At 41.5% G+C, this 144,179-nt stretch overlaps 4 protein-coding genes across 5 annotated transcripts; 2 read left to right on the top strand and 2 right to left on the bottom strand.

Annotated features, from left to right (window-relative positions):
* Positions 1–41,037: 41,037 nt before the first annotated feature.
* LOC134619372 (peptidase inhibitor 16-like) lies at positions 41,038–64,130 on the bottom strand. The gene is made up of 6 exons (XM_063465182.1): positions 63,659–64,130; positions 48,982–49,132; positions 47,246–47,313; positions 46,802–46,911; positions 44,734–44,825; positions 41,038–44,308 (listed from the first exon to the last, which is right to left on the bottom strand). The coding sequence occupies exons 1-6, from the start codon at positions 63,947–63,949 to the stop codon at positions 43,797–43,799; spliced, it is 1,224 nt and encodes a 407-aa protein (XP_063321252.1). The 5' UTR covers positions 63,950–64,130; the 3' UTR covers positions 41,038–43,796.
* A 14,787-nt stretch (positions 64,131–78,917) lies between these two features.
* edem2 (ER degradation enhancer, mannosidase alpha-like 2) lies at positions 78,918–88,627 on the bottom strand. 2 transcript variants are annotated; one of them, XR_010091970.1, is made up of 12 exons: positions 88,395–88,627; positions 87,060–87,170; positions 84,693–84,732; positions 84,475–84,580; positions 84,201–84,326; positions 83,894–84,105; positions 83,392–83,533; positions 83,000–83,124; positions 82,776–82,920; positions 82,131–82,252; positions 81,361–82,024; positions 78,918–81,265 (listed from the first exon to the last, which is right to left on the bottom strand). XR_010091970.1 is itself a non-coding variant. In XM_063465192.1 (11 exons), the coding sequence occupies exons 1-11, from the start codon at positions 88,484–88,486 to the stop codon at positions 81,560–81,562; spliced, it is 1,686 nt and encodes a 561-aa protein (XP_063321262.1). In that variant the 5' UTR covers positions 88,487–88,627; the 3' UTR covers positions 81,286–81,559. The 2 variants fall into 2 exon arrangements, 1 of the variants encoding a protein (XP_063321262.1); XM_063465192.1 differs by lacking the exon at positions 78,918–81,265 and having other exon boundaries at positions 81,286–82,024.
* Positions 88,628–90,118: 1,491 nt separating this feature from the next.
* On the top strand, positions 90,119–93,424 carry LOC134618313 (macrophage mannose receptor 1-like). The gene is made up of 6 exons (XM_063463670.1): positions 90,119–90,155; positions 90,348–90,538; positions 90,943–91,162; positions 91,344–91,685; positions 91,930–92,024; positions 93,302–93,424. The coding sequence occupies exons 1-6, from the start codon at positions 90,119–90,121 to the stop codon at positions 93,422–93,424; spliced, it is 1,008 nt and encodes a 335-aa protein (XP_063319740.1).
* An 8,242-nt stretch (positions 93,425–101,666) lies between these two features.
* Positions 101,667–116,589, top strand: LOC134618312 (macrophage mannose receptor 1-like). The gene is made up of 7 exons (XM_063463669.1): positions 101,667–101,850; positions 102,120–102,339; positions 102,453–102,791; positions 104,256–104,356; positions 105,168–105,294; positions 111,676–111,866; positions 116,470–116,589. Exons 1-7 carry the CDS (start codon positions 101,782–101,784, stop codon positions 116,587–116,589), a joined length of 1,167 nt encoding a protein of 388 aa, XP_063319739.1. The 5' UTR covers positions 101,667–101,781.
* The last annotated feature ends 27,590 nt before the right edge of the window (positions 116,590–144,179 follow it).

The following is a 144,179-nucleotide window of genomic DNA, read 5'->3' as shown; positions in this document are numbered from 1 at the left end:
GATAGGTGGACATTTATCTGCAAAATAATGAATTTTATTTTTGAGACAATTTTTCAATAATACATTTTTATGTGTACTGAGGTGTTTTCATGGTGTTTTATTGCTTTTTTACCTAAAGGAATGATCTGAGAAGTTCTTCCATTACTTGTCATTTTCAGGTAATAGAAAATATATTTTTTTGTAATATAGCAGATTTTTATTTAACTATAGTAGTAATAATATTTCTCAATTCTTAAGCCAGGAAGGAGTGCAGAAAAGTGACGACATCCATGCATACTATGCCACTGATGCATCCAAATACATTAACTCCCACCTGTGGCTTACATATATTTAATTTAAAAACAGGATAAAAGTGTACTCACATTTTTGTATTGTGCGTAGTTCATTTTACTTGAGTCTGCCATGTTGTTCAACATACTCACATCCTCCATGCTTTCTATGGTGGCCAGGTCTGTGTATTTCTCTCTGCAGTAGCTCAGAGCATCAGTCCAGCTCTTCCAGTCATAAACAAAATGGTACTGACGTTTAACATATGAGGAGACTGAACACAGCCCTGCAGAAATGCAATATTATTATGTTATATGTAAATATTGATTACATTTGGACTTAAAAATAATTATATAGCTTATCTGTGTGGTTTCAGTGGAATTGTAGTGGTATTAGCTGTGTATTTAATTAGAGCTGTAAAACCACCAATATTAATGTCATAAACATAACATGACTTCCTAATGATGACCATCCTTCTGTTTTCGGATCAGTTAATATAACAGTAACACAAGGTAACACAGTGCTGCCTGATACTGTGTTTAAACTGAATATGAAAATGAAATGAAAAATAAAAACACATTAAGATACTTGCCTGCTGCAGCTATGATGAACAGAAAAACCTTTTCCATCCTTGTCTCTTCCTTGTTTCTTGTCTCTGACTGTAGACATGCAAGTCTTGATATTTCTTGGTAAGTTATAGATTCAAATCTTTCATCTTCATGCAAAGTAAGATGAAAATATCTTAGCTTTAAGGATCACTACAGTTCATCATCTACCTCCACCTAGTCTCATCTCTACCCTCATCTTCTGTCACACCAACCCTCTGCATGTCCACGTTCGCTGCATTCATGAATCTTCTCTGAGGTCTTCCTCTTTTCTTCCTGCCTGGCATTTCCCTAAAAACAAAAATATGTTCTTTTTTTTCAGTTGAATAACCTGTAAGGTGTACCTGCCACTCTCCAGCTCTCCTCCCCAGACCCCACCCCAGGTATTTGCCTTTAGAAAGTTTTAATATGTAAATAAGAAGGTGCAGGCACCAGTGCTTCCCATCAGTGGTTAGCATTAGCATCTTCACACACTATTTGTGTGTGTGGATGTTTTCCTGTCAGGTGTGTTAACATGTGATTTCAGATTGTCCTTCTGAAATGAGATGAATAACATTCAATGTTAGGATGTATTTATGGGTAAATGCATACATGCTGCACCGATACAGTGTCTGTATCCTTCAGTTCTATCTGGTGTTGCTCTGTCTTTGTTTTGTTTTTTTGCAAGTTTAGGACTTTATGTGGTCCTGTTTTGATTGTCTGTTGTATGTCAGATGTAGCACCGTGGTCTTGGACCTACATTGTTTCGTTTGACTTTGTACTGTCCCACTGCCCATGGTTGGAATGACCATGAAGCCACTTGACTTGATAATTGTACATTTTATGAGTGTATGGGCTTCGCTCATTTTTGATCATAGTGAATAAAACAATAAATCCATTTTGTAAATTTTATTCATTCTAAGCTTTAGAAAACTTATGACTATTACTGGCTAACAACTTGCGAATGACAGTATGTTAGCCAATGAGCATGCACTTTTACAGTCAGACCACCCCTCCCCCCTCTACTAAGCAAAGTTTAATGCTTCTAACTCTACAGAAGCCCAAAATCCAAAAGATCTCCAGATGTCTTGGACTTTACCAAACTCTAAGTCAGGAAGTCCAAACATCTGGAAACACAGGAAAAACACAGATATGGTGACAACACAACAAGGGCAAGGGGACGATGACATAAGGGAAGTAAAATTAAACACAAAGCACCAGAGACAAGATTACCAAAATAAAATAGGAAGCTGAGCCAGATGAAGACTTGAAAATAAAATAAATGGAACATTAGGGACGATAGATTAAACTGAAACACACAAACCAGAAAACCTAATCCAAGGATACAAAACCCAAAACACTGGGCAAAGACTGAGGACCAGAGGACACATATTGGCCTTTAGTCTTTGTTCCTCCTGCTGAGTGATTCTCGAGATTTCCCTGAGTATAAAATACGGTGAGAATGTGTTTCTGACAGAAGTTTGTACGTGACAACCGAGGAACATACTGGTTAGCCAGCTGCACCTGTAGACTGTATGTGTGCATAACACACAGAAGGTACTAAGTTATTACTAGTAGCACCAGAATATGGTAGAAATTCACCCCATGTACAGTTATTAGGAACAAAAAATTATCCTTAGAGGCTAAAATAGTTTTTTCCATGTGCCAGGATGTAAGCAGTTTTATTCTTTTGTTGTTTTTTTCTGCTGTAAAGTTACGTGTTTTTATCATGTAAGCCTTCAGAGGAGTGACTCATTTTTCAAGTCATTGTCAAGCAGCCGTTAGCAAAACTACTCTGAACTTCTGGCCACATAACCTGACGGGACCTTGCAGAAACAAAGTCTGGAGGGAACAAGAGAACTGAATTACAGATGTGCTCGGGAGCATCGAGATTAAAAATACAACAAGGAAAGAGTGAAGGAACAGAGAAAAGGAGAACAAGAAGGTGGCTGGATAATAGAGGAAAGAAAAACAAAAGATTACACGGAGTGAAAGAGAAAGCGACAGAGGGCAGCCAGAGGCCACGTCACACTGGATTGTCTCTAGCTTCAGTGAAGATCTTTCCTTCTCTCCTGTTCTCTAACTTTTCCCCCTGCTTTTACTTTTATAGCTCCCTCTGTGTGTCTCCCTCCATCCTTTTATACTGACTGCATGTCATTCTCTTTAATGCAAACTCACTCCTCCTGCCTGCGGGAAGGTTGTTGGTGTGGTCACTGGAGGCCTGTACAGTACAGTGCAGTGGATCACTGTGTCCACTGCAGCGGCAGCGTCATTGTTTGGCTGGAGGACCCAAGCTGGGTCACTACAGCGACATAAAGTGACTTATTTTACTTCAACCTGAAAGACATTTAGCATTCTGTTTATGTAAAACTGGACTGTTCTCCAAGTGTGTAAAATCAGAGCGAGATGCTCTGTAGTCAGTTCATTGTTGAGCCTTATAACTAACCAGGCCTTCATTTACAAAATCAGTATTATGAAGCTTATGTGTAAGTTCAATAAGGAAGATCTTGCGGTCGCAAATTTTGAAGCCATCCTGATAACCTTCTCCCACCAACGATGTGGAGATCCAACTTTTTTAGATCCAATTAAAATCGAGACACTCAAAAAGATGCTCTGGAAAAGAGTAGAATCCTTGGAACAGAGTTTAATACACTGAATCATATGAACAGCAGGAAAAATACATACAGACATTTAGCAAGAGAATTACAAAGCAGAAAGCAAGCAAAGCACAGACAGCAGAGCAACACAGAGCCGGACAGAGAGAAACAGCAGAGGGGAAAAAGTGCTGGGGTGTCCTCTGGTCCCCTAATATATACGGACCAGTATCCCCGCCCCCTGCTGCTGGGTAACTTTCCCACCCGTCCTCCAGCCAGACACAGCTGACATGATGGTTGAGTCTCATCACCATTAAGCTCCCGTGTTTCACAGTGACGATGCTGAATGTGGGAGACAGAAGTACTTTTGGTCAAACACAGAACAGGGAAAGCTTCAAAATTCATGCGATGGCCATTTTTGTCTCCTCTGTAATTTTTTTCAGTCTCCCTCTTCAGTGTCCAGTGCTGTGGACAGGCCTCGGGGGTCCATGGCCACCCAAAAAAAAGTCACAGTGTCGCCTCAGCTGAAACCTACTAATACACATAAGGTTAAACTAATTCAAACAGCCTGGTACAAAAAACGGAAACGCTAATATTCATTGCATTGCAAGTTCAGCTCACAGCAGTTTATTGTTTCTGCAGCAATCGTGGTGACCGGCACGATGAGGAGGACGCTCAGCTGATGGTCGATGCAGGTCAGACTTTGGGAAGTACCCGATGTCGCTTTCAAACTAAAGAACAGGCATTTGTCGGTTTGTGCAGCTAGTTTCAAAACACAAATGTCCTCAAAAATTTCTAAATAAATATAAATGTGTTACTGATGTTCTGCACTCACAGTCAGCTGTTCTAGTGCGTCACTGATCGACTTCTGCCTCTGCTGCTTGCGTCTGCTGTCTCAGACATATTTGCACTCTTTCATAATTGTGACTACATCACTCCGAGTCTCCTGTATTTGTATGGTTGTAATAGTGTAATCACTCCAGACCTTTTCCATCTGTCATGTTTCGTTGTAGCCACTTAGAGTGTTTTTGCACTGATATTTGAGTTCTTTTTAAAATCATTTTGCATCTATATGCAGTTATTTTCTTTGCAGCTATATGGGTATGAGCCTCGTTTTATTTTGCTGTAGTACTGTACTGTAGTACAGTGTAACACATCTGGTAGTGCCATCATTCTCTGGCTGTCAGTCTGTGTCACTCCTGTACTGCATATTTATATTATTTGTATAGTTTTTTATAATGTGCTAAGTACATGTGCACTTTTACGGAGCTGGTTTTAATCTTGTTACACTGTGTATACTGACTATAAATTCATTTCAGTTTTTCTTTTCCTTCTTGTTGCAGTTGTTTTGTGTCTGAAGTTTTCTTGAGAAACTTTTTCATTTGATTTACTTCAGTCACATCCCCTACAGCCCTCTGTGGGTAGTAGACCTGTTCAATAGTTCACACAGGCTGTCATTAGAGTGCCTGTAACATCTCCTCCTATGGCAGAATCAGAAAGCCGGGAAAAAGATATTCTCTTTTCCAAACACAAAGGCACAGAGTAGAAAGCAGCACAGAGGGAAACAAAGAAAGAGTCTGATAGAGGGAGGGGCAAAAGAGCGATATACACAACAGAAATACAATCAGACAAGTTTATTTTAATAGAAGAACAGAAATGCTGTTTAGCTGCAGGGAAGAGCTGGAGCACACACACATGAAGAGTGACTCTGTGTGCAGCTTTGCAGAGCACCAGAACCAGAAATAGGCTGAGAGCACTACGAGCATTTAGCGATGAATATTTCAACCACTCTCTCACTTTGAAAGTCTGTTCTCTCATAACCACCACTCCACCTTCTGTCCCTGCTTCCACTTCTTTAAACTTTTAATCCGCAATCTTTAAGTTCACATCTTTGTTACTTTCTCCACAGGCCTGCCCACCACACCACACCCACTCAAACCCATGTCCATTACTGCTCTCCTTCTGGTCCTGTCTTTGGAAACACATTCATGACAATGCAGCAGATGTGGGAGCAATAATCAAATATATGATGGATTCACATGCATTCATAAAGAAAACTTTACCTGGTGATGTGATTGCTTCTTGAAAGTCCTATTCTGACTGCATGCGCATGTAAGATTTATAAACTGTGGAAAAATCTTATTGGCTTTGTGTTGAGGAAACCAGGGCGATGCTAACATTCGCCCTGGCGTGGATGAACTGGCGTGGATCAAACATACATACACACATTTCTCATGCCAGTGTCACTTAAAAAATACACATCAGCCTGGCACGTACAGGTTGAAAGTTTCAAGACTCCCTAAATCACATTTTCCTCGATTTGAGCCTCAGTGATGCAGGTCAGAAAAGTACAACAGTATCAACTTTCATTTTTGTATTGTTTGGGTCACTGAAAATTACATTTAGAATATTGTTGCTGTTATCAAAACTGGTCACTACCCTTACACATAAACGTTTATATACTGAACAGTATGTAAAGGTTGTTATATACAGTGGTCCCTCGTTTATCGCGGGAGTTACGTTCTAAAAATAACCTGCGATGGGTGAAATCACCAGCTTTATTTTTTACAGTTATTATAGATGTTTTAACCGCGTTATAGTGGTTCACCTTTCGCTGTACTGAAAACGATGTTGCACTTTTTACCCTTCACAGTTGAAAAAGACTAGAAATAAATGTTTTTCTTCTTTTGCATTTTATCAATAAATGTAGTGAAAAGTCAGTGAGCACCTGTGAAACCTCATGCTGCATTAACTTAAATTACATTTGAACAAACACATCAATTAAAGTCCTAAACTAAAGCACTGATGTGGATGAGCACAGATCAGGAGGGGTAACGACAGCCTGTCGTACTCTTACCACAGAGATTGTTTTCACATCTGGAGGTTTTCGGGGCATCTGGAGCACCAATCGCCTTCAACATACGGCCGCACTCCTTCATAGTTCCCTCTGAACACACATACACAAAATATCACACAAATCCAAATCCCAAATCAGATGAACAGAATCAACTTTGGGGGATTTCCTGAATGATTGAATAAACTGTGTTTAGTTTTAGTCTTAGTGTCATTTTCCAACAGAACTAACACGAAGCACCATTGATGTATAAGTGTATTATACTGTATTGTCTACATTATTGTAAGATAACTTTTTTTTAATAGAAGCCACATTTAATGACATGTCTCCTGCCTTCAGTCGAACATAAAGTGTAATTATTAGTACTGTCCACAAGAGGGAGCACTTGTTGTAGTATTGTGCAGCAGTAACACTGGATGGAGTCGTGGTACTGACGCTGGGTAGTAGTTACAGACGAGGAAGGAGACTCTATCCCAATCCAGTCCCTCCATAGTGTCACAGAGATGGAAGGCACAGCCCACTCTGTGTGTGTCTGCCCACACCATCTGTAACACACACACACAGTTTAAACTGAGTGGATCCGCCACATTCTACACAAGGTTTTGGACAATGTCCTCTGCAGTGGATTTTAAATAAAATATCTCAGGATGTGATTGAAGTGCAGACTCTCAGCTTTAATTCGAGGGGTTTAACAAAAGTATTGAACTGTTTAGGAACTACAGTCATTTTAGTCATATTCCCATTACTTAGAAGTAACTGGACAGTTGATTGATAATTAAAGTCATTCTCAGTTTGGATATGCATTTCTGCAGATAAATGATGTTAAGATGATTCCAAGTGTTGAACACCTTTTTTGGTACCACTGGAACAGCTCAAACTTAAAAAAAATGCTGGTCTGCTTAGCAGAAAACAAAGCAGCCAACTTATGAAACTCAAAAACTACAACAGGAGCTTCTACAACAGCCCGCACACATAATTCCTGTATCAGAATCCTGAAAGAGATTCTGATGGACCAGAGCACATCCTTCATGTCAGCCATTTTTGAATTGCTGGGTATGAAGTCTATTTGGATTAAAGTGTATCACACACAGACTGATGGTCTGGTGGAGCATCTGAATAAGGCTTTCATTGATTAATGATGATGAACATGATTGGAACCAATGAATAGATCCTGTTTTTTTCACTGCGTTTTTTAAATTTCCTGTTTGGCAGGAAGCCACATGGGGTTCTGGACCTACAAATATAAAACTGGGAGTGCAAAGCTCCAATAAAAACGAAATTCAGCACGTAATGGACCTGACAGCAAAACGTTACGCTTTGGGTCAGCACCACGCACCCTAAGGGTGCCTTAGGGTGCGTGGTGCTGACCCCCCAGTACTGTACATCAGCCAGTACATCAGAGGATGAGCCACGCTACAGCACTGTAGAGAAGTGCTTAGCTAACAAGTGGGCGGCCAACACCCTGTATTATTTCCTCCTGGGATCCCCATTCACCCGCTTTTTGGAACATTCACCCCTGCAGCGGCTCCACCACATGACAAATGTCAACAAATATCCACACCGTGACCACCTGTCGGTATCTGGCTTGACAGTAGTAAAGTTAGTGGGAGTAAAGTTAGGCCAGACTGCTCACTGCCCTAATTTGGGTTTTGGGGTTATGTGGTGCAGGGTGCACTCCACTATAAATGACACTTTACACGATCATCTTGTAAATCTTCGTTTTCACTCTATCACAAATCACCTCTGACATTTGTCTCCACCCACACCACCCTGCATGAACTTCTTCACCTCTCTTGTACATTGTTCACTGCTTTAAATGGTTGAACCCACAAATTTAAACTCATCTACTCGTCTCCATCAACACTCAAAGCAAACACAACTTGTTCTTGGCACGAAGCCTTTGTTAAACTATATTCACTGTCGTGTCACATTAGCTTTTCCAAACAGGCAAACCTGATTGTTACGTGTTTTGGAAAGATGTGGACAGATCACTCAGAAGTATTTTCCTCGACTTTCAATAGTTTTTACAAAATCCACGAAAGTGTTAATCCCACTGATAAAGTAAATCCAAAACAAAAAGGGCTTCACAACAAGATGACAGACTTTTGTTTTATTTTTATCTCAATATTGTTTTAGTTTACACGGAGGGCCGTGGAAGCTTTGCAGTTCACATGTTTTTTGACAATAAAGCTGACTTTGAATACAGTCACAATACAGACTAACCAAACAGCAGGAAGTAAAACTAACATGAAAAAAAATCAACTTTCAATTTTAAACAGGAAATAAACCAGAGAAGTAACACAGACTGAATACTAACACTTAGGTTACGTCTACAACAGGGGTGGGCAACTCCAGGCCCCGAGGGTCGGTGTCCTGCAGGTTTTAGATCTCACCCTGGGTCAACACACCTGAATCATATGATTAGTTCGTTACCAGGCCTCTGGAGAACTTCAAGACATGTTGAGGAGCTAATTTATCCATTTAAATCAGCTGTGTTGGTTCAAGGACACATCTAAAACCTGCAGGGACACCAGCCCTCGAGGCCTGGAGTTGCCCACTCCTGGTCTACACTAATCTGGATACATTTGAAAATGGCGTTTTCGTCTGAAAACGCTCAGCGTCCACTCTATTGTTTTCAATCATTTCTGAACAGTTGTTCATCCACACTGAAAACGCTACGTTCCTGTACTGCGCATGCATGAAACGTAAGACGATTCGACCTGCGTCATTTCAGTCCGACGTTTATTTTGCCGCGACTGATAATGAGCTGGAGTTATTGCTGTGAGTAACACAAAAGTACAAAGTTGCGTCATCGTTTTCGAAAGCCTCCGTTTTCGCTGTTCACACTGTGACGCAAAAACGCCATTTTCAAATTCATCCACTTTGGAGAGCGTTTTCAAAAAGCTCAGTTTTCCTAGACCAAAAACGCCGTCTCAGTGTGGACGGAAGGCCAAAACGGAGAGAAAAAGATGCGTTTTCAAAAGAAAACTAATTAGCGTGGACGCGGCCTCGATAAGATGCCTGACTAGAGAACACCGAAATGCTGAGATATTTACACAGACACGAGAGGAACCGTCACAGATACACGAAAGAAACTAAGAACTCCTACTTACAGACATAAACCAGAACACAGGAACTTAAACTCATCAATAACCATAACATGAAAACAAAAGTCTCAGTGAGGTCCTAATAAACACAGTTTACCACTGTTAACTTTACTACTACAATCTACCAGAATAAAGATATCAAAAGATGAATCCAGAGATACACAAACAAATCAAACTCCTAAATGCAGAATAACAGTAAAACAAGAACACCAACACGTTTATTACTATAATGTGCTCTATAAACAAAACAAACACCCACACCAAACCATACATGAGCCCTGATCAACATTTAAAACTCTTTTTTACAGGTTGTGTTCTTCTTGGTTTGCTTTTCATCCCTGAGGAAGACCTCCCCGTCTGACTGCTTCCTCCAGCTCAGTTTGATGTCTCCTTTTACACCATTATTCTTCAGCTTCTGTTTGAACTGAAACACACAAAAAGTGCTTTTCTGAATATCATTTAGACAAAACTCTTCACTAAAAGCTCGTTACTCACACTACTCTGCTTTGGAAGGATGCAGGATCACACACTGATTTAACTGTACATAGTGCCAGTGTTTGTGGACAGCTTATACATTTCTTGATTGGTAAATAAAGGCAGGCAGTATTCAGAAGACTACAGTTTGAGGGAATAGAGGTAATGAATTATTCAGTCAGGCGATGTCTGTTCCCTTATTATTCCATAACAAATTAAACAGATAAAACAGTCTCAAAGTACTCATTCATTACTTTGAGTAAGAGTACTCAAAGTAATGAATGTAAAAAGTAACTCTTTGAATAACATCTCTACCAGCTATTTTTGCGCAAACTAACTGAACCTTGTGCTCTATTAGTGTATTACTGTAATAATATTGTTTGCAGGTTTCTAGACCTGATTTAACCAGATGTCAGCAGATGTTTTATGTTGCCCTGGCTGATTTCCATCCTCGACACTGACAGTATAGTGTTTTTGCTGTCTTTATACGAGACAGCTACTGTGCACCACTCACACACAGTTCTTTATTTTAAATCCATCACAGTTCAGAAAACTAACCTGTTTGTCCTGCACTAACCTGCAGAGGATTTTCATGCAGCCTTTAAATAAGTTACATGTAAGCTTTAAATGAGCAGTCGTTCCCTTTAAAGCTAAGCTCTCTTTTCCTCTCCCTTCCTGTCTTTCTTATCTTTCTCCATCTCTGAGTGAAGTTAGCTCTTTCTTTTCTCTCCCTGTGACATACAGCAGCTGGACCTTTAGTTAGCAACGCACTCTGAGACAAACAGCACACTAACAGTTTGTGTGTTTGCTGAGCTGATAGAAACAAATTACCCGACGCTTGCTCCCTTTATTCTTGCTACTCTTTTGTAGGGCAAGCTAGAAGCACCACAACCGAAACTTATGGACATCTGTTCTGGTGTGGTGTGAAAAAAATAAATCACTAGCAACATCCGCTGGTGATTAATGAACAGAGAGGATTGCCTTTCATGTGTTACTGTTCAAACTCAAATCAGTTTGATGTGTGAAGGCTCACAGCGGCGTAACAAAAAAGTCTCCTCAAATACATTTGTCTTTATTGAACAAACTGCTAGTCAGTGTTTATTCACACCTCCCCCCAAAAACTCTCAGTATCAGGTGAAGATAAAACTGAGAGGCAGACAGCAGTAAAGAGGTGAGTGGGGCCAAAAAATGAGGCAGCTTCAAACTAATTACTTGTGAATGCATCCTGCCACTGTAGAGAGCTCAGGCATTTTCATTGGAGAGCCAGAACTAGTTTTACCCCTGCACTGAGATCATGACTGTCTATAATGGGTTTTTAAAAAGGTTGTATAATTACCTGTTCCAGCATGGCTTCCATCACTGCAGGTTCATTCAGATCCTGATTGTTGTTTTTCTCCATTCTCAGTCTCACCACTTGCTTGTAAGCAGGATCTTTGTAAATAATGAACAAATGTACGGGTTTAATTATAAAGGTAAATAAGTAACATTGCAAGTGCTCAATACAGTAGTGCTTTGTTGTTGCTGCCCTGACTGTTCACAGGGTAAATAAAAGGTATTTGTTATTTCAGAAATGAAGCAACATCAGTTTGACAACACTGTACTAAAGCTCTTGTGTTTTTACTTTCTTATATTAAGCTAAGCTAACTGTATTGACCTTTGTCATAAAAACATACGTTGTCTGTAATGTTAAACAGCAGCCTGCAGTGCAGTCTGTGAGGATCAGAGATGATGGGAGCAGCCTTGTCTCTATTTGAAAAAATTGCAGCCAAATTCAAAAACTAAAAGCTACATGAATCAGAACTTACCACTGTAGCAAGCAAATGCTGTCATCCGATCACAGTTCCAGTCCTCCCATCGTCCAGTAGATCCAAAGTCTGCTGCCACACAAGTTTCATTTTTGACATTATTATTGGGTTCATTTGTATTCCAGTATCTAAACGAGGAGTTACTTCCATCCGTCCACTTCCAGGAGTCTCTGAAAAGGCCGATCCAGACCTTTTGTCCTGCAGGTACCAACTCCTTTGCCTTCTGGTTCTCTGACATGTTTCTCACACTTGCCAGGTCTGTATAATTAGCTCTGCAGGAGCGCTGGGCGTCCGTCCATGTCATGGAATTGTTGATGAAGACAAATGTCACATTCAGTCCTGGAAAATAACCAAAGTGAAGGGAGAACAAGACATATTTAAATGTAAAATACAAAGACATTGAAAAGACTTGTAGAACTTAAACAATTTTGTTTTAGGGTTCTGCATGTATTAACATCCTCACCTCTGATGTCAGAGCAGAGTGCTTTAAATGTATTGTCACAGTTTTCATCAGTCCATGATCCATTCCAGCTTAACCCAGTGCATTGTTCTTTGCTCATCCAATTGTCTGGTTGTCCAGGCTCCCAATTTCTGAAAGCCACACTGTTTTTGTATAAATCTGTGTTTGACATCGACCACCTCCAGCTGTTCACATCATCGTATAGTCCAATCCAAGCTCGCTGCAAGGAACAATTGAACTGTGTTGTGACATAAACTAGTGATCTAAATTGTTTCATAAAAAAACCTTGAAACTAAAATGGTATTTTTATACTTTCGAGTCATATATTTTGATTTCAGTGTAAACTGGGTGATTATCAGGTCATCGGGTGCAATGCTATTTCTTTGGATCTTGGTCAAAAAGCATTTGATGATGGTGATGATGAAGCCTTTATTTGTCACTTGCAGTTGCCTGCAGCGAAACCATACATATATTAAACAAACATCACATTGGGGAGACGGTCAGAATAGGTAGCATAAAGAAAAACAATTAAATGTACAACACAATAGGGGAGGGGAGGAAAAAGAAGAGAACTCTACTCAGACTGAGCTCCTGATAGGGAATCACTATGAGAACAGAAAACAAAAACTCAGCACACAAGCACAAGAATCTTCACACCGTAACACCATGAAAACACGTGACAAGCAACAGGGTTGGGTGAGTAGGGTTAAAGCAGGGGCGATTCTAGGATCAGAGCTTTGGGGGTGCTGAGCACCCAGAGAGCTGCCCAGCCAGGCAAGATAAACTTTACTCGTCACGATGAGACTTCTTCCCCGTCTCAGTCAGTCCCTGCATCCTTAAATGTCTCCAGTTGTCCCGAGTTCCCTCTGACTGTCTCCTTAGTGCATTTAAACTCCTGTTCCTCCCTGTCCTCGTCGTCTGTTGTCTTCATCTCCATTATCAGTCATCATAATTTTACCATCTCTGTGCAAGTCTGCAAATTTCTTTATTAAATCATAAGATTCTTAAATTCATCAAGTCTCTCTGTGCCTGGGTCCTCGTCACAAAACATGACATCACCGTTTTGTACATTTTAACACAATTTAATCCCCACATTTGTGAAAGAAAAGCAAAACACTTTTTTGAAAAGTCTGTAACAAAACCATCAAATCTGATAAAGGTTATTTAAATGATGCTCATAGTGAGTAAGAAGTAAACTGAGTGCATGTTTTGGACAGAGATTCACTTTTAATGTGTATGTATAATACAGATACATAAAAAACACTCCCAAAACAGAATAAATTATTACAAAATATTAATAAAAAACTATACAAATGGAGGCAACTTTGCCTGTGGTAGAATGTATACAATGTGTGAAAAAATCTTTACTGCAGATACTAATTTAACTAATTTAATAAAACTAATTTTGTGTTGTAAGATTTATGAGTTTCATGCTTTCATAGTGGTACTTGGGAGAGCTTGACATTTTTATCAGGTGGTACACACTGTAAAAGGTTTGAGAAACACTGATAAGTGTATTTGTGATTAAGATTAAGGAACTGACCTTCCAGCCCATTGTTCCTTCAGTGGGCTGGTTTCAGTCATTATGCAAATGTACTGTTTATAAGATTGGGGAAACCTGCAGTCAGCTGAGACTGAAGAAGTCACTTGGATGAGTGACAAAACGTTTCTCCCACAAAACGCCACGTCCAGATGAACAGAATCAACTTTTGGAGAAGTGTATGTGTGCTTTTGGAAAACATTTAAAGCTGCAGTACAGAATCTTTGAAACAAGCTAACTTAAAACATTTTTAGAATATAAACAGAGCATCTGCTTCTCTTTACGGCTCCTCACTCCACCAGGGCACCGTTTGGCACTTTCTGATAGTGTGCAAATGTGATCTACGTACTGCGGCAGTCATACAGACAACTGGACGGTCCAAAAGTTGGCCTACCTATTACTGGCTGAGGTTTTAGTAGAGTTGTGGCTGAACCACATAAAAATATACTATTAATTTTAATCTCCCCAATCAATGATAATGTTATGTTGGAATGTTGTTAAAGAGGGTCAAAAATGTTTGTTTTGCAGATTCTGTATAGCAGCTTTTATATAGGGAGAGCACAACTTCCAGACTGTATGAGTAAAATCAGGTTTTTTCTCTTTGTCAGTTTAATAGTTTCTGTTTTGCCTGTCACTGTTCCTTGTCTGTTTTCTTACCTGGTTCTTCCTGACCTTGTACTTTCTCCTCACATTCCCCTCTTTCCTCTCTCCCTCTTTGGACTGACAATCATACACAAATAGATTGTATTCAATTAGATGAAAAATTACATTAATATGAAAAAAAATACTATTAAGATCACTAATGAAAAGTCCTCTCTCAGTGTACTTTCAACCAAAAGGCAAATAACCAAACCACATGTACATCTAATAAAGGATATAAATATTGAAACACTGATCCAACATTATCCTTTATTGATGGATCATTTGATTTTACACTTTTACCTGAATGTGGCTCCTTTTTTTGAAAAAACTTTCTTATATCCCTTATGAACCTGGCTGTCTCTCTGTCCACACACACACACAACAGGAGTTATAAGGTTAGTGGGCATTCAGTCAGTTAGTTAGTTAGTATCCATTTCAAACAGGACAGTGGTAACAACGGCAGGCTACGGACAATTTTAAGTTTTAGATTTTAAATAGGCTGTATACATTTCAATGGGAGCAACAGGACGGTCAGATGTCACTGAATTTACTACAGAGTAGGACGGATTGTAGGGTAGCAAACATCATTGGAAAACATATTTTCAACACTGCAGGTTACCTGGGTGTAAGGCTTTTCAGCTAAAAAGAAACATGACTCCTATCTAACTACATAAAGAGTAACTGAAGGTTAAATGCTGCTAATATGTCCTGTTTTAATCCAGGCACTCCACCTCCGCTCCGCTGGTCTCAGCTACCATCGCTCTGGCAGCAACGACCCTAGAGCCAGAGTGGGGGCGAGCTGGAACAAACCATTTTGGGAGGGGGGGGTATCTATACTTTTGTTGTTAAAATGTTCCGTCTCAACCAAGTACTGAATGCTTTTTATATTTTTAGTAGTGTGTCACACAAACAGCAAATATTGTCAAAAAAAAGTAAGAAATCTTTGGGGGTGCTTTGATTCATTTGCCCCTGGGCTAATCCTTTTGATTAGAGAGTCCCGAACATGATAGTCTGAACTAACTTTGAATAACTGAACGAACAATTGATGAACACAGTAGATTATTGAGGAGTAGCAGAGAGAGGCGTTTTGTTTTCTATCCTTTACAGGAGAAGGTTCCAGAACCACAGTGAAACCACGGAGGAGTTGGCGAGAATCCAGGGAGCACCAGATCAGCGGAACCACAAGAAAGGGGCACCCAGAAGAAGCACAGAGAATCGCACAGTTCCAGAAAATCTGTTGTTTAGGAGATTAAAAGAACCGGAGTAAATCTTTGAAGAGGAAACAGGTTAACTTTATAGAGGCTGTTTCCAAAGAGTGACAAAAGTAATGTAGGATCTTTTACTAGAAAAAGCTAATTATATCTGTTCTTAGTTAACAGTAGTTATTGAGGGAGCCAGTTGGTTAGGTTAACTAATAGAATTAGTTAAAAAGGGGAAACTGTTAAGAAATAAATAAATATATATTCTTAATGCTTATTTGCTGATTAGATTGTTTTATGAGAGGCCCAGACTTGAGTGTAAAATAGGTCGCAGGCTGACCGGAAACTGCATGTTTTGCAGAGAATATGAGGAGCAGACAGAGAGTGAAACTAAGTTCAGACGAAGGGTGACAGGTTGCCCTGGCAAAAGACCTCAGAAAGGGGAAGTTATTGCAAGCTGCACAGGAAGTAAGACACAAATTAAAGAGGAACTTGTACCATGTAAGGAGTTGTTTGTATTGAAACTGTGTGACGTGTGAAGTACCAAAATAACACCATATGAGACACATGTTGAGCTTTTAATGTTAGAGATTCTGCAACTGGCTTTGGGCTGTGCAGGGCTCTCTCTTCCGGAAGATAATTAAATAAAGAATTATAAATGTTTTGACCACTCTGAGTCGGGTTTTCTCTGTTCTATTATGGGGATCAAAGAACCGGGTTTAATAAGAACCAGAGAAAAAGTGTACTTACATTATTGTATTTGCCGTAGTTCATTTTACTTAAGTCTGCCATGCTCTGCAGGATTGTTACATCCTCCATGTTTTCTATGGTGGCCAGGTCTGTGTATTTCTCTCTGCAGTAACTCAGAGCATCAGTCCAGTTCTTCCAGTCATAAACAAAATGGTACTGACGTTTAACATATGAGGAGACTGAACACAGCCCTGCAGATATAGATGTGAATATGGATATTACATTTATGCTTAAAACAAAAAAGTAAAAAATCCATCTTAACTTTGTCATTATATTTTAGTGTAATAATATCTACTTTTATGTGCAGTAAAATAACTTCTAATTTCAGTTCAGTTCATTTTTATTTCAAACATTTCAAACATGTGCCTTCACAATCATTACAAAATATCATTTCATTATTTGTTTGAAAAGGAGTAGGCCGAAGTATTTACTTATTTGTCCCTACCCCCTCATGAATATATAATGATTTAATAATTTAGTGCAAACTATGATTCTGTTTTCAGCACAGCAATGAAAGAGAGAAGTATTGTACAGCTAATATAATAGTTCCTAAAGGTTTCACAGTGCTGATGTTGCATTAAAGAAAAGTGGAAATGATAAAAACACATTAAAATACTCGCCTGATGCAGCTACGATAAACAGAAAAACCTTTTCCATCCTTGTCTGCTCCGTGTTTCTTGTCTGACTGAACATGCAACTGATCTTTCAGCTTGTGTCATGCAAAGTGATTATAGGGAAAATATTTGCATTGAAGGCAAGTTTGTTTTATGTTTACTGCCTCCATCTTTGTTTAATGAGGTTCTACTGAAGCCCGTGTTAGGTGGAGAGTGAGGCTTTTGTGAGTCTTGCTTGTTCACAGGTGAAATGACGTCACAGGTGTACCTAATACACACTGCATGTCTGTGTTTAAGTCAATCACCTCAAAACAAACTGAAGCAATCTGATAAAAAACAAAATGTGACTTTTATAGTAACTATAAGCACGTTCTAATTTTAGCTTCAGATGAACAGAAAAAAGGTTTTTAGATTTTAAAAGTAAAGTAAGACGTAAAAAATATGTTTGACATGTGGCAGCAAGTAGTACATTTCTTCTTTTTCTTTGAGATGTTCCCTTTAGGGGTTACTGTAACATAAGAGTGTTTATTATTCCCAGAGCTGGTAAGTTGACATGGTGGATCATTTGCCTCCACCCTGTCTCTACCTCCTCTTCTGTCACATCAACCCTTTGCATGTCCTGTTTTCCTGCATCTATAAATATTTTTCTTCTGTTCCTCTTTTCTGACCGGTTTATGTAGAAGAAGCTGTAATATGTAAATAAAAAAAGGTGCGTCACTACTGCTGCTAATATATTATTAGCTGATTTTCACACTGTCCCTGTGTGTATGCACATGTGTTGTGAGCCTTCGTGTTCAGTTTTGCCATCGTGTGTAACTTTGTAATTTCAGATTATCCTGTTGAATTGAGATGAGATTATTGGCTGTGAAAATTGTGTACATCACTGTTCTTTGTATGCTACTGATGAGTGGTCATTCCTGTATATCCATAAACTTTCCCATTGGTTGGTTTTTATCTCTGCTTTGGCTGGTTTATCTTAGGGTGACCGACCGTCCTCTTTTCCCCGGACATGCCCACTTTTCACATTCTGTCCGGGGCGTCCGGGGGGATTTTCGAGATTGATGAAAATGCCTGGGTTTTCCTACAGAGGACCCATATGTGTAAAGTAAGAAAAGTAAAATTTTATTTATATAGCACCTTTCAAGATAAAATCACAAAGTGCTTCACAAGGCCGAGCCAGGGGGTGGAGGCAGCAGTCTGCAGACGCTAGACTGGCCTGAACCGGTCGTGCAGGATGCAGGACCACAAGTGATTGGCCGCTCAAGGTCAGCCCGGGAACCGCGAGGCAGACCGCCAGGTACGCAGCACACCGAGCTGCCAAGCAGCATCCCGCTGGATGCATAGGCCTACAACATGCGGGCAATGCCAGACAGAGAGTTGGCGCTACAGGCTGGAAAACTCTCACTCTCCACAGCGAGGTCCGACTGGCGTGTACGCTGGCGAAGCGGGCAACACGCCAGGGGAACACAGCCAGCAACCACAGGTGAAGTTTGGGATATGACCCATCCATCCCCAAAGCCGAAGCCACCCCGAGCTGTTCACAGACAGGGAGGGGGGGGCTGGCAGCCTAGCCTGCGTAAGTGGAGGGCTGAGCAAGGCGATGACTCGAAGGTCCACCCCCCAGCACCGTCACCACGTGCTTGTCTGTAGACAGAGGAGCCTCAAGAGTGAACTCGCAATGAGACACTCAAGGTCAGACACATAGTCCCAGCTACTGCACAGCAAAAATGCCAGTGTTGATTTTTCAGTGTTTGTAGAATTCAACAGAGTTCCGAGTTAGTTCAACACTTAATCGAGTTTAAATAACACATCGGGAGTTGATTCCTGAAAAGTGTTGGTGTGGATTTTAGTCGTTACTGCATTTTAACACTGTGGGTGTTAAATTAGACCACACCTTCATTTCCTGTGGAGCTTCGCATTTCAGAATCTTCGGTCGCCATTTTTTCTCGCTGCTGCGGTACGTTTTATTCGGTCAAATATTAAGTTTTAGATTGATGTTAGAACAAGTAACATGATAACTAGTAAAAAAAATATTATTTATATCAAAATACATCATCTTTAAGTGTCATATTTGAATTTTAACTGTTTTTTGTTTAGCTGGGCTACTGCTAGCTAGAACTCTCTCTTACTTTCCTAATATTCATTTAGCATAATCTGGCTATTGGCAGACTGTAATGAATATTACTTAATATATGTCACAGTTTTTATTAAATGCCTTTTATTTATTTTCGAATTAAACTGCCAAAGCCCTAGGGTCAGTGGTCTCAAACCCTCAACGTTCTCCCCTCGTAGGGAGAACGTTGAGGGTTTGAGCGCGAGAGAGGGAGAAAGTAGGAGCTGTTACCGAGGAGAAATGGAAGAAGAAAGCATGTAAATATAATAATAACCACTGCCGCCAAACAACCCGACGTATTAGCCAGAGGTCTCTTTACCACGGTTCAGAGCCGCGGACCTGGCCGAGGTAACAAGAGAGTACAAACATGTGGAGGGATTGGCTTTGTTAGTTCAGTGAGAGTCAAAAACTAATGTGTACACTTATTTCTGCATTTTTATTTTGTTAAATATGAACAAAATTACAGCAGAAGTGCTGCAAAGTGTCTGACCAGAAAGAGAGGACCATTGTGTTCATTTGGTAGTTCAATTAAAGGCATCGGTTAGTTAAGAGTGAGAGGGGGAAAAATGCGTTCATATTTGAAGTTTTGTCTTGTTATACAATATTTGAAATTTAAAAACAAACAAACCAAACGCTACATTGTCAGGAATATTTGTGGGTGTTTTCTTTGTGGTTTCTGTTTTTTTTTTTTTTTTACTACTTGAACACTGAAGTGGCCCTCCAATGAGATGACAGCTCATTTAAGTTTGAGACCCTGCCTTAGGTGAACTAGGATGCTTAAGTGTAGCCTGAGAGTATTTTTACACTATAATGGCCCCTACATCTTGTAAATTATGGGAATTTCACTATAGTGCGCATTTCTGTAGCCAGTAGGGTATTTTTCTTTTTTTTAGATTAAATTTTTTTCATGGTAAATTAAGCATTTTCTAGTCTAAAAATGAATAACAGGGTTATATTAGGGTTTGTTAGAGAGTGGGGAGGGTTTGTTAGAGAGTGGGGAGGGTTTTTATGGCTTAAAATATATAAAAAAATAGAAATATGGTTTCTACTGACCGCTGCGATAATTGAGAGAATACTGTATTGCAGTCATGTTACACAGCTTGTACTACTTAAAGATGGACCAAGGATGTTTTTTCTTAACAAAATGAATTTTAGCTCAGTCTAAAGGGACTAGACATGCTAGATATTTTGCAAATAAATGGTGTTATATGCTTGACCTTATTCTACTCTTGGAAGGTGGTGATATGCTGGTTCCTAAGAAGAGATGAAGAAATCAAAGTCAGCTTTTCAAGACAGCCCCAAGACTCCTCGCAACTTGTGTTCAAATGTGAGGCTGTTGTCAGGTGATGAATGCAAGGAAGAGGCACTCAACTGACATGAAACATGTCAAAGACAACATGAAGGTGACATTTCAACATAGGCAAAAAGTGGTTCAAGAACCTGCCACAGCTTCTACTGTCCTGGACCTTTTCCCAAGATTTCTGGATACACCTGGCTTGGTAAGGCATAAAATGATTTAGTGACAGGTTTGTGGTTCCTTTGTTTGTTTTCTTGTTAATGTGTTGTTTCTGTTGTTACACTTTGTGTTTAAGATTGACCAAGACTTCACAATGCTGTTTGTTGGGGAGGAAGTGTCTGCTAAGTTCCTTGCAAAGTGGCCAACCAAGCCAAGGATCATCAAAGATTGCAAAAATCTGTCTCAGAGTACAAAATTGGATGAGCTGCTCATTTCTGCACAGCGTTACTCTGACGAGGGTGGTAAGTGTAAGTTGGAAATGGTAGATTTTGCATGCCTTTACAGCATTTGCTTAATCCCCACAACACAATATATCAGTGGACCATACCGGTAAACCTTTACTACAAATTGGAATACAGCTGTCCATTTTCTAAATCACATTGGGTTTCTGTTCATTTCTGTATGGTATGAAAACAAGCTTACAAACATGTTAAACCTGAAATGACATTTAATGTAGTTTGAACACAAAAAAAGTTATGTAATCTTACTTATGTACTTCACGTGGTGAAGTACATAAGTTTTAAGTCTCTAGAAATGAATTTTTATACCAAGGCACTGGAAAACTGCCTTATTTGAAAAATTATCGGGTGTCTAAAATGTCATCATGGTATTACATAACGTGGAAAAAATGACTGCTGTGGTCCTTTAAATGACAGTAATTGTGATGATCTTAATTCCTATTCTGTAGTTTGGGACTGCGAGGCGGCTGCCAGCTTTTGCTGCTTCACTTGTTACCTCCAACATCTAAGGGAGGGAAGTCTTCAAAGATTAGCACATCAGATGCTGCTCACCACCTAATGAAATTCATCAAGGTATGATTTTTAGAATTGTATATTTCTCTTTTGATGAGAACAGATGCAAGTTATCAAGGGCTGATATTTTAAGATGGCAAGGTGATCCAACGTGCAGCAGATGTATCTATCCCAGAAAGGCTTGGTGTTGCAGGACTGACATGTCATTGTTTCTATTAAAACTAAATGTACACATTGAAACAAAAATAATTGTGCGCGCAGAGTGAAACATTTTAATATTGTCATAATTTCAGGCAGCTATGCCTCAACATCAGATTACCAATTTTGTTTAATGTGAATCACTTGGTTTCTTTCTCTCCCTCAGGTGGGAGGTAGCACGGAGGCTTTTCTTAAGGCTGGCCCCACTCAGCCATTCGTCCTGTGTGTTGGAGAAAGAAAGAACATCATCCAGAGTTTCTACATTGTCCTAGATCAAAAGGTCATTCCCTGTGTGACACAGATGGGAGTTGCAGGTTTTGACAAAGCAAAACTTTTCAAGGCACATTTTGTATTTGCCGTGTCCTTTGACAAGGCATTGGACAACTTCTACACATTCATCCAGACCACCATGTATGGCATTGATGTTGGCAGCGTGAAGGAGAGTCCTCGGGTCAGGGAAACAAGAGGAAGTCTTCATTGTACAGTTTAAAGATATCCACTATTCAGCACTTTGACTGGAAATGTTCATCTGTTACATTTGCAAGATACACCACACAAGTTGCTCAGTGTTATTTAGACATTTGAAGTTCCAGCATGGTTTGTACCCAGGAAGGTTTTTACGTTTGACCTGTGGAGAGCCTGGATGTTCATTTATCTTTCGCACGTACTCTGGTTACAAGCGGCACTTACTCCGAGCACATGGAGACTGTCTTCACTCTGAGGTCATCAATAATTTTGAGCCTGTACCTAACGATGGAACCTCTGTTTCACAGCCTGTAAATGTGGCTCATCCCATGACAATTACTACACAGGTTCCAGTTGGGAAAAAAGGCAAATACTGAACATGTGCAGCTCTGTTATTGCTCAAGTACAATCGTCGGGAGTTCCTGAAAGTACTGTGCAGTGTTTAGTTGGTTCATTGGAGGAACTGGTTAATGACATTCATGCACATGCAAAACAATCTGTTGTTGACTGTTTGTCAACTGATACATCAAGAGAAACCTTAGAAAAAGTTGAGGATTGCTTTGATCAGCTTGAAAATCCATTTTCATGTCTTAACACAGAATCTAAAAGGGTAAGACATTTTGAGCAAAAATGGAAAATAGTTGAACCCATAGAGCATGTTCTTGGTGTACGTTTTGATGTACGCAAAGATAGAACAACAAGGACATACAGGCAAGTTCCTGTCAATGATAAATTCATGTACGTTCCTATCATGGGATCCCTTTCATCTATGTTTCGAAACAGTGAACTTTGTAGTAGTTTCCAAAAAACAAAACCAAACATGGAGGGATTTTACAGAGATTTAAATGACGGCTCCTACTTCAAAAAACACAGTTTATTCTCACAACAAGAACATGCTCTCCAGATCCAGCTCTACTATGACGATTTTGAAACTGCTAATCCTTTAGGCTCAAAAAAGGGAGTGCACAAACTTGGTTGTATTTATTTTGTTTTGAGAAATTTGCCACCAAAGTTAAATTCTGTATTGATGAACATTCATCTTGTAGCCCTTTTTCATTCAGAAGACTTAAAAAAATATGGGTTTGATCCTATCCTAAAGCCACTTGTTGATGATCTAAAGATTTTAGAGACTGAAGGAATGCAAGTGCCCTTTTCAGCCACACCTGTGAGAGGTTCACTTTTTCAGATTACAGGTGACAACTTGGCTTTACATAGCATTTTTGGTTTTGTTGAATCATTTAGTGCAAACTATTGTTGTAGATTTTGTTTAACTGATAAGACAGAGTTGCAGTCAGTTTTTAGTGAAGATCATGTAGGCTTAACACTGCGTTCCAAAGAACTTCATTACAAACACTGTGATGCCATCCAACAAAATCCTGCTTTGGCCTCAACATTTGGTGTAAAAAGAAATTGTCTACTCAACTCACTTCGGCTGTTCCATATTTCAGACAACTATGCTGTAGACATTATGCATGATCTACTAGAGGGAGTGGTGCAGTATGAGTTAAAGCTTGTGTTTCAGTACTTGATTAAGACCTCTTTGATATCCTTGAATTCATTGTCACAGAGAATTATAAGCTTTAACTACGGATATGCACAGAGAAGGAACAGGCCAGGTGGGCTAAAACTGGATGACAACAGCAAAGATCTTGGGCTTAATGCTGTGCAGTCATGGTGTCTTTTGCGGAATAGCCCATTGATTTTTGGAGATATCGTTTGCAGAAATGATGGCCATTGGAACTTGCTACTTTTGTTAGTTCAAATTGTGAACATTGTTTTTTCACCCATTATAACTCACGGCATGACTTGCTATTTGAAACATCTGATTGCCGATCATCACAAGGCTTTCAAATCTCTCTTTCCAGAACGGAATTTGATTCCAAAGCACCACCTAATGATCCATTACCCACGCTGCATTAGAAAAATTGGGCCACTCATACATATGTGGTGCATGAGATTTGAAGCAAAGCACAAGTTCTTCAAAAGATCTGTAAAGAACTTTAAAAATATCACAAAAACACTAGTAAAAAAACATCAGAATCAATTAGCCTTTCATTTTGAAAATTTTTATTTTAAAAGATTACAGTTTGGCTCCATTAATGAAGTCTTGGCCAGCAGTTTAAAAGGCAGTGAAGCACTGAATAAAGTGTTTGACGTTTCTTCTAGTGTTTCTACAACTTCCTGGGTCAAAAGCTATGGTACAGAATATCAAGTTGGGATGTATGTTTGTTCTGGTGTTGAAAATGAGATGCCTTTGTTCAGTAAGATTGTCAATATAATTGTTAGAGATTGCAATGGTTATCTTTTAACTTGTAAGGTCTCAACAGTATATTTCAATGATCACTTAAATGCATTTGTTATTGAGGATGGATTAGATGTCTTTGCACTGATCTCTGTAGATGATCTGGTGTACTACAGACCTTATGATAGGCAATTTTCAAATGGCACTGATGACAAAATTTACATTGTCCCATACTGTAATTTTGTATAACTTGTTTACTTGTGGTGTATCAGAATACAAAGTATTTTGGAACGTTAATGTCTTGTATTTCTTTGTAATGGGTAGATGTTAGGGGTTAATTGTAGCAGTAGAGATATCAGAGATTAATGGGAGTTTATTGTAATCTGGTGGTATTAATGATTTGACTGACACTAGTGTTAGTGTTAGAAAATTAACACTATTCAGTGTTGAATTTTTAAACACCAGGGCTAGTGTAAAGTACTACCAACACTATTCAGTGTTAATTTTTTAACACTTAACACCAGTGTAGAATATTTTTTACACTGGTCAGTGTTACTCAGTGTTAAACTTTAACTCTGTGCAGTGTTAAAATAACACTAGCTCATTGTTAAAAATATAACACTTTGAAAAGTGTTAATTTAACACTCAAAAGAGTGGACACATATAGACACTTTTCTAGTGTTAAATTTAACACTCACAGTGTCAATTTGACACTGGCGATTTTGCTGTGTGGGCGTCTCTGTGCTGGCCGTGTAAGTCCATGACACACAGGCAAAGCACCAACAGGGAGGCAGGCTGGGGGACACTCACTCGCTTGCTGAGGCATCAGACACAGCGAGGACCGACCGGCGGGCAAGCCGGCAAATGCGGCAACACGCCAGGAGAACACAGCCTGCAGTCGCAGCAGCCTATATGCCAGACAGAGACTGGCCAAGGAGGCTGGAGAACACACATTCGCTGGCTGACGTATCAGACACAGCGAGACCCGACTGGCGTGTAAGCCGGCGAATGCAGGCAACGTGCCAGGAGAACACAGCAAGCAGCTGTAGTGCAGTCGCTGGAGAGGAGCTCCAAGCCAGGGACGCGACCCGCAGGTCGCCCCAGGGCCAAGCAGCACAACAGACTCGCTGGCTGGCTTATCAGACACAGCGAGGCCCAGCTAACATGTAACGGGCGAACCGCCTGCAGGGAGCCTGGCACTGCGGGCTGGAGAACACTCACTTGCTGGCTGAGCATCAGACACAGCGAGGTCCAGCTGGCGCGTAAACCGGCGAAGCACGGGCAATACGCCAGGGGAACACAGCCTGCAGCTGCAGCAGCAGCAGTAGCAGTAGCTGCAGCAGCAGCGGCGGCGGCTTAGCTGCGATCAGAGCTGAGAAGCCGCCCCAATTGAGGAACGACAAGAGCCCTGCTGGCCGCATGAACCGCGCACTGCGGGCAACACGCCAGACAGGACAGGCTACACTAGGCTGGAGAATGCCACTCGCCGCAGCGAGGCGCGACTAGGGTGTAAGTCGGCGAACGCGGGCAAAACGCCAGGGCAACACAGCCTACCAAGCCACTCAAACACAGCAGCTGGCTATCGCTGTGACAGAAGCCCGCGATATGCGGATGACGTCCCAGAAGGGAAGGCGGAGCCGCCAGCTGGAGAAGTCATGTCACAACAGATCCCTGCCTGGCACTAGGAGTGACACAGAGCCAGGGAGAGAGAGCCTGTCGCAGCAGCTTGGCCACCCAGTGGATGGCCGAGGTAGGACGAGTCCCAGGGCCTGTCCCAGGAGTAGAGCAGCTGACCTGCACCATCCATGACAGGGGAGGTGCTGGTGGCTTAGGCCACTGAGGGCCCAAGTAGGAGCAACCCAAGGTTCATCACTAGGGCATAGCAACCACTCTGCGGTGTCTATAGACAGGGGGCCAGCAGAGGGGGCCTGATGAGAAACTAATGGAGAGACGGGAGGTGTCAGCTCACTGAGCGGGCACCTGCTGGCCATGTGACCCGCGATACAGGGGCAGAGAGCCAGCGCAGTGTGCTGGAGAACAACCACTAGCCGACTGACGTATCAGACACAGCAAGGTCCGACTGGCGTGCGAGTCGGCGAACCGCAGGCTATATGCCAGAGGAACACAGCCTGCAGCAGCAGTACAGCTGCAAAGGCGCAGGGCCAAGGCAGGGATGCAATCTGTTAGGTCCATCCAACCACGGAGCCGCCCAGCCGTCCGCAGATGGGGGAGGGGGGCTGGCAGCCCAGCCCGCTGAAGGCCAAGTGGGGACTTAACCCGAAGGTCTGCCTCAGGGCTAAGCGGTCGCTAGCGCTGTCCACAGACAGGGGAGCAGCAGGAGTGAACTTCGAAATGAGACACTCGTGCACAGCACTGCAGGCTGGAGAACACTCACTCGCCGGCTGAAGAATCAGACACAGTGAGGCCCGGCTGGCGTGTAAACCGGCGATGCGCGGGCAATACGCCAGGGGAACACAGCCAGGGGCCGCAGCAGCTGATATGCCAGAGAGAACCCAGCTAAAAAAGGCTGAAGAACGTACACTCGCCACAGCGAGGCCCAACTGGCGCTTAAGCAGGTGAATGCGGGTAACACGCCAAGGGGAGACAGCCCGGAGCTGCAGTGCAGCCAGGGACGTGACACGCCGGGAGTGGTAGCTCACTGAGCGGGCCCCTCTGGCCACGGGGACCCGCAGCATGAGCCAGCACCGCAGGCCGGAGAACTGTCAACCGCAAGCCGAGCCGTCAGACACAGCGAGGTCCGACTGGCATATGAAGCCGGCGAAGCGCGGGCAACAGGCCAGGGGAACACAGCCTGCACCAGTGCTGGCCACTAGGCCCAACTCAAAGGATGTCGGGAGGGAGGAGGGCGGCTGGAGGACAGCTGAGCCTAGGCACAGAGTCCTCCCCGCCTCAACTGAACACGTCTGTCTCCGCACGCCCGCATAGGCCCCTCAGCTTCTTCATAGCGAGGTGGCCACAGGGCAGACAGGCAGTTCCATCAGGCAACCCTGGTCGGCTGACCGGAGCCAAGCATCATAAGCATCAACCTCCTGACAATCAAACCTCCACCAGCCCAGGACTCAAGAAAGCGGGCCCACAGGAGGGAACGCTGTGGGAGGGGCCCAGAATCAGGCGACCCAGACATGGGTTCACCCGTCCGGGCCCCACTCCAGTGGAAGCCGGAGGGGACGGAAGCTTCTTCAACATCCACCTCATGATAACCAACCCCACCAGCCCGGGCCTCACAGAGGCGGGGCCATGGGAGGGAATGATGTGGAAGAGCCCCAGAAACAGGGAAGCCAGACATGGGTACACCCGTCCGGACCCTACTCCAGTGGAAGCCGGAGGGGACGGAAGCTTCTTCAACATCCACCTCATGATAACCAACCTCCACCGGCCCAGGCCTCGCAGAGGCGGGGCCATGGGAGGGAACGCTGCAGCCACCATCCTCACATAGCCTGAGAGGCACAGGATTGGGGCAGACCCCCCGTGACCAGCCCGCCTGCAGCTCCATAGAGGGAGCGACAAAACGGCCACCAGCAGAGCATAAGTAACCCTCACACCCCTATAGGGCATGCCGCCCTGCCCAGGGAAGGCCCGAAGGGGCAACCAGGGACGGGGGGGGGGGCGACGGGGGAGGGGCCAAAGGCAACTACTCCCACCATGCACGGCAGCGTCCAACTGCGGGCAGGGGATCATAAATGCCAGGAGGCAGGGCACACACGGCCTGCAACCAGGCCAACCAGGCAGCAGCGGCACCTGAGACAGGAGGCGCTGAGGTTGCGTGATAGCATCAACCTTGAGGTCCACTCTACTAGATGGCACCTCAGGAAGGGCTAATTCCCACACCCGGCATGCTCTAAGCAAGAGCTGAAGGGACCCATCTCGCCCGACACTGTACCCGGGGACCAGCAGCGGGCAGACCAGGGACAGGTGGGCAACACCAGAGGAGAGGATGGAAGCTTCTTCGACGTCCGCCACCCGACAGTCAACCTCCACAAGCCCAGGCCTCACAGAGGCGGAGCCATGGGAGGGATGCTGTGGGAGGAGCCAGTAGTAAATCAGCAACGGGTGTGGGGGGGGACCCGGCCCATGGCCTGCCTAACTGGAGTCACAGCAGGGGCAGCCATGTTCCCCATAGTAGCCTGCTCTCTCATTTTTGGAGGCAGGAGAAGGGGGAGGGGCGGGCCATTTAATGCTTTCAAAACCAAGCACGGTCTGCCTAGTTCGTGCTGGCAACAAAGCAGTGCATGCAAGCATCAGCTACTTCAGCCAGCACAGCATGCTCTAGGCTGCTTTCATGTTAGTTATATATTTGCCCTCTTTCACCCAGGCACAGCACACTGCTCGTGCCTATCGTAAAAAGGCAAAAATACCATACACAGACATGTTTGGGACGTGTGGGCCGCCATATTTCTGCTACCAAGCAAGGGGGCGGGGCCACACGCTAACCAGGAAGTGGTAACAGGTAGCCGGCGCTAGCCACAACCTGAATTCCCCTTTCACTGTTTATTAGCTCCTGCGTCACAGTGCTGACAAGTAAAAGCGTATGCTTGGAACTCTGACACATTTCCCCAATGTAGCCGAGCTACAAGCGGAACCCCACTGGCCGCGTTAACCCGCGAGCTGCGGGCGACACGCCAGACAGGCTAACCGGCTGGAATGCTACTCGCAGGCCGGCTAACGATTAGCTGGCACGAACCGTAGCATAATTCCCCACTGTTTATTCCCCACAGTGTTAAGCAGGCCAACAGCGAACGCTTGGAATGCTGAAGCCGTATCCCCTCTGTGGTAACACACATAGCAGCCGAGCGCTGCACAGTGCCAAGGCGACAGCGTATGCTTGAACCCTGAAGCCGTGTCCCCGCTGTGTTTCCTCACTGTAGCCGAGCTACTCGCTAGCCGGCAGCCGCACAGCGTGGTCCGACCGGCGCATAAGCCTGTTTTTTTTTTTTTTTTCCTAGGCGATATGCCGGGGAAGGGGGACCAACCAAGGGGAAGCAAGGGCCAGCTAGGGGGAACCAAGCTAAGGGATACCAGGGGAATACCGGGGAACACCAGGGCATACAGGGGGAATACCAGGCTACCAGGGGAGTACCTGGGGCAGGGCTCTAGACTGCGACCAATATGGTCGCAAATGCGACCAAATTTTTCCGTGGTGCGACTAAAAAAAACATTTGGTCGCACTGGTGCGACCAACTGTTACCAACATTTGGTCGCACCTGTTTGGGTAACAAAAAAAAATCTCTGCAACTCTCCATGTTGTCAACAGCAGACACACATTATGCCCCTATCGTGGACTAAACCAATCAGAGATAGTCAGGGGCGGGACCTCTCTGATTGGCCGTGGTCCAGTGGAAAGTGCAGGTAGAAGAGGGAGGTGAGTAGCTTTAATAAGGCGATATCAATTCATTAACGGATTCCACACAAAGACGTAAACACAGAGCGACCCGACGCATCAGAATCAGCTTTGTCTTTCTCGGCTTTCTCACCGGACGGCCCGCAGACGGACCCGCTGTCGGAGCTCAGCGATTCTGATGCGTCGGGTCCGCGCTGTGTTTACGTCTTTTTGCGCTGATTCTGAGCTGCAGGTTTTGTCTCTCCAACCAAAATTCGCCGAGCCAAAAAGAAGCAGCAAACTGCGCTTCACATTTGATCAATGTCGTCATGAATTCCCTCTGACTTTTGCTGTTTTGCTTCCCCACGATAAAAATTACACTTCCTACACAGCTCCCTGTGTGTACTTCAAGAACAGTTTCCCGTCTCAAATCTCTGTTTTCTGGATTATTCATTCGCTTATTACCCACCAGTCTACCGTTGTTTACAGCGCTGTCTTTTTCTTTTTTCATGTAAATGACGTCCGACAAGAAAGCCTAATTTCTGCTGTTCAATACTGAAGAAATTTAAACTTCTTAAAATTATGCAAAATTGCAGAATATTGCAGAATATTTTTAAGGTTATCTGCTATACAACGCCAGACCAGGAAAATCTCCTTCATGTTTTTCTGTGTTTTATTGTCAGTTACTTTGACACAAAGGCATCTGCTGTGATGTTCACAATTCTGATAAAGTCTCACAAGTGTCAATACTGATAAATGATCAGAATTATAATATTTCTGACTGTCTGAGGCTAAATTGAATCGAATCAGGACTTTGAGAACCGGAATCGAATGGATTATAGAAATCAGTGATGATACCCAGCCCTAGTGAGCAGCCTAGGCCTGAGAGAAGTGGATGTAGCTGTGGGTAATAAGAAAAGATGAAAAGAACTGTTGATAACTTTTTTGTTAAGTTAAGGCCTGATCCGTCTGAAATTCATAGCCAGTGCTCTGACACAGTGCCATCAATCTTTGAATGCTGAAAAAGCAGCAGTGTATCCAGAAAACACACTTCATGCTGCAATAAATGCACTGCCCAAGTGTCCCCTCTCCCCACTGCCTTTCAGCAGCATGCAACAGCAAACAGGTCGTCAGAGGAGCCAAGATGATGATTAAGTTTAACATTTTCTACAATATTGACAAAGCACTTTAAGCACAACATTGTTAGTTAATAATTTAGAAATGAATATTGTCTGTATGGACCTCCCCCCAAAGAAGGTGCACATGTAAAACTGCGGTGTTAAGCGAAGCGGTTGAAAAATTTGAGTGCGCCTAACTTTTGTGCCGGTACGCCTAAATTTTTAAGTTAGGCGTACCGGTGCGCCCATGTCAAAAAGTTAGTCTAGAGCCCTGACCTGGGGATACCCAGGGGAGTACCGGGGCTACCAGGGGAATACCGGGGAATACCAGGGGAGAGGCAGCGCCCACGGAGGATGCAGAAGCACCCTCCTGACGGACGCACATTCATACAGCACTCTCAAGGCACTCTCACACACACACACACACAACACAAGTGGAGATCAAACGATCACAGGTGTCACGTCCGCACAGCTGTTTTATACGTAAGCTGTGGGGCGTAGCCGGCCGTGCCGGAGTGTCTTTTTTTTTTTTTTTTTTTTTTTTAAACCTGTCCCGTTTGGTTCTTTTGCCATCAGAATTATTGTCTAAAGGCGAAGAAAGATGCCCAACGGATTTACTTTACCAAATGGACCATCCCAGCCTTGCCGTAATGGTCCATTTGATTCAACTTTTTATTGTTTATTTTATTTTCACTTGCTGAATACGGGACAGACTTGACTGGAGGAGAGAATGTGGAGAAAGAAAGAGGGAAAGAAAAAAACCTGAGAAGAGGGACGGGGAAAAAGGGCAAAAAACAAAAACCAACAGAATAAGCAGACAAAAAATACATATATCGATCACCTGGATCACCTGTTGAGAAAGAAAAAAGAAAGCAAGCAGAAGAAAACGAGAGTAATAAACAAGATCACAATGATATATGAGAATATGACAGTAAATACTAAATATTAAACATTATTGTGCAGCACGTGAGATCGACAGCGCACAGTGTGCTTTGAGGTAGGAGCCAAAAAGGGTGTAATTTGTGTGTGTGATCACCCGTGTGTACACCTGTGAGCATGAACATGCTTGTTTTTAAAAGGTTCCTTCATGTAATGATCTGCTAGAGGGTGTGGGGGGCCACTGCCCCGACCTCCAGGGCATGAAGCAGGTATGGAGGAGATCAAGACTCCAGACATCCAGAGGCCCCCAGAACACAAGAGACCAAGGAAGACCAACAGAGGGGCAGCCGCGCCACTATCCCAGAAAGAGCTGAGGAGAGTCCCAGATGAGGGGTCACTCAGCAGCCGCGGAGCAGAAGCCAGGGGGGGTTGCAGTGACGTGCCCGTGAGCTCCGCAGGCAGCCAGCTGTGCCTGAGTGGCCGAGCCCCAGGCCGTGAGGCCGAGGGCACCCCATCCCCAAAGGGGCCCGAGCGAGCCCCAGGCTCCAGGCCCCAATAAGCAGCCGCCAAGGAGTGAGCCGGTGGGTACCTGGGCGCCCACCCCCGGAGACAGAGAACCACCAACGCACCGATGTCTGAGGGCGTCCGCCACCGGCAGGGGAAGTGGTGGGGGGAGATGGGCCTCCAAACCTTGGAGGGCCTGAGATGTCCTCAGAGAGGTGGCGTCTGATACCCAACCTGACATATAGACACAGACAAACAGGCACACACAGATACAAACATCTATTCCCACCCTCATGCTCTCATATACAATTGCTCAACACTCACCCAACGTGGAGACAGACATAGAGAGACGCTGTACACACAATCACACTCCCCAAGCGTACTCTAAGCCCCGAGTCTAGGTACCCTTGCCCCTGGAGGGGGAAACTGCACCCAGACTCAGGTGGTGTAACCCTTTTCCCTGCGGTGGGGAGAAGCAGACCGCCCCGACTCCGCAGCAGCAGGGAGGCCCCATACACCAGACCCCAGTCGGACGGCCAACTCCTCCTCCTAGCCCCCCTGCTCCAGCAGGCCGCAGAGAACGGGGGTGTAGGAAGACTCCAAACCTCCCTCCACCCGCTCATATGTACTGTTGATGTATGTGTGTTCTAAGGTGCATTTAAAACCCAGGAGGGCATGGAGCCACCTGCCAGAGCAGCAGGTAAGCATATAGCCCCTCCTGCTAGCCCTCAATGTCTACATGTATTTAAAATTGAGAGGTGGGCAACGACGCCAGGGGTGAGGTGTACACCCTGATGGTAGTTTGGAATCCGTGTAGCGTGCCCACCTCCAAGATCCTATATGTATGTGTAATGAGAGTGTGAGTAATGTGAATGTCTAAGTTGTGGGATAAAATTGAGGCAGAGGCAGCCAGAAGGGGACAGAGGGGGGGGATGTCTCCTCTGCACCCTGGTGACACACCCCTACCCCAAGGCCCTGCATGTGTGGGTGATTGTGGTGGAGCGGGAAGAGGGAGGCCGCTGGAGATGGGGAGGGAAGGAAGGGAGGGGCAAGTGACCCCTCCCTGGGGCCAGCTCCCCCGCTGACCCCAGTAGGCACCCCCATGCTGTGCAACCCGCCAGGGAAAGGGGGCCCAGGCCCATCCGGACCGGGGCCCAGTGCAGCAGCGCCCCCCGGCCCCACAGAGCCCGGGACAATTCACCCGACCCCACCACAGAGAAAACTGCACCCACCCCATCATCCACTCATCTTCCAGACTACACAAGACAATAGACGCCCAGGCTGAGATCTTCCTCCACCACTCCTGTATCTCCCCCTCCTGCAGAGAGAGTTCCTGAAGAGAGGAAAGCTCCTGCAAGATGTGACAACCTCCCCCACCAGTTGAAGAGCCCCCCAGGTGGCTCGATGCACCGTGTGCCGGAGTGTCTTAAAGAAATATCCACACGCCACGACCAAGGGGGGTCGTACCCCGTACACATGGAATATGTAACGGTGTGGAGAGATAGTCTCGATATGCTAGAGAACACTGATGTATGTTGGAGCTACACCGTGCAGGGCCCTATAGGTCATGATTATAATCTTAAAATGGACCCTGAACTTGACAGGGAGCCAATGCAGTTGAATCAGCAGGGGAGTGGCATGGGAGTATTTGGGATGCTTTGTCAGAAGCCTAGCAGCAGCATTTTGAACACCCTGCAGTCGTTCCAGAGAGGCATTACTTAAGCAAGTAAACAAGGAATTACAATAATCTAAGCAAGATGAAACAAAAGCATGAATAATCATTTCCAATTTGGAGCATGACACAATGGGACTCAGCTTAGCAATATTTCTTAAATGGTAAAAACAAGAGCAAGCCAAAGATTTAACGTGTGTATCCAGCATCAGAGCTGGGTCAAATGTAACACCAAGGTTCTGTTAAATATCAACACTTCACCGAGTTCTTTTGATTCCTCAGAGGCATCCGATGGAAGACAAAGCACTGCTCAGTAGACCATTTAACACTTTATTTCTCTTTCACATTACTTCTAGAAGGGAGATGCGTCCTGCATGACACGCTGCCCCGGATCTCAAAATGGTGGTGCGCCCCTGACAGTTTTATTACAGAAGCTCTCTCATTGTAGTCTAAACAACAGTGTCTCAGTAACTTTCCACTAGAGATGGTCCCCTCTTATCTACATTTTTCCCAGGCAAGTGTGAGTGAGAGTCTGCAGCTTTCTACTCCCCAAGGACACATGGTCTCATGCCTTTATTTTTCAGGGCTGTGTCCACTTAGTACTACACTATATAACTTTATAACACTTATTAATAAGAAAGCATAGCATTATTGAGGCACTGAAATATTATTTATTCCCAACAGTTCCTAATGGAGGGTTTAATATAAGAAGCAAGAGGGCCTAGATTTTTAACCACGAGGGGAACAAATTTCTCAGGAGCAAAAACAATGACTTCAGTTTTATCAGTATTTAGTTGAAGATAATTATCAGCCATCCAATCTCTAATGGAATCTAAGCAGGACTGCAAGATTTGGAGCTTAGAAACATCAGGTGGCCTAAAAGAGAATATCATCTGCATAACAATGATATGAAATATCAGAGAAAGAGCTAAGAAGTTGCAGAAGAGGGAGTAAATACCACAGAAACAATAACGGTCCCAAGGCAGAGCCCTGAGGCACCCCATAAGCGAAAGAGCTGACGGAGGATCTGAACTTAGAGGTAGCCACAGAGAAAGATCGATTAGACAAATATGATTTAAACCATTCCAATGCGGTACCCGACATACCCACCCAGTGGTTTAATCTATCTAACAAAATATGATGATCAACAGTGTCAAAAGCAGAGGTCAGGTCCAGCAACATCAAAACAGTGCACTCTCCAACATCATAATTCATCAAAATATCATTAGACACTGTAAGAAGTGCAGTTTCGGTAGAGTGAGCCTTACGAAAGCCAGATTGAAATTTATCAAGAATGTTATGTTCATCTACAACAACCGTGAGTTGCTTGGCCACAACCTTTTCTAAAATCTTGGCAATAAAAGGCAATTTTGAGATGGGTCTGTAGCTGGAAAGCAAAGAAGCATCAAGTTTGGGTTTTTTTAAAAGTGGGTGAATGACAGCACTAAGTGTAACGTCATCCCCAAGCTGCGGCTTTGTGAGTTGCTGTTCTGCGCTCACAGACGGGACACACAGCATGCAGCAGCACGCCTAGTGATGTTTAAAAGATGCCAAAGTGCAACTGCAGCTTTTCAGATGAACTGCAAAAGAAATTTCCCTCGTACCGTCCCGGTACTGGTAATTTTTCTCATACAGATGAGGCCTTATTTCTGTACCATTATTTAATTCCAGGAGGTTTTTAAGTTATTTTTTTGCCCTTGTTTACGTGTAAAAGACGATAAGACATTTTTGTTTCACCTTTCATTAACCGCACAGGGAAGGCATTGTTTAAATATGTTAAAATTTTCTTTAAGCAAACATTATTATTAAAGTTCTTCATGACTGGGCCAAGTGTCCTCTTTTTTGGAAATCAAAATATGGTCACCCTAGTTTATCTTATTTCTGTGTATACATGATTGAAAACCACAACCAGTATAACTAAGTCGCAGACTCACAACAGAATTAGAAAAACAGGCCTTTAAATACACGGTCAGTGCAATCTACAAATAGAGCAGAAATTGCCAGAAATTGTCATGATCCACCATTGGCTGTCTTGAGGTGCGGTGCCTGCCTTTCAGTGGTCACCTGATCGCCACACCCATGCACACGCACTTGTGGCTCATCACAGCTGATAAACACCGACCATACTTAAGGCCTGGTTGGAGTGGTGTTCCTCACTGGAGCTTTGTACTCACTAGTGTTAGTGTAGCCCGGCTTAGTCTCTTCTTGATCTCCCTGTGTTCCTGAGTCTAACATCTAACTCCATCTCTCTTGTATAGACCTTCCTGGGTCTGAACCTGTCTTCCCTGGACCCTTCCCAGTTGAGCGTGAGTGAGAGTGAACACGATGTTGGAGTGGACGGTGTGGAATCTGTATTTGAACTGTACATAGTTGAGTGTGACCGTGTGTTCCCCTCTTAGCAGCCAGTTATGTGTTGTGGTTGTTGTAACATCTGCTGCCCTCTTGGCCTTTTTAGCCTCAATGTGCCTTTTATTTCGATAAATAAAGGCTAATTAACTAAAAATGAAATGAGTAAGATTCAGTGTTAATCAGGGAAACACATGATACAGTACTTTGGGTACATGTACACATGTTGTACTGATAATTTTGCAATAAAACACAGCAGGTTATTTTGATCAGTTTGTTGCAAAACACCCCAAAACCAATTTTGGCATTCTACAGTGAGTGGGTGTACTATTATTATTGCTCTTATAGTAGAAAAGTAGAGAGCACCACATACAGTGACTTGCAAAAGTATTCGGCCCCCTTCAACCTTCCCACATTTTGTCACATTACAGCCACAAACATGAATCAATTTTATTGGAATTCCAAGTGAAAGACCAATACAAAGTGGTGTACACGTGAGAAGTGGAACGAAAATCATACATGACTCCAAACATTTTTTACAAATAAATAACTGCAAAGTGGGGTGTGCGTAATTATTCAGCCCCCTGAGTCAATACTTTGTAGAACCACCTTTTGCTGCAATTACAGCTGCCAGTCTTTTAGGGTATGTCTCTACCAGCTTTGCACATCTAGAGACTGAAATTCTTGCCCATTCTTCTTTGCAAAACAGCTCCAGCTCAGTCAGATTAGATGGACAGCGTTTGTGAACAGCAGTTTTCAGATCTTGCCACAGATTCTGGATTGGATTTAGATCTGGACTTTGACTGGGCCATTCTAACACATGGATATGTTTTGTTTTAAACCATTCCATTGTTGGCCTGGCTTTATGTTTAGGGTCGTTGTCCTGCTGGAAGGTGAACCTCCGCCCCAGTCTCAAGTCTTTTTCAGACTCCAAGAGGTTTTCTTCCAAGATTGCCCTGTATTTGGCTCCATCCATCTTCCCATCAACTCTGACCAGCTTCCCTGTCCCTGCTGAAGAGAAGCACCCCCAGAGCATGATGCTGCCACCACCATATTTGACAGTGGGGATGGTGTGTTCAGAGTGATGTGCAGTGTTCGTTTCCCGCCACACACAGCGTTTTGCATTTTGGCCAAAAAGTTCCATTTTGGTCTCATCTGACCAGAGCACCTTCTTCCACATGTTTGCTGTGTCCCCCACATGGCTTGTGGCAAACTGCAAACGGGACTTCTTATGGTTTTCTGTTAACAATGGCTTTCTTCTTGCCACTCTTCCATAAAGGCCAACTTTGTGCAGTGCACGACTAATAGTTGTCCTATGGACAGATTCCCCCACCCGGCCTGTGAGTTTAGGTGGACGGCCTTGTCTTGGTAGGTTTACAGTTGTGCCATACTCCTTCCATTTCTGAATGATGGCTTGAACAGTGCTCCGTGGCATGTTCAAGGCTTGGGAAATCTTTTTGTAGCCTAAGCCTGCTTTAAATTTCTCAATAACTTTATCCCTGACCTGTCTGGTGTGTTCTTTGGACTTCATGGTGTTGTTACTCCCAATATTCTCTTAGTAGTAAGTAAGTAAAAGTAAAATTTATTTATATAGCACATTTCACAGATAAAAATCACAAAGTGCTTCACAATAAGATCAGACACACAAGTTAAAATTAATTAAAAGCCCGTTTGTATAAAAATGTCTTCAGCTGCTTTTTAAAGGAGTCAGTAGAGTCTAGACAGCGTAAAGACAACAGCAGGGAGTTCCACAGCCTAGGTGCCAGTGCCTGAAACGCCCGATCCCCACGTGTTTTAAACCTAGTACGTGGGACCACCAGTAGCCTCTGACCTGAAGACCTAAGTGCTCGGGATGAAGCATGAGGTTTCAACAGGTCAGAGATATACTGGGGAGCTTCACCGTGCAGAGCTCTAAAAGTTACAACTAAAATTTTAAAATGAACCCTAAAATTTACTGGCAACCAATGAAGATAAACCAAAACTGGAGTAATGTGTGACCTCTTGTTTGTACCAGTTAAAAGTCTTGCCGCTGCATTCTGTACAGACTGAAGGCGATCCAGAGCTGATTTGTTGAGACAAGTAAAAAGACCGTTACAATAATCCAAACGAGAAGAAATAAAAGCATGAATCATCTCAAGTTCTGCCTTTGACACTAGTAGTCTGAGTTTAGAAATGTTTCTTAAATGATAAAAACAGTTCCGGACAAGTTGTTTTGAGTGTTTCTCAAGAGACATTGAACTGTCAAATATAACACCTAAGTTTCTGAGACTCGACTGAAATGAAGGGTCTAAAAAACTGATATGCTGCTGAATTTCTGAGAGCATGTGATCAGGTGCAATAATCAAGGTTTCTGTTTTATCTGCATTTAACTGAAGGAAATTGTCATTTAACCATTGTTTGATTTCTGACAGACAATTATTTAAACAAGACAATTTGTAAAACTCAGAAGCTTTGAAAGAACAGTATAACTGAATGTCATCAGCATAGAGATGATAAGAAATATTACTGTAACGTTTGATAATTTGGCCTAGAGGGAGTATATACAGCAAAAAGAGAATAGGACCTAAAACAGATCCTTGAGGTTCCCCAGAGGGCAGAACTGATGTTTCAGACAACACATGATTGATACAGACAGTAAAGGATCTCTCAGACAGATACGACATAAACCATTTTAAAACAACACCAGTGATCCCAAACAAGTCCTTCAGCCTATTTATCATGATGCTGTGATCAACAGTATCAAAAGCAGAGCTGAGATCCAACAGAACCAGAACGGTGTACTCTCCAGAGTCTGCTGCCATCAAAATGTCACTAGATACTTTAAGCAAAGCGGTTTCAGTGCAATTTGCGAAAACCAGAGTGGAAAATGTCCAGAACATTGTTCTTCTCCAAAAAGTTGTTAAGTTGTTCTGCAACTGTTTTTTTCCAAGATCTTTGACACCAATGGTAATTTTGATATTGGCCTGTAACTGCTTGGAAGAGATGGGTCCAAATTTGGTTTCTTTAATATTGGTTCAACAATAACTTGTTTAAGATAGCTGGGAACTGAGCCAGTATAAAGAGAAATATTAATTATTTCCAGAATACAGAGGCCAATAGAGTCAAACACACTAATGAAAAATGATGGAGGAAGTACATCAAGGTGGCTTGAAGTCAGTTTCATTCGACCGAGTAGAGCACTGATGTCCTGCAAGGTGACAGGAGTAAAAGAGGACCAGGTATCAGAGGTAAGCAACGTGTCAGTGTGATACTGAGAGGATGATGGAGAAATATTAGACCTGATGGCAGCGACCTTATTAACAAAATAGTTTAAAAAGTCATTACAATCAGATTTAGTATAGACTGGTACATGAGGAACATCAGGAGAGACAATGTTCTTAATTGTATCGATCAATACTCTGGGATTTTTCTTTTTTGAAGCTATTAGATTAGCAAAATATTCAGTTCTGGCATTTTTTATCATGTCATTAAGTAAGAAAATTGATTCCTTGAGATGTATCCTATGGACCTCAAGCTTGGAAGCCTTCCATAAACGTTCTAATTTGCAACAATATCTCCTAAAATTTCGAATATTTTCATTTATCCAAGGACAGCAATGTGAAGAATGGACAACATTTTGTTTCAGAGGTGCCACCGCATCTAAAATAGATTTACATTGATTGTTAAAAGACAAAATAAGTGAATCAACGTCATTTTGAGCCATGCGAGGGTCAAACATGGCAGAGAACCTTCCAGCAGCATCCTGGTTTATAATCCGCCTTTGGATCATCAATTTAGGAGGTGAAGGATCCACGTAAAATGACAAATTAAAGAATATGCAGCTATGGTCACTCACTTGGACATCCTCCACACATACATCATATATATTTAAACCCAGGGAGAAAACAAGGTCCAGTGTGTGGCCCTTTGTATGTGTGGGGCCAGAAACATGCTGCTTAAAGTTAAAAGACTCAGTGATAGTGATGAGCTCAGCAGCAGTGTTACAGGAAGCGTCATCAATACGAAGGTTGAAGTCTCCCAATATTACAACCTTCTCCAATTTAATGATCGATGTCAGAAGATCGTTAAATTCAGTTAGAAAGACCCCAGCAGGTCCAGGAGGTCGATAGATTAAAATACAGTAAAAGGTTTTCAGAGAACCGACCTTCATCATCTGTGACTCAAATGAAGAAAAGAAGTCCGAGGACATCAGTTTGCATGTGAGTCTGTCCTGGTAAACAACAGCGAGTCCTCCACCACGTCCTGACAGACGCGGAGTTCCAATGACAGAACAGCCAGACGGGCAGATTTCATTCAAGTGGACATAATCCTTATTTTGCTGCCACGTCTCAGTCAGACACATAAAATCTAGAGACTCTTTAATAAAAAGATCATTTAGAATAAATGATTTGTTCGTTATAGAGCGAACGTTAAGCAGGGCGAACCGAATTGTTGACGGTTTATCTGCGAAATCTACAGCTGACTTAGACAACCTCTGAGGCCGTCACAGAGCAGCTGTATTTGTACTGACATTAGATTACACACAGGTGCACTCTATTTAGTCATTAGCACTCATCAGGCAATGTCTATGGGCAACTGACTGCACTCAGACCAAAGGGGGCTGAATAATTACGCACACCCCACTTTGCAGTTATTTATTTGTAAAAAATGTTTGGAATCATGTATGATTTTCGTTCCACTTCTCAAGTGTACACCACTTTGTATTGGTCTTTCACGTGGAATTCCAATAAAATTGATTCATGTTTGTGGCTGTAATGTGACAAAATGTGGGAAAGTTCAAGGGGGCCGAATACTTTTGCAAGCCACTGTAGTCAGTGTCATTTGCTAAGTCCCAGTGGTCAACTGCAGTATTTCACTGAAAAAGTCCCCAATTACCTCCATTAAAAAGAGACTTCTCTAAAAAAATAATGGTATCTTCAACATCGAGAAAACTCGCTTTTACTATCCTTACTGTGAATTGTTAGAAGAAGCCACACAGTATCAACTACAGGAAGTAAGGTAGGGTTTTTTTTATTTATCTTATATACAGACATTTACAGCCACCTTTGCTAAAGTTATTTAGGATAATTATGGTAATTTTCCTTCTAAGACAGCGTAGCAGAGATATGTCAATTGTTAGATGTTGTCCAGTTGTAGTTCCAGTCTGAGAGAGAATACGGTGTACAGTAGACATGTAGCGGTGAAAAAGAAGAAGCAGGGTCGTCAGTTTGAAACACAACAAACACACTCAGTGATTATTTCTCCTGCAAACCTACTACAACACTAAAATCCCTGTAAAACAAAATGTCTCCCACTCGGTTAGCTTTCACTTGATGATACTGAAGCACATCACTTTCATCATTACACAACATCCAAAAACAAAGAGGTGATCTCAGCGGGGGATCAGTTTGTGAGCAGCTTCTCTGCAGCACTCCAGTGCTGTTTGGTTTTCAGTGCAGAGGAAGCACAGCACTGCTGTAAATATCTGACGGAGCTCAAACTCCAAATGAAAAATATGTAAGTAAAATAATGTTCATATATATATATTTTGGTATTTCACTTCCTTACACGTTTTTGTGCATAAAATAAGATCATTAGGACTTTCCACAGTTTTTGATGGCATAGTAGCAACAAAACATCAAAAATATGAAGCAAATTCAGTTTTTTGGTGTAAGGGTGAACCTAATGTGCGGTCTCACAATAAAGGAAAATGCTTCTGGCTATTTCACGTATCAGAGTTTCTGCCAGTAAGTAAGTAAGATGAGGGATATGATTAACTTATTAGCACAAAGACTGGAAGTAGAGGAAAACAACTGTTTGGGGTTTTGACCTGTAAACCAGCTGTGACGGTTATACAATTCAGTTATTCACCAGGAGTTTCTTCCATAATTTTCCATCTATTAAACTGTTCAATAATTTAAGACATTTTTATGATCTGATTGGAAACGCAGGTTTCATTAATGACACTCCTGCTGTTATCTTCATTTAGACTACACGGGCCGACATTTTACATCCTGGACATTTTTACATGTAAAGATAGAAACGGATAAAGTTACAAACAGGTTGGTGAAACTTTATTACATTTAATATTTTGACAAAATATTTACACTTCATTTTACTAAGTTTAAAACAAAGTCTAAATAATTACATATTCAGTGTCCTACATTCTCAGGGAGTTGAAGTCATTTGTGCTCATAGATTTAACAGCACAGTTTAAACCATTTACTGTGTTTCTGTGAAGGTTGAATGAGGCTTAAAACATGGGGTCCAAAACAGCTGCTGCAGGTGTTCAAATTATTTGTTAAATTAAGCACAGGTTATTTGATCTGATGATGTCATCAAATCTGGAGACAGCTTCCAGTCTTTATGCTAAGCTATAGGCTAACCATGTTCAGACTCCTACCTGATGTTCTGATGGACACAGTTGAATCTGATATAAGTGAAAAAAATCCTCAATCCTCTCTGAAGCGGTGAGGAAAACAACTTGTTCACGTACAGGGACATGGATCTCCCTTCTTTCACGATACAACTTATACATAACTTATTATGTAATTAAGAAGTTTATATTGTGCCAGAAACCACATATTTTTTAAGACAAACTTGCACGAAGCTGGCACTACCTAACCTGTGGTTAACATTTTACACCAGCCTATTTGTATCCAATTTAGCCTGTGGGTCTAAAGGCCGACGTTTTCTTAGGTTAGCAGATATGTGGACAGGCCTTCCAGCTCTGTGCTTTGAAAAGGGAAATAAAATCCTATGTGCTGTTTTGAGCACATAGGCAGTGATTCTAAGACTGAATTAAACATGAGAATGGGCAGAAAATGTGACGTGTTTTATGATTTTTAATTTCTGTATATTATTAAGCTACTTTGTGGCCTTTTGGGGCACCTGCTAAGTTTTCAGTGTTTAGTTAGAAAGCAGATATTGCTGCCAAAATTTCTATTTTCATCCACTGGTTGATGTTTGTACATTCCGATAACTTTTGAAAACTCAAAATTAAAAACTGACAGTAGCATATTCAGCAGTTCCCATATGGAAAAGATTTATATAAATCTTATAAAGTTTGTATCTGTCTTGTGTGAAACTTGTATGTTTTGGATACTTCCTAAAACAATATATGAAAGTAATGAGAAACTGACCACTTTCATGAGTAAATCATATAAGCCTTATATGATTCACTATATGAAGCAAGCCAAATCTGATGTTGATGTCTTTTATAAGTTTTTTCTACTTCTTTTCCATATGGGTTATCCGATGCATTGATCTCCACAGAGACTGTGAACCTGCAGATAATCAAAACCTGCTCAGGTGTGATGAGTAAAAGTATAAAAGGAAACCTGCTCTTGATGCCAAAATCTTATCCTTTGACTACAGAGACTTACCCAAACCACAAATGAAACCATCTAACCAAACTGCAACAGTAACCGTGACTGTGTGTCCACGAACCAATAGATTAATCTTTTTTTAACTATTTCACAAACTGCTCTGAAGCTGTTTTGGAAAACATCATATTTCCTGTCAGTGAACGGTAGTTTACTGGCTGTAAGACTTTAGTTTTCCAGGCAGGTTGAAGCAGGTTATGCACACATTGTTTGACCCAAATCTCAGTCCAGACTTGATGCAGACGTGGCAGAAATGGCAGCTGTGTTATGGTGAGGCTGATTTATAAATTGACCTATTTTGCTCGACAAGGCAGAGAGGGGAAACAGTGGGAGGAATTAACAAGGCCATGTGCAGTCAATGCAAGTATGGTGAAGTGAGGAGAACGCTTCCTCTTCTACTCACAGCCTGACAATCAGGATCCCAGTCAGACAGGCTAGCAGGACTGAAGGCGAGGACATCGAGCCAGCACTGTTCTGTGCAGCGCTACTGTCCTTATTTATTATACTTCCAACGACTCTCTTCACACCTTTCTCCTCCTTATGTGGCGTTTCATTTAGTTTCTCCTCTTCCTCTTTCTCCTGCTCCTTCTCCTCTTCCCTCGTGTCAGGACTGATCTTGTTTATCAGTGTAACGAGCGTTGTTGGGGGGGCAGATGGAGCCTTGGTTGCCTCAGCCGTGGTGTGTGGAGGTGGTGTATCTTCAGAGCTCAATGCAAAGTGCACGGTGGGAACACTGGGAATGCCGTCAGCGGTGGTAGACTCCACTGGGAAGTCAGGTGGTGTAGGAAAACCATCATCTTCTGTAGGTTGGAGGGGATCAGTTTTTGCATCAGGACTGGATTCTCCTGTTGTGAGCATGGGATCAGTTGTCACATCATCATCTTCATCCTCTTCTTCTACTGTGTCGGGAACTGGAAAACATAAATGAAGAAAAACTTGTTTTAATCTGGGATCTAATGAGGTCTCGCAGTCGTTAATGCTGCCAGTGAGAAATATTTTTAGGTAAGGAACCCGGGCACATGTGCTGGGAACGCAGACTGTGCTCATAACAGAGCTGACGTCCCCCTTAAACTCTGTCACCATTGCTCCAGAAAAAATACACACAGGCATGACATGTCGAGATCCCACAAAGTCACAATTTCCTTTGATTCGACCCACACTGGTGGATCTACAGTCCATATCAAATTTGACATGGGACAGCACGATAGCAAACATATATTATATTAAATGTATATGCTGATAAAAAATACATCAATAAAAATAAAGTCCTAAAATAAAATGCTGATGTGGATGAACACAGATCAGGAGGAGTAAAGGCAGCCTGTCGTACTCTTACCACAGAGATTGTTTTCACATTTCTGGAGGTTTTCGGGGCATCTGGAGCACCAATCACCTTCAACATACGGTCGCATTTCTTCATAGTTCCCTCTGAACACACATACACAAAATATCACACAAATCCAAATTTAATAACTCCAGATTGTGTTACAAGAAAAACAGAAATAAAAAGAAAAACTAACAGAAACTGAGTTAAACAGTTGAGTGTTAGTCTTTGTTAGTTTGTCCGCAGCATGAGGCACCACCAATGTATATATGCATTGTATTAAATTGCCTGTATAACTGTGAATCAACTGACTTTAAAAAGTATAAGTTAACAAAGGGATGTTAAAATATACAATACAGCCCAAAGAATTCACATTTAATGACGTGTCTCCTGCCTTCACTCAAACAAGTAAAGTGTAACAAAAAGAATTTGCATTTCCTGCAAAAATGCAGTGTGAATGCTGTGTAGTGGAAATTAACTGCCGAAAAATGCAGAAGAAGCAGAACTATCTGCTGAAAAGAAATGTAGAAGCTGAAGTGTTTGCTGAAGACAGCTTTATTTGAAAGGGTACACTGAAGAGTGTCAAGAAAGCAGAATGAGCAAGAGTGGGGAAGATGTGCGGCAAGAGCCACGGGTAGGATTCGAACCTGCGCCGCCCAGCCTAATGGCAGCTGCTCATTTCAGGGAGCCAAACAGGCACTTATCCCCAATACTGGAAACGGAGGTGAAGAAGCTGAAGTACATATTAGAAAAGTTGCTGATTTCATAAAAACTTTTTCTTGGTCAATATTTCTGCTAATTTATTACAATTCTTCAGTCAGCTGAAAAAAGCTGAACAAGTTCCGTCACAAGTAATAGTTGTTGAATGATGAGAAATTGGCTGCTGTCTGCTGAAAACAAGTGTAGAAGCTGAAGTGTTTGCTGAAGACAGCTTTATTTGAAAGGGTACACTGAAGAGTGTCAAGAAAGCAGAATAAATGTGAGTGGGGAAGATGTACTGCAACAGCCACAGGTAGGATTCTAACCTGCGCCGCCCAGTATAACAGCGGCTGCTCATCTCAGTGAGCCAAACAGGCACTTATCTCAGACACTGGAGTTGGAGGTGAAGAAGCTGAAGTACATATTAGAAAAGTTGCTGAATTCATTCAGGATTCCCCTCGAACAAATGGCCATAATTTCCTAACCGTGTGGGCTAAAATGGTCATTCTTGCACCCTTCTTTTAAGAACAGATGGGGAAATCTTCAGGTGTTCATAATTCATTATTACAATATGAATTATTAAAGATGTATGACGTGTAATGTACCATAACTGAGTAGAGGAGAAGCGAAAACTGCCTTGACTTGCTCTCAAACAACGTTTTGTAACGTTAAATCTATTTGAAGCATCCACCATCATTCTTTCACCGTAACAATCATCAGGCTTTGGTGAACCATCATGGAGGTTTTCAGGTCTCTGTGGAAATCCATGAAGGAGATATAACAAGAGAAAAAAGTGCTTCCTTTCCAGAGTTTGAAATCCGAGAGAAGCACAGATTTCCTACCCTCAAAAAATGCAATTCATGGATAAACAGTCTGACAAAATTATTGAATTGTGAGCGTTAGGAGTGTCTGAAGATATATTGGCCAAAGGCTCAAGCCTTGAAATTGTTTCATTGAGGAGATATGACAATTCGAAAACGGAGAGTTTTCAGACTTTGTGTTGCTCTGAGACGATTTGACAAAAATCTGTTACTTCCACAATAATGATAGAGTGAAAACTGAGCGAGTAGCAAGAAGTTGTTCAGACACGAAGAAAAGATTCAGAACGGTCCAGTGGGCCACTCGAAGCAAACTGCATAGCAACCATATCAACACATGTATTTTCTGAAAAATCACAATGATGCAACTGAAAACTTAAAGAGGGATTAAATTAAAATGGAAGAAGATATGAAAAAGCTGAATTATACATGAATAGCTCAATAATAGCTCAATTTGTGTGAGCGCTTTACAGCATTCACACAATTATTAGTACTGTCCACAAGAGGGAGCACTTGTTGTAGTATTGTGCAGCAGTAACACTGGATGGAGTCGTGGTACTGACGCTGGGTAGTAGTTACAGACGAGGAAGGAGACTCTATCCCAATCCAGTCCCTCCATAGTGTCACAGAGATGGAAGGCACAGCCCACTCTGTGTGTGTCTGCCCACACCATCTGTAACACACACGCACAGTTTAAACTGAGTGGATCCGCCACATTCTACACAAGGTTTGGACAATGTCCTCTGCAGTGGATTTTAAATAAAATATCTCAGGATGTGATTGAAGTGCAGACTCTCAGCTTTAATTCGAGGAGTTTAACAAAAGTATTGAACTGTTTAGGAACTACAGTCATTTTAGTCATATTCCCATTACTTAGAAGTAACTGGACAGTTGATTGATAATTAAAGTCATTCTCAGTTTGGGCGTGCACCCTGTCATTGTCCACATACATAGCCTAACTGTGTATACTGTATGTGTGTGTGTGTGTGTGTTTGTGTGTTTGTGACCTGCGTGTAGTGTCCACACATCTTATCTTCGTCACAGCTGTTGTTCTGGAAGTCGTAGTCCAGGCGTTCTGCACAGAACAGATCAATTAGAACACACTATTCTAATTTGAACAATGATGAGACTTAGTTGAAGAATCACCACATTCAGGACATATCCAATGACAAGTAAAAGTTCTGCATTCAAAATGAACATCTGGTATGTTTATCCTGAAACTTGAGAGATTCTCGTGTTACAGCAGCCAAAATAATAAACAGAAGCTATAACAATAAGGTTCAATAAGGATGCAGAACTAAAGTGCTGGTCTGGCACAGGGCACTGCTGTCAGAACTATAATGTTTGGAAAAACCACAAGAAATCTCACAAAACAAAAAGCAACAATTTCAGCACAGCCGAGTGAAATCAAATACAAAAAGTGGTGAAAACTGAGAAACTACAACAGGAGTTGTAACTTTAACATTCAGTGTTAAAGTTACATTTTTATACAAGTTAAGTAAATCACTAATCCATAGTTAAAGGAGGGATTATTAATGTGTGGTAGGTTAATCTATTAACATCACAGTAGCAAAAATACTTTTAGTGATACTGCAACATAACAATGCATTTAAAATCTAGTCTGCATTCTACTGTAGCAGAAATGTTTTTAGTTACCAAAGCTGAGGAAAATTTGCAAAACTCAAAAAATCAAAACTCCAACCTCAGCCTGGGTGTGCCACAGGTGAGCTGATGGATATTAAAGTTTATAACTTTCCTCAAACTAGTCCATTTTAGAAAAATTATAACTTGGTGAAATGCTCGAGTCCTGCTCTGTTAATTTGCTTTTGTTTATTACAGAGTGACAGTTTTTGATTTATTGCAATAATGAGCACTGTGACAATGTTTAGTTATTCCTTCAGATTTATGAGAATTGTCATTATCCTGAACATTTACAGTCACAATTCAATCCACTGTTACACACTTTCACAACAGCAGTCGCCTCAAGGTGCTTTATATTGTAAGGTAAAGGCTCTTCAATAATACAGAGAAAACCCCAACAATCAGGTGTCCCCCTAACAGCAAGCACTTGGTGACAGTGGATTAAATGCAGAGAAGTGTACAAACACATAGTGAGTGAAGAAGAAACACCCAGTGCATCATGGGAATCCCCCGGCAGCCTACACCTATTGCAGCATAACTAAGGGAGGATTCAGGGTCACCTGGTCCAGCCCTAACTATATGCTTTAGCAAAAAGGAAAGTTTGAAGCCTAATCTTAAAAGTAGAGATAGTGTCTGTCTCCTGAATCCAAACTGGAAGCTGGTTCCACAGAAGAGGGGCCTGAAAACTGAAGGCTCTGCCTCCCATTCTACTTTTAAATACTCTAGGAACAACAAGTAAGCCTGCAGTGTGAGAGCGAAGTGCTCTAATAGGGTGATACGAGAAACAAAACTAGTTGTGGTGATCGTATTTTAAAAGCAGAAGTAATTTTTTAAAACCCCTGACAAGTCGACTCAAAGAGACTGTGTTACTGTAGGAAAGGTTTAGTAGTGATTATAAATAGACAAACATCTTATTTGCTTTGACTTTTCATTGTGAAATACATTGGATTGCAGATCTCGTGGTTGTAAAATACTGAAAACCAACACTGCTTGGAGTGATTGTCTGTAAGCCTCACTTCTACTGTTCAAAGATAACCACTAACGGTAATCTGTCTGCTGTAAACAAGAAAGCCAACAAATATTTACTTCTGAGATCACTCACCCAGGAACCATTTCTCCAGAGCCATTCGGAGGTCCAGGGGCCCGGTGCCAGCGTACAGATTCTCTCCAGTATCTTCCAGTTCTGGGTTGTGGTTCCAGATGCATTTAGCAGCGTAGCCCTCTGCCACCAGCTTCAGGTTTGGATCCCATTTCTGCAAACAACCACTGAATGTTACAAAAGTGCCGGTTTGGCACCACCAAATCTGCTGTTTGTTAATCATAAACAGCTCATGTCATTTTGCAAGGCAACATGTTATAACTTTAGATACAGAGAGGAAGTATATAAAAAGCATATTAAAAGCAGTCAGAGTTTAAATCAATCAAATGAACATGTAAAAGTAAAGCTGGTTGACAAAACGCCTTTTTCCAACATTCCTGTCATGATCCTGAGTCTGGAGACTCGGTGTTTGTTTTTTTATTATTATTATTGTTTGCGTCTGTTAGTTTCTGGTTGTACTTTAGTGATTTTTTTAGATGCTTCCTTTGTGTTCCGTCTGGTTATCCTGGTTTCTATGTTCATGTATTTCCTGTTTTACTTTGACAGTCCCGTGTTTTGCTTCCTGTCTCGTCGGTTCATCTGTGTTTCCTCTGTTTTTCTCGTGTTTTCCAAGTCCCAGGTTTCTTCAGGTCTCAGGTTCTGTATTGTTTTTTTCCCTCTGTATCTAGTGTTGTGTTGTTTAGCTTCCCCCAGTTTATGATTTTGTTAGTTTGTCTCAGTTCCCCGTTGGATTTGGTTTTGTAGTGTTTTGTGCAGCCCCAAATAAAGACTCGTCTTCTGTTCAACATCCACCTGCATCCCTGTTGTGTGTCGATCATGAACTCTACTATAGGGAAGCCCCAGAATAAAAAAATAAATCAATGCACTTGGACCATCCTCATTGTTGTTCAAATATTTAAGATTAGTAGAAATAGAGAACCAGTTCCCAGAGGTTCAGTTCCTTGGAATTGTTAGTGTGCCTGCTTATGGATTACGCTTATCGGATCCATTTGTCTACAGTCAGTTCAGTTACATTTTGCATGCCGGAGGAGGAAAATAGTGGCTCAGTCTCCAGCCTGGATATGGACATTACTTTTATTTTTATTGCACAAAAGGACGAGTTAATTGCAAACTGCCTGCAGGACGGAAACAACTGCATGATGCTGCCAACGCAACTCCAGCTCTTTACAAGCACCTGCACCACACAGCATGCGACTCATTCACATGAAGGTAAAGTCTTTGATATGCTGCTTAGAGATCGTGGTGACTCTCAAAGCTGAGCCAGTAAGAACCCAAAGACAATCAATGAGAACTAAAAAAAATCAAATGAATCTTATCAGTGCCCGTCCCTACTGATAATTCTGTTACAGCTAACTTTCATTTCAGAATTATATCCTGTTCATTACACTGTTGATACAAATTACAGTGAAATAGCAACAGTAACAGACGGTAGCACACAGTGGGTCTGAGGTACAGGTACAGGGAGAAAAAACCCTCGGTGTGATGAGTTCACTCTGAGACGGAGAAAGACGTAAGAACGAGAACACGAGAGGAGGAAGTGGAAATGTAAAGCCTAAGTTCCTCAGTCATGCTTGATTTTTTGTAATCAGATATTGATTGTGTTCATGTTGTGTTGCTGAAGTGTTTTTCGTATTGTGGGACAAACATAATAATTATGGCATAATTATGACCCATAAATATAATAACTGTGTGTTCAGTGCTGCCTTGTAAGTGACTCTCTGTAAAACACAAGCTGACTTTTATCCTTTTATTGATCTGTGCCGTACATGTGGCTCTGATATCACGGCCTTGAAGTCGTTGGCTGGTTCGCCCGGATCAGGACTCGAAGCAGAGATGAAAGCAAATTTCATGCATGCAAGTACAAAAGACACACAGACATCAATGAATTGGTGCACATCGTCGTTCATGTGCTGCAAGCTGCAGTTCAACAGGGATGACGACCACGACTCTGTCCAGTTATTTGGTCTTCATGTTTATTTGTGCACAATTCAGAGTTTTAATGTAGGCACAGCACCGACGCTTTCACGACAACTGAGTGTATATTTTTTATTAAAATTTCACACCAGAAGTTACTAAAGTCATACTTATGAATTATTGTTTGTGAGATTAAATTGGTGGTTTTATAACCCTTCTCCATTTTTTGGTTCCCTCCCCTCTTTAAACCTGCTTTTAATTATCATGATAATTTCATTGCATTGCATTTCCCAAGAGTTTAACAAGCCATAAAACAGTAAATCCAAAACAGCAATGTACAAAATATTCTGGAGCTGCTTTAATCTGATTATATAACCACCTCCATATCTCCCAGTACTATAAAATCAGCCACAGCTCTCCAGCAGAGTCAACAGCAGGATCATTGTTGCTGTTTTCTGTGACACTGGTAGAGGCTTCATAAGCTGAACGGCCTCTTAAAGTAAATTTGACAGCCAGTAGTTAAATAAATATTATTGCACATGATATGACATTTAATATCAGACCAATGAAATGTGGAACGCAGAGAGCTGATTCATAAGCAGCCATTGTGTTTGAGCCACCAAGGCTGAGTCATCCTGTCCTGGCCTCACAGTCATTTAAAGATGCTGAAGTTATTTATTTTTTCCAATTATTTTCTATCCTGCTTCCTTTATACAAGACAAATCATGGGCGACCCCTTACCCCTGACCTCTGACCCTGAACGCAGTCTGACCCCCTGACGTGCACATTTCCTTCCCATCACGTCTGTGGCTTTAACAGCAGGTTCCTGTACAGAAACTGATCTGGTGAAAGGTCAATAGCCCACTGCAAGGACGCGTGACCTTAAAAAAAGTCATTAAGAACAGTATCAGCTTCCTTTTAGGAAGACCAACCAAAAAATGCTCCGACTAGGACAAGAAATGACAATGGACCGGTATCAGTCCGTGAGTCGTTTGGTACCGGGCCGCGAGAGTTGAGGCTCGTGTGTCAAAGTCATGGTTTTCAGGGTTTTGATCATTTTTATTGTTAACTCAGTTTCCCTGGGTCTTTTCCCGTGTGTTATGAATAAATCTTCCTGCTGGTACTGGTTTTATTTTGTTGTATTTATCTGCGACAACTTTTCGGACGAAACCGGTCAAAGTCACCATTAAGAGTTCTGATTTGAATGTCCACTGTCAGGGGCAGATGCGGCCGCTGTTTGCCTCCCACTGCTGCTGAAGACGTCATGTGATGATGGTCATGAGTGATGAGACGGAGCACAGTGACGTCTTTAAGTCAGCCTGTTGTCTGCAGCTCGTGGTTTGAGTCACTGTTGCTACGAAACCTAAAGAATGAACAACAGGACCCTGACAGGGAGTTTAATATCCCCGTGTGCGTGTGTGCGTGTGCACGTGTGTGTGTTTATTTGTCCAGCGCTGACATGCAACACAAACAATAGTCAGGGGTCTCCTTCACATTCCTCTCCCTGCAGGCGCTCGCAACATCTGGTCTGTATTATGGCTTTCAGGTCATGTGGTGGACACACACACACACACACACACACACTCACACACACGATCATCGCTGTCGACTGTACTGGAAGTCACCTGATCTGAGAACAGCTGATTATGTTCGCCTGAGTTTAACCGCAGCCTGTTTTTTGTAATCTGAACAAAGTTTTTGTGTTTTAATCGCTGACTCATAAATTAATGGATATTTTTCCCTGTTTCCAAGCGCACAGAGGATCACTGAGTGGAGGTTTCTCCCTCAGCTGTGGACTTCAGTATAAAGTGCGTATGCATAGCTACTTTTATCTGTGCGTATAAATAAAACGTAATTGAATCTTGGACTTTAAAATCACAAAGGATGAGTTTACTTAGTGAGTCCTGGCTACAATCAAAGTTGAGTTTGTTTCTAGAGCACATTTCAAAACAAATGTTGGAAATGTGTGCCGATTGTCAGACCCCCCCCCCCCCCCCCCCCCCCAAACAAAATATATCCGAAACAGATTTATTAGTTAGTTTGTTTGCATTTGCCATTGCTTACTCATAAGTCAGATAAAATAAATAAGTATCAGGTCAAGATGGATTAGAACCCCCCAGATTTTAACCTGGATTGGTGAACCATCAGGAGGCTGTAGTCTGGCTGTAGTGAGGCGGAGCTGTCGTATCATTATTTTTCCTGGGGAGTATTTTAATTCCAGGCAGAACATTTCCCTAATAATAATAATAATAGTAATACTGCAGTGCTTTCAGTGTCTAAATCTAACCAGTGACTAAAAACAGAAGTAGAAATTGAGTGAAAACAAAAGCGATGCTGAAAGTGCCTGCAGTGGTGTGGACGCTGTGCCAGCCACTTCTAGGGGCGAGAGTCTAGCTCTTGATTCACAGCTGCATCTATTACTTATTTCACCTGCAGCTGTGAGCGAGGAGTGACTGAAGGAATATTCTGGATGATGTTACTCTGATGGGTGTCTGGGCTCAGAGGAGGAGGGGCTCAGTCTGACAGTTTCTCTGCAGGCCTGGGCTCTAGTTCAGTTTCGGGCTCTAACATGTGACGAGTAGTTCGTCAACGTCATTGTTCTGTTCAGCTGGATGTGAACTGGTCAGCCTGATTCTCCTTTGTGCCCTTTCCATCTGGTTCCCCTGTACTGGTTGTACTGGTTTGGCTCAGTCCAGGTCTCTGAACCAGCTGTGTGCAGACGCCTTTACATCCCAACAAATGCTGAACTCTGTCCTCTGTCTCTTTCTCCTCCTCCCTTTGAGTCTCCCCTCATCTCCCTGTTGCTCCTCTTTTCCATCACCGTCTTCTTACCTCCTCTTTCTTCCCTCATTTGTCTTCTCCTTCCTACCTCCTTCCCTTCCTTGTCTCCTTGAACCTTTTCACATCTTTTTCTCTCCAGTCCAGCTAAAATCATAAGAAAATAATATGAAAATGGAAACGTCCCTGTGGGGCTCCCATGGAGGCTGAGACAGGCTGAGACCTCCCCTGGTCCACACACACACACACACACACACACACACACACACACACACACACACACACACACACACACACACACACACACACACACACACACACACACACACACACACATTCCTCTGGACACTCATTCATTCTCTACCTAATTTTCTTTTCTCTCTCTATCTAAATCTTCTCTTCCCCCCTCTTCACCGCTTGGCTCTTTCCCAGCCGTCCTCCTCTTCTGTTGCTCAACCTTGATCGCTCACTCCCTCGCTGTTCAGTCTGCTCCCTCTGACACGCTTGCTAATAACTGGAGGGCGTCTGCAGCGGGAAACACCCGCCTGTTCCTGGAACCCAGGCCTGATTTACTCTGCTGCTTTTTTGAAATGCAGTTATCTCATGAAGAGTGATGACCCTGCTCTTCCAACCTGTGCAAGCAAGTTTTTATCAACTCACTGAGTGAATTAAAAATGGTTTTGGTTGGTACTAAAAGGAGGCGGGGAGGCAGTGTTATTAAAATGGATCTTTGCCATCCATTGTATGCTGGAAGATAGGAAAGAGAAATAAACAAAGCCATGCTAGCAGTTCTGTAACTACACCTAAAACAAACTGCAGCATTCAGCATAACAGGTGCTTCTATGTGTCCTGAGGTGTTTATCCCTGGAGAAACCATGGGGTCAAATTTGACCCCATGGGTTCCCTAGAAAACCAATGGGGTCGGATCTGACCCCATGGGTTCTCCAGGGTTATAGTGATACTGAGGAGACAAGTGGAGTAGATTAACCATGAGATGTTAGAGAAAGCAAACAGGGAGGTAATGAAATTCACAGCACCTCAGATGCTGGAATTACAAAACAAGAGAATAACTTGAACCTGAACATCGATAACTACAATTCTGGGCAACGTCCCTCTGACACTCACGTCCTAGTGTGTCCATCACAAGCACTCAAACGTTTATCAGAGAAATAAAAGACTCCCTCAGACATCTGGCAGCTGTTTTTACATTGAAGACTTGATATAAAAGCCCAGGTTACATCTCAGTTTTTCATTTCTGTCTGAGCTGCAGATGTGTGATCGCTCAGAGTCACTGACAGCAGTCTAGCCTTAGTCAGAGATGCTCGGCCACATCCTTCAGCTCTTCCAGGGGGTCACAGAGACGACCCCCCCAGGCCAGCTGAGAGTCCAGTGTCAGAGAGATTACGTGCAGCATCACTGCAGACACCGCATCGAACCATCCATTCTTTTCTAGGTGAGCGCCGTGGCCTCAGTTTTGGAGGTGCTGATTCTGATCCCTGCTGGTCCACACTCTCTAAACCAAAAGGATCACCTGTGGACTCTGTGGACTTCATCAGCACCAAAATCCCTACATCACCTCACTGATGCAGTTCCCGCATTTATTTTTCATCTCATTCGTTCTCCCAGGTCTCCCAGATCTTTAAAAATTGCACTTATTGTGTTTTCGTTTCTCAGTTTAACCTATCGTCCCGCTCGCTGGAGTTTTTCTACATCACTCTCTCCACTAAAACCAATCCTAATAGCTGCCCTGCTGAGGAGATTTCCACAGTGGAACCACACATTAAAGTTCCTGTGGTGGAAAACGGACTAATCCTTTCTTCTGGTTTATGGGCTTCAGAGGTTTAATTGCTTGTGGTTAACATGTGACCCAAATTTTGACAGATCTTGGCTGATGTTTGTGTCCTGCATGATGCTGCCATTTGGCAGTCAGAGGTGTGCCCTGAGCGTCTGTGTGGGGAGCAGAGTCTTCAGTTCGCTCTCAGGCCCGGGCACAAAAGGTTTAATCGAGAGATGGGACGATAAGAATTTAGCGATTCAGATTCTGGTATCAATATCCTTATCGATTATCTGTTTCTCATTCGCTCTGCTTTAAGAGTCACCACCATCAATAAACAGCATATCAAAGACATCAGAATCAATTACATGCTGTGGGTCGAATGTTTGTGCGTGTTGGAAGTATTTCTTCTCTTTGTTGTGTTGTTACTCCAAAAAAAGTAATGCATTATATATATCAATCAATCAATCAATCTTTATTTATAAAGCACTTTTCATACAAAACAAACTGTAGCACAAAGTGCTTTACATGGTTAAAAGCAGCCCACCCCACCCTCCCACTCATTCCCCGCACTCTCATTAACAGAAACGGTCATGGATACACACATTCCCCCCCACCCCCACCCCCCCCACACACACACACACACACATATACACACACACACACACACACTTAAAGAGTAAAATTGGGCTGGGTACGCATTAGCCAAGTGAGGAAACACTATCACAGGGAGCTGTCTGCACCGTGAGCCGGTCACAGACCGCAGCCTCCAGGCTGGGCACACAGCAGGAGGGCGGCAAAGAACAGTTTTCTTAAGTGCTCACAGAAGAATGGCGGTAAAATGACCTGAAATGCTTTCATAATTACCATTTGAAAATATTAACCTACAGACTGTAGTCCCACACAAACCCCTATAATAATGACACATACAGTGTTTTTCTTGGTATTTAGGTATGAAGGTAAATGCAACAGCACAAAGCAAAGATGAAATCAAACACAAAGAGACTTCAAAGTGGTCACCACAGTGACTCTACTTAGAAACATGAACAGGTAGAACTGGAGGCTTCAGCCTGAGCGCTGATCACTTTGGTTACGTGCTGAGGGTCAGGGTCAGGCTGCTGGGTCACTCGGCTTTAAAATGGCTCTGGGCTCTGGGCTAGCTTAGCATTAGCATGCTGTCTATGCAGATGTTTACAAAGAGCCAAAGTTCTGTTAGCAGTACAATGCAGCTGTTTCTGCTCTGGACACGGTTTGCACTTTAGCGTCGCACCCTCATCTTTTTGGGAAATAAAATATAAGTAATGTTCACATCCACACTGTAGACTGCGCCACTGTTCTCCTTCGCACATAAGTAAAATCAACTGATTGTAAGTGGAGCCAGTAAAAGGGGAAGACTAACAGTTCCAAGGAACTGACCTACTGGGACTCCCAATGTCACTTTAACTAAGGTAACATGACATGACTCAGTCAGACCTCATGTTGAACTGTTCAAAAGCTGGATCTGACATTTCACAAACATTCTGGCCTCAATCATGCTGGATTCTTTTCAGAAGAGCAGAGGCCAAAAATCCACAAATATAAGTTTGCTATCTGAAAAACCAAGGACCAATGAAAAGCTCCTTGTCTGTGTTTGTAGTCAAATTAACCTTTGATAAAAACAGATTCACATAAAAGATTAAAAAACAAACTATTTTTGAAGGATGAAGGAAACAAAAATATAAATATTCTTCCTGCTTGGTGTTTACTCACTTTATAGAGCTCTTCTGACTTCATATTTTTACTCCAGAAAAAAAGCTAAAGAGCTTCCTGTGGCATTGATTATGCAAATGATGTATGTAGTCGATATGTTTCCAGCAGAATAAAAACGACTAACATTGTCTCCAGAGCCAAAAAGTGCAAAAGTGGAACAAACAGTGATGTGTTTTATCGTTTGATAAAAGGCGGTCTCGCTCTTTTATAGGTACTGAAAGACTTATTTTCTTTGAATTATGAAAAACAGACTGAATGTTAACCTGAAATACAACATGTCAGGTCATGTCAGCAATAGATTCTCCATCATCTAAACAGCTGGACATGTTTCTCCTGTTACATGACTTATCTGTCCTGATATGATAAAATTACAAAGTGAAAAAATATGGAAGCAGTTATGATTTTAATTAGAAGGATATTTAAGTGTAAGTATGAACTCACGATAAAGATCCCAGCTGTTTGTCAAACACAGCTGAATACTTTGATTCCCTTTCTGAAACTCAAACTCAGAGAAGTCCATCTTTCACTTTAACATCTCCAAAACGAGTCAGACTTCCTCCAGCTCGTCTCTGGTCCAGTGAGCAAACCAAAACAAGCAGCCAGCCCGAAGCTTCAGCACAAAACCATCGCAGAGCTTTTATCTGATCTCAGAAGCTGCACAGACAGAAAGCTCTCACATACACACTGAACTGTGATAATCATGCTTTTTTATTAATCCTTCATTGATAAATGCTATCAGACTATCAATAAACTAAAATGTTAATTCGTGCTTCTATAAATAAGAAAACACAAAGTTAAACTCACTGGCTTGCTGTATCACCATAGTTGAGTGATATTATCACCACTTCACCTGCATTTGCAAACATGTTTTTTAGCATCTTCATCTTCTCATCTGATAACATGATGTCATCTGAAGTTTATATATGGATGTCAAATATATTCAGTCTGATTTTTAACTTTAAAAGTGCTGTTACTAAATTCTTCCAGTTTCTCTTTGCGGGGTAAAGATGTGTTTCTGCACTTTCCTACAGCGCTGTGTCCTCAAGCCTTTTTAAATCTAATCACTGACACATTCATACTCAGATGGGGCAGAAAAGGCACTTCAAAACACAGACAGTGTTTCCCTGCTGTCTGGCCAACTGACCAGTTTGCTGTTGTGGCAGGCTTTGTTATTGTTTAGCTGATATCTAACGAGTGTCTTCTTGTGGTCTGCTGTCAGCTGTCCTTCCACTGAGTGGCTAGAGAAGAAAAAACTGGAGAGACTGATCATTTTAATGCTCCAGTATTTATTTATCAAACAGTATACGACTGAGCCTTTCTGATCAAGGTAATTAGAGACCACACCTTTTTAAAATATGGATCTATTTATCATCTCAGCCTGGTGTCTTTGTCACTCACAGCAGTGTTATCATGCTTCTGTTTATCCGTGTTGCAAACTTGGCAGAAAGTCTGTGGATCTCTTGGTGAGGATCAGAGTGAGGGACCTCTCCCTTTCTTCTGTTTCATGCAGTTTGTGCACTGACTTGTTTCTTTCTGAGTGATCATGGACCATCGTGTTTACCGTATGCATATGATTTCATCAGACAATAATGAGGTGAGAATCCCAGCCCCACCTCCACTGGGAGAAACGTTTGCTGCTGATTACCACTGAAATCTCCAGAGTTCAGAAGATGGTGTTCAGGACAGCCTTGGTGTGTTCATCATGAAAACATGGGACACAAAACACAGATACAAACAAGGATAATTAGAACAAGACAAAGCTAGAAGACGGATCCAACAAACAGCGCCAGAGATTACATATGCACTTGTGCTCGGGGGAACATTCGACAGAGAGAAGAAGAAGAAGAAGAAGAGAAAGCAGACAACAGAACAAGAACTGAGAATATTAGGAAATTAGGATCAGGTCTATTCTGGACAGAAGACAAAGACAGTAAACAGACATCCGGCCAGTCAGTTTTTATCCGTCTCCTTCTCCTCCTTATATTCACGTTCCTCTTCCTCTTTTTTACTGCAGCCTTTGATCCGAACGTCGCCCTGCTGCCTCAGCACTAATAATCACCCAGAGTCTTTTAAAACAATGTCACGTAAACTCAAACTGAATTTGCTTTCGGCTCCGATGAACGCTGATATCCCATAATTCAAGAACAGCAAGAGCCGCTCACAGCTGGAAATGATGAAAATAAATTGCGGACCGTGATGAGAATGAGCAGAATCGTCTTATTTCCTCTGTTTAATTTTCTAACCGGAGAAATCACACACGTTTCAAAGTAAAAGTAGAGTTTCACACACGTATGCAGAGGAATTAACAGTATTAAAGACTGAAAACACAGCTTGTCCCTTCAGTTTTATTCGTCTCTACAAAATAGAATTTGTTGGGGTCTCTTTTTTTTAGCAGCAGATTAATTTTAGAGATTTCAGTTCAGCCTTTTACACGAGGCTCAGTGGATGGTTGTTGCTGCTGATGCAACACAATTAGATTAGTAAAACTCAACAGCAGCATCTCTTTCTGAACACAATGGTCAGTCTGTGTTGTCTTCAGGTCTCTGGATTACTCAGGATGAAGCTCAGAGTCAGGCGAGGTTCAGAAAACTGGAGACCTGATCCCTGTAACTGGGAAAAGACTGACTGGGTGGTCAAACATCTGTAAACTACCTCCACCCACAAGCAGTTTTGTGGAGGTTTAAACTGTTGTGAAACAGAGACTCGCAGGCCGCTGTAGCATTAGCAACACCTGCCTGATGTCACTGCAGTCTTATCTCACATGAACTGCAATGCAGAATTATATCTTCTGTGAAAGGTTGTCCTCACTTGTCTGCAGGCCGTGAACACCTTTGGCTGCTTTACATAAGACTGGTTATAAGTGCTGATGCTTTAAAGACAATTGCGTTGTAACCAAATTACACACAGTGAGGAAAAAAGTTAATTTAACTGTCATCAAATCTGCAGTTTGCCACTGAGGAAATGACTTTAACTGCAGTGAACTGGCAACTGAGGGGCTGAAAAAGGAAGTGAACACTAAAGGATGCCCATAAACTCCCAGGGTTTAAAAATCCAGCTTTACAGCAAAAAATACAAACATTTATTACCTGGTGCAAATAAAACATTTAAAAAAATTTTTTTTTTTATGTCCAGTCCATTTCTGAAGTGTGCTGCAGTTGCAGTGCCCACCCTAAGCTGTAAGATTTCTTAAGTCTGGATTGGCTTCGGGCAGTTCTGCTATCAGATGCATGAAGGCTCACTGGCAGACATTTTGAGAACATCTGAGAACATTTTGTAGTCTTCGTTTAAATAAATTACCCACAGTTCTTAGAGGTGTGGGCTTCATGGGGTTAATTATTTGTCCTGAACTGTGGTGACTACAGAGGTTTGGACCTAAATGCTGGCCACTGGAAAAAAGAAATTCTAACAATGAAAGGCAAGTCTTTTTTGAGGCCGATAACAAAGTCTAAAAATCAGAACCCAGCAGAAATCCAAAACACAGAAGGGCACTGAGAGCAGAACACTGGGAAGCAACAACAAACACTGACAATGGACAAAGAGAAGAAAAGGCTATATATACAGAGAGGGATGATTGGACGACAGGACACAGGTGGGGAACGAGGCACAGCTTAACACGGTTAACACAGACAAGAACAATCAGGGAAGCTGCAGACAGGAAGTTAAACTAAAGCAGGGGCCAGAAAACAAGGCTAGAAGAGAGACGAAGTATAAAAAAGAAAGTTAAAACAGATGGAGGAATGACACACAAACTCAAAGTAGGAACCGAGGGTTAGTACAAACAGCAAGGTCATCTAAACGTGCGCCCAAAACTCCACAAACAACTAAACAGGAACCAGAACTCAAATAATACAACAAGAACTAATGCTCAGAATCACTGGTGTGATAATGAGATCACAGCAGGAGTGAAAAACTCCAAAAACACTCATCAGAAAGCACTATAATAACTGTAAAACTCAGTAAAACTGTGCTTTGTATTCAGTTTAAATCAAACTCTGGTTTGTTTTCCCCCTTTGGTGCAGTTTGTTGTGCAGATCTGAGCTCAGCAATGACACTCAGGTGCGCTCCAAAACAGCCACACAGTCACCCGTTAGAGGACGCCGTCTCCTTCCGGCTCCAAATGATTTGCAGAGCCGTTTGTTTATGGTGAGAACGTGATCCCGCCTCAGTGTGACGACTACCAGGTGTAAGCTGGTACCAGGGTTATGCCTAAAAACTGCTCAGATAAATATTAATGTTAGGAGTAAATTCTCCACATTATCCGTTGGTGCAGAGCACAGCACCTTCTTCCTGTTTTTACTTTTGTTACTTTCGTCCTTTCTACAAGTTTCACACAGTGAAGGTAGGGGGAGGGGCCAGTTAAGAGATTTGATTGGGCAATCCGGTGTGCAGCATCCCTTCAAACCGGCCTATTAGTCCAAAACTGCGCCTGCCCACCGGGAAAATGCCAGGTATGCGAAATTACCTGTTCAACTCTGAGCATCATCATGTGGTTTGCAGTGACACATTCTGGTTTGCTTGGAGTTTTCTCTGTGTAAAGAGAAACCAAACCACAGGAAAAAGCTACAAATTTAAAAACTCATCAGCTGATATGCACCAGAATAACCGAACTATAGGTGGGAAACGCCCTAATCAAACACGGAGGTGGCTCCGGCTCAGGGTCAATCCCAACCGGCTCCAGTCTGCAAAAGTATCCTTGGGCAAGATGCTACCCAGAGTTGCTCCGGATACATCAGACTGTGAATGTGTTTGAATGTTAGATAGAAAGCACCTTGAATGCTCAAGAAGAGTAGAAAAGTGAGAAAAGAAGCAGTGCATTCACCATTTACAAACATAGACAGGATCAAAATACATTAAACAAAGCACAGCAGTCAAAAAGGGCTTCGCTACATCACATGACCAAGCCCCTCCCATTACTGTTCAAGTCCACCTGAACCCCTCTGCTGCACAGAAGACAGCGAAGGGCTCGGGTGGTGACATCACTCAGGTCTGTGAGGCTGTAGTGCTTAGGGAGAGCATTGTGCTTTGGCCATAATAAGATCTGTGTCTCTCAGATGCTGCGGTCTGATGATGATACTATCCATGGTTCAAGTTGTTTTTTTGAGTTAATAACTGATACATTTTGACTTAAGGAGAAGCAAATGGACAGATGGATGTTTGGAGCTTTTGACTTGGTTAAAACCGCTGCTGTATGAAACAATGATCACTATCGAAGTATTGTTTTTCTTTGACTCATGTCCATATTTGGTGTAACTGCTGGGGTGCTTACTCCTGTCGTTCATAAAGACAAGAAAAAAACAACACCCATCCATTTCTTCAACTTCTTCTCCGAAACTGGGTGAGGGATGGGTTACACCAGCGCTAACACACAGAAAAGACAATTCACATTCACGCCTACGACCAGTTTAGAAAAACCAGTTAAACATGGAATGAAGAACACCCAGGACGCCAATCCAGGACCTTCTCGCTGTGTCTATACACTAATGCTGAACAATGCGTCATCATAATGGCGATACGAAGGCGTGATTTCTGTTACACAGTAAAGATCTGCAGCTGTGTTCTGTCATCGCCATTTTACATGATTAGCCAACCTTTTCTGTTCTGTTTTTAAACCAACTTCAAGGTATTTCTATGCTGCTGCGTTTCCTGCAATCACATATATTTCCTGATGGCGTCAACATAAAGATGAGTCAAAAAGATGAAATATGTAACACCATAAATGGTTCATGATCAGTGAAGCCACTGTCGTCTTCCTCCCCGGAGGGATGACACATTCACAGCTCAAAACCACAAGTTACTCAATCAAAAGAAGCTGAATCACTCTCAGCTAAGCTGGTTATGTGTTAGCCTGCTGTAGCTGTAGGCTAACTGTATTTAAACCATATTTAAAGTAGTTCAGCTACAGAAAACAGAGATGCTGCATTTAGAGTTTAGTTTGATGCTCACACAAAGAAAGGTCAGCAGAGTGAGATAAAGATATATTTTTATTGAGTTCTCTAAAGCTGGATGAAAATCTTTGTTTCTTAATGCTGTGCTTTAAATCAAACACTATCACACTTGGTCTGCTCCTGATCCAAACAATTACTTGTAGCCTGGACTCACCAGTATAGCATAATGGTGATGTTGAGTCCAGTTCAGCATAGTTAACGATTGAATTCTTTTACAGTCATACCCTAAAAACATGACTTCATACTATTTTACTCTAATCTGCTGATATATATCTAATATATCTATGAGTATAGACGTCTCTGCTTATTTGTGATGAATAAGCAAAAACAGTGATTAAATGTACTGACATTGGACAGAAAATTAGACATTTATAGATGTGTCTGCTTTTATATTCTGTGTCTGCACTCGAGGAGGAAAAGGTGATATCAGATACAATATCTGACATTAATTGGATAAACGTACTGTATTACCTTCCCTTCCTTTGTTTATGCTTATTTGGGATGACTTGCAGGGTCTTACCAGAGGCATCATGGCCGAGGCGCTGGGTGAAACCTGTCCTCTGAAGTAGTTGTGAAGCTCCACCAGCAGCTCCTCCTGCTCCTCGTTCAGAAAGCTCCAGGCTCCAGGAACCACCAAAGCCCCCAGCAGCAGCCATACCCAGAGAGGAGCTCTCCTCAGTGGGCTGCAGCGGCCGCTGGAACCTGTCCTCTCTCTGGAGCTGCATGAAGCTCCATCCTGGGTGGTCCATGGGGTCATGGTCCCTCTCTGGGTACTGACCCCCTGGAGCGCTGAGAGTCCCCGCAGGTGCATGAGGAGAAATAGAGTCCTGGGGAATATTCTCAAGTGGTCCAGAGTCCAGCGAAGAGTCTGCGTGTCAGACAGATCAACAACTGTGTTTTTTTGTCTGTGTGAGTGTGTACAAAAGGCCGCTTGTCTTAGTGTGAGTGTGTGTGCCTGTTTAAAAGTGTGTGCGTTCCCTCCTCAGTGCCTCTCACTCTCAGCTCTGCTGATCTTTGTGTTGCTGACCCGGCTTTAAGAGAAATAGGATCCTCCCCTACTCACACTCACACAGACTTCCCTGTCTCTGTGAGTACTCTCAGCATCCTCCAGCCCCCGATCGAAACCCAAACCCACTAAAATGAAGTATCCAAAAAAAACATTTTACAAAGTGAAGAACAGCCGAATTACCCTCACTCACACGCGCACACACACACACACACACACCCTGCAGAGTTCACATTTCACACACTGCACCGACTGGTACGCACAAAATAACCCCCCCACTCCACCCCCCACCCTCCACCCGTGCTCACTTTCCATTTTCTCCATGTCAGAGTGACTCTCTGATCCTCAGTTTTCTGTTTCCTTCTCTCGTCAGTTTTTTCTCCTTGTCATGTTTTTTTAAAATGAACTTCTTCTGCCTTTATTTGATTTCTGTCCTCTGTCTCTGAACATTCAACAATCAAACATTTCAAAGTGTGAAAGAAAGAAGTCGGTGTGCCTGTGTTCACAAATAACTTTAGACTATGCTAAAAACCCGGTTTCAGACATTTCCCTGTTTATCACCACAGGGGCCCCAATAACAGATCAGCACCCCATGACTCTGAAATGGATGGATGGATGGATGGATGGATGGATGGATGGATGGATGGATGGATGGATGGATTCTCACTCATTCCGGCCCCTCTAACTGATAAGATCCAGGTGAGGTGGTCTGGGCATCTGATTAGACTGCATCTGGGGCAGCTGGCTTTTGGGAGGAGGAACTGGGAAACATTGCTGGAGTAAAATGTGTCTAGCTTACCTCATTCAAACTGATACGACTGCAGTTTGACTTCTAAAGAGCAGCAACACTCCTTCGCCTACCATTTCTGTCCCTTCAGACGCCTTCCTGTCTGTCAATGACAGGTTTGTACCAGATTTTCCCAGAATTCAACAGATTCACATCGAGTCACTGATGAGCTGACACTGATTCAGTTTGTGACATATGTACAGTAGTCTTTTAAACAGCGACATATGTTTCTTAATCACTTTTTTGTTATTTAGATTTCTTTTTACTTTTGGATTTGCAGTGAAATTTGTACAAAAGTACTTCACTGTAAAAACATTCAGTATTTAAGAGGAAAGGATAACCTTCTCTCCTGTAGTTTCTATGAAGGATGATGGCTGTATTTTAGAGCATCCTGACCTATGTCTTACATTGGACCTACATATTTCATTTATAAGTTTTTAAATACTGAAAATAACATCTTAAGTTAAGGAGAACTTCATGGTAAATATTATGATTTTGATTCATTCCCAAGTGAAACCCTGTATTACAAAGTGACTATTTCTTACTACGATCTTCAGTTCAGACTTTTTATTTTCCAAAAAAGGAAACTTTGTTGCAACATGGCGATTTTCTTCACAACCCAAGTTTAGTTTTTAGACCCGAGGCAGTTTGTCTTTTTTTTCACTCAGGCTTAAGAATGAAATTCTTCGTGGTGTAGTCTCAAGAAAGCAGTGTTTCAGTTTTGATGGATGAAATTTTAGTGTTACTTGGCACTAATTAACTGTGTGATGCACCCAAGTAAACACCAAGGTATTTGAAGGTATTCTCTCCACCCGGGCTCCATTTATGCTGAGAGGGTCGAAGCATCTCTGCTGTTTTTAAGTGACATTGTCTTTGAGTTGATTCATCTCAAGGTTGCTCTCCTTACACGAGCCAACCAGGTGCTTAACTTCATACTGACAGGCAGCCTCATCATTATTTGTGTTCAAGTGACTGAGTAGTGAGTCTACTTGACTATGATGATGAGTCTGATAGGTGTAAGGGGAATCCAGCAGAGGACTCAACACACAACCTGTTGTGCAAACCACCTGTGGTCTGCTCGTCAGGAAACTGAAGACTCGCCTTGAGGGTGGGGGAAGGCAGGCCAAGGTTAGTTTAGTGGCCAGCCTGCAGTGAACTACTGCATTAAGTGCTGAACTGTAGTCTATAAATAACAGGTTAACATGAACCCCTCTGCTAGTGTCCAAATTGGATAGAGTTGAGTAAGTGGGCTATGGAGTCATCTGTGGATCTGTGGGGACGTATGCAAATTGTAAAGCTCAGGCAAGGAGGATGTGTTTAAGGTTCTGATCACGCTTTATCTCTACAAACATCAAGGATCTAGAAGCAACGGTCATTTAAACTGCTGGGGGCTGGAGTTTCTTAGGAACAGGAACGATGTCTGACTGTTTGATGCATGTGGGGATGATGCAGTGGTTAAACATATCACAGGGACTAGCTCGTTGGCACTTCCTTTGAGGAAACATCTAATAAATTCACGGCCTTCGCGGGAATCAAGTCCTCCTTAAGTTGTGCTCTGTCCCAGTGGTTGTCATGAATCCACCATGTGGTACGTTGGTTTCCTGCCCTCAAAGTACACATAGAAGATCTTTAATTCTCCAGCCAGAGAGCTCGAGGGTTTGTCATTACAGTCTGTGATGGTACGTGGTCCCGGTGAGAGTCTTCTGGAGTTAGATTGCGCTCTGTGGACTTTATCAGAGGAAGCCTTGTAATTCCCCATGTTACTGATTGAGAGCTCTTTATTACAGGCGGTGGTGTTGGTCCTCAGAGCATTGTAGATGCTTTTATCCACCCACGGCTTCTGGTTCAGAAATGTCCTCGTCATGGTTTTTGGGACACAAATGTCCATTAATTTCTTATTGAATACCACACAGCTTCCATAAGCACGACATCATTTGAGCAGCATCAGGACATGGCCCAGGCAGAAACAGGTCACTTCTGCTGGTGTCATTCATCTGGTAAAGTTATGTTTATTTGTCACTCGTGCAGGACTTCCACAGACATAAAGCTAACATGATGTTAAGAATAGTTGGCCCGCTTTCATTATATGCTTTTGTTAAAATGTTTAACTCTTGTTGTTATTGTTCCCAGGCAACCTTTGACAAATGGCATCACAAACAGAAACACTGAAGGACCAAAATCTGTGATCAGCGAGGACAGAGAACCACATCATGGAGAGGGAGGAGTCACAGCTGTCACATCTGTTAACTAACGAGCTGCCAGAAAATATGAAGCGACCCAGCAATGCTCTCACACTGTGACCATAAATCATTACATTTATGGGTGATAGCTTTGCAAAAGTTGAGTTTTAGGAGTTGTTATGCTGAGGGAAGGTCACTCAGAAATGGGGGAAAGACTCGGTCTGCCACACAGATGCAATTAGAACCGGTAACTGTTTTTTGTGAACGCTAAAGCTGTGTTTTCATTCTTTCAGCCAAGTACATCACATCATAACACACACCCTGCTGTACCCACAGGCTCACATTTCATTGTACAATGTAACACATTCCTGAGTAAGTGTATGTGTGTGTGGTAAAGGAAGCAGATGGGATGAATATATGAAACTGAATCCTGTGGGGTCAGCGTTTGCTGAGTAACACCAACCTCATGTTGATGCGACATTCACGAGTCCTGACCTCAGTGTCACATCAACTGTCAGGAGTGTTGAAGATAATAAATTCAGGGTGGATTTAGGTCGTCCAACCTAAATGACCGTAAGACTGAACGAGCAGCAGCAGATATCCAAACAAAGAGGACTTTCCCCCTCGTTTTCTGTCATATATAACCTGTTACAGTAGCTGAACTGTAACAGGTTATGGATATGGAATTATCCATATTGAATATTGCCAAAGTTTCAAATAACGAGGCAAGTAATAAATTCTATGATCCTCAGCCTTTCAGACTAAGATCGCAGTTTTTTCCAGTCTTGGATCTCTGTGATGTCATAGAGAGTGAATCCTTTTAAGGCCATCTCAGACACACAGTTCTGGCTGTGAGCACTCAGCACCGACTCAGCTGTACGTCAAACCTTCTGTTTATGATAAACAGCCAATCAAAAGGTAGTTCTCTTAAACAGGACCTAAAACACTTTGTTTCAGACATGGCATTGTCACGGTAAGCTGTGTGTGCCAGGACCCAAAATCCAGACTCACAAGCAGGACTGCACTCAGAACAGATTTAAACTGGGAAGGCCAACTGGGAGATACTAACCAGACGGAATTATACAGACACGACACACAGCAACAGGGAGATCACAAAACCGGACAGAAGGAGACACAGACATTATATACCCAAGTGGACGGGGAACACAGAGGGAGGAATAATAACCTAAACTTAAAGGCTAGATAGCAAACTAAGACCTGGGGATACAAACAACAGATTGAATACAACGGATGAAACACTGGAACATAATAACTTCATAAACCAAAAGCACATCATGAGCCCTCAAAACGACCCAGGACCGTGACAAGCATGAACCGAGAGGTTGCACCAACATGACATAAGAATCTTTTTCACTCAATCAAAATATGGAGTTGGAAATGAAATTAACAAATTCACTAAGTTTGTTAAATGATATCCTAATCCTTTAGTAACAGAGGGATAAACTTGATGAGCGTTGCCACAAGGCTGTGGGAAAGAGTTGCTGAAGCTAGATCAGGAAGAAGGGCGACGATCGTGAGTGGTAGTAAGAGCACCACAGATGTGATGTTTGACAAAGCAGATCATAGAGTGTTTTTTGCTTCCTATAGACCTGCTCAAACAACATTTCACAATAAAAGTCTGCATGGCTTTTGACAAAGAATGATAACAAGCACAGATTCATTCATCCAAGCATGTTATCTGCCTGCCACGGTCAAAGAGTACCATCAGAACATTCCATGTAAAAGATAACTTGTACAGACGAGTACTTTATGTTGAAACAGAGGATTACATGAAGACACAATATGACGCTGTGGAGCCTTCCATCCATTCAGCCATATCAACATAACACAGAGAAGGTCAGAATATTCCATTGCACTGTATCCAGAGTTTGACGGTGTAGATGTCGGGCTGTAATGTTCCCGTTTTTGTAGAAAACTCAACATTTTATTTGTTTTATTGTACAAAAATAGTAATGGTTGAACTTCTCTGTATACCAAAGTATTCTAAAGCTGGGACCAGAGTGGGTCGACTGGACCACCAGACAAAGATCCCAAGCAGTAAGTCTGAAAAATAAAAGAATCAAGGTGCCGCAGTGTACCAGTCAAAGTCCAGACTTAACCTTTAATGCTGTGGTGGGATGTAAAGATATCTGTCTATAAACAAACGCCTGCGAACCTCAACGAACATCCTAAAGAAGAGCGCGCCAAAATTCCTCTGCAGTGATGTGAGACTGATAAAGTTGTACAGAAAATGATTACTTCAAGTTAGTGCTGCTGAGGGTGGTTCTACAAGCTGCTGAATCACAGGATCCACTTCGTTTTTCAGGCGACTGCGTCGAGTCCTGTGAAAACGATGTGCATGTTTCATGTTTCAGCGTGTTCTTACCATGTTTCATAAACGAGGACTACCAGTAAAAAACAAAAGTGTTGCTTCTTTACAAAGTTGAAAATACAGCTTATAAAATAATTTGTTCCTGCTGTTAGAGAGGATACTGTGTAACTGCTTTCCTCTCTTTTATTAAGGATTTTTGTAACTGAAGTAAAATTCCCTCCACTGTTCCGATTCTGGGTGAGGGATCGGGCGGTTGTATCCCAGCTGACTGGGGTAAAAATGAATTCATGACAATCTCACAGTCCTGATAATAAAACAGTGAACAGAACTACTGTAAACTGAACTATACTGAGTCTTACACTCTCTTTGACATGGATAATATGGCGTACAGTCTTGATTTAGAGGCCACACCCGAACAAAGAGCTGATTCAAACATGTACTGTACATTCTCACGAGACTTGAGAAAAAATACTCTCATGCCTCAAAAATGTACGGTAACTTGCACCAATATTCTTTTTTCCAACTGTAAAGCTTTAGTATTTATAGTATTTACTTACATTACAATAAAACATTTCTGGTATTTTTAATACAGTGTGGATAGCCATGATGTGTTGATGCATGTTTTATTTTTGCACTTTGTTTTCCAGATTTTCAGGAAATTCTTTTAAAATTTTAAACGTACTAATTTACATCACGTATTTGGAGTTTGCCGACTTACTGCTTTCAGGCACACGTTGAAGAGATCAGAAGTCATTTAACGGAGTTATCAACCTTTCTTTGTGTGAAGTGAAATCTTTTACTGTGAAAACACAGCGTGAGACCAAATGGATAACAGAAAAAAGACAACAATCACAGATCAAATGAGACGACAAGCAGAGTTGTAATGAATCACATCCTGTAAGATCTCTTTTCCAGACCTGTGAAACTCGCAGGGTGGAGTCGGAGTGTCCAGTTTTTTTCTTTTGTCCTGCAATCTGCTCCAGCTGGAAGGTGGAGAGGAGCCAAACATAAGTTTAGTCATGTTCGTTCTGATGTAGGGAGTCTCCTGAGTGTGAGACAGCTGGTGCAGTAGGACTGGATGTATGAAAAGTTAAATCAAATCAGCAGGAAGAGAAATAAGCACCAAGATATGATCTGAGTTTATTCTTTTCACAAAGCTTCACGCTGTAAGTGACGGAGCGATCATGAAGGTCTGCTTCCCACAGCATGAGTGTACATTCATGTCCTGTAGTTACACACAGACACCTTCATCTTAACTTTGATAGATTTTGGTACCAGTGTTGATTTAGTCCTCAATCTAGACTAGAGAGAAAAATCTAATGGTTCTGGAAAAAAGAGAATTATTTTGTCATTTTAAAGCCAAAAAAGTCCAGATTTGCTTGATATGCATAAAGTTTGTAGTTTCTTAGAGTTTAAACAACTGCTGGATCAGAGTGAGCGCTTCCAACTCTGTAATGTGTCCACGTGTGGAGGGAGTTGCTGGTTTTTCCTTAACAAAAGTAAAAAGAGCAGACAGATCTTGGTATTGAACCCTTTTTTAAACTTCAGACTTATTGTTGAGCTTAAATTTGAAGAGCAGCCAGTCATGTGTTTGAGGGACAGGGCGAGCAGCTCCATGCTGACGGGGCCTGCAGAGATGGTTCGATGTTGTTTTGGACACAGCCCAGTGGGAGGAGGAGACCAAGGAAAGATGATAGTTCCCTCTGTCAGGACAGAATCTGCACGAGAACAAAATCTGTTCTTCTCCCAGAAGATGACTTTAAAAGGGATCCATAGCTTAAATCTATGTGAAGCTTGCATGAATATGACTAGAATCTATGTGAAGGAAATTCTGAATGAACATAAAGGGTATAACAAGAACATACAGGGAATAAAACATCTTGTTTTAGGGTCAGAGATTATTTTTAACCATATTTATCTGACATAAATTATCCTGCCAAATATTAAATCACACTTATTAGAGACACTTGCAGCAGTGTCAGTGATATGTTGGCTAATCCAGTTTAATCCTCTCGAACCAAACATTTGTGTTCAATGCTAACGACTTAAGCTCAAACCAAAGTCTTTTTAATTGTTCAAGGTTTTTTTTCCAGCTCAACAAATTAAATTTTAGCAGTTAACAGAATATTTTATGCTTTGTCTACAAGGGGTGTTTCTGTCACACAGAGAGAAAAACATGACAAGAACAAATGGAGTGAAATATGAAGAGATGGGATAATGTTGGAGAGGAGGAGGAGATTTGGAATTCCCCTTTGGTTGCAGACTGGGACTGATGTTAAAGTCTGACCAGCTTACACCTGATTATAACCTAAATCTCCACTTCTCCACTCCAAAAACATCACACTTCTGCAAAAAAAGATCCTCACTTAAGAATATGTCCCTATTTTTCACAGTATGTTCCCACTAAAGTCTGTTCTCATTTTCAAAAATTCCCCCTCATACCAAACAAGCCTGTTTTTTAAAGTATCCACACTTTCAGAAGTCCTTCACTGCATAACACATCCTCACTCCCAAACGTACAGACACACACATCACTCGCACACACATCCATGCATCATTTGAATAATATGCGATGGTGTGTATGTGCATGAGCCCAGCCCATGTGATTCTGTTGTCATTGACTGGCTGCTAATGGCAACCAGATGAGCGGCCTTGCATGTGTACGTGTGTGCGTGTGTGCGTGTGTGCGTGTGTGTGTGTGTGTGTGTGTGTGTGTGTGTGTGCGTGTGTGTGTGTGTTGGGTGTGGTCCCTCTCACTCCTTCGGTTTATGATTAGTTTGGGGGCCTGGAGCCAAATCTCTCTCACACACATGCATTACATTATGCAATATTTGAGCAGACCAGCATGTTGCGTAACGCCCATCCTTGACGTCATCATCTGTTCCTAGACCTGCACATGCTCAGTGATGATGTCATCGATATAGGAAGCTGACTGTTCCTTAGAGACAAAGTCGAACCCTCATCAGCGACTCTGAACCTTCACCGATGTGACTGCTGCACCTCACCCAGTAACTAGATACCCTGGGACTGATTTCACTCAGATTACTGGTCCTAATGGGTTCGCTGGTGTCACCGGTCACACCTTTGCCAATAAACTGTTAACTGATCTCACTGGTTTCAGGTGTTGAATTCAATATGTTTTAATAATCACATATAAAAATGATTTTTCTTACACCATTAGTTACACCAATCAAGTGCTTCTCAGGCAGCCTCATGCTTGGTTTTCGGTGCTTTTCCTCCCACGGTGGTCTCTCTCTGCGTTATTGGAGAGCAAATCTTTCACCGCTGAGGCATGATGCATCTGAAATAAAGTCACTGTGCAGTGGTAACACTGCTCCCAGTGCTCCCAGCACACTAAACACTTGAACTGAACTGAACGCTCAGTTCGCTCAGCGCATTAAATAGCGCCAGCATGTCACAATGGTGACCTTTTAGCTTACATTTCATTTTGGGGAAGAAACAAGGAGTCAAATGTGGCAAGTAAGGCGGGTGATGAGTGACAATTTTGTTGATGGCTGGCTGCGCAGCTGTCATTTGTTTGGACTGTTTGGGCTTTTCAGTAAATCTCCACACTGACAGTCTGACGCTGAGGGACAAATACATGCTGCATGGCCCTGTGATTATCTGACAAAGTGATCATTCCCCCGTCACGCCCCCGTCAAGACGTACCTTATTCTGTCTTGGATACTGCAAAGACTGCTGTTTCATTTTTGAGCTGTAGCCTCATCTCAGACGTAGTGATGATCCTCCACTTGAAGGCTGGGTTATCACTCAGTGCTTCTCCTGCACAAGGTGTTATGTGAGGTCATAATGTTGACGTCATGGTCCCGCCTGCAGGGTCAGTTACAAAGACTTTCACTCACTTCCCGGACTTGAAGCTGGAGTTTTTCCTCAACTTGTAAATCTTTTTAGAGTAGCGATGACACTCCCGTGACCAGCTGGGAGGAAAGGCAGTGGTTCAGAACTTAATCTCACATGTTACAGTTAATTAAAAGAGACACCGATGAGAGAGACGTCAGCTCCTTCTGTCTGGAAAAAGTGCTGAAATCTATGATCTAACTCGAGATGTCACGAGATTTTTAATGTCTTAGACACAATCACTGGTAGACCTTATTTCAAAATGTAAGGACAAGATTCAGAGATGTTGAATGCTACAGTAGAAATGATGTTCATGCCCCAAATCCTGACTTTAAATCATTTCATTATTTGCACATTTTTAATGAAATGTTGTTTCATATTTACAATGTAAATCATTCGATTTAATGGAATCTGGTGAAATTTACATTATTGGTTTACATTCACTTTATACAATGTATATATTTTTGATTTGAACATATTTAATTTTATATATTTCAGTTGCATTACATTAAATTAATGCTTCATGTTCATAAGGGCCAAAATATTTGAGTATTTCAGGTGTTTGAGTAGCAGCTGTATTGGTAACATACTTTGGTTTTTCCAGATCTTAAACCTCACAGTGACAAAAATGTTCAATCAGAAAATCAAACAGGAAGTTGGAAAGGATATTGAGTCATATTTTGAAGAGACTGTCTGACTCGTCTTCCTCTTTGGAAATCAGATTTTTTGGAGTTAATCATCGCTGCAGGTCTGTTTCTCTGGTTGTTTGCTGAAGGAATTCTAAAGTCATTTTAACTGTGTCTTTAAAATCCAGAACGGGGAAAAAACAGTCTGGCAAAGTTCAAATCTAGCATACTGGTGCTGAGCTGCAGTAAATCCCCTCTGACTGATTTCACCCGTACAGGAAAGAAAGCAGCTGAGATAGATTGCATCACCACATGTTTCTCTTTCTGTTATTGTTATTCTGAGCGTGAAGCAGAGAAAACCTCAGCAGAGCACAGACAGGATGGGAGGCTTTGTTTGAAAAACACTTAAAAGAAATGTTTAGAAAGAGATTTAAATGGAAATGAAGACAAAAAAAAAAGGAGAACGTAAAATCAGAGGATAAAGCCTGATATATGTACTCAAGTAGAAACTTTCAAGAGGGAAGATCCAGTCAAAGTCGAGATGTCAGCTGTAAGAATGAAAGCAGCAAAAATATCTGAAGTCCAAATGTTGAAGTTTCCATTTAATTTGAAGCACAGAAAGGTACTTTCAGCTAAAGTGAAACAAATGATGAAAGCTCTTGTAAAGTCTCCAAACACAGTGAGAGCACAGAAAGCTGTTGAAAGGTCATTTGATTGAAGGAGGTGAGGGTGAGAGGAATGAAACGTGTCCAAAAAGAGTTAATGTTGACCATTAAAACCGTCCTCGCTTCACAGTCGATCCCTCAGGTGCAGCAAGAAGCTGAAACAAATGCAGGACATAGAACCTCCAGAAGATGAGGAGCTTCACTGACAATGAACCCGGAGGATATACCCCAAGCAGATGGCAGGACTAACTAGATTTAAGAACCCGGGAGACTACAATAGAAATCTCTGAAGAACAGCACTCAGCTCAACATTAAACATTCAGACTCTTTATACAGTCTGAAAGTGAGAACAAGACACAGGTGAAGGTGATCAAGACAATCAGGCAGGAAGGAAGCAAAACTAAGAAACAAGCAAACAAGCCACAAGAACCAACTACCAAAATAAAACAGGAAATCAACAACAACCATAAACCATGAAACAAGGAGACGCTGAAACATGACGGACATGCTAAACATGAATGAAGTTATTCAGCGAGGAACATGCAAGTAACATAATTTACTAAAGACGAAACAGACAGGAAGGACGTTACCAGGAAGTAAACCAAAGACAAATACCAATTACAGAGACAGCACTCAGATTGGGGAACAGGCACAGGAAGATGAAACACTCAGGGAACTAAAAATACTACTTCGAATATGACAGCCTAAAACTTAATCAAAGCCACCCTGGGACCATGACACTCCTCTGTGATACAGTCACACATAGTCAAACAGGTGTCGATGAATGATGAAGATTCATAAGGATGAGTGAAGCTGGAACTTAGCCGACATGACTAGCTATGGATGCTTTGGCTAAAAACATACAGGAACAGGAGCCAAGGTAAATATTTCAGTGTGATGTGACTGAGTCATGAAAAATGCATGTTCTGGTTTCCTTGTCTTGATGTCAGTAGAGTTTTTAGGGACTGGATACCAGAATTGAGGTCTGTGGTTACCATGACCTTTGTACATCAATTTTGCAGCTCCAGATAAAGTCCCAGATAATGTCTTTGCTAACAAGTGGTCAGTTCTGTGGTGCAACCATTCAGTCATTTGTTAGTTAGCGTTACAGGAGAAAGTCTCAAATGGGACAGAAGCTGCTTATCCCAAACTGCTGTGGCAGACCAATGGCATGCTGCCTTTACATCCAGGATGTCAAACTCATTTTACATCGAGGGCCACATCCACCCCACCATAATCTGAAGTGGGCCAGACCAGCGAAACTCCCCTTTGTGTCAATGTAAAGAAGTGTAGCTACACGTGTAATCCCTGAGAAGTCTTTATAGAGGAAAAAGAAGTGCAGTGTCAACATTTTGATGGCTTTGCATGTTTCTCTTGTTTATACAGAAGCAGTTAATTTTACAAATGCTTTACTGGTACAACGCCCATAACACTGCAACACATTCTTCATCTATTATTGTTATTTTTCAGCCACTTTATTAGGTACAACTGCTTCTTAACACAAATAAATGATCAGCTAATCTTACAGACCAGATGACCTGCTGAAGTTCAAACAGAGTATCAGGATGTTGGTGCCTCACTAGTCTGATGTTTCAGAAATGGATGATATAATTTGGGCACACAAACATCTCCAGGTTTTACAGAGAACGATCCAAAAACAAAAAAAAGTATCCAGTTTGTTGCAAGCAAGGTAGAAGAGCATCTCTGAATGCACAACATGTCAAACGTTGAAGCAGATGAGCTACAGCAGCAGGAGACCACAGTGGGTGCCACTTCAGTCAGCGAAGAACAGGAAACTGAGGCAACAGTTCACACAAGCTCACCAAAATTAGAAATAGAAGATTCAAAAAACGTTGCCTGGTCTAACAACATGACAGGATGGATTCATCCTGCCCTGTATCAGTGATTCAGGCTGTTAGTGATGACGTGATGGTGTCGGGGATATGGTCAATTCAGATCTACACGAGTGTGTACCATGGTGTCAAAATCTTAGTTTCTGAACGTTTCCTACACCGTCATGAATCTATGCCATGAAGACAAAAAATAGTTGCATAAACTTTTCTGTGTTTATAATTTAATAACTATTCAAATATTGCAGTTATTTCATGGAAATTTCATGGAAAGATCCCAAAAAGTCATGTGGCTTTAATTACTTAAAGTTTTGGTCCTAAGCTTTAATGTGTCCAATAAACCATGAGCCCGAGGGCTGTGCATACCTTTTTTACAGGTTTAGTTTAAACATCTACTACACAGAATAGTTTTACTCTGAACTTCAAACAGCAGAAATGAGCTTCCTTTGCAGGGTGAACAGGATCCAGCTGAGATGGATCAAACGCCCCCAAAGGAGCTGGTGGCAGCTTAGAGAGGTCCGAGTATCTGTGCTGCCCCTGCAGTCCTGACCCAGTTAAATAGATTGATGAACCAAAGTCTATTCAAAAAACAAAGCAGTGTAGCACTGAGAGCCTCAGCCAACGCAGAAACAGCATTATCAGATGGTCAATACATCACCATTTAACAGGTGGATAAGTACTTAAACTAACAGTTAAGGTACTAAGAACAACTAAGAGGGTTGAAAACAGCAGTATCATGAAATAAAACAGGTCAAAATAGAGCGACAATCCAGACAGAACAACATCAAGTAGACTGACAGAGTGGAGAAATGGAAGGGAGGTATGAATGCTTTTAATCTGGTTTAAAGACTTGTTTGGAGCAAAGTCAAGCTCACATTCAGAGCAGTTAGTCATGATGGAGTCATGAATGGAGACCGATCCAGAAACACACCCTGAAAGGACGAAGAGGGGAGGAAAAGAGAGATGCAGAACAGTGACGGAGGATTGAGGGATGTTAAAAGGTTATAAAACGTGGGGAGGAGAGGAAGAAACAGCAGGGTGAGTCCAACCCTTAATGCCAGAGGGGATTTCTGCTGAACAGCACCAGAGTCGGCTCTGATGCTGGTCCGTCCTCCTCACCGACCTCAACTCCAACTTAAATCTGCTCTGTGGAGTTGCCCTGTGAACAAACAAAGCTTCTGTTTACTTCGAGAGTTGCACAGCAAAGCCGGCCGTGTGGACCCTCCAACAAACACCGATTTCTGTCTTGATGTATTTTAAACGTCTCGTCTTCCTTTCACTCATTCAGTGTCAGGCGTTCTGTCTCACTAGTACATAAAACTTCAAGTGTTGATTAATTGATTAATGGCTTGTGTTTGACATTAGCAAGTGAGAGTTTTTTGACCTTTTTGACCCTAACAGGGGCCATAGTTGATCAAATGAATATCACATGTGATTCAGTAACACTGAAAATAGTGACAGAGCCCATAAAGTCATCAGGGACATGTTTACTGAGACCACAGAGCAAAGGGACTCGACAACTCTTTCCCATTCAAGCCTATTGGCAACCAAAGGTGTCGCCCCCTGCTGGCCATCAAAAATAAGACAGGTTGAAGGGACACTGCTTCCTTGATCTACGGCCACAGTGAAAACTTGTTTTAAGGCAGTGCTGTCCAAACCCAGGCCTTGAGGGCCGGTGTCCTGCAGGTTTTAGATGTGTCCTTGATCCAACACAGCTGATTTACCTCCTCAACATGTCCTGAAGTTCTCCAGAGGTCTGGTAATGAACTAATCATTTGATTCAGGTGTGTTGACCCGGAGTGATATCTAAAACCTGGAGGTGGCCAAGCCTGTTTTAGGGTCTTCATTTTTCTTCAACATACGTTCTGCACAACATCATTAGTTTTCAGATGGAGGATGAGGCAGAGCTGACTTTACCAGGTGATAAATGTTTAGACACGTGAATGAAAAAATTCTTATTTTGGGAGGGTGTCCTCAGCGGAAATCGGGTGGGGAGGGGGGGGCACCCTGGCTTTTTTTAATTGAGTGGATCAAGCGCACAAACATGGGTTAAACTCCACGCGGTAGGGCTCTGGGTGGGTTTGAATCTTCTTGCTTTGTGGTAACAGTGCTAACCACTCAGCCACCACGGTGCCATCAAATTACAGCTTGTGAAGCCAGATAATCAGATAATCCAACAAAGTCTTGAACTCTTGTGGAAAGATGATCAATTACTTTGGTAAGACGGAGGATGGAGGATCTATAAGTCTTCTGAATCAGAACCACTTCAGCTGAAAGCAGCCATCAGCCCTGCCCTGACTGAACTCCTGACTCGTTTGCCTCCATATGAAAACTGTTTGCTGGTAAATGAGTCTGTAATTTAGATCAGCGGCTCGTGAGGAAACTGAAGAGCTGGAAAACTGGATACACACCAGGAAAAGTTGATGTTTAATTACATGAAATCCAGAAACAATCGCTCTGTTAAAACTGCCTTTCACCATTTTAGCTGCTACAAATCTCTGAGGATACAAAGTTTTTAATCATCATTAGGTTTGTTTGTTTGTTCGTGTCTCCCTCATACAGATCTCCTCCTGAGCGTCAAACAGACAGACGACAGGACAAAATCAATCATAGCCTTAAATTTAATGGCAACATTCTGCTTCCTGAAGATGACGTCTTCACTTTTCATGTAGAACATTTGTTACTCTGTCACTGCATATTCAGGTGCAAAATACAAATACAGCCCCTTTGTCAAGTGTTGCAAGTCCTTCATGTCACCGCACATACGCACAAAATGTTCCTCCCTGTGCAGCTTTACAGTATTTTCATTTAGTCCAAATAGTTTGGACTGCTCATGATCCAGCAGGTTCCTGGTTAGGTTTCAAACCAATACTTGCTGATTTTTACCTGTGAGTCTTTAAATTAATTAGAAAATATTACTGCTCCTTTTTAAAAGCCTCCCTTGGTTTGGTTCCTGGCAATATTTTCAAACTCTTTGTGAGCCCAGCCGGGGTTTGAGATCTACAGCACAGATCCAGTTAGTATAAATGATGCCTGGCAGCCACTGATCAGCTACCCGTCTCTGTGTCAGTCCAAAATGAAAACAACCAAAACTATTAAGCAAGGGGGAAACGATCCACGGTGAATTCAGTTTTTAGCACTTCAAAGTCTGACACTTTAACCTGGGAGTCTGTGGGCGCTGATTCACTTTGCAGTCAGCCTGTTAGCAGCGCTGCGGTTTTGGCACTTGAGCCTTTTGCTGCTTGCTCGTCATTAGTGATGAGCGGGGATCTGCTGCCCGGCTCCCTCAGATTTTGAATCGTCTGGACATGTCCTCTTTTAAATGTAAAAAAAGTATCATGTGACTTGGATCTCACTGCTTTTCATTCATTCGTGTTTCTGTAAAGACCTGCAGTCTGCTGTCACGAGGCTCTGCACCGTTTCTCATCACACAAAACTTAATTTATGATTATACCGAGATTCAACAGACCATCTTTGTTTGTACGTCGGGAAAAGTTTATGCTGGGACTCATTACTAATAAACTGTAATCTATACTGGATCACAAACAAGCCAATGTGTTTGTTAGTCATGTAAATTTTAATCAGTAATAAATATTCAGTCACTTGCAGCTGTGCTTCTCGGGGCAAATGTTACATAAAACGAATGATTTACATGAAATCAGCCCAAGAAGAAGACATTAAGAAAACTATAAAAGGTTCATGATTTCTGTATGTGACACGTGTTGGTCTCTGTAGGATCCTGACTCCCAGATGCCGGACATACTTTGGCACCATGGAGGCGAAACACTGCCTCCCTCTGGCTGCTGCGAGCACAGACACCCACACGGCACAGACATAACACCGCCAGCACGCTCTCGTTGGAGTATTGTTCTGTCTGCTGGTTTTATTGCAACCACAGTGACAAAGGCTCCTGAACATGAGCCCATTGTTACTCCTGATTCCTGCTGGCAGGGGATGTAAACCCAATCAACAGTCAGAATTTTGTTTAACTATCTCATAGAAACACTTAAAGTTTAATCAGTTTGAGTCCTGTCTTTTGTACTCAGAGGTCTGGATCCTGGATTTAGAGGGGAAAACACTTCCCGTCTGTTTTGGAAAGTTATAAATCTGTCCCCACATTTCAGAAACCGTTGGCTGGTCACAGAAACTCTCAGAGTGAAGACGAAACCTTAAATGGTGCAAAGGGAAGTTAATGCAGACTGCTCGAGCTTGGTGACCTGACTATGTCGTTTCCGTAGTTGTGACCTCTAAGTGATTAGACACATTTACCTCTACAGAGGAGCTGCCTGGTTGTAAAGCATCCCACATCAAAGTCATTAAAACCTTATCTCGTGATGACCTTTAGACATTTCTCTATTTCTTTGGTGTAGAGGATCATTCTGGGATGTAACTCAAGTCTGCTGTAACTATATCAACAACAGTAAACGCACAGAGGATAAACAAAGAGGCTTCACAGAATAATGGAGGCAGGTTCACAGAAGCTGAAGAAGGCGTGCCACCTACTGTAACAAACAATTAACAACTGTAAACTACAGCGATCAGCCACAACGACAGAACCACTAACATATGAAATGTGGCTCTGACACATACAAACCGTCAGATGGACGAAACAGAGCCATCGCCATCCACGGACGCACCACCCGACATCCTCAAAGGAACCAGCCAATCCGCTGCAAGAATCCCAGTTCCAGACACTGCAGGACACCCAGCCCCCCACCAACACCCCAAGGTGGTGCATCCACGCCCTAATGGGAGAGTGTTCTAGCAGCACAGTGGTGACCGACACACTGTTAGGCATTCAGAGAGACCTCCAAAGTAAAAGCCTGCACAAAAAACACCTCATCACCAACCGTGTAAAACAGACAACAAATAACATTTGTTTTAAATAAAAATATATTTTCTCTTTAATTTAAATTACATTTGAGTCGACAAAGCACAGCAAAGTTCTGGTCCTGAGCTCCTTCATAGCAACAAAAAGCGAACCACAGTAGATCTGTGTAGGAACGTCAGTTTAGGAAACGGAAACCTCAAAACTCTGCTTTCAATCACCGAGCTGCCGAGATTCGGGGTCTCACTCAGTCGCTCACGGCGAGACGCTCGGAGGAAGTCGAACAGTCTCACGTGTTGTCGGTAAAAACCTGTCCCAGGATGGAGAGCCGAGCGCTGAACGGCTGAACGGGGCAGGACAGCAGAGGGGGCGTCTTCTTCTCTCCGGGTTTCAGAGCGATGCTCTCCGATTGGCTGCCCCCCTCTGTTTGTTTGGGAGGTGGTTTTGATTGGCTGCCGGGCTGCGACAGGGTGAGCAGGATGTCTTGGAGCTCCTGGTGGTCCTGGTCGTGCCGGCCGCAGCAGTACAGCGCCGCTGGGTCCAGAGGGTGAGCCTCCGTGTTAAAGATGAACCCCCCTGCCCCTAACACACACTCCCCCGACTCCCCACCCTCCTCCCACGACCCGTCCCCCTCCATCCCTCCGCCGTGCAGAAAGTGGGTGGGGTCAAAGAGCAGGTAGAGGTACTTGATGGTTTCAGCTAGAAAGAAGGACTCCATCCTGTTGTCCAGCTGGTGATCTCGCAGGTCTTTAACCTGCAGGAAGACGAGCGAGGAAAACTTTACTCGTGAGCTCTTTTTAATCAGGAGCACTTCAAAGTGATAACTAAGGCGAGCCAATCAAACTGATAGTGGGACTTACGCTGGCATATCCACACGGCGTCTTGGCGATCTTCTCGATGGACTCCAGAGCGTCGACGCCCAGCTGGAGATAGGTGTGATCAGCTGTTGCCCTGAACAGGTACATCGCACTCTCGATTAACTCTGAAACACGTAAGAAGAAGGAAGATCAGCTGGTTTGTTACTTAAAGTTGCTCAGAAAACAACCAAAAACTATACTTCAGAGTTTATTAAACCCAGGTAACTGACATCAGCGCCTTCAAGGTTCATCTCCACGCATGCATAAATGTTTTATTAAACACGTGTAAACCCAATAAAAAGCTGGGGATGTCCTGAAAGGTAGTAGTACATTTCTGAAGCTTTGGCTTGAGGGGGTGGGACATGATGAGGGCTGAACTAAGGAGCAACACTGTGCATGTATAATAATACACAATAAATAAATCACAATAAATATTTTTGCTATAAAGCTCTGTGTTGTTGCCCATCTCAAAAAGCATTACTCACCTGCTGTTTAGTTCAGATTATCTCAAGACACTAAAAATCAGCCAGCTCAAGGCTTCCCATCACTCCCTGAAGCTGATAAATATTAGTCTGAATGAGCTCCGACTGTAACCTTTGACCCCGAAGACAGAACGCGATAGGCGGAGGAGTCTGTTAGTGGACTGACCTGGTCTCAGTGGGTAGCCCTCTCTCTTATCCACAGTGTAACCCTGAGGGATGCTGTAAAACTCAGGCAGTCCTCCAAACTGTCTCCACACAGAATAATAATTCTGGAAAGTTCTCACAGCACTGTCCAGGTCTCCCAGCAGAGACTAAAACACAGACACAGATTTAACTTTGTTTATATGTTAACAGCCACCAGTTACAGACTGAGTTTGTGTGTTCACTCACCTGCAGGCCGGGCCAGAAGGCCTCCAGACTCTGGAAAATGGGCATGGACACAGTTCCTTTGTGCATCTGGACCCACAGGTACCAGTCGTCAAAGCGGGTGTAGTTCTGGATGGCTCGATCATACGCTGATAAAAGACATCACAGGACCAGAGATCAGCTGTTTGGTTTTCCTTCTGTTTGTTAGCACAGAGGCATCAAATGAAGCTTTCACAAAACTTTTGCCAGTAAGTGCAGAAGTTATGCAGCTGGAACAATCGAACAAACCAACCCTGACGACTACTTACAGACTAGAAAAATTATTTTTCTCCACAAATAAACCTTTTTTTTTTTTTAACTAAACCAGGAAATTGCTTAGCTGCTGTCAGGAGGAAGGAGAGCGCTGTGACCGTTACCCTGGAACATGCTGAGCAGCTCTTCATCCTGCAGCATAACGGCTCCTTTGACCAGATACTCGAAGTACGAGTCGACTCCCGCGCCAATACCGGCATCCTGAGCGACCCACTTCGTGGACACGATGTCAATGTGGTTCCCCACCTGGGCGGGCAGACAGGTGACAGAAACAGGTAGGAGGGCTGTTCCTTTTTTATTGACTGATTCAGCTAAAAGCCAGCGAGCTCGGGCAGGGTCGCTCCTTCACCAGCTGCAGGACACAAAGCCCTCCACAGAAACTTTCGTATAAAATCAGCATATTTAAATGTTTTTGCTTTTATTTAAATTAATTTCACTGACTAGCCAAGGAAGACAAGCTGGCCTATCAGTGGCTCCATTCATTCTACTCTCCATTTTCAGCACACCCTATACAAATGCTCATGTTGGGCCTTTTCCGACTTTAGCTGCCATGTTTGCACTTTGGGTTGGATGTGAGTGGACGGTTGTAGCAGACACTTTATTTACCAGTCCGATGTCAGATCTGGTCTTCCACAGGGCTCTCAGGGCTCGGCGGGCGACGTTCTCAAATGTCGGGTCTCCCGTTAGTCGACTCAGTGTGGCGAACTCCAGGATGAAGGTTCCCACGCCAGCGGTACAGGTGACCGGTGTCTCAGTGGGACTGACGCCACGCAGAAGGTTCACCGTACCGTACGGCATGCCGGTGGGAGTCTCAAACGCTGATTTATTGTTGAGACAAATTTCACTGATTTATTCATGTGTGCTTTTCAAAGTAGTTCATTAAAACTAGAGAGTCTGAAATGCCAGAACACACCAGGCAGCAGTTTCCTGGCGGCGTCCTCGGCCATCCTCAGCAGCGGTCCTGAGCAGGGCCACCCGGGCTCCAGCTCCATTCCCGCCCTCTTCGCCAAGAGATGGGCTGACAGCAGACCACCCACAACTACACGCAAACACACACACACACATTAACCTGAGGTGGACACTCTCCTTTGCCACAGCTCCTGGGCCCAGATGTGCAGTTTAAAAAAAGCAGCAGTTTAAATGTTGAACAAGAGTTTCCCCTCAGAGTCTGAATCGTCCGTCAGTACCTCTGATGTTGGTTTCAAACACGGACGCGTTGACGTCGATGTCGAAGTCGACGGTGTCTTGGAGGAGCGACGCCACTCGCTGGAACTCTGTACGGTTTCCCAAAACCTTCAGAGAGAACACATCGAACCACTGTCGGTCACGGCACAGGAGTACAACATCTGCTCATCAGTGTTTGTTAAAGGTTCTGTAAATGTAAAATGTCTATTTCCAGTCTTACCAGCAGAGTGTCGAGGGCGTCAATCAGAGTGAGCGAGAAACTGTGGAGAAAAGAGCAGAAGGGTCATTTTACTCTTAATGTTTCTGACAATTTAACAGAAGAACTTTTAACCTTACATAATGTTTTCTTCTGAACCACTTTAATTGAAGAGAATATTTTCAATGTTTTACTTTGGAATTCTTTGTTCTTTATCTTTGTCTAAATGCATAAATACATAAACAAGAGAAAAATCATAATTGTATAATTTAATATTAAAGCTACAACTTTTTAATGTGATGTGAATAATGTGTTGGACTTTGGAAAAAGCAGTAATTTTATTAAACTTTTATAAGAGAAATCTGTCCTTGAATCTGTTCATTAAAGGGAAATAAAATTAACTAATTTTACCTGAATATACTAAATAAATTCATAAATGTGACCTAATTTTATACAGTGGTAAAAATCAGAGAAAGGTAAAAGAAATGACTATTCTTAAAGGTTCGGCGTGTGCTAACTGTGTCCTGTTGAGACAGGAAGTGCCTTATAACTACAAAATAAAAGAAACAAGAGCGCTCAGAGAGTTCAGATCTCCCTGAAAGGCACACGCTGTATTAAAACTGTGATGTTTTTATTAAACATGCTGATGTCAGCATTGTTGGAAATCTTTTGCGTCATTGTGAAGTCTATAATGTTGGATTAAACCAGAGCTTCCCAAAGTGTGGGGCCCGCCCCCTACAGGGAGCCCAGAGCCATTGCAGGGGGGGACGCGGTATGAAAAGGGAAAAACAAAACAAAACGCTTGGACACTGCTAGCACGGGGCGGCCACACAAACGCAAAGCAGGAGATGAAGCATCGCTGAATATGTTTCCAAACCAACTTCATTCTAAGCCAAAGACTAGAAAATATGGTGAAGCAAATCTTCCCTTTGGCTTCACCTGCACAAGTGCTGAGGTAGGTCTCCCTGCAGAATTAGTTTTCCCTTCGTTGGGAGCAGCGCTGGGCTCTCCAAATCACGGACAAACAGTATCCCACATCCTTGATTTTTAGTTCACAAACACTTCTTGTAATGACTAACTACTCCTGACATGTTGGAGATGTTAGCTCTTTATACAGTAAAGTTACAGCGGGATACAAATAACATCAGGCTGATCCTGCCACGATTTGTTCCCTCGGTTCAAATCACAGACAAACAGTATCCCACAGCTGTTTATGTTTTTGAACCCATTTTGCACAGAGAGGCATTTTTTGAAAAATGTATTGATAGCAATGTTGAATATTATTACACAGGAAAAAAACAACTACATGTAAAATAATCACACCGTGATGCCTCTGCCTTTGTAAATGGAGGGACAGTAACTGTGTGTGTGTATGTAAGCGTGTCAAACCTGCAGATAGTCAGATTAACAGTATTGTGTCTCTATCTGCCATTCTGCAATTCATCTCATGTAAACAATAACGTGCGCACAGCGTGACGTGAGAAAAGGCACATACCTTTGACGTTGTGTGATGAACTCTGTATTCCTCGTCCACACGTAAACGCAAAAAACGGCGTTTTAAAAAAATCTCCGTTTTCGGTGATTCGAAACGCCGTTTACGTGTGGACGAAACAGCTGCGTTTTCAAAAATACCCGTGTAGGTGTGGACGTAGCGTAAAAGAGTCAGTAGTTTATTTTATTACTACCTGTAATTTATTGCAGATTACTTGTATTTGTTTAATTGTTTACCAATGGAGCAAAAATATGGGTGTGTGTGGTTGGAGGATGTGTTTGTGCGTGCACAAGGCGGGGGGGGGGGCGAACATTTTTCTTGTAAAACAAAGGGGGGGTCTAGCAAAAAAAGTTTGGGAACCGCTGGAAACTAAGAAACTGCATGTGTCCCCCAATGACTAACATATCGATTTCAAATTTGGAGATGATTAATTGATTTTATTATCTTCATGCGTATGATTGGAGCAGAACTGACGGAAATCTTTGCTTCTATCAGCTGTAGAAATTTGAGATTTTAGGATATGTTCATGCAGTGTGACTTTGTGAAACTTTATGGGTCATCGTAACGTCGTAGGGCCTTGTATTAAAATAATAGTGTATATACATAATAATACCCAACACGGTTTCTTTATTATTTTTTTTCAAGGTCAACTTTGACCTTAGGTGCTAACAGTGAAGGTCAAGGTCAAATGCTTAGCCAACCTAGATACTCATGTCCCCCAAGCCCTGCTATAGTGTTGTGAAGTTTGAAAACAATCCATGAAAAGATTGTGAGTAATGCAAAGTTTCTACTGATTTTCACATGTTGTGTCCTTGAACTTGACCCGATTTTCACCCTAAGTAAAGAAAAGTACACTGCAGTAAAGTGTACTTTACATTCAAGTTTTTAAACTGCCTCACCTGCCCCAGGTGTCCTGTCCATCGCAGGTGAGAGGGCGGAGCTCATCGTAGGGGAAGGCGTTGTCAAGGTAACTGTTGTAGGCGTGGTAGAACATGGATTTGATGCGCTGTCTGAGAGATGAAGTTTGTTACATTAAGGAGGGGACAATTTATCAAAGCATTCAAATTTAGATGCCACTAATTCAGTAAAAATTGGATTCTGCAATTTTTCCCTCGTGTGAAAAACGTTAAACATCCAAGTACACAAATATTTCAACATATATTATAATCAAAATGGAAACACTCTGAAGCCAGAGCAACTTTTTTAACGGAATTTCAGAAAAGCAAGCAAAGTAAACCACTTAACAGTTAGAATAACTTTCAACGTTTTTCAAAATAAAAAGCTTCTCACATTACTGACACAGGCAGACAAACACACAAACAAATGAGAGCAGATCGAGCTGTACACGAATCGCTGTTTAAGGTTGTTTAGGACCACCATACATACTTTACATCACCTAAACGAATCTGTGTGCTTTCATCGACACATTAAAACGTTTGTGTTTCAGGTGAATTCAAAGCTTTTTAAAACAAACTGATTAACCTGTGAATATGTTGGGACTTCTCTTAATCATCAGTTTGAAATATCTGACAAAATGTAAACGCACATGCCGGTTGCTTAAGTCAAACCCTTAAAAGAATGAAGGAGGCAGCATTCAAAGTATGACGCAAATGCAGCTGATAGTAGAATGAAATATTTCCACAAAGTGTACCAACATCAAACCTGCCCACACCGACTGCTCAGGAACAGAATCAGTCAAACACAAAAAACAAATGAGAGACGATCAAGATGCAAATGAATTTCTGCCTCTAGGCAACTCGCACTCGCATTTATCTTATATTGTTTTAATGCCACTGCTGCATATCATTACATTTGGCATCTCCCTTCCACAGTTTGTTTTTTGTCTTGTTTGTGGTCTTGAGTTCTTCCTCCCCACAGTCGCCAACTGTTGCTCATATTGTCTGAGTGTGGCGTCTTTGTAAATAAAATACAATAAAACTACCCAAACAGCTGCCCGGACGCATTCCTAAGATGACTGCTGAGTGGAAATACTTGCTTAGATAAAACATACAGTAAAAAAAACACTTTACAATTATTATTTGATTATTGTGTTGTGGGAGTTTCCCCACTCTCAAACTCACAGTGGGATCCCAGTCTAGTGTTAGCGTTAGCCCCTTCAGACACACGCACCCACCCACCCTCAGACTCGCTCCAGCTGACGTAATGAAGGGAGGATGGGTGGTGTCTGCACAAAACTCAACTTTAAACCGAGTCCACGGAGCCGGTGTTCGTACCTGACAGCAGCCATCTCCTCCTCCGAGAACTGACGAGCCGCCGCATCGCTCAGCACCCACACCAGCAGCGCCGCGCACACGGGAGCGCGCATGTAGACAGACAGACGGACAGGTGAGACAGGTGGACTCGGACACAGATATGACCTGAAATTAAAGATCGGGGAAACGCGCACGGAGCACAGAGAGAAGAGTCTGCTGTTGTTGTTGTGCAGCTGTCAGGAAGCAGGAAGTTAGTCATCTGCGCATGCGTCGAACCGGTGCGCTGACGAGGGCTTTCGACGTGGATCTCATTGGACGTTTTTTTTTTTTTTTTAAATAAACCTTTATTAATAAACTGGTTATATGACAATGACGACAGTAAAGCCATTGAAATGACAAATAATTATATAACTGGACTGTAAAATAAATTATACATTTATGAATTAATAAAAAAAGTTTTATTTTAAAATTATGCTCCGTTGTATTTATTTTAGAGAACGTTTATTTCGTAGAGCTAAATGTATTTCCCAGCTGTTTCTTATTTTCATCTCTCATTTTATTAATTAAAATTATACTTATCTCTATTTATTTACATAATGAGTGAGTCAGTATTAAAAAGATAACTTTGCAAATATGGATGGACACACATTACAAAATACTGTACATTTACAGTAGTGTGGAAAGTCTTTGTTTTGTTATCAAAGAGCCAAACATACATACATGCAGAGAAAAATACACAGACCTGCCCACTACAGAAAACACAGAGTATGTGAATACCCTGAACAGCATGGCAGACTTAAGCAAAAGACCTACAGCCATGTAATCTCTATCAATGCACGTTAGCTGAATGCTTCCATTTATTACTGCGCCACTGTATTTTAGAGTGACAAATTTTTCCTCCGATCAGAAAAACTATATGAGATGTTCAGTAATAATAAAGCCATTTTAGTTTCAGAGCTTATCACAAAGCTACTATTTAACTAACTGAAGCACACCTGAGGCGAGCCTGGTTTGGACTGTGCGATGATGTGAACAGCTGAAGGTGATCAATGCCAAACAGACATTTCTATGACAGCAGTGAGGCTGAGTTCAGAAACTGAGACAACCAGACAGTAGGGAAGGCAAAGATCCCTGCGCACACTGAGGTGGGAATGGATCATGGACCAATGGGAATTGTGACCATGTTACCCTAACACAGTCTGCTCTGATGTCCGAGGATTAAAACAAAGGAGTTCAAGTTCTAGACTTAGACTCAATAATTGATGAGAATATCTTTGATTTTCACATTTAATTATACATTTTTGTGTTATACAATGTGTGAAAGTCTTGAGTCTCACATCTTACTTTATATTTTCAAACATTCATCTTTCAGCTGCTGGGAGTGTGACCCTGCTCTCTCTCCTGTTTCTCTTAAATGACACTGAATGTGCAGCTTTGTGATGGAGCTGGTAGCAGGTATCCACATACAGACATCGCTGCCTTATGATCACTCCTTACACACTTCCTTTATGTTCATTCAGGAAACTTCATCACATCCCAACAGCATTAGTAAAGCTCCACTGTTACATCATCCAGCCAACAGCGTCTTCAGTATCAGTTAGTATGACACGAAATAACCTCACAAGCAAATATTCTCCTTTTAATAACTTTGCATGATGTAAACATTAAAGTGTTCATGTATAACCTCCTGAGTAACTTCATCATCTGAGTGTGTGCAGACACAGACACGAACAGAACAAACAAGGATGGAAAAACTTGTTCTGTTCATCGCCACCGCATCAGGCAAGTGTTATAAGGTGTTTTTATATTTGCTGTAATGAAAACAGAATGATAGCTTGATTAGATAGCTACAGTATGTCAGTGGCAGTAATACTGGATATGCTTTTACTGCTGGAATAAGTTCAGACACTGAAATCTAATTTTAAAAAGTCAAGTTACTTTTTTAAAAGTGATCATGCATCTCTGTCACTGCAGGGCTGTGGGCCGTGTCCTTAAATCCTGAACGTCAGTACCATTTTGTTTATGAGCAGAAGAACTGGGCTGAAGCACTGAGTCACTGCAGACTGTATTACACAGACCTGGCCACCATAGAAAACATGGAGGACGTGAAGACCCTGAATGACATGGTGGACTTGAACAAATTTGAAAAATCTGCAGACAGCTATGTAAGTTCACTCTCTCTGTTTAACTGAAACATATTTTTAACACTGGCAGTTCAAATACTTGTACACACTCACGTATTGAATTTTTCTCTGCAATATTCCCTTGTTCCTGTTTTTTTCTTATTGTACGTTTATGTGATGTGTTAATCATCTCTGCTAAACCTGACACAATCACTCGAGCTAAACTGAAATGCCTTGGTATTGTGATTCCACAGCCTTTACAGTAGTATAGTTTTTTATGATATGTAATGAAATACCCATGAATGACAGGGTTTATCTATAAACTTTCAAACTAACAAACTTTGTCTTTAAAAACCTTGTTTACAAATATTTCTCCAATATTTAAAAAGATAAAGTACCACTAATCAGAAAAGTCAGGGATGTCACTTGTTACTCGTTGCTTACAGCGAGCCTGGATCGGGTTGTTCAATGACGTGAACAGCTGGAGGTGGTCGAGGTCGGACAGCGATCTCTACAGAAGTGATGAGGCTGAGTTCAGAAACTGGAAGCCTGGACAACCAGACAACGAAGGGGGAGGTGAACTTTGTGCGGAGATTTTTGTCAGTGGAGAATGGAATGATAAACTCTGTGACAAAACCCTTAGTGCAATCTGCTCTGATGTCAGAGGTGAGGATCTCAATCTGTGCACAACCATCAAGCAAATCATGCACACTTCATTCTTGATTTAAAGACTTTTTGGGTCTATTTGTCTCAGTGGTAGCTAACATGAAGATATATCCCTCATTTTTTTTTACCTTTTAGAAATTAATTTTCTTCTGCTCAACACTTCCCTTTGGTCCATTTTCAGGGCAAAATGTGACATTTGTGTTCATCGACAAAACGATGACATGGGCTCAGGCTCAGAGCTACTGCAGGGCTCATCACACAGACCTGGCCAGTGTGAGAAACGTGTCAGAGAATCAGAGGGTAAAGGAGTTGGTGCCTGCTGAAGATCGACCAGTCTGGATCGGCCTTTTCAGAGAATCCTGGAAGTGGACGGATGGAAGGACCTCCACGTTTAGATACTGGAAAACAAAAGAACCAAATAACCAATACTGGAGAGAGAACTGTGTGGCAGCATCCTTTAAACATTCTGGAAACTGGGAGGACTGGAACTGTGACTGGAACAAGCCATTTGTCTGCTACAGTGGTAAGCCTTTAGCTACATCTACACACAGCTGCATGCATGCAGTGCATTTAGCTTAATAACAAAACAGAAGTAATTCATACAAAAGATTTGCTGGAAAGTTGGACTTTAAAACTAACAATGCATCAAATTCTGTGGAGCCAGGCAGCACATCCAGTGGGTGTTTATTGTAAATGCACAGAAAGCAGCTTTCAGTGAAAAAAACCTCACTGGCTAACCGTGAACCTTACTTTTCTCTTTTAAAAAGATCCTGTTTACAAGCAAGCGGTGAGAATCAGGCTGGAGAAAAACGCTCATCTGGATCTGAATCGTGCTGCTGTGATGGACGACATGCTGAAGCTGGTCATTTTACTTTTCATATTCTTTTGTTTTTTTCTTTTGGCAACAAGAGTTCCAGTTTACATACAAGTCAGAACTTCTCAACAAAAAACAGATTTTAAATCAATCGACATGTGATTGAAGACTTACAGATTTATTTCAGGGGGTTCAACAGAAGTACTGAGCTGTTTAACTATTAGTCATTTTTAACTTAGATAGCCAGATTTCCAAGGCTCAAAGGTAACTGGACGATCCCAAGTACTGTTAAATATATGGATGTTTTTAAAAGTTGATAAAAATCTTTTGCAGTCACTGATTTCCTGAAGTCTGAAATACGTGGACATCATTGAATGCTGTCTTTCCTCCTTTGTGTTGCTCTGCGTTTCACTGCAGCCGTGTTTCATTCCTGCTTGTTTGTGGGTTTCTCTGCCTTCACTTTGGTCTTGAGAAACTCTTGGGTTGCTTTTGCAGTTTCCTTTGGCCCATCATCCATTCGCACTGTGGACCTCTGTCCCATCAGTTCTGCAGGTTCTCTGACTGAACCTGAGCTGAGTGCACACTTCATGATTCATCCTGCTACTTCTCTCAGCAGCCACATCATCATAAACTGGTGGCAGCCACACATGATGTGATATTCTTCAGATTGTAAGCGGTGTCTTTCTTTCGCTGGTACACATTATTCTTGGTCTCATCTGTCCAAAGACTGTTTGCAGAACTCTGGAGGTTCTTTCAGATGTTATGTTTTTTCTGTCTTTGCTTTGGCTTGACCCCCCTGGTGTGTAACAAGACCAGTATGTTTGCCACATCAGATTGTAAATATTAACAGAAATTATTTTGTTCCCACTAAAAAGAGGACACCAGTTTGGTATGTGCTTCCTCTCCTGTCTCCCTTAGGCTTTGTAAAAGGCCCAGCAAATGTAATTATTGTAGTGACCTAAATAGTAATTATACTTTGGCAAATATGATAATGTTATAGGACAGGGGTGGCCAACTCCAGGCCTCGAGAGCCGGTGTCCTGCAGGTTTTAGACATGTCCTTGATCCATGACAGCTGATTTAAATGGCTAAATGACCTCCTCAACATATCTTGAAGTTCTCCAGAGGCCTGGTAATGAACTAATCATGTGATTCAGGTGCGTTGGACCAGGGTGAGATCTACAACCTGCAGGACACCGGCTCTCGAGGCCTGGAGTTGGCCACCCCTGATATAGGACATATTTTTCTCGTAAAAAAAAGAAGAAAATTGCAGTCAAGAATTGACTCTATTAAAGTTTAACAGATTACATTTTCTGTGTGTCTCAGGTCAAGCAGAAGCTCCAGGCCCAGGGGGTTAGAGGGGACATCAACCTGAGCTGGAGGAAGCAGTCAGATGGAAACGTTTTTCACAGCGACACAAAGAAAACAAAGAAGATAAAAAACCCTTAAGGAAAGATAAAAGCTTTGAGTGTTGCATTATTTATCTTAAAATATTTTTTTCGTGTCCATTCTTCATGCTTTTGTTGTTTTCCAATCAGTGTCACTGCATCAGCTAATTAAGCAACATGTCTGTAGAGCATAAGTAAAGGAAGGAAGACCGATCGTTTTTCTAACATAAGTTAATCTTCAGAAGCAAACTCCAAGGTGTTTTAGACACCCACACCGTATTTCTGACATCCCCAGTGACTTAAATAAGTTCCTTTACTTCTTAGATAATAAAGACATGTCATGGTTGTGGGTCTGTGACCCAGCATTTTGTGTTTTTGAATGATTAATAGTCTTTGATTTCATTCTTATTCATAGTTTCTAGTCTGTTGGTTCCTGTCTCTGTGCCTCCCCTGGTGTGTCACGTCTAATCAAGTTATGTTTTCATGTCTGTGTTTCTCCTTGTTTCAGTGCCAAGTGTCTCTGTGCCTGTCTCGTGTTCCCAGTTTTGCCTCCCCCCTGGTCTCATTGTGATTTCTCCCAGCTGTGCTCTCCCCCCGTGTCTCATTCCCTCGTTATCTCTCTGTGTTTTTAAGCCCTTTGTCTGTGTATCTCCTGTTGCATGTCTCATGTTCCAGGTTTCCTTCTTCCATGTCTCAGGTCTTTAGTTTCTTTGTACTTGTTTTTAGGTTTCTCCCAGTTTAGGTTTTGCTAGTTTAGTCATTGTCGCCTGTTACTTTTGTTTGTATTTTGCTTTGCTGTAATAAAGGCTCACTTTCAGTTAAAGTCTGTCACTAGTGTTTGCGTTTGGGTGCTATCTGCATATTAGGGCAGCATCTATCAGATGAGGTGTCCATGCAGTCTCAGTTCACCACCATGAAGTACACACACACACACACACACACACACACACACACACACACACACACACACACACACACACACACACACCCTCTCGTCTTGTGGGCGGCCCTGTTCTCTGCTGTTCTTTCATATTTACACTAAAGCAGATTTTAGATCCTCTTCGATCCATCGGAGATGTGACTCGGATACATTCCTTCTCTAGCTCGCTGTTGCGTTGAGGTCAGTTTTAGCTACCTTGATTATCATCGTCGTTTATTTATATAGCACTTTAAAAACACACAAGGCTGACCAAAGTGCTGAACAATAGAAACATAATAGATACCATAAGAATAATAAATACGATAAAATAATAAACATAGCGAAAACAATAAAATATAAGTAAATACAAGTCAGTCAACCACTGAGTCAAAAGCCAGTGAATAAAAATGCGTTTTCAATCTGGATTTAAAAACCATCACTGATGTCGATTGCCTAATGTGAAGAGGAAGATTATTCCAAAGCTTAGGAGCCACAATAGAGAACGCTCGGTCTCCTCTCAGTTTCAGCCGTGATTTGGGGACTGAGAGCAACAGCTGCTCAGCTGACCGGAGCGAACGAGTGGGGACATAGGGCTTCAGCAAATCAGACATATAAGCAGGTGCCAGACCATTTAAAGATTTAAAAACCAATAAAAGAACTTTAAAATGAATCCTAAATTCAATTGGAAGCCAGTGCAGGGAGGCCAGGACCGGAGTAATGTGCTCAAATTTCCTTCTACCAGTTAAAAACCGTGCCGCAGCATTCTGTACTAGCTGCAGGCGTGTCAGAGTGCCCAGTCCAACCCCTATTAAAAGGGAATTACAATAATCCAAGCGTGAGGTTATAAAAGCGTGGATAACAGTCTCCAAGTCACGCCTTGAAAGAAAAGGTTTAACCTTCGACAGACGCCTGAGGTGATAGAATGACGATTACACCACCCCATTCACGTGGCCATCAAAGGTAAGTGCAGAGTCGATTTTTAACCCAAGATTGGTAATCGAGCTCTTCAGGTGAGGGGTCAGAGCAGCAAGGTCAACATCAGGGACATCAGGGGAACGATTCGGGCCAAACACAATTGCTTCCGTTTTACGTTCATTAAAATTTAAAAAGTTTTGAGCCATCCATGACTTAACATCACTAAGGCAATCAAGCAGGAGTCTAATTGGGGAGCTATCAGAATGACTGAAAGGAAAATAGAGCTGGAAATCATCAGCATATAGATGAAATGAAACATTGTGTTTACGAAAGATCGCACCCAGTGGCAGGAGATACAATGAAAACAGTAATGGCCCAAGAATAGATCCCTGTGGTACACCCCATGGCAGAGGGGCCACAGAGGACGATGATGAGCCCAACTTAACACAGAAGCTCCTGTTTGAGAGATATGATTTTATCCACAGGAGTGCCAAGCCAGAAATGCCCACACAATGCTGTAATCGAGAGATCAGCAGGTCGTGATCCACTGTGTCAAATGCAGCAGTCATATCCAGTAGTATAAGCACTACGTTTACCACAGTCTGTTGCTACCAGAATATCGTTCATAACCTTTATGAGAGCTGTCTCTGTGCTATGAAACGGCCTAAAGCCGGACTGAAAAACTTCAAACATTTGAGAGTTGTTTAGATAATCCATCAGCTGAGTGTGAACAACCTTTTCCAAGATCTTACTCAGAAAAGGAAGTTTAGAGATGGATCTAAAATTTGACATTACTGAAATATCTATCTATCTATCTATGATCAAGCTTCTTCACTCTTTAGCTCACTTACTTAAGTGAGCTAAACTCAGATTAGTGCTTGTTACAAAGACCAGGCTGAGGATTTGTCCCTTTTATCTTTTGATTCTTTTACTAATCTTAACTGTTTCAACTATTGTGGAGTTTTGTGCTGTTTTCATTTGATTTTGTTTTCTTTTATCTGCTGTCCTCATCTGTTTTCATTATTTTTTGCCTCTTTAGTCATTTTTTTCATTAAACCCCTGTGTGGATCCTGTGAAATGTGATAAATATTACTTTCCGTTTCTTTGAATCCATCAGCTTCATGATGGGATGAGGATCGATTCTAAAAGTTGGCTTGCTGGACTGACCTGGTAACATTGTATAACTGTACGTGTGACAGGAGCATAACCTGTGCTGATAAATAAAAGTGTAACCCAGCTGGAGAAACGGGTAAAAATAAGATGAGCTTTATAAGGTATTTGTTTAGTTTCAGAATCATTCTTTTATTTGTTTTATTTTATTGTCACAAGAAGTGATAATGTGGAAAAAATGTGTTTATTTCCACACTTCCTGCTGCGCCTAGCAGGAGCTTTTATTTTGAAGGTTAACAGGAAGTTGTGTGTTTTTACATGGCGTATTGATACCAGCCATTGGAGGAGAAGAAAAATCCGAAGCTATCTTGATTAGCAGCAGAAACTGCTGCGGTTACGGAAGCAAAGCTTCATAAAAGTTGTCAAAAAGTGTTCAGAAGTTATCGGCTAACACTTCAATAGTGAGTTGAATGTTAGACAGAGCTGCCGAAATCAGCAGAGGTGGCGGCTAAGTTAATAGTGTTCCACGTGTCTCGGTAAGCTAACTGATTTACCTTCTATGTCCAATGATCGTAACGATGATGCTAATCATAGTAGTTAACCCTTTAAGACCTACCATAGAACCAAGTCCGCCAGACCTTATATTATATATTTACATGCTGTAGTGCCATTTTTTGGAGCATTTCAAGTTGCTATACATCAATACAACCATTATAGCCCAAATTTTAATAATATGTATGCATTAAGTGCATAGTGATTACATAAATTGCAAAAAAGTGCAATAAACTACAAAAACATTGAAAATCGTTTTTGTTTTTTTAACATATATTTCTAGTTAGAGAAATTTAAGAGGCTTATCCCTCAAAACTGTAAATACAAAAAAGTTGCACAAACTAGTTTCCCACCACAGAAAATTTATTTTAAGTGTCTTCATAGTTTTATTTTTGAAATACACCAATTTTCATATACTGCAGGAAAAACAAAAATAAATATTATTTGCAAATTTGCAAAAAAAAACAGCATATGCATCAAAATAAACTATTTCCAGCAGTGCAATATGAGTCCTAAGCATCCCAGAAACGACACAGAAAGTCATAAAGTCAAACATAACTTTTAAAAACACCAGTATAGGGTCATAAGGTCACGATGGTAAAAAACTACATTTCCGCAAAATGACGTCACTTCCGGTTTCGGGAAGGTCATGGCGGACATGCGACAGTTCATGCTGATGGACGTAGGAAGTGTTACGAACAGCTGATCGGATCGGCAAAGCGTTTTTCTGGAATATTATGTTTTTGTTGCTGCAAGCGCTTTTTATGCAGTTTTTGCAAAGCTATATGTGGAAGGAAACTGTGACCTAGGACAAGCTGATGGCATAAGATGTAAGTACAACTTCTCTAGTTTCATATGCAAAAAAAATTATTGCGCTAGCTTACGTGGTTGCAGAGCTACTGGGATTTAAAAATAGTTACGCAAAACGGAGCAGGGGCGCTACGCTCGGCTCTAAAGGGTTAATGCATATTTTTCTACTGTATGTGTCATGTCAATGATGAGCGTTTGTGTTATGAGGGAACAAATGCAATTTGATAGCTTTTGTGCCGGATTTAGTGTAACGCATGTTTTGAAGAAATTTAAGCTTTAACATTTGTATTTTATTTGTCTAATAATTGTGTTACGTGTGTGTCTATTGCAACTATGTTGGTTAGACAGAAGTTCTAACACGAGTTACAATTTAATCTGTTAACTGAAGAGTACCACAATTTTTCAGGATGTAAGTAATTGCAAATTGCAGTTATTGTTGTTGAATTTATGATTAATTTGAATGCTGGAAGAAGTGATAGATGAGAGACTATAAACCTGTTTTTAAATACAGGTCAGGTCTTTTAGTGAGCTTTGAGCTCCACGAGAAAAGACCAGTGATTCCAATTGATGGCGAGCCTCCCAGTGTGATTTCCAGGATCCAGATCTGCACAACAAGTACGACGGCCAATGGTTTATCTGATTTCTGGTAGGATTCCACCAGTCACCCCGACTGGCAACAGTGAACAGATGAAAAGAGTGCACTCTAGACTATAAAAACACTAAGTGTGAAACTTCACTGGACCCCTTTTATTTTGCTGACTGACAGATTATTGCAGATCATTCCCTCATTCGATCTGTGTTTTGACTTGACTGACCCTCTACTCTATAAACTCTGAGGAACAAACTGAACTATAAGGTTGCAACCTAACAAATACTTTCAAAGGGACAATTTCAATGATTAAGGACAATGCATTTTATTTCTATTTTTATTTTAAGGGCCCTAATTGTTGTTTTGCTGTGAAACTGTTATTGTTGACACTAAAGTCACAGTTAACTGAAATTTCTGTGTGTTATGATTATTCGCACTCATGTCCAGCTCCTCCCCGAACCTAGAGTGAGGTGTACTTACCCAGGAGTGAGTTACAAAAGGAAAACAAAGAATGGGATAAAAAAAATTTGATGAATTTTGGTTGTTGTCACCAAAAAGTGTATGAAACATGTCCTTTCCTTTAAAGTAAGAGGATGGGATTGCTCGGCCTCCTGTGTCGCTGTTCTAGTTCTTCTCCTCTGATGTGTAATCTATAATATAGCACCACCCTGCTCCACACAGCAGTGTCAACCCTTGTTTATTTGACCTTCTGCAGAGTGTGTCTGTGAGGTTTGTCCCTCACCAAAGGAGACAGGCTGGGAAAAGGTGGAAATGTGGAGGTGTCTGGGGAAAGTTGCAGAGAGGTGTGAGTGTTTCCTCCATACAATCTTGGCATGGGAAGTTTTCATCTCATCACAGGCCACAGATGTCTTTACCTGGCCTCACACTGCTGGAGATAATCCTTCCATAGCTCCTCACCACACTTGGGCGCTGGATGGTTGGATGATGCTTGATCGAGACTTACAAACATCGAACAACTGGAACATGCTGGATATTAATTTTCAGCCTACTCTATGGCAAAGGTGGTTTTGGTCAAACCTTTTGGTTTTTGGTCGGCTGTGTTGTTCTAAATCTGGGGTTAATTTTCCCAAGAGCCCAGAATTATGACCTAACTGTAACATCTCCTCTTACTAGTATCAGTTTATAAAAAAGATTAAATTCATGTCGACCATCTGGGGCCTTAATTACATCAACAGCCACTTTAGTTCATTCATGGAGCTGAAGGAGAGAATTACTTACAGTAATATAAAAATTGCCATATGTGAAAACAAGAACAAAATTCAAACATTCATCTTTCAGCTGCTGGGAGTGTGACCCTGCTCTCTCTCCTGTTTCTCTTAAATGACACTGAATGTGCAGCTTTGTGATGGAGCTGGTAGCAGGTATCCACATACAGACATCGCTGCCTTATGATCACTCCTTACACACTTCCTTTATGTTCATTCAGGAAACTTCATCACATCCCAACAGCATTAGTAAAGCTCCACTGTTACATCATCCAGCCAACAGCGTCTTCAGTATCAGTTAGTATGACACGAAATAACCTCACAAGCAAATATTCTCCTTTTAATAACTTTGCATAATGTAAACATTAAAGTGTTAAATGGCCTGCATTGTTCATGTATAACCTCCTGAGTTATTTCATCATCTGAGTGTGTGCAGTGATAGATACGAACAGAGCAAACAAGGATGGAGAAACATGTTCTGTTCATCGCCGCCGCATCAGAGCTGGTTAACAATAGAAAACATGGAGGACGTGAAGACCCTGAATGACATGGTGGACTTGAGCAAATCTGATAACTCTACAGACAGCGATGTAAATTCACTCTCTCTGTTTAACTGAAACATTTTTGACACTGGCAGTTCAAATACTTCATGTCTTTATTGGACACATGGAGTAATCGCTGACAGGACAGGCTCACGAGAGTATGATCAAAGTTTCACCTGCTTGCAGCGATCCTGGACTGGAATGTATAATGATGTAAACAGCTGTAGGTTGACAGCTGTTTATGAAAATAGTGAGGCTGAGTTCAGAAATTGAAACGGTGGAAAACCAGGCAGCAGAAGAAGAACATTGTGCACAGATGACTGGCAACATCTTATGAGTCATGCCAAATAAAGACCTGGTGTTCTCCTCACCTGCTTAGCCTCTGAGTTGTCCAGTTAACTTCCAGTCTGGACACATGCTAGCCACTCCTCCCTCGCCAGATCTCTGTTACAACACACAATTTGAGATTAAAGTAAACATGTGAGCACCGGTGCTGCATCTTTTTTACATAGCAACACTTCCTCCAGGCCATCCATTACCAAAGTCAAGAGTGCTTTATAACAAGCAGAAAATCCCCTCGGGCCTAACCAATGTTAAATCTTCACTCTAATCAAAACCAAAGAGAAAGTGATGTTTTCATGAAGATTTTATTCTAGAACATAAACAGCACAGGCTGTTGGGTATAAGTTCTTAATGCTACACAGTCATGTTAAGGCCAGTTTGTGACCCAGCTGCCACTGGGACACAAGTCACATGTAAAAAAGATAAAATGTGTATGTTGCATGTTTTAGTTTTATATTGGTTATTTTCCATATCATCTTAAATTTCCACCTGGAATTTCAAATTTTTTATTTCTGGTTACTATTGAAACTGCCTCTCTCTCTCTCTCTCTCTCTCTCTCTCTCTCTCTCTCTCTCTCTCCATTTGAATAATGACTGAGGCTCTGAGGCAAACAGCTTTGAGTGCTCAAAGTCTTTTTCCAGAAACACAAATAGTGGAAGCGCTTTTTGCCTGAGTTCATTTACCCCTTTATCACATGCAAATCTGATCCACATTCTCTCCTCCTTATTACTTTGCAGCTCCATATTTACCGTCATACATGAAACAGGCAACAGACTGTCATATACTGGGTTGCTTGTGTTGAGCGGGTGGGCGTTGCGGCTTTACGCCACCATGACATGCTTTGCGGCAGGGCTGTCTATGTGCAGTTCTTCTCTTAGCTGCCGCACCCGTTGTTGTGCTGTTATAACCCATGCTGGATATACGTTCAATAAAGCAGCATCATAAGAAAGCTACCGAGTGGTCATTCTACACAGACAAGGATGGAAAAGTTTCTTCTGTTCATCAAAGCGGTTTCAGGCAAGTATTTCAATCTATTTTTCTTAATATTAGTTATCATTAAAAAAAAATTAGCTTTATTTATTTATTTTTTTTTACATCTGGTGACTTTCACAACTAAAAATAATATTTTAACTATACTACACACTATTCTTTAATCGCTGTACTGATTAAATAATTAACACTGGAAATAATTTTACTGCAAAAAGGAGTACACGACCGAGCAGACTGAAATGGATGAGAGACTTGTTTTGCTTGTTTTTCACCATGTAATTAATATTCACATCTGTGTCAGGGCTGTGGGCTGTTTCCTCAAGTGCTCAGCGTCAGTACCATTTTGTTTATGAGCAGAAGAACTGGACTGAAGCACAGCATCACTGCAGACAGTATTACACAGACCTGGCTGCAATAGAAAGCATGGAGGATGTGAAGACTCTGAACAACATGGCAGACTTGGAAAAAATGAAATACTCAGAATACAGCAATGTAAATAAACTTTTCTTTTCTCCTTAACATTGCTTTTAATAATTATATAAGGTGCTCATGATGGTCAAGGTATCCACATGAAATTTGTAATGTGAAAATCAGAAGGTGCCCGTAAAGTAAAATTCTGTATTTCGTGTGTGTGAGAAAAATTATTTTTGTTTGTACATTTTAAACCTTTTAAGACCTTAGAGCTCGAATTTACATTGTATTATTGGGCCAACAGTTCAGTTCATGTTCTTTATGTCACACCTTTGCCCAATGAAACACAGCGAGCCTGGATCGGCTTGTACAACGACGTGAACAGCTGGAGGTGGTCGATGGACGACACAGGTTTCTATAAAGATGACGAACCTGAGTTCAGAAATTGGTCACCTGGAGAACCAAATAACGATAAAGGCATTGAATGTTGTGCAGAGATGTTTGACAGCGGAGTATGGAATGACAGAGACTGTGATGCCGTCTCTAATGTAGTCTGTATTTACATCACAGGTGAGGACTTTAAGTAATACAGAATCATTCAAAAATACAGGGTTTTTCTGTGATTTTTTTTTCCTGACTCTGCTTCTATTTGCTTTCATGTTTATTGTTTCTATTATTTTCAGAGTCAGATGTGACATTTGTCTTCATCAAAAACATGATGACATGGACGGACGCCCAGCGCTTCTGCAGAGCTAATTACACAGACCTGGCCAGTGTGAGAAACATGTCAGAGAACCAGAAGATAAAGGAGCTGATACCCACAGGAAAAAAAGCCTGGATCGGCCTTTTCAGAGACTCCTGGAAGTGGACAGACGGATCCAACTCCTCGTTTAGATACTGGAAAACAAAAGAACCAAACAACAATTTTCTCAAGGAGATGTGTGTGTCAGCATACTTTGAAATGGAAGGAAAATGGGAAGACTGGAACTGTGATTATAAGAGAGCATTTGTTTGCTACAGCGGTAAGCTAGCCTATGCTATCCTGTCAGTCTTGTCATTTAGCTCGACTTTGCAGAGACAGGGCAGCGTCGTTGTGCCTCTGTTTGTGCAAAAATGACAAACCTGTACAGTAACTGTTCTGCAGGCTGCATTGAAAAATGTAACAAAATTCCAGGAAGTGAAACCTTTAAAGTGTGCATGAATATATACACATATATGTATAAAGTCTAATGTACGTCATGGAGCCCTGCTCTCAAACACTGACACAGATTCAACTGTCTGTCAGCTGCATAAAGTTAAAGTTTTAAAACCATGTCTAGCGCCATCTTCTGTCACAACGTAACGTGACATCACCGGGTTGGCTGTTTGGTTGCAGTCAGTAGACTTGCATTAGTTTACTTTAGCTAACTAAAGAACAAGAAACACAGTTATGTTTGTGGTGTGATGTGCATGTAGTAACCTGTGATGTTGTAAACTGGCTCCAAGAGGCTCTCCTCCTGTCATGTATTTAATATATATATACTTAGTGCTTATTTGCTGATTATATTGCTTTATGTGTAGGCCTTTATAAACCAGAAGAACTAGGTCAAAGGGTGATAGGTTGCCTTGGCAACAGACCTCAGAAAGGGGAAGTTATTGCAAGCTGCACAGGAAGTTTTAGTGCACAGGTATATTAATAAATCAGACACAGAAAAGAGGAACTGAGTAGAAGGAGTTTGTTTGTAAAGAAACTGTGTGTGACGTCTGAAGTACAAAAATAACACTACATGAGACATATCTTGAGCTTCAAATGTTAGAGTTTCTGCAACTGGCTTTTGGGGCTGTGCAGGACTCTCTCTTCTGGAAGATGATTGAATAAAAGAAATATAAAATGTTTTGATCACTATGAGTCGGGTTTTCTCTGTTCTATCATGGGGATCAAAGAATCGGGGTTAATACTCCACACAGTCCTCATTCATAAAGTGCTTTGCAAACCCGAACATTACAGCTAACAGCTGGATTTCCAGTTTTAGTGCAGCTAGCCAAACGACAAATAAACCACTGACTGCTTATGAAACAGAGAGTAAAAGTGGACAGTTTATCCTCGGTTCTTTACATAAAACTAATTGAGACTACTAAAAAACTTTAACTGACTTTTAGTAATCTCCTTATTTTCCTGTTATTAGTTAGCTAATATAGACTAATGTAAGACTTTTAGCAGCAACCAACCAACCTGGTAATGTCAGGTCCTGTACTGACAGAAGAGGGCGTTAAACATGTTTTAAAAGCTTTAACTACTTGTTTCTAAAACCCAGCTTCACAGTGTTACATCTATGTCATCTTTGGGGAGCAGGGCTCCATGATGTCAATTAGCCTTTATACATGTAGAGTTTCACGTCCACTTTTGTACAGTTTGGAGATGATAGCACCTTTCAGTGAAAAAACAACAGCATGTACTCTCTGCTCCTCATCGGCTAACCCTAACCATTATTTTCTTTCATTTACAGAAGTACGTGCTCGCAGCAAGCATGTAGTGAGACTGGGGCTGGTGAAAAACTCCAGTGTGGACCTGAATGACCCTGCTGTGATCGAAGACGTGCTGAAACAGGCAGATCATTTAGATTTTTACTTTGTGTTTCCTTTTCATCTTTTTCAGCACTCTGTTTTGACTTTCTGAAACAACACTACACCTACACATGTGGTGTAGACACTGGTGTAGACACCCATCTGAAAAATGTCCAAAACCAGCCAGTTTTATGATCTACAAAGTGAAAAACTTTGAAAATGCTTCTCTGTGAAACAAAAACAACTCAAACATGCAAGTAACCAGAAAATATTCCATTAAAAAAAGCACAGATAACATAACACATTTCACCTCCTATGGACATTTGTTGCATGCAGTCTTTATTTAAACAACTGCAAACTTCCACCAGCACTTAGTTTTTAACTAAAAGCTATAACTACTGTCATCTTTGTTTTTAATGTCCTGAGAAGTTTGGGAGAGGTTCAGGGTGGGAAGGATCTTAGTCTGGGGGGGGGGGGGGGGGGGGGTAGAGAGCATCCGAGTGGTGGTAATAACCCTGTGGAGGGCTTTCCTCCCTGCTGCTGGCACACAGATGCAGTATGACATGGATATCTATTGCTCCACTGGTGCCACCTACAGGAGTTCTCCACCTCTAGAGTAGCCACCATGATTGCTCAGCCAAACTGTGTGGGCCTCAAATCGCCCTCCAGTTAAGTAATTTATGTGCCTGTGATGTCACTACCCACAAAGAGACAGCAGTATATGCAGTGTAAATTATATTTGAATTCTAATTAAATGATATTATCCCTTCAAATCAGCTGAGTAAAATATGCAGGATATAGCTGGAGACGTTTTTCTGAGTGATATTCAGGCAAACATGTTTTTTGTGTTGCAGCTTAAACAGAAGCTGAAGGACCAGGGAGTAAATGCAGACATCAGCCTGAGCTGGAGGACGCAGCCAGGTGGGGAGGTTTTCCACAAGGATGAGAAGCAAACAAAGAAGGAAGCTCGAAAAGTCAAGAGTAGTCTGTAAAGAATTTTCATTCTTTATACTTTTTAAAATTGTTATGATTTTTTTACCCTCTAATGTTTGTGACTATATCAATTAAAAAAGTGTCACATTTGATGCTACGTGAAATTAAACATCAAACATTTTAAGTGGAACAGCTGTTTTTAGCTACTCGTTTGTGATGCGTCAGTGAGGGAAGCCCAGACTGATGATTTTACAAACAGAAAAAAGAAAGTCTAAGATTTTATTTGAGAGTTTCTCATTTGGGGTATTAGTCGTGTTTTATTTAATATTTTCAAGTTTGAGATTCTGTTTCGAGCTGGAAAGTTAGTTCTATTCATCTGGACGTCACATTTTCGGAGACTGAAGAAGTGTCCTGGATGAGCGATGAAGCGGTTCTCTCACTCCAAACGCTGCGTCCAAAAGAGCAGAATCAACATTACCTGCATGACTGAGTGTGCGTTAAGATAGTTTCTATTTAGTTGTTTTCATTGTTATTTATCTTGTGACATTTAATTTTTGTGTTTATTGTATTTTCATCCAGTTTTCATGATACTGAGTCTCTGGTTCTTTTTACAATATGTTGATGAGTTCAGTGTTTGTAACATCTTGTGTTATTTCACACATTTGATTTTATCTGTAGTGCTAGTTGTAATTTTTGTCTTCCCCGTGTCTCTGATTGTGTCTCTCTGTTCTCTGTGTTTCACTGTTGATGCCGGTGTTTTCTTGTTTCGTATACAGTGGTGTGAAAAAATGTTTGCTCTGTTCACGATTTCCTCATTTTTTGCACATTTTATTTCAGATCATCAAACAAATTTAAATATTAGATAAAGATAACACAAGTAAAAATAAATGCAGTTTCTGGTGTTTATTATTAAGGGGAAAATAGCAACTACATGAATGTACTATTGCTGTGTGATTTATTACTATTACTGAAGGTTACTAGATGTTTAAATCTTAATATAAATGAGGCTGCACTTTTTGCAGCGATCTCGTATAAAAAACTATTCCGCGCGTATATAAAACAGGTCCGCGGCTCCAAACTGTAGTAAAGGGACCTCTGGCTAATACGTCGGGTTCATGTCGGGCTCGTAGCCGAAAACTAGCTTTACTTCAGTTCAATTCAATTCAATTCAATAAAACTTTATTGATCCAGAAGGTTGACCCTGAAGGAAATTGGGTTAAGGCTGCCGACCTTTTGCCAGCGCCATCTTACCCTTCCGACCATACATACATTACACAACATTACATGGGGAAGACAGGTCAGAGAGGTATAACAATGGAAAATGCACAACATGAGGAAAGACGAGGAGAAAAAAAGAACTCCCCCCAGACTGAGCTCCAACAGGGAGATCAGTTTGAGAACAGAAAAAACCACCTCAGCACATGAATCATCACATCTCACAATATAGAAGACATAAGCTTCGAAGGCGTTTGGAGGGGTGTGTGTTCCGTGTTCAGTCGACATAAAGTGTCCCTTCAGTCGACACTTTTCGGTCGACTCGGGTGGCCTTGAATGAGGGGGGAGAGAGTCACAACAAACAGTCTTATTATCTAAGGGAGAATTTTGTTGTTCCCGTCACCTTTTGCCTTGAGCATCCAGCTGGCGCCGGGGGGTGGGGGGATGAGATGAAGATGGTAGTTGTTTTGGTTAGTGCAAACAAACTGCTTCCAATTTTACAGTTGGTCTAATGTCCGTCACTGGTCACCAGGTCTCTCAATTCCCGTTGTTCTTCTTCAAGATCTTATCCATATTGTGTTCAACAAACACAGTCTTGAGTACACACAGCCCTGCCCATCATCAATGGGGTGACATGGCTCAAGAGTTGACAGTTCGTCTTGTAATCGGAAGGTTGCCGGTTCGAGCCCCGGCTCGGACAGTCTCGGTTGTTGTGTCCTTGGGCAAGACACTTCACCCATTCCCTACTGGTGGTGGTCAGAGGGCCCGGTGGCGCCAGTGTCCGGCAGCCTCGCCTCTGTCAGTGCGCACCAGGGTGGCTGTGGCTACAATGTAGCTTGCCATCACCAGTGTGTGGATGGGTAGATGAATGTAGTGTAAAGCGCTTTGGGATCCTTAGGGACTAAGTAAAGCGCTATACAAATACACGCCATTTACCAATCATTTCGGCCAGCCTTGTGGGATTTTGAACAGCTGTAGCTGCTTCTTGTTCTTTGATAAGCCAGCTCCAATCAGCCAGAAGCCAAGCAGGAAAGATAAGGGAGAGGGAAAAAGTGCAACCGCCTCCGTCAAGAGCCAAGAGTTGAAAGCAACTACTTTGTTGTCTGGGTCAACTTTGCTAGCGAGAGACAGAGAGAGGCGTTGAAAGGCTGCTCCAACGGAACTTATTGTTTCGGAGGAAAACACGAACACAGTGTACAGTCGAGTCTTAATAGCTTACTTACAACTGGGCTCGTCAGGCACTCTTCTTGGCTGCAGTGGTTATACATGCACTTCAGTTTGCATGTATTCAGAGGAAAATTGTGTTTCTACAGTAAATAAAAGCATGCTAATTATTGGTGCTAAATGTATGCTGTGAGTCACATGATGATCATTAGCCAATGCGGGCTGGTTACGAGCCGGGACGAGCTCACAAAGAACACGGTTAGCTGCAAGCTAACTGGGCGAGTGTTAAAGGATTTTTATATGTATTCTGCTCTATTGTAGTTAAAAATCCCTAGTTGTTTAGCTTCATTTAAATCTCCTATTTTACTGTGTTTCATGACAAAGCTTGCATGAGAGAATGCCACAGGTGCCTCCACCCTTGCTGAGTTTGCTGAGATAAGCTTGACCGGTTACTATTTTTAACAGTTTGAGAATGTTTCATGCTTATCACCTTGTAAGGAGTTGTTTTACACACAAGGGGCACCGACCTGACATATTTTAGGAAGGAGCAGTGTATAAATAAAGAGGGAACTGATGTCTCAGTGTGAGTCTCCACTGAGATCACCCATGTATATACATGTTTGAGTTGTGTCTTTCTTTGCTTGCTGAAATGATTCTTTGACAGCGAGGGTGTCATGGGTCTGTAGCTCTGTTACAGGGCTTTTCCTGCCTTTCTGGAGGGCTTATATTTCACTAAAAACTATCTAATATGCATGTCCAAATGATTATGGATTATTATAATTATGATATTAAAACACACACTGTATTTTAAAGAAAATACATTAAGAAACCGATTATATTACATTGATATTTCAAATATAACAAAATGTTAATTTACAGCAGCAACGTTATTGTATCTCTAACATCTGATGACCCAGGGTCCATGATCATTTTTGGACTTGTTCATATGTTGCTGGGGTGTTCCAATGTTCCCTCTAAACTGTGCGCGTGCGCAACTGGCACGGTCTCTGCGCACAGAAAATTTTCGTTGCGCGCCAAAAAAACAAAAAAAATCTAACCTGAATTGAAATTGAAAAAAAATACTTTAACAATTCTGTTTTGCAGTGTTAGTCAGTAAGTGACTGGCTGCTCCCGTATGGGATTAGAACGATGCCACCTTATCCTATAGTCCAGCCAATGATGTGATTCACATTTGTATATACGCAGCTAATCAGCGTGGTTGACAGGCTATGACAGCGTACTTATGTGCCGACACCGGTGTTTTAGCTAGCAAAGCGGCGTGGCTGATGTGGAGTGAAGCCACGTTAATGACAACGTGTACAACCATTGGAGATGTGAGCAGGACAGACGGAACAACTGACGGGAAAAGTGTGGACTTTATACCAGTTTTTAAATTGTGTTGATAGGCCACGTAAAACCAGAGTTATGATAAAAATATCTGCAATGTTTGGTTTTCTTCCTGAATACTATCGTTGTTTATATTTACTGCGGGAAGAAACGGTAAAAACGGCGTTTTATAAGGAAAACGCTCGAAAGCGCTCTCCACCTGTGAGCAAAAACAAAACCAAAACACCCCCACCCTTTCCCATTGGTCGAAAAATGTACCATGTCGACCAATCAAAACATGGCATTTAGTTGTTAAGAAACAGGGGGAAGTTTTAGGAGTGACGGCGGTGTTTTGAGATGTGAGAGATTTGAGACGTTTAGCGCAAATCTTGTGTAGTTAGTGTGTAGTTAGTGTGTAGTTAGTGTGTAGTGTAGTCAATAGTTTTGTTGTGTGTGTCAGAACAATGAGGCGACTGCTGAATGTTACAGGTGTTACAGCAGTGATACATCTCCTGTTGTCAGGCCTGCAGGTATCAGGCTGTTGTTCTCCTTTATCTCATAGTGGACAGAAATTATTTTTTGGAGTGGCACAAATAATTTGTGTGACATCAAATTTGATGCAGAACAGCTGATTGTTCTGTAAATAGTTTGAAATGTTTGTTTAAAAAAACACCTTGGCTGCATTTTTAGGTAAACAGCTGCAAAAAAACTTTGTTGTTTGCAAAACTGAGTTACTTTTTGAAGAAGTAACTATATAATTAATTGCCCAGCATTGGTCATTATTTACTGTATTTTGCAGACAGAGAGTTACAGGACTCTCTCCCAGACCACAGACTCAGAGTCAGAATACAAGTCAGAGCTTTATAAAAAGAAAAAAAAGAAAAGAAACAAAAGTTTTGTTTTCAAAATTGGAGTTCAAGTTATTTTTACTTCCAATAGTGTTAACATACTACACAGGTCATGAACAAGATTTTTTTTACATTTTCATTGTAAGTGGACTAAAGCAGTTAATTAAAAGTAGTCTAACATAAATGTAAATGCTGTAATTTGATTATTTTAATAAGCCATGTAACTTGGATGGATTCGATGCTGGCGTGACCACAGTGCACACGTCTGATGTTGCTCACAGTGGTCCAAGGGACCGCTCAGGGAGTTTGTGTGTTCGCTCAGACACATGAAAAATTAGAGGGAACATTGCTTGTGTCCCTGGTTTCCCTCTCACACACCTGCTGCTGATCTGCTGATCAGCTGATCATCGGGGGAGCTACTTAGTAGTGTAGCTGAGCTCTCCTCGACGCTGGATCGTTGAGAGAGACTCCCTGTCCAGCTAGCAAGTTCAGTGAGTGTAAGCCTGCCGCATTTACTGTTATTCCTCAGGAGTGTGGAAACAAGTGGGCAGCAAGCTCATTAACTTATTTTCCTCCAAAAGGATATTATCAAATATTATCCATCATGTATATCCAAATACTTAAGAGTATATCTGTGTTCTCAGTCATCCAGGTCATCGTAGTCTACAGAGCTTGGAAAGAAAAGCATCTGGACTTCTTTAAGTTGCTTGAAGACGTTTCGCCTCCCCTCCGAGAAGCTTCTTCAGTTCAAGCTTCTCGGATGAGAGGTGAAATTTCTGGGAGCTCAGTTCTTTCATCATTAATATGCAAATTGCTATGACCATTGATCAACAACCACTGATCAATAATCATGAGTTCCAGTCACAGAGAGTTGGGGAATGACTGCAATCACAGCATTGAAAGATGGTGACAGATGTACCCTTAGGCCCCCTCCTCCATTCAGAGATGGTCTTTCCCTTTTCACGTAAATGACAATATGACTTATTTTTAAAACATGTTTTATTTTAGTTATTAAATTATTTATTTTGTTGTTGTTGTTTGTTTATGCTATTTTTATATGTACAGGACTTCGTGAACCTTGGTTTTATGTTAAAGTGCTTTATAAATAAAGATGGTGTGGTGTGGTACCCCAGGTCTAAAAACGCAGGGACAGGTCAGCAGCCGGGCTCTTCTCCTGTGAAGCTGTGCTGCTGGAATAGATGCAGTCTGCTTTTTACCATCGTCCTGCTCAAACATGAAGGCCTTCCTGAGAAACATGTCTACATGGAGCTGTTGGAGATGTTTCTCCAACACCTGTTTACACCTTTCAGCACTCACTGAAATTTCCGAATCTCAAAATATCTATAAATCTTATTACTTCTGTTCCTTCCATGTTTTTCTAGATGGAGGTGTAAGTAGGTTTCCTTTATGTCCTAATTAGCTAGGACGCCCTCATGCAAATGAATGACTGTAAGGAAAACTGATTTGACTTGTTTTGAATTGACTTCTGCACACACACATGCATCCATAGCCTCCTTGGAAGTAACTTGCATATTCATTTTGCATGAAGATGAAGATGAGAAGTCATTTCACAACAGTCGGACCAAAGGAGAAAGCAGGGAACATACAAGAATGGAAAAAGCTCTGTTCATCATAGCGGCATCAGGCAAGTCTGAATTATTACGTTTCCATCATCATATTTAAGTGTGATCCTTGTGATGAAGATTATTACTGTAGCTCTAAGGGACTTCCCCTTTCATTGTTTTTCTTCACAGAAATGAAAAAGATGATGCATTAGTGCTTTATATTTACTACTGACACAAATTTTCTGCCAAAATAATAGATTACACAGAAATGTACCAGTGAGGCTAAACTCATTTATTTACTGTGTTTGCAGGCCTGTGTGCCGTCGCCTCAGATGTTAAACATCACTACCAGTTTGTTTATGAGCTGAAGAACTGGACTGAAGCGCTGAGTTACTGCAGAGACAAATACACAGACCTGGCTACTATAGAAGATATGGAGGATGTGCAGATGCTGAACAGCACAGTAGATTTAAGCAAAATGACCACCATGGAATACGGCAATGTAAATTAATTTTCTGGCTTTTTTTTGTGACAGTAGGACTTTAAGTTTTTGTACATTATTTGAATTATGGTACTGAACTATATTTAAACTTTATACTTGCTTGAAAGATCACTTTTCTCACTGTTGCCAAGCGCTCACATGGGGTCATCTGATTGTTGCAGGATCTGACTTTACAGTATAATAAAGCACATCGAGGCAACAGTTGTTGTGATTTGCTTTTATAAAAATAAAACTGAATTATTATGAACCATTTTGAATTGAACTGAATAAGGTTAGTGTTAGGATCTGGTGAACTTCCAAATATTTGAATATAATGTTTGTCAAGTGGAAAATCTTTTTGACAGAAAAATTGTGATGCAAAAATCTACAAATTAATTGAGATTTTCTTAATTTGTATAGGGCTTTGGAGTTGACGTCATGCCGCAGTGCATTGTGGGATCGCGGCGCCATGTCAGAAGGCCACAAATCAAAACAAACACACTGTGTTGATAGCAGGACTGCCAGAACCATGCTTAAAATCAACGCAAAAGACAAAGGGCTGTATCGCGACCGACTGCGCCCAGACGCCAAGAAACGGTACATTGGAAAAAATAGCGTGCATCGGTAATGTGGACCCGTATGAAAAAAGGCAGTGGAGTGGAAACCCAGACAGCCTACCGCCGTTGTCCTATCCCGATATCTTCGCGTAACTTGTCTGTGGAGTCAGCGCATACACGGAGAATCATTTTCGGAATTATAAATTCCTGGAGGCGCACATCTAATTCACAAACGGTTGGGTACAAGATTTGGCCGTTTTTAAGCCTCCAATTTGTGAGTACGTTGACCATATGACCAAGATACAGCCAGAGGTTGCCAGCTGTGCGTTGCCATGTAAATAGTTTGCATTTCATGTGTATGTACTTGCTAAGTACATGTCAACAGATCTTGAATAAAAAAAATAAACATACTTTTCTGTTTCATATTTCATATGCTGGTTTGCCTGCAATAATGCCAAATAATACGCTACTCCGTCAACATGACGTGGTTCTGCAGCATCACACATTAGGATGTTTATCTAATTATCTATGACCTCAGCGCATTCAAAATAACACGAAAAGCCTATTAAGAGAGATATGAATTTATTTAGAACTCACCGGAAAGAAAATGCCGCGAGCAAACCAACAAAAAATTGGGGATGGCAGAGAACTCGATATCCGCTCGTCTGACCGCTGCAATCCAAGCCTGACGTCTTCGTTTAGTAATATCGGATACATGAGATCCCTCCCGTTGCCTCCAGGAGGGGAAACGATGAAAAGAGAGCCCATTTTCCAGCTTCTTGCCTTCCTTATCGTGTGATCTAACGTTGCAACACAGCACGTACGAACCATAGCTGACGCTTCCGTGTGCTTTCCTTGGCCTACTGTCATGGCGGGAGGGGGCGTGGCCCCGCTCCCGTGACATCACGCTCCAAAGCCCTATTAATCTTTATAAATAAATATGGAAAAAAATTAAAGAACTAAATTACAAAATATCACCAAATATGAAATGTTTTATAATGTATATATCAGTGCTTACTGATCGTCTGACAGCCTAACTCATATATTTTATGTCTAATGAAACAAACCCACTGGTGCTTTCAGAGAGTCTGGATCGGGCTGTATGATGACGTGAACAGCTGGAGGTGGCCAATGTCAGAAAACAGTGAGGCTGAGTTCAGAAACTGGTCACCTGGACAACCAGATAACCGATGGATTATAGAATACTGCGTATATATGCTTGATGGACTATGGTTTGATGCCCCTTGTGGGAATATGTACAGATTCGTCTGCTCTGATAACAGAGGTGAGGATTTTCAACAGAGCAGGTCATGTTCTTAATTTTTGTTGCCGAGCTTTTATTGATGTTTCAACAACGGCCTAATTGTTTAGACTTACAAATGCATTTATGGTTGTACACAGCACTTGAGTATGGTCTGTTTTCAGGGTCGACTAGGACATTTGTCTACATTAACAGTATAGTGTCATGGACGAACGCCCAGAGCTACTGCAGACTTCATTACACAGACCTGGCCAGTGTGAGGAGCATGACAGAGAACCAGAAGATAGACAACCTGGTACCTACAGGGCTAAGGGTGTGGATTGGCCTTTTCAGAGAGTCCTGGAAGTGGACAGATGGAAGTAAACCCTCATTTACATATTGGAAAACAAATGAACCCAATAACAACAATGGAGCAGAGCCTTGTGTGGCAGCAAACTTTGAAGACAATGCAAAATGGGAGGACTGGAATTGTGACTCAAAGAAGGAGTTTGTTTGCAATGTTGGTAAGCATTTACTGGCTGAAAGATGAGCTGCTATTGGTCACAATTTACAAATTACACCCTAATGTAAATAGAGCAGGTTGTAGGTAAAAGGTCCTTGCTGTACATCCACTGTTGTGGTGGCAGCTGCTCAATATGTGAAAGTAACTGTATGTGAGAAAATAGTCCTGTACAGTGAGCTCCTAACTGGTGGTTTCACATTTTGTCACCCAGAAACCTCAAGTGGCCACACAGTTTATTCTGCCAGATGCTTAGATCCATATTCAGTGTTGTGATGGAAGCTGCATCTACCGTTGTGTTCAGTGCTGTTGGCCTTTGTTTTGTTTTGTTTTGTTTTTTCAAAAATGACCTTTAACAAGAAAGCCTCATTTCTGCTGTTTAATAGCATAGAAATGTAAACGTTTTAAAATTATGTCAAATTGTAAAACGCTCTGTCTCTAACAAAACCTCTGTAACTTTGCTCATGGTTTTCTGTATTTTATCCTCAGTTACTTTGACACAAAGGCATCTGCTGTGATGCCTCTGATGAAGTCTCACAGTGTCAGCTTTGTTTTTATACATAGATATAAAAATATGGATATGTACTGATAAATGATCAGAATTATAATATTTCTGACTGAATCAAAATTGAATCGGAATCGAATCGATTATAGAAATCAGTGACGACACCCAGCCCTATTTACTGTGTAGTTATTTTTCTAAAGAGATGCGCTGTGTTCCACCTTATATTGTTGTTTATGCTACACGCAGAGGTTTGAAGTGAACACTGTAATATTACTGTGAATATTAGTATGACAGGGTGGGTCATAACAAATGGGCCATTTCTGTTTTCTGGTTGTCGCTTATATATAAAATTAAAACAGCAAACAACAAACCAGGAAGGTTAATCTGAGATTTTGGCACTCATAAGTGTTTTATTGCAAGTAAATTATGTATTTAAAAGCAGAATATGAAAATGCAAGTGAAAGCTATAGAGCTGATGAAGGATGTAAAAATTTGTTCTTATTTTAAAAGCACCTGTTTACGAGGAAGTGGTGAGAGTGAATCTGATGAACTCCGGTCTGGATCTGACCCAACCTGATGTGATGGAAGCCATGCTGAACCAGGCAAGTCATGTTTATTTATTATTATATATGAGAGAGAGAGATTAGACATACGTACATCTACATGTGTATGTGTGCATGTATTTAAAAATTGAAGCTCTCACTGAATTGCAGCTTTATCACAACACTGAATGTGAATCTAACAATCTGGCTGGATTCAGTTGCACGACTGTGTGAGCAACCTAAGACTCTCACTACTTCTGGGTCTGTCCTCATGATGTGTCACTGAAACTGCCAGTCTACTGTATCTGCTTCAAAACAATATAGAAACAAGAATTTTTCTCAAATCAAACTTAAAGCAGTGTATTACTTCTACTTGATCACTAAACAAGTGCTTTATTACAGCATATAAATACATTTTTCTTCAATATTCAAAACACTGAATATTAAAGATGACTTCATCTGTGTATTAAAGTTGTCTACACAAAATGTTTTGTCATGATTGTTTGCACAGACACCTCAGGATGTTAAAGTCGCAACTCCATTTTTGGGGGATCACGTCTAAGGAAGGACCGTGGTTCCATCCTTGACTCCTTCAGCTCATGTATGTTAGGCTGAGTCAGGTTTTGAGTTCTCAGTTAGACTATATGTAAGAACCATGAGTCTCAGTCTGTTTCATCCTGGCAGATGAAGCTGTGGGGAGTAATCCTTTGAGTACTGTGAAACTCATCAACCCACAGTGTTCAAGCCAAATGCCTCAGGTTAGGACCATGATCCTGTTTAATCTCTGGTTTGTAGCTTGTTGTAGTCCTGGTTATGAAAATGAGGTTCGATTTAATCAACGAGTGCAAGTTTAAGATCCACTGAAGTCACAGATATAAAAGTACACGTGGTCAGTACGACGCTTGCAAAGAGCAATCTAAAAGTAGTAACCAGAGTCTGAAAAGTACAAGGTGTTCAAACAGTCCTCCTTTAAGAGTAGCTGCGCCAGATTTACATCTGGGATTGTTTTTGGGGTTTTTTTTTTTTTGGGGGGGGGGGGGAGGTTATCACACATTATAATAACTTTTTCATATATTTCATTTCCAATATTTGGACCAATCTCATATGCTTTTGTAGTTTTATTAGACATTATTATTAGTCATCAACTCTCTTGTGAAATATTACTGCAAATTTAAATATCTTCTCTTAAAAATAGTTTCTGAAGAATTTAGTGTATATTATTGTCTGAGTAATATTTAGGAAAGTATTTTTGTGTGTCAGATTCAACAGAAGCTGAAGGAGCAGGGAGTACAGGGAGACGTCAAACTGAGCTGGAGGAAGCAGTCAGATGGATCGGTCTTCCTCAAGGACGAGGAAACGAAGAAGAAGAGCATCGTCTGAAAATAGTTCAAGAAATGTTGTTTTCTCCTTTGACCTTTAAAGTGCTATTGTGCCATATTATCATATTATTCTATGCTTTGTGTGAATACCATAATCCAAATAAAACACAAATCTAATTATGATATCTTTGCATAGTTTTACATAGTTTTATTCTTACCTGTTAACATTTAAAACACAGGACGTTTGCTGGGTATTTGGTGACAGTTCACTGTAATTTTAATACATGCGGTTTTGCACTGTTGCCATTTACAGACAGCCACTGAGTATTTGATGCAGTAGAAACAGAATTAGAAGCTGATTGCGCAAAGATGGCGCATTCTTCACAAAAGCAGGTCAGCCCCCCGCGCTAACTTGCTAACGGAGATTTGCCACGTTAGTGCGGTTATGTGCCTTGCCTGCTAGCATCTTGCACCCTGCTCTTATGTGCTGGATTGTCTCTGGGGCATCTTTACACAGCCTGCACCTGGGGTCTTGCCTGGTGTGATAGACCCCAGCCTCTATGGATCTTGTACTCAGAGCTTGTTCTTGTGCTGCCATGATTAGTGCCTCTGTGCTGTCTTTCAGTCCAGCTTTGTCCAGCCACTGGTAGGATTTCTGGATATCAGCCACCTCCTCTATCTGCCGGTGGTACATACCGTGCAGGGGCCTGTCCTTCCATGATGGTTCCTCGTCTCCCTCCTCTTTCTTGGGTTTCTGCTGCCTGAGGTATTCACTGAGCACTCGGTCAGTTGGGGCCATCTTCCCAATGTATTCGTGGATGTTCGTTGTCTCATCCTGGACTGTGGTGCTGACACTCACCAGTCCCCGGCCCCCTTCCTTCCGCTTAGCGTACAGCCTCAGGGTGCTGGACTTGGGGTGAAACCCTCCATGCATACTTGGTGGTTGCAGCTTTTCTAGCGGCCTCTTCATGGTTCCCATTTGCCTGCGGGATCCCCAGGTACTTGTAACTGTCCTCTATGTCTGCAATGCTGCCGTCTGGTAATTTGACCCCCTCAGTTCTGACTACCTTCCCTCTCTTTGTTATCATCCAACTACATTTCTCCAGTCCGAATGACATTCCGATATCACTGCTGTATATCCCGGTATTGTGGATCAGTGAATCGATGTCTCGTTCACTCTTGGCATACAGCTTGATGTCATCCATGTACAGGAGGTGGCTGACAACTGCTCCATTTCGTAGTCGGTATCCGTAGCCAGTCTTGTCAATGATCTCACTGAGGGAATTCAGGCCTATGCAGGACAGCAGTGGGGACAGAGCATCTCCTTGGTAGATCCCGCACTTGATGGTGACTTGTGCTATGGGCTTGAAGTTGGCCTCTAGTGTTGTACGCCACATCCCCATTGAGTTCCTGATGAAAGCTCTTAGGGTTGTGTTGATCTTGTACAGTTCTAGGCATTCCAGTATCCAGCTGTGGGGCATTGAGTCATAGGCCTTCTTGTAATCAATCCAGGCTGTGCACAGGTTGGTCAGTCTGGTCTAGCAGTCTCGGCTGACTGTTCTGTCTACCAGTAGCTGGTGTTTTGCGCCTCTGGTATTCTTGCCCATCCCTTTCTGTGCCCCACTCATGTATTGACCCATGTGCCTGTACATCTTAGCCGCTATGATGCCTGACAGGAGCTTCCACGTGGTGCTGAGGCAGGTTATTGGTCGGTAGTTGGATGGGACCGGTCCCTTCTGGGGGTCCTTGAGGATCAGGACTGTCCGGCTTTCGGTTAGCCATTCCGGGTGTCTCTCGTTAACTAGCAGCTGGTTCATTTGTGCTACCAGACGCTCGTGGAGTGCAGTCAGCTTCTTCAGCCAGTAGGCGTGAACCATGTCAGGGCCCTGGTGCTGTCCAACTCTTCATATTGGAGACCCTTTCTTGGATGTCTGCCACTGTGACGGTTACCTGACCCTGTTCAGGGAGGTCGCTATGGTCTGCCCTCAGATCCACTAGCCACTGAGCATTGCCGTTATGGGTTGCATCCTTTTCCCATATGCTCTTCCAATATTGTTCCGTCTCCAGCCTTGGTGGTGCTGTTCTCTTATTGTTCCCCTGCCACTGAGAGTACACCTTGGCTGGTTCCATGGAGAACAGCTGGTTTATTCTCTTGGGGGGATCGAGAGAGATGTTAGCTATGGAGGCTAAAAAAAGTCATTTTAAAATTTGTCGTTGCGGTATGGCTGGATTGGGTTATACAATCAGACTTGGAGATGGTCGATGTCAGGCACAGACGTCTACAAAAACAACGAAGCTGAGTTCAGAAATTGGGCACCTGGTGAACCTCACAACCAGAACGGTAATGAGGAATGTGGACAGATGATCGGTACCGGAGAATGGGATGATGTACCTTGTTATCTAAAATTTGTCGCAGTCTGCTCCAGTGTCAGAGGTGAGGATTTAAACAGTTTAAAGATCACAACACAAACCAGTTTCAGCTCTTCATCTATGAGTTATGCCTGTTGCTGCACAATTTTATCTCTGTTCATACAGCTCATATTGATAACTAAAGATCAGAGAGTTGAAATGTCAGCAATAAAACATGACTTATGGATTTAAGAAATTAAGTGCAGCCTGTCTAGGACTGAGGACTGACACAAGTGGATGGAATGTAAAATATTATGATGGCTCCATTTACTGTACAGATCAGAGCCAGGTGTGGTGATGTTTGTTTAAGAGCTGAGCTCACAAATGCATGCTTGTGATTAGTTTCTAAGGCTATTTCACCACAGTGGCACCACATCTGTCTACCTCACGTATTCTCAGTAAGAGTCCTAACCTCAAAATTGACCATGATTCACCATCATATCAACTCGGTGGACCAACACATCCAAGTTCACCACAGAGGATATGAAAAGTGGCAGGCTAGCCTTCTTAGACTGTGAGATCTCCATCAGTAATGGGGGACATCTGAAAGTTGATGTGCATCATAAACCAATGCATACAGATCGGCATTTAAGGTTTGCTAAAACTTTGCCTTCGCTCAGTTCTCACCCTGCTCAATACCTTTTGTTCTTCAGTAATAATACTAGTATTTTATTGAAAATTAGCATAACAGAACTTTAGCATAACGTGTTTCAGGTTTTCAGAACATCACTACATAATTAAAAGGCCTCAGCATATCTGTTCTCAGCAGTTTCTTTTGTGAACTGATGTCTATTGGAGCTATATACCGTATTTTCCGCACTATACAGCGCACTTAAAATCGTTTAATTTTCTCAAAAATCGACAGTGCGCCTTATAATCCAGTGTGCCTTATATATGAATTCTGGTTGTGTTTACTCTCAAACTGATTTTATGTGGTACACGGCACTCAAAAATCAGTCAAAAAATCTTTTAGTACGAATTTCGTAAGCTATGAAGCCGCATCGCTTGATGGATTGTCTGAGAATTACGGCTTCTTTTGGACCCAGTAGTCAGGAGCCACTACTGGGTCCAAAACTCAGGTCCCAAAGTCAAACAAACACTGCAGCATCACTGAGAGTTACAAACTGTCTAAATTCTTTCATCTTTAATAAAATGATCAGCTTTGCTGCTTTACCAGGTGTCACAATCAAGTTTAACATCCAGGCATCCATGAAAACAGAATTAATTAAATTTAACAGAGTTAGAAGTTAGCAGGAAGTTAGCTTGCTAGTTTCCAACCTATACATGATATAGCATGTTCTGACTGAGAGATTTCTGAAAATTAAACGTACAGCTCTGCTATCACCTCCAACATAAATGAAGACAGGAAACTAAACAGCAGTGACGCTTGTAGGGTTACTGAAGTTGGGCTAGCTGGTATATAATGATGTGCTATGTGATTGCTAGCGACACAGCTATGTTAGCATAACACAAACACAGTGAAGCTGGAGGATGAACGCTAACTTTTTTCCACTCGATAAAAGTTAACGTGAGGGTTCCCGATGGTTAGGGACAAATGCAATCGCATGGCAGGATGCTGTAAACAGACCAAACTTCAGTCAGGAGAACAACCGAGATAATCCACCCACAATACGAGGTTAGTCATTAATATACTGCAACCAATGATTGCATTTTGGTTGAATTTTACAGTGTTTATTTCTTTAAAATTATTTATTTAAAGTAGGTTAAATGCCACCTTTATTACTGTCCCCCAGCCGGAGCTGTCCAAATTCAGAGGCTGCATCCACTTGAGGACCCGGCCTTCATGGTCTAAGTTGGGCGGGTCCTCCGAAAGCTGGGTAAGTCAGAAGTGAGCGACTGTGACGGTCTAGCCTTCAGAATTACATCACGAGCTTTCTTGGTGGAGTGAAACTCTGCCGTCTGCTCCTTGCTATCTAAATATAACTGGACGCCGTCTCACACTTCTGTTTAATCAGTTTTTTGTTTGACGTTTATTCAGCTGTGTGAAAACCCCCGGAGGAACCCTCCCGAGGGATCAATAAAGTTTTATTTAATCTAATCTAATCTAATAATTTTAATCTCAGCCAAACCAATTTACTCAGGAACAATAAAACACTGAAAAGAGTCAAACGATAAAATTTTTAGGTCATCTAAGTGACTTATATATCATGTTTAACCTGAGTAGCAATAGACCGAGGGGGTTTGAAAACGATGTGCCGGGAGTTCGCTGTTCTCGCTGGCTCAGATATTTGAAGTTTACACAGCTACATTCTCGCCTGAAAATATGCTAAAAGTTTATTTTGCGACCCAGAAAGAGTAATAAGAGTAATATTAAAACTAAGAAGCTGCCACCATTGTTGGAAACTGGAATTGTCTGGCCGTGCTATGAATTCTGGGATATGGTTGTTTTTTTTTTGTTGTCCGGGTGGAGAATCAGGAGAAATTCGGGAGAATGATGGCTCTGGGAGATTTTTGGGAGGGGCACTGAAATTCAGGATTCTCCCGGAAAAATCGGGAGGGTTGGCATGTATGACTGCAACAACATGGGAATAGAGCAGCTGCGAGAGAATTCAACATTAATGAATCAATGATACGGAAGTGGAGGAAGCAAGAAGAATGAGCTGAGTAAAGTTCGACTTATCTCACTGATTTGTTTCGCTTCATGCGCCTTATGGTCCAACAAATACGGTATACTATGTTGAAAAGTACTGGCTCATTAACGGGATGCTGACCTCTTATAATACAATCATTATGAAGCTGAGTCAAACTTACATCCAAAGACAATGGCCAACTGCAACCACAAGATGGCAGTAATTTCAAGGATAGACTGATAGGCATGTGAGAGTCTTTATGGGACGCCCTTGTTTAAATGGGTATTTGGCACCTTAGTGGTGGCCTCATTGTACAGCTCCAAATGTGTCTGGGAAGGTCAATAAGAAAGAAAAAGAAGAAAACATATTTTCAATTTGTTTATTTAACAACTGTATTTAGACCATTACTTCTACATTTTGTTGCAGCATGGTCTTTTTTGTCTCCACAGGTTTTGTGAACATTGACTTAGACAGGTCATGTAATGTTTATTTTTTCTGACAATAGGAGACATTTCTCAACATTTTAGAAGAGGGAGCACAAACAGCCAGAAAACAACAAAAATATATTTAAACATAAAAAACGTTGGCTGGGCCACTCTAGAACATCCAGACTTGTACTGAACGCGCTCCAGTTCTGTGTTGGCTGTTTGCTTTTGTTCACTGTTGTACTGAATGACGAACCTTCACCCCAGTTTTTCTCCTTCGTCCTAACCTCACCTCTCATCGGCCCACTATTTCTGTGCTAGAAACACTTAATATGATTTATTTAGACTGTAATGCTTTTTGTTTTTTGTTTGTTTGGTTTTTTTTACATATTAATGTATTGCAAAAGTATTTTATGATATTATATGGCACTTCACTTTGATCTGTTTCAGGGGCAAATGTGACTTTTATCTTAAACAACAATCCCATGACATGGACGGAGGCCCAGAGCTTCTGCAGAGCTCATTATACAGACCTGGCCAGTGCGAGAAACATGTCAGAGAACCAGAAGATAAAGGAGCTGATACCTGCAGGACAAAAGGTCTGGATCGGCCTTTTCAGAGGCTGGATGTGGACTGATGGAAGTAACTGCTCATTTACATACTGGAATGTGAACCAGCCTAGCAGTGTAGTGTCGTATAATTGTGCGGCAGTATACTTTGGAGCTGCTGGAAAATGGGAATCCTATACATGTGACTATCAGAGAGGATTTATTTGCTACAGTGGCTCAGGTACCCTCCAGGTTTACTTTGATTGCAGTTGCTGATATAACAAAACCCGCTGCACTAACAAAAAGTGACTTATTCTTAAGAAAGTGAGAAGATGGATTTGTTTGTGTTGTTGTGAGGTTCATGCTAATTTACACTAAGCTTTCTCTGCAACTAGCAGCCAACTTCCAAAGGTCTCACATTAATACCCAAACAGCTATCATCCATGTCACTGATAAATCTGCTTTTTGTTTGTTGAAGAAGAAAAGCAGAAGGAAGTCGTGCCACTTGTTTCAAAACATGTGGTGAAAGTGAGGCTGGAGAAAAGCCCGTCTCTCGGTCTGAATGACTCTGCAGTGCAGTATGACATGCTGCAGCAGGTAATCATATCTGCAGCAGATGTTTTATGGATTGATTAGTTGTCTGTATTTAATGTGGGGGACATTTTCCCAAATTATACTGAAAACAGAAGTAGAGTCCTAAGTTTCCAGTATCAGCAAACTTAAAGGCGTACATGTTTCATTCTTCCTACTTTGATGTTTTCATGGGCTCTGAAAATGGGATGTGGAAAAAAAAAGAGATGCTTGAGAGAAGTATGATATTTCAATTTTTTATGCAATTTATTTTAAGCATGTTCCAACCATGAAGAGTGATGCATAGGACCAGGGCTGTGCAGAGATGTTTGAAGGGGCAGGTGCTTAAAGTTAAAAATGGGCACATAGAACCAGGCTGAACAACAACACACATTCATCTAGAATCTAGTATGGAATCGCATCATACTATATCACTGTCATCAGGCGGGGACAATGCAGAGCAAACATAGACTATGTCTGCCTGTTGGGTACAACGTTGCTGCTGCTCCTGCTGCTGATAGTGCTGGAGGGCAGGGCTGTGCTGATCTGAGACTGTAGACATGAAGAGGTCCATAGGAGAGATGGTAGCTGATTAAACAAGTGTTATGAGATCATAATAAAATACAAAGATTGGTGACAGCACTTGGAACCATAAGGCAACAAAACTGTAAGAAATAAACAGGACTCTGCCTGTGAATCACTCTTTGCCTCTCTTCCTCCTTCATCTCCTCATCTCATCTATCACTCTGAATCTGAGAACAAGGCACAATCTGCTATTGCATTAAACTGTTATTTAATTATTCATACTTAACGACTCTTGCACCTAATCCATAATAAAGTAATAATAGAAAAATGTTATAGAACCAAAACACTGCAATTGTGTTGATCATTGTTTTTATAATAAAATACCTCCGCAATCCAACAGCTGGTACAGGTCTTATTGTTACCTGTGCGCTTCGTAATCCAGCTGCTGAGGGATCCACAGCCTTTAGGCTCACACAGTTCCTTCTGTCACAGTTTCCTCCTCATGTCCTTACAGGGCATGTCTGGACAATGTTATATCATGAATAATAATTTTAAAAATCTGTACACATAAAACACACGCACGCACGCACGCACACACATACATACATACAGTGACATTTTATACCTTCTCCAGAATACTGGATATACTTTCCATACTGATCCAGAATCCTTCCCTTCTTATTTATTCCTAGTGCTTTAATAATAAAGTAATGAGAATTTAAAAAAAGCAATAAATATAAAATAATGTATTTATGATGAATCAGTTTGTTTGACTATCCCCTCTGTGCAGGCAGAAATCTTATTAAATGCTTAAACTGCAGAGATACAATAATGTTGCTGCTGTAAAATCAGCATTTTGTCATATTTGAAATATAAATTTAATATAATCTCTTTCTTAATGTATTTTCTTTAAAACACAATGTTTGCTTTTTTTTAATATTATAATAATCCATAATTATGTGAATATGCATATTAGATAGTTTTTAGTGAAATATAAGCCCTCCAGAAAGGCAGGGAAAGCCCTGTAACGTACTTTAAAATTAAATATGTTCCCTAAAACGGTGGACAGAGCTACAGACCCATGACACGCTTACCCAGTTAGCTAGCGGCTAATGACCAGCACACATGTGCAGTTAATACAAGGACAGGTAATGTTTGTCGTGCTGTTGCACACACAGCACGCTCATTTGTTTCAGTTCGTCAGACAACTAACCAACGTGTACATAATAACCTGCTGTGTGCTATAGACTACAGTGTATGCTGTACACCTACTTACTAGTTTTTGTTACACCTGTCACCGTCTCACAGTTAATTTGGGTATTTCTCCTACAGCTCCGCACCGCTCAGGCTGCAAAAAATGTGCTTACTCTTTGCGAGCTGGTTCCCAGCTCGTAACCAAGCATTGGTTAATGGTAGTCATGTAACTGATGCAAGGCAGATCCTTTTATTTAGCACAACTGTGATTAATAGTAAATGTTATTGTTGAGGGGCACAGGTGGGACTCCACACGCAACCCGTTCTCACTCCCAAATCGTAACATTTTACGCTAGGTGACAAATCGTCAACATATTACGTTTTCGGGCACCCAAGGCGTTCCTACGTCACGACATCGGAAAACTGCGGACACATGAGAACCCTTTGGACTCAATCTACACATCTTCGCTTTTTCCCTTAAAATCGCTTTAGAAAACACTATTTCACCTCATTAAAGTGCTGGTTAAGGTTAGGAATAAGGTTATGGTTAGGTTTAGCGATAAGCTTAGGTTTAGGCTTAGGTATACGGTTATGGTTAGGTTTAGGCATAAGGTTATGGTTAGGTTTAGGGATAAGGTTAGGTTTAGGCGTAGGGATACGGTTATGGTTAAGGTTAGGAATAAGGTTATGGTTAGGCATAAGGTTATGGTTAAGGTTAGGCATAAGGTTATGGTTAGGCTTAGTGATAAGGTTAAGTTTAGGGCTGCAGTACAGGGCTGGAAACCGCCGCGTACCATAACAACGTGGAAGGTCACCTTTCGCGTTCCTCAGGAACGCCGCAGGACGTGACAAAACGTCGGGATGTTACGCCTCGGGAGTGAGAACGGGCTCCCACACGCGCACACACATTTATTTAAAAAGTGAATAAAGGGAACTTGGGGCACCTATGAGGAAAGGGGCAGGTGCTCAAGCACCCCATAGGATCTACAGTTTCTGTCTAGTATCACGTTCAAAAAGAAAAAAAAGTCATATGCAGCAAAGAGTTTGTCACCACCAGCCAAACATCCAAATTTATACGTAATGTTTCTTTGCACTGCAGAAACTTTCAGGAACTAGAAGAAAATTAACTTTCTTCTACCACTCTGGTGGTAGCACGTTTTTAAAGTTCACTGAGTGCTCATACTCTTTTACAACTCAGTTGTTTTAGAAGCGATACCAATTCATGAATCCCACTGACTTATTTATGAAATTAGGACATTTCAGTGCATCAGTTTAGTTGAACTCAAAATTCATTGAAATTAGCCATGAAAGTGTAGCTCTTTCACACGTCGGAGGACTAATCTGTATCTCTTACCTCGTGTGCTCTGGGTTTGGGTCTACTTTCTTTGTCCCATCTTCTGTGATTAGTCCCGCCTGTTTCCTCTCTTCTCTTAATCTCACGTGTATATATTGTCTCTGTCTCTCCATGTCTTTTTTTAGCTATTTCTTGTAGTAGTCTTGCATGTCTGTCCTCTGCCTGTCACATATCCAGCCATGACAAAGGAATTTTAATAAATCAGTATTTAAATGTTAATAAACAGGACTGCGCAAAGGTTTTAGGCAGGTCAGAAAAATGCTGTAAACAAATAATGCTTTCAAAAATGGAAGTGTTACTCATTTATCATCAACAAAATGCAGTGAATGAACAAAAGTGAAATTTAAATCACATCAACATTTGGTGGGACCGCCCTTTGTCTTCTTCTAGGTCCACTTGCACACAATTTTTGAAGGATCTTGGCTGGTACGTCGTTCCATCTTGGAGAACTAACCACTGATCTTCTGTGGATGTAGGCTTCTCACATCCTTCTGTCTCGTCATGTAATCCCAGACAAACTTCATGATGTTGAGATCAGGGCTCTCTGGGAGCCGTACCATCACTTTCAGTACTAGTTCTTAGTAACTTTGGCTGTGTTTGGGCTTGTTGTCCTGCTGCAGAATACATTTGGGGCCAATAAACAATCATTTACATTTCTGAAAGCATTCTTTGTTTAAAGCATTTTTTCACACCTGCTTAAAACTTTTGCACAGTGCTGTATTAACATTTCACCTTTGAACCCTGAGTTGTTTGACAAATTATTAATGCTGTAATCGAACTGTTAGACAAACTTTTTTTCGTCTTTGTTTCAGCTCAAAAATAAGCTGAAGGACCAGGGAGTGAACGGAGACATCACAGTGAGCTGGAGGAAGCAGTCAGACAGAGACGTTTTCCATGAGGAGGAGACGAAGAAGAAGAAAAACAAAAATGATAAGTGTTAAATGTTGGTAGAAAGTCAGCTTTAACGAACGGTTTGTGTCCTTTAAAAGTAAAAGAAGATTCTGCAGTTTGTCTTATTTCTGTTGGAATCTTGGAGGTTAATGTGTGCTGTTTCTTTAATTCTGTTTATTTCACAACTCAACAGGAAGTTGTTGAATTTTTTGGCAAAATTAGTAACGTAATGTTGGGTTCTTTTTGACATATGTACACTGTACTGATATATAATAGAGTATAATGTCTTTATACAGCTCTTTGTTTTTCCACTGTTGTCGCACCGGTGAGTAAAACGGTCTCTTGTCAATTCATATATCTGGTTATTGAAAGTTGAAGACAACAACATCAGGGAACTTAAACTGCTGCTACTCTGTGCTCTTCCAAAAATTGGAAAAATGTAAAACACTACTGATTGCCTCAAAGATAGTAAACTCAATTTGTAATCCACAGTGGGTTGGAGAAAGAAGACTTCACACACTTTTAACATCCAATCACCCACTGTGCTGTGCAATCACCTGATTCGAGCTATAGCTTCACTATAACTAACCGCCCTCTCCTTTTCTCTGGAGCAAAAGCTGCTTTATCACATAATCATATCTATTGAACATATTTCACTTCAGTTTGCATAATTTCAACATTTTCATTTTCGAATTAGTTACTCAAAACTGACTTATTTTGGTTGTTAATGCATAATAAAATATAATAAAATCAAAAACTTCTTTGTTTCTCTGTCTTTTTGTCTGCTCTGCTTTTGTCACTCGGGCACTTTTATTAGTTCTGATTAGATTTCAGAATTGATCAATTCAATTACAGCAGGAACAACTATCAGCAAAAGCACATATATTAAACTCTGTCAATCTGTGCTACATTGCACCCATAAGGGTGGGATTTTAGGCCTTTTACTCATGGGAGTGATAACTGCTGATAATTAATGTACTGATCTGAAGCAGGTGGTCCTTCCTCTCCTTCACGTTTCCATTCACTCTGGGAGAACAGCACATCCCTCACTCTTTCACAGCAAATGTCTGACAGTCTATAAATGCACCTATGTGTGAAATGTTTGGGTTTCTATTATAAATCTATATTTTTAATAATATATTTATATATTATATATTATATAAAGTAGGAGGAAGGAAGGACTGATTCTGCCTAAGAAGCAAGTCAATCAAGGGCGTAGATTTGGCATGGACAGAAGGGACATGTCCCCACCAATAATTTGATCTCTTCGAGTAAAGAAAAACAAACCCGATAGAAAGAAAACGATCTGTCAACATCTCATTCACCCAGCGGTGCAGAAAGAGTTAAATTACGTTCTCTACTGGAGTCCTACCTCATGTGACAAATATGGCCAATGTGATTGGCTGTGCCTAGTTATTTGATTAATTGAGCCTAGTTATTTCACTGGTGCCTCATTACTCTCCTCTTTCTCTTCACTAATCAGTTTCCTGTGTACAGCAACTGCTGTTGTGTAATTTAGAGACTATAGGTTCGACTGCAAAGGGACACATTTTGCATACTTCTTTGTAAGACAAAGAGCACTTCCATTTGCATGTAATGGGAGGAAAATTGTGTTTTACTGGAAAGGTCACACAGTACAAAGCTCTAAACTAAACAAAAACATGTAGATTTTTGGTGCTAAAAGCATGCTGTGAAAACTAAACACAACTACTCACTGAAATAGTGCAATACACTAACAAATAACTTATGACTGCATTAGCCACAGGTAAATATTGACCATATATGTGATATTCTCTATTGCTGTATAATTGAGAAAGAGACACCTTGTGTACTGTTCTGAACTGTGCTGTCTTTACAATGTAGCACCATCACAAATCACTGTTTTACTTCCCTTTTCTTTCCATGTTTGTCAGAACAGGTGCTTCTCTGTGCACAACTTGTTCTCTTGATTGGTTGATTCTGTTCATCTGGACGTAGCGTTTTCAGTAGGAGAAATGTTTCGTCCCTCATCCAAGTGACTTCTTCAGTCTCAGCTGGCTGCAGGTTTTTCTAGCCTTATAAACAGTACATTTGGACAATGACTGAAACCAGCCCACTGAATGAACAATGGGCTGTGGGGTCAGTTGGGATGTCTGACTTGATCAACAACCACTGATCAATGGCCATGAGTACCATTCACAGAGAGTTGGGGAATGGCTGCAATCACAGCATTGTAAGATGGTGACAGATGTACCCTTAGGCCCCCTCCTCGATTCAGAGATGGTCTTTCCCTTTTCACATAAATGGCCTCCTTGACTCCGCCCTCAAACCAGCGTTCCTCCCTGTCCAGGATGTGTACATCCTCATCATTGAAAGAGTGTCCACTGGCCTGTAGGTGTAAATAGACTGCAGAGTCCTGGCCTGACGAGGTAGCTCTTCTGTGTTGTACCAGCCGCTTCGCCAGAGGTTGTTTGGTTTCCCCGATGTATAAATCCTGGCAATCCTCCTGCACTTAACAGCGTACACTATGTTACTCTCTTTGTGTCGGGGGACCCAGTCCTTGGGGTGGACCAGTTTTTGGTGCAGTGTGTTTTGGGGTTTAAAAGCCACAGAGACCCGGTGTTTAGAAAAAATGCGTCTCAACTGTTCTGATCATCCTCACACGTACAGTACGGGATCATTAAGGGTTTTCTCTTAGGCAGCGGTTGTCCTTCTCTCCTGGATCAGCTGGAGCTTTCTTTAGGTGTCTTCCCAGCTTTGACAAAAGTCCAGCTGGGATAACCACATTTACTCAGGGCCTTCTTGATGTTCTTCTGCCTCCCTGGCCGCTGTGTCAGTGGGGATGGTGTTCGCTCTGTGTTGTAGCGTCCTGATGACACCCAGTTTGTGCTCCAGTGGATGATGAGAGTCAAACCTTAGATACTGATCCGTATGTGTAGGTTTACGGTACACGTCAGGTTTTAGATGTCCCCCATTACTGATGGAAATCTCACAGTCTAAGAAGGCTAACCTGCCACTTTTCATATCCTCCCTGGTGAATTTGATGTGTCGGTCCACCGAGTTAATGTGATCCGTGAAGTGTAGTACGTCCTCAGATTTGATTTTCACCCAGGTGTCATCCACATACCTGAACCAATGGCTTGGTGGTGTTCCAGGGTAGGATAGCAAAGCCCTCTTTTCCACTTCTTCCATGTACAAATTGGCCACGATGGGTGAAACTGGGGAGCCCATGGCACACCCATGTTTCTGCCTGTAGAACTGACCCTGGTATGTGAAGTAGGTAGAATGAAGACACAGTTCCAAAAGCAAACACACTTGGTCGATGCTGAGAGTGGTCCTGTTGCTGAGGTTGGGGTCATCCTGTAAAGTCTTACGGACTACCTCCAACGCTTCAGTTACTGGGATGCAAGTGAAGAGAGATGTAACGTGGTATAAAACCATTGTTTCTTTGGACTCCATAATGACATCTCTACTATTCCATTTTAAAATTCGCATGAGTATGAAAACTTAAACAAATCATATTTGTATTGCCATGAGTGAGACTGCTATTCAAACACATACTTAAACTAACTGCTTATTCCCAAATGATCCTGGTTCTGGATTCATGTGCTTTGTTTGTTGACATTTTGGTTCACACAGGGCTGCACAAAAAATCGGCCCGGGCATTTTGACTAGAGACCAGCCCCCCAGGTATTAAAGCCATAAAGCCTTTGAATGAAAACAAACGCTTTTGTGACAGTGATGTACAGTCTTGTTGGTATATATATGTTTCATTCTAATCAACTTTAACCTACAACAACCTGGCTATTCTGGTAATCTAAACAGTAATTAGCAGAAATATTAAACAACCTAATCAATAATTAAATATATCTAAATAATAGGGTTGCCAACTCCCAGCAAAAAAATAGGGAGCCACCCCCCACCCTGCACCTCATGATGCTTAATCGACATAATCAACTTTAATTTAATGCACGTGTAAAACAAATGTGCCACGGTTCTGACCCATTTTTTTCAGGTCCTCATATTTTGGTACATTTCTGTATTATGATTTATGTTCTGGTTCTTTAGTTGGGCTGTTTTGATTATTATTCTAAATTTAGTTTAGTGTCAGTCTACGTCTTTGTAAATTGATCCTTGTTTCCTGTTTTACTTTGAAGGTTCATGTCATATGTCAGTGTGTTCAGTTTTACTTCCCCCCTCTCTCGTTAGCTCTAATCTCTCCCAGCTGTGTCTCCCTCCTGTTTCCCATTCCCTGATGACTCCCCTGTGTATAAAAGCCCTGTGTTTTCTTTTGCTCTCTGTTTTGTTGTGAACATCTGCTCATCTTACGCTGTGTGTTCTGTTTACCTGCTTGCCTGTCTGTTAGTTTATATCTCCCCAGTATAGCTAGTTTTCTGTCCAGTCTGCAACCCTCAATAAAGCTGTGTATTTAGAGTTCACGTTTGCCTCTGTGAGTACCTCCTCTTAGTCTCCCATCACCCTCTGGAACACAAACTTGGAGTAATCAGGACCCTACAGCACCGGGCAGAACATGTTCCCTCTAAGCCTGAAGGGAAAAAGAAGGAACACACACACGTAAAGGAAGCACTTAAAAACCTAAATTGGGCTTTCAACAAGTCAGCAAATATGCAGAGAAAAGAGGTCAGAGTACAGCTAGGGAGGGTCAGAAGGACAAATGCAACAACATTGTCATCCCCTATGTAGCCGGTGTATCGGAAAAACTCAGGAGAGTTTTCTCCAAACATGACATCCCGGTGTACTTCAGACCCAGCAACACACTCAGACACTTTTCTTTCGAGCTCCTTAGACTACAGTGACCTGGATGACTGAGAACTTTCACAGACACTTTAAAGGGACACATTTTTACATACTTCTTTGTAAGCCAAAACAACCATGTAATTTGCATGTAATGAGAGGAAAATTTAGTTTTACTCAAAAGGTCACACAGAACAGAGCTCTACACTAAACAAAAACATGCTGTGAAAAGTAAACACAACTACTCACTGCAATAGTGCAATACACTAATATATATATATATATATATATATATATATATAAAATCATATATGAAGTCAGTATATATTATACTGACTTCATATATGATTTAACAACAAAAGCCATTTGTTTATGGTGCAAAAAAGATCTTATCTTGGGTTAAAATTTTCTGTTAAATGCATCTTCTGGTATACTAGTAGATATATTGGGCTGCAGAATAACAATGTCTGTGGGAGTAATTACAACTAACAACAGGTTCTCCTCAGCGTTATTAACTAGTACATAAAAGGAACAAGTGTGAGCCCTGTCTACAAGGATTCATATGTAGAATTAATGAAGCTAGTTTAACGGTCAAGTGTGTAAGAAAGTGATGTAAGCAAATCAAAGACAAATGTATTATCAGTCTTTGCACAAATATAATATATTTAACTTTATCTTTGATTTTTTGTAACAATCGAGGTGGAGGAATTAAATGTCAGTAAGCATAAAAGCAATGCTAAACATGATATTCGTGCTTTGTCTGTTCAGTGAGTGGTATAAAGTGTATATAAAAAATCTAGGAATCGTATTACTTCTATTCTATCCTTCGTTTTCTAGATGGCGGGTTTGTAAGTAGGTTTCCCTTGTGTGCTAATTAGCTAAAGTTCCCCTCATGCAAATGAATGAATGTAAGTAAAACTGATTTGACTTGTTTTGAATTGAGTTCTGCATACACACATGGATCCATAGCCTCCGAGGAAGTAACTTGCATATTCTTTTTGCATTAAGACGAATATAAGAAATCATTTAATTTGCTGAATATCAACAGTTGGACCAAAGGAGAAAGCAGGGAACGTACCAGAATGGAAAAGGCTCTGTTCATCATAGCGGCATCAGGCAAGTTTAAATTATTGTATTATAAGTTTCCATTATCATATTTATGTATTATCCTACAGGAAACTATTACTGTAGATCTAAAGGACTTTCCCTTTCAGTGATTTTTTTTTGTTGGAAATGAAAAAAATTACGCATTAGTGCATTTTATTTACTATTGACATAAATTTTCTGCCAAAATAATAGATTACACAGAAATGCAATGTAACAGTGAGGCTAAATGTTTGATCCTAAATTGATTCCATAAACTTGTTTATTTACTGTGTTTGCAGGCCTGTGTGCCGTCGCCTCAGATGTTAAACTTCACTACCAGTTTGTTTATGAGCTGAAGAACTGGACTGAAGCGCTGAGTTACTGCAGAGACAAATACACAGACCTGGCTACTGTAGAAGATATGGAGGATGTGCAGATGCTGAACAGCACAGTAGATTTAAGCAAAATGACCACCGGCAGTGTAAATTATACTTTTGACTTTTTTTTACAGTGGGAGTTTAAGTATTTGTACATTAATTACTGGAATGTTATGGTACTAAATTATATTTGAAAGATCACATTACTTACAAATATGTTCATTGGATACTCTGGAAAATCCTGCTGCTTGCTAGGCTCCTGTAGTAGGAGCTTGTAAAGTGGCTTAACCACCATTAGCCTTATGTCCAGTCCACTCATTGGCCAGATCTGGGGTGGGAAAAACATAAGAAAATACTGGAAGAAGGTGCTGTGTTCTAGAGAATTTACATTCATTTCATAGGTATTTGCTGCAGCTCGATGCTTAATTTCTGTACAAACTAGTAGCCCATTCAGACCTTTGGACACAGTAGCGGTTTTAAATACGGGCGACACGGGCGGTTGCCCGGGGCGGCATCGTGGTGGGGGGCGGCATCACGGGCATCGGCAAAAAAAAATAAAAAATTGCTCGTACTCCTGCTGCGCGACGTCATGCCAGCGCATACTGGGGATGGCATAGGCATCAATCGGTTTTCTACCGCCCATTTGCTGGGAGTAAGGGCGCCCTCCGTTTGCGAGGTGCGCCTGCTGCTTGCGGCACAGGGAGGAGAGGTCGGGGCGGCGGGGGATTCTCTGGCTGGCTGGAGCAGCATCTAATAACCAACTCGCAAAATAAAACAAAATAAAAACAAACCAACAAACACGAAAACAGCAGACATCATGATACAGACTTATAATTTGCACCAATGTTTTTCCTCGGTGCGCCTGCTCGCTGCTGAAGTAAAGTAAACTTTATTGTCATCTCCGCTACATACAGTCCAGTATATAGAGAGACGAGACGACGAGGATCCAGTTACATCAGTGCAAGTAAACGAACAATAAATATAAGAAGAGTAAGAAAATAAATATACACTTTAGGACTAGGGGTAAAGGGATCAATAACAATTTAAAATTTATATTTTATATTTTGATGATTTAATGTCTCATACAGAACCAGTGGAAAGGGGTTCATAATGTTGTAAATCCAAGCCCATTATGTATTCATGATTTGAATCCTGGGTTCAAAGCCATCAGGTCCTCAGTTTAGAAAAAAGAGAAAAGAAGAGGAGAAATGAGCAAAAGATACAGGTAAGCAGATGTGTCATTGGATAATGGCAGGTCATGTATCCTGAAACAATCAGAATACTTTATTAATCCCGAAGGAAATAATGTGGATTACAGTTGCTAAAAGAAGAAATGGTAAAAATAGTAACAGTAACAGCCTAAACTCCAAACAATACATTATGTTACAGATTTTAATATTAATTAGCAGTGTTGGGCAAGTTACTTTGAAAACGTAATTCAATTATAGTTACTAGTTACTTCTTCAAAAAAGTAACTGAGTTAGTAACTGAGTTACAATATTCTAAAAGTAATTAATTACTTGAAAAGTAACTATTGCGTTACTTTAAAAAAAATGTTTAACCCTCTGGGGTCCAGGGTATAACTGGCAATTTTAACTACTTTTGATTTTCCCTCCACATTTCACCTTTAAAAACTATTTACTTTGCCTTGTTTGGTATCATTCTTTTCAGCACAACCTCACATGTCTGAATTTACAGTCATGTTTTCATTTTGACATACTGTATTAACACAATTGATCTAAAATCAGACAAAAAACATAAAATCAGAGTAGAAAAAGTTATATTCTTTACTGTAACAACCACAAACATCTTTAATGAATCATATTTCATAACTTTAAATGCAACTATAAACTGTCAATTTTAAAATCCTATGCACAAGTTTACTTTTACCCTTTTTTTAAATAACCATTTCAAACTATTTACAGAACAATCAGCTGTTCTTCAATAAGATGCCACAAATTATTTGTGCCACTCCAAATATTTCTGTCCACTATAAAGGAGAACATCACAGCCTGATACCTGCAGGTCTGACAGCAGCAGGTGTATCACTCCTGTTTCTACCTGGAGACAGCAGTCGCCTCATTGTTCTGACACACAACACAAAACTATCCACAACACTACACACTAACTACACAAGACAACACATTAACTACACACTCCAAACACGCTAAACGTCACAAATCTCTCACATCTCAAAACTCGCTCTCTCTTTTTCTGCTCTCTCTCTCTCGCCGTCACTCCTAAAACTTCTGCTGTTTTTTTTTGTTTGTTTTGCTCATAAGCAGAGAGGTCTCGCTGCGCTGTCCTTAGACAGTAAACGTGACGAAACTATTGAGGAAAAAACGCTGCGTATATCTTGTTTATCATGACTCTGGTTTTACGTGGCCTATCAGCACAATTTATAAACTGGTATATATCACCTTGTTGCTTTGTCTTTAAGTGGTCATGTGGTTAGCTTACCACGACTACTTTATTCTTCCTCAGTCAAACAGCAGCACTCATGCGATTGTTTTGCCCCCTTAGCTCCAGGTGTTTTGCTAGACAGTGATCGTGATTTTCGCGTCCGCGGGAGCGCGCAGCTGCTTAAAGCTGTAGCGTCCAGATTACTTACGTAGTCAGCTACTTCCGTGAAACTGATATAAGATGCGGTAAGCTGAACACAGCTTCAACCGTCTGTTTGTTGAAAAATAGTAACGGACCGCAGTTTCCTTGTTAGTAACTGTAACGGCGTTGTAACGATAGGAATAGTAATTAGTTAGATTACTCGTTACTGAAAAAAGTAACGCCGTTAGTAACGCCGTTACTTGTAACGCCGTTATTCCCATCACTGTTAATTAGTCATTGTCAATTGTTGACTTGTCCTGTTCTCATTGTATGACGTATTATGATGGCTGTTTGGTAGCTGTTTGCATACTATGTATACTCTCTCTCTCTTCATATCTGTGTGTGTATGTGTATGTTTCTCTTGTGAAATTCAGTATGGTTCCGACAAAATTTCTATGTTAATGTACAATTCTGTGTGTGTGTGTGGGGGGGGGGGGGCAGAGGGAGTCTTCGCCCAGGGCGCCAAACAGGCTAGGACCGCCACTGTTTGCACATGTCTAGTATCTTCATGCACCGAGAATTAAGACTTGGGGACATTTTTTAGTTAAAACTTGTAATGTATACGTCGTTGTTGGTTCGGATCAGATCACATTCACACCATAAACAGACCACTCCGGAGTTCCTTTGGAACCATTGCAAGACAGCCTCCTCCAAATGGTCTACGTCCACACTAATACGTTTTCACTTGGAAACACATTGTTTTCTCTCCATTTTGGCCTCCCGTCCACACTGAGACGCTTTCCCCAAAAGAAAACGCAGCGTTTCGAAAACTATGACGCATTTTAGTCATGTGATGCAGTCATGTGACCAATTAAACAAAGCTAGCAGAGGGCATATACAGCAGTTGTTTTGTTTGACAGTCCTATTAAAGATTAATATCAGCCTGTACATGCTCCAGATAGCTTTTCTTCAAATTCTTTAATTCTCACTCGCTTTTGCAACTTTGTACTTTTGTGTTACTCGCAGCAACAACTCCACCTCATTGTTAGTCCATTTAAAAAACTCGCTGCTTTTCCTCGACATTCTGCAGCAACGTTTCAAACAGCCAGAAAGTAAATCAACGGCTGACAGAAATGAATCAGGCTGAATCTTCTTGCGCTTCACGCATGCGCAGGACTGCAACGTAAGTGTTTACGGCTGTTTCAATGTGGACGCACAACTCTGTGAAAACGACTGAAAATGGTAGTGTGGACGCGGAGCGTTTTCAAGTCTATCTGGGCTATTGTGTACGTAGTCTTGGTGCGGTTGTTTTTGTCTACACCTGAGTGTGATTACTGTGTTCATGCCTGAACAAATGAACTGCAGGAAGTGGGAAAACTAACCTGAGTTTGATTTGAATCGACTAAACACTGCAGGTGTGAAAAGACCTTTACACACCTCTCTGCAGCTTCTCTCTTTCCATTATCTCCTCTCCCACATCCCCTTAGTGATTGTTGCTGCTACCAGATAATCAGTCACCACAGGTGATCACCAAAAAGGTATTTTAAAAATTATTCAAGCATAAAATTTAATATTGACAAAACTGTCCGATGTCATTTAATCAGACATTAGCTCTCTGTCTTCGGAGTCCTTGTTAGAAAACTGTTTAATAATTGATTTATTAAACATCACTGAATATCCCCCATGTTGATTCTGCCTTCAAGAGATCACAGCAGGAGCAATACTGAATTCAGTTTAATTAAATTAACTTCTATTTATATAGGCACAAAAAAACAACAACAATACAGAGAAAACCAGAATAATCAAACGAACCAAAAGAACGTAAATCTTTTTAACTGGAAAATTGTAATGCAAAAATCTAGTAGAGTAGATTATGATTCGTATTAATCTCTATAAATACAAACACATTTTAAAAAAGCAAATTACGCAATTTCACAAAACATCAAATTATTACTACATGTCAGTGCTCACCGATAATCTGACAGCCTAAGTCATATCTCTTGTCTAATGAAACAAACCCACTGGTGCTTTCAGAGAGTCTGGATCGGGCTGTATGATGACGTGAACAGCTGGAGGTGGTCAATGTCAGAAAACAGTGAGGCTGAGTTCAGAAACTGGTCACCTGGACAACCAGACAACCTAGCAGGTGCAGAAGATTACGTACGGATGCTTGATGGACTATGGTTTGATGCCCCTTGTGGGAGTCTCTACAGATTTGTCTGCTCTGATAACAGAGGTGAGGATTTACAACTTAACTAGAAGCTTAAACCAACGCAGGTCCTGTTCTTTGAGCTTTTATTGATGTTTCAACAACGGCCTAATTGTTTAGACTTACAAATGCATTTATGGTTGTACACAGCACTTGAGTATGGTCTGTTTTCAGGGTCGAATAGGACATTTGTCTACATTAACAATATAAAGACGTGGGCGAACGCCCAGAGCTACTGCAGAGTTCATTACACAGACCTGGCCAGTGTGAGGAACATGACAGAGAACCAGAAGATAGATAACCTGGTACCTGGAGGGGTGAGGGTGTGGATTGGCCTTTTCAGAGAGTCCTGGAAGTGGACGGATGGAAGCAACTACTCATTTACATACTGGAAAACAAAAGAACCCAATAACATGAATAGAACAGAGACTTGTGTGGCAGCAAACTTTGAAGACAATGCAAAATGGGAGAACTGGACCTGCGACTGGAAGAAGGAATTTGTTTGCTACGTTGGTAAGCATTACTACCTGAAACATTGGATTTTCCGTCAGTCGTTAGTTCTGGCCTCTGATCCTAACTGCTCCTAACTGGTGGTTTTACATTTTGTCACCCAAAAACCTCAAGTGGCCACACAGTTTAATTCTGCCAGATGCTTAGATCCATATTCAGTGTTGTGATGGAAGCTGCATTCAATGAGAGCTTGAACTTTTCAAATTACCTAAATGAGCTCTTTGTTAAACCTTTTGGAACCATTTACAATGTAGTTGTGTTTTAAAAGAGACAAACTGTGTTCCACCTTTAAATGTTGTTTAAACTACACATCAGTTCAAGTGAACACTGTAATATTACTGTGAATATTAGTATGGCAGGATGGGTCTTAGCCAATGGCCCATTTCTGTTTTCTTAGTGTCATTTATATCAAAAAATATAAACAGCAAACAACAAACCAGGAAGGTTAATCTGAGATTTGTAACTCAAAGTCATTTACAAAAATGCAAGTGAAAGATAGAGCTGATGAAGGATGTAACAAATCTTTCCTTATTTTAAAAGCACCTGTTTATGAGGAAGTGGTGAGAGTGAATCTGATAAACTCCAGTCTGGATCTGACCCAACCTGATGTGATGGAAGCCATGCTGAACCAGGTAAGTCATGTATATTTATAAATAGATATCATAAAGAAAGTCTCTCTAAGATACATTAGGCCGATCTACTTCTAGGTCTGCCCTCATGATGCGTCACCAAAACTGCCAGTCTACTGTATCTGCTTTAAAACAGTATATAAACAATACGTTTTCCTGAAATCAAACTTAAAGCAGTGTATTACTTCTACTTGATCACTAAACAAGTGCTTTATTACAGCATATAAATATATTTTCCTACAATATTCAATACACTGAATATTAAAGATGATTTCATCTGTGTATTAAAGTTTTCTACAGAAAAATGTTTTATTATGATTGTTTGCACAGACACCTCAGATTATAGGAGATGTTAGAGTCCCCAGATTGTGGCGATCGTGTCAGGAAGCACAGTGGTTCAATCCCCGGCTCCTTCAGCCCACGTGTCTTAGGCTGAGTGAGGTTTTGAGTTGTCAGTTAGACCACATAAGCATTATGTAAGAGCCATAAGTATCAGTCTGTTTAACACTGAGAGATGAAGTTGTGGTGAGTAACCCCAAGTTGCTCTCCAATGCATCCATTGGAGTATCAATGCATGTGAATATTGGATGTAAAGATGAAAGAAAAAAGTGCTTATGTGAATGAGACAAGTTGGGCAAAATGCTTTGACTGCTCAGATGTACAGAAGCGCTATATAGGAACCAGTCTATTTAGTCCTACTTATGAAAATCAGGTTAGTTTAAAACAGTGGCCAGTGGTTGCTGTCTGCAAGTTTAAGGTCCAATGAATTCATGGATATACAATTACAAGCGGTCAGCTTGAACAGAGCAGTGACCGTATCCTGAAAAGTACAAGGTGTTCAAATAGTCCTCCTTTCAGAGTAGCTGCGCCACATTCACATCCGGGATTGTTTTTTCTCATTTTAAACACACATTGTAATATCTATTTTTTCTAATATGCTTTTTGTAGTTTTATTCGATGTTATTATTAGTCATCAACTTTCTTAGGAAATACTTCTGTAAATTTAAATATGTCTACCACTAATCTCTTTAACGTTAAATCCCTTCTTTCCCTCTTGAGCGTATAAACCTCAACTGTCAGAAGTCAAATTGCAATGTTCCTAATGTTCCTTGTGAACATGATGAATGTATATGTGTAAGCTGACTATGAGAGATGGCACTACAGGCCATATTAATGCAGATATAAGAATGAAATTGTCCTAAAATAATAGTTTCTAAAGAATTTAGTGGATATTATTGTCCTAGTGATATTCGGGAATCTATGTTTTTTTGTGTGTCTCAGATCCAACAGAAACTAAAGCAGCAGGGAGTAAATGGAGACATCAAACTGAGCTGGAGGAAGCAGTCAGATGGATCGGTCTTCCACAAGGACGAGGAGACAAAGACAAAGACCATCGTCTGAAAATAGTTTTCTCCTCTGGCCATTCAAGCTCTATTGTGCCAAATTATTATATTATTCTATACTTTGTGTGAATATCTTCATTCAAATGAAACATGCAAATCTAATTTTGATTTCTTTAGGAAATGGAACTTTATAATAGCTTTTTGTGATGTCTGGGAGTGACCAAGGCTTTAAATAGTTTCAGCTGTTATTCTTAACTGTTCACATTTAAAGTACGAGAGGTTTGCTGGGTATTTGGTGACAGTATGCTCTGTAATTTTAATACTTTATTTTAATACAGTTTGTCACTGTTACGCAATAGAAACAGAATTAGGTACCATTTCTTTTTGGGGGGGTTTGCTGATGAGTTCTTGATCACAAACATTTGATTTGGATATTTTCAGCTAATCAAAGTCCATGTTTTAAAGTCTTTAATTCAATTAAATTTTAGCACCAAATCACAACAGCAGTTGCCTAAGTGCACTTAATATTGTGTGGCAAAGACCTTACTATGATACTGTGTCCACTGTAACGTTTTGTAACAAGGTGAGATAAAGTGGCTAAACTAAAGATAAAATAGATAACTCAAACACAGACAAAAAAAACTAAATTCCAAACTGGGGCTTAATTCACAAATCTTTCTGATTCCTTCAATGGCTTTTGAGGAAATAAAGACATTCTTCTGTTATTGTTATTGTCTCTGTAAAGCACTTTGAATCACCTTGTTGTTGAATTGTGCTATATAAATAAACTTGCCTTGCCTTGCCATTGAAGCTAGACTGAGCTGTAAAGATGGGGGTATCGCTAAAAGATGGCGCTTTCTTCACAAAAGTCATGACTTAGTCCTGATAGTTTTTCATAGAAGATTTTCTTAGTACTATTTTAGGGTCTTTACCTTATAAGATAAAGTGCTTTGAGGTGAGTATCCTGTATATTTTAGACAGTAATTTGGGGGTTTTGAGATTAAGGAACTGTTCCACACTTGGTTGTATTTGTGATGTAATTTGATTAGGCTTAAATTTCTTTTTTAGCATAGATTTAATTTGTTGATATTCTAAAAACCTGTTCTTGTTAATCCTGTATTGTGCAACTACTCTGTCAAACGGAATAAAGTCTGGTCCTTCTAATATATGTTCCAAGTATTTAATTCCTTTCCAATCTGGGAAGTAAATCATGTTATTGGTCTGCATGTCAGGGTTGTTCCAAAGGGGTGTACATTTACATGGGATTAATGAAGTCTCAGTCATTTTTAGAAACTCTCACCATGCTGTCAGAGAAGAGCTGATATTGACGCTTTTAAAGCATATATGTCGTTTGATGTTGGTCCAGAGTCTCTATATTATTACATCGTGCCTGTTCTACATCTAGCCAGGGCTATAAAGTGCACTTAAAATCCTTAAATTTTCTCAAAAATTGACAGTGCTCCCTATGCTACGGTGCGCTTTATGTATGAATTCTGCTTATGCTTACTGACCTCAAACCAATTTTATGTGGTACACATACTCAGAAGTCTGTCAAAAAATGTTTTAGTGTGACTTTGGTAAGCTACGAAGCCGCACTGCTTGAAAGATTGTAGAGCATAACGGCTACCGTAGTCAGGAGCCTTGTGGAGTAATCTGGGTCCTAAACTCCGTTTTCTTCAGGTCCCAAAGTCAAACGATCACTGCAACATCACTGAGAGTTAAAAACTATCTAAATCCTTTCATCTTTAATAAAATATTCAGCATTGCTGCTTTACCAGGTGTAACAATTAAGTTTAACATCCAGGCATCCATGAAAACTGAATGTATTCAATTTAATGGAGTTAGAAGTTAGCAGGAAGTTAGCTTGCTAGTTTCCAACTAAACATGATATAGCATGTTCTAACCAATACAGAGACTGTCTGATAGATCATTTAGTCTTGGTGCAGCTTCTGCCACCACATTAGATCAATCTTTCTGGCCTCCTTTGATTGGCTCTATCAACTAGTGGAGCTGGGGGTTCGTGGTTTTGTCCACCTATATATTATTGTAGGTGATGGAATGCACAGGGTCCCCGCCCTGGTGCAGGGGGCCTCTGGTGCATCGGTGAAAGTGGGGACCTCTCAGCTGGCAGGAGGTTTTTACCATCCTTTGCAGGTGGTCTCTGCTCTTGAGGATTCCGGTCTGCAGGTATGTGGATCTAGCAGAGGTGGAGGATGAACTCAGCCTGGGTATATATTGTCTTATTTAGTCTGACATTTAAATGAATGTTGAGGTAGGTCTAGTTTTTCTGCTGTGGTGGGGTTGGGTGGGCCGCCCCGTGCTCTGTGGGACTTAGTGGTGCTCCTGCTGTCAATTTTATTCCACAACTTAGACACTCACATTACTTACACTCTCGTGACACATACATATAAGACCTTTGGAGTGAACACACTGAACGGAGTCCAGAGGACAGTCTGTTTATTCACTCACATCTGGTGCCAGTGCCTTTAAATTTTAAATACATGTAGACATTGAGAGTTCTCGGGAGTGGCTGTGCTGACACCAGCTGTTGTCTGGCAGAAGGTAGTTGGCGCCATGCCCCTCCCATGTTTTAACTGCACTTTAGAATAAATAATAAATAAATAAATTTTTATTTATATAGCACCTTTCAAGACAGAATCACAAAGTGCTGCACATAAGATTAAAAGTCATAAAAAGATTTAAAAAGAGAAAATAAAACAGGCAAATAATTAACCAAAAGCAGTTTTAAAAAGGTAAGTTTTGAGTTCTTTTTTAAAAACAGCTACTGAGTCCACAGTTCTTAATGCTTGGGGGAGAGAGTTCCACAGTCTCGGGGCCACATTGGCAAAAGCTCTGTCACCCTTAGTCCTCCTCTTAGTATTTTTTATAGCAAGTAAGCCCTGATCAGATGACCTCAAAGACCTGCTAGGGACATAGGGCTGTAGCAGATCAAAGATGTAGGCAGGTGCCAGTCCGTGCACAGCTCTGTAGGTCAAGACCAGGATCTTAAAATCAACTCTAAATTTAACAGGAAGCCAGTGTAACTGAGATAACAATGGTGTCACATGCGAGTACTTGGAGGATTTTGTCAGAAGCCTCGCTGCAGCGTTTTGCACAACCTGCAGACGATCCAGAGCACCTTTGCTAAGACACATGAACAGCGAATTACAATAATCCAACCGTGACGAAATAAATGCATGTATAGCAATCTCCAGTTCAGAACGAGATAAAATCGGGCTTAGCCTAGCCACATTTCTTAAATGATAAAAACAAGACCGAACCAGAGAATTGACATGCCCATCCAATGTGAGACTCGAGTCAAAGGTGACACCTAGATTCCTGATAGAGGATTTAACATAGAGTGAGAGAGGACCAAGGGCTTTCACTATCTGGGGTAGAAATCTATCAGGGGCGCATACGAGGACTTCGGTTTTCCCCTCGTTGAGTTGGAGGAAATTTGCAGCCATCCAACGTTTGATCAAATCTAAGCAGTCATTCAGCCGCTGAAGCTTAGATAAATCGTCAGGCATAAAAGAAACGTACAACTGAATATCATCAGCATAACAATGATAAGAAATATCCTCAAAAGAGCCCATTATATGCTGGAGGGGGAGAAGATAGATTAAAAACAATAAAGGCCCCAAAACTGACCCTGACTGAGAATAGCATGCATCAACACCACATATGAGCAAGCAGAGTGAGTTATGAAGTC

This window comes from Pelmatolapia mariae, linkage group LG20 (genome assembly GCF_036321145.2).
Source record: "Pelmatolapia mariae isolate MD_Pm_ZW linkage group LG20, Pm_UMD_F_2, whole genome shotgun sequence".
Classification (NCBI taxonomy): domain Eukaryota; kingdom Metazoa; phylum Chordata; class Actinopteri; order Cichliformes; family Cichlidae; genus Pelmatolapia; species Pelmatolapia mariae.
The sequence above is the reverse complement of the archived record's forward strand: the minus strand, read 5'-3'. Positions and strand labels throughout refer to the sequence as shown.

Bases quoted from the DNA above. Each gene is read 5' to 3' on its own strand.
- LOC134618313 (XM_063463670.1), top strand. From the start codon at position 90,119: ATGGAAAAACTTGTTCTGTTCATCGCCACCGCATCAG. The intron at 90,539-90,942 runs GTAAGTTCACTC...CGTTGCTTACAG, and splicing joins AAAAATCTGCAGACAGCTAT to CGAGCCTGGATCGGGTTGTT. The intron at 91,686-91,929 runs GTAAGCCTTTAG...TCTTTTAAAAAG, and splicing joins GCCATTTGTCTGCTACAGTG to ATCCTGTTTACAAGCAAGCG.
- LOC134619372 (XM_063465182.1), bottom strand. From the start codon at position 63,949: ATGCACCTGCGGGGACTCTCAGCGCTCCAGGGGGTCAGTACCCAGAGA. The intron at 46,912-47,245 runs GTCACAAACACA...TGTGTGTTACAG, and splicing joins TGTGTGGACACTACACGCAG to ATGGTGTGGGCAGACACACA. The intron at 44,826-46,801 runs GTCAGTACCACG...ATGTGTGTTCAG, and splicing joins GTCTGTAACTACTACCCAGC to AGGGAACTATGAAGAAATGC.
- edem2 (XM_063465192.1), bottom strand. From the start codon at position 88,486: ATGCGCGCTCCCGTGTGCGCGGCGCTGCTGGTGTGGGTGCTGAGCGAT. The intron at 87,171-88,394 runs GTACGAACACCG...TTCATCTCTCAG, and splicing joins GAGGAGATGGCTGCTGTCAG to ACAGCGCATCAAATCCATGT. The intron at 83,534-83,893 runs GTAAATAAAGTG...CTGCCCGCCCAG, and splicing joins CCAGATCTGACATCGGACTG to GTGGGGAACCACATTGACAT.
- LOC134618312 (XM_063463669.1), top strand. From the start codon at position 101,782: ATGGAGGATGTGAAGACTCTGAACAACATGGCAGACTTGGAAAAAATG. The intron at 102,792-104,255 runs GTAAGCTAGCCT...TTTCATTTACAG, and splicing joins AGCATTTGTTTGCTACAGCG to AAGTACGTGCTCGCAGCAAG. The intron at 105,295-111,675 runs GTAGTCTGTAAA...CTGTGTTTGCAG, and splicing joins GGAAGCTCGAAAAGTCAAGA to GCCTGTGTGCCGTCGCCTCA.